The 144,179-nt window shown below is 33.9% G+C and overlaps 1 protein-coding gene across 1 annotated transcript; it reads left to right on the top strand.

Annotated features, from left to right (window-relative positions):
- Positions 1-60,926: 60,926 nt before the first annotated feature.
- On the top strand, positions 60,927-142,744 carry LOC123550872 (protein kinase C-binding protein NELL1-like). Its single transcript, XM_053540236.1, has 21 exons — positions 60,927-61,343; positions 61,815-62,073; positions 102,754-102,876; positions 104,695-104,845; positions 105,078-105,357; positions 109,994-110,066; positions 113,855-113,937; positions 114,776-114,907; positions 117,558-117,651; positions 119,159-119,238; positions 120,088-120,199; positions 122,383-122,502; positions 122,865-123,002; positions 134,129-134,251; positions 134,617-134,712; positions 135,114-135,254; positions 135,604-135,720; positions 140,976-141,058; positions 141,190-141,360; positions 141,737-141,973; positions 142,321-142,744. The coding sequence occupies exons 2-21, from the start codon at positions 62,007-62,009 to the stop codon at positions 142,399-142,401; spliced, it is 2,502 nt and encodes an 833-aa protein (XP_053396211.1). The 5' UTR covers positions 60,927-61,343; positions 61,815-62,006; the 3' UTR covers positions 142,402-142,744.
- Positions 142,745-144,179: the final 1,435 nt, after the last annotated feature.

The following is a 144,179-nucleotide window of genomic DNA, read 5'->3' as shown; positions in this document are numbered from 1 at the left end:
AATGATGCACAGAGTGCAATTCCATGAAAAGCGGCGTATGGTCCCCATATAAGAAAATGGCTTTGCCCTAAACGAGAAAACAATGGACAGAACTAAACAAACTGGAATTTAGAGAGGGGATCTGTAGTTATCACAGAAACTGCTTAAAGTCAAAATTGATAAGCAAGCACCATATCCATAGAGTGATTAAACAATACCCAAAGCTTTAAAAGCTGGGGTATTGGAACCATCCTAGCCTAAATGGTCAAGCTGAAAAATTGAACAGTACACTAACAACATAAATGTCGTGCTGAACGATCTGAAGAGATCGAAATATAACAGCTGCTTTCTATATTAGCAAATATTTATCACGTGATTGTTATTCTGCATCAGTTTAATGGTTCACAAACCAACTGTTGTATCAACATAATATGCATCGTTATAGTTTTGATAAGAGAAAACAAAAATTGTATGTTTATGTTGTTTGATGGTATGGAGAATCAAATTAAAGTGGCTGCACATTTTAGTTTTAGTTGATTTTTATATCAAAACTCGACAAAATTTCGATGCTGTTAACGTGTCCAGTGGTAAAAACTTATTTACATATAAATTTTGCAAGATATGCTAATAAGTTACCAAATGTATTGTGCAGAAGGGAGTAAACCGTTCTAACAATTTTAAAATAATGAAGACAATCAACATTATTCTCAACTAAAACTTATTTGCACTTAATTCATTATTCTGAAGTGTCACTTATATATCCTATGTCAAACTTGGTTGAAACAATTCACCCAAAACGTGGGCGAGCAGATTTTTTCCATACAAATATGCATGTATCTACATGTATGTACTACATTGAGTATATTGATTCATATACTCTACGCATGCATGTCAGCTTGTAAGGCAAATAGGGGATGTTCCCGTACCCTTTTTCTATCTTTGACGGAGGTAATAAATGGAGTTATTCCATCATGGGGTGTAATTTAGAACTCTTCAACAACTGAAACAATAGATAAAGCAAAAGAAAACAACTTTAAAGAGCTTATTTTATAACACATGTTAGCATTCTTTCTAGGTACACAGAGCTCTGAACAAAATGACAACTCCTGTAACGTAAATAGCAACATAAACAGAATAGTGTCGATTAGTATTTTTAATGGAAGGATGATTTATTGCCGGAGTAAAGGTTGCTGAACGCATTCACATATTTCACATATAAACGATAAGACAAAAATAACATTGCAGATTTTCATTGAGGGTAAAATGTAGAGATACTATGCTAGTAATGAGAGAACAAAGCCAACTATAAGATTATAATTATTGTGTCTGCTTTTGGGTGATGGCAGGCAGACAAAACAATAATCGGGAGAATAGTATTGCTCAACGTAAAAATGTATACTTTGATGATTTACCGACAGATCACAGGACTCTGGACGTTTTCTTTTAGTTACATATGTGCGCTTGATGTAAAAAAATATATTGACAGGGACTATCTTACTTTGCTTTGTTATATTTATGTGCTAAACATTACATATTGACTGATAGGAATGTTTGAAAAAATACCAATCATAGTTTGATAAAATGAAATAGTATACTAGTCAGCGCAATCTGTCTTTTCGTTCGGGTTTTTAAGAAGGAAAACTTCCACGCGTACATTTAAAATATTGATGTACATGACTAGTGAAGGCCTTTGTCATTCTTTCTACCCTAAGAGGCAGACAGTTTTCCATAAAAGGAAAATTCCGCTCGTCTTAATTCAACTAGTAAACAAGATTTTTTGAATGTCATAAAAGTAATAACTGAAATACTTCGATCAGTTTGTAGAGTGATTAGAGTTATAGGTTATATCTGAACAATACCTTTTCGACTGATGACAAAGAAGTGTGAAATGATGTCAGATGCCATGTTTTCCACTTCGTCATAACCATTCATTTCGTGAATATTTTCCCAACAGTTTCTCAAAGAAAGATTAACAAAGAAATCATCAAATAGGCATTACCAACTTTAAAACATTAAGCTTCTTTAAACAAAACACCTACAGATGTGTACATGATTGAAAAGTATACACAAATACAAAGACAAATGTCTTAAAAGAAAAGAAAGAGTTAAAGGTCATATTTGTCCATACATCAATCCGCAAAAACACACGGACCGTGACCATATATACTAAAATAAATGACTCGATCAATAAACGACACAGACGTAACAAAGTGGAGAAGCAATAGTCAGTGATGAAATGTTTGAATTAAGAAACAGTTACATGTATATCCGTTGCTAGCAGCAATATCGATTTTTGATCTAATTTTCTACTACATTTCTCCACATATCTAGTCTGTTTTTCATTCATTCCAATTGTAATACATGTCGAACTACATAGTTATACGGCATACCCGCTGTAGCAAACAACTTTTGTTTAGAAAAATTCTCTTTAGGTTACGAGCAAACTACTTGCTCTAGCTTATAGCACAGAAGTAAATGTAAAAAAGCCCAACTGCGTTTGAAGACTCATGCCTTTCTCTTTTATTAAAACATAAATCCTACCGTAATACAGTCCCGCCTAGACGGGCCAGAATCAGCTATTCTATGATTATAAGAAAAACATTGTATATTACAATGTTACGCATGAAGACATTTCCATTGGTATGGATTGCTGTTAAATTCATAACATACTGTTTAAAACGGGTTTAAGCTTATAAAATACACTACTGTGCGTCTTTGTTATGACAAGTGATTGAAAGAAAAGTTGATAGAAACGCTTTATCGTGTGTTCAGTTGATGCAAAGGAATGCATTTATATTCCAATTTTTGCGTTTTTCTAAATCATTTCTTTTTTGCCGGTGGTATATGCCTAAATATTTTATCATTTTCGTTTTCTAACGAGCACCGGTACAGCAATAAACAGCAATAGAGTTTATCGTACAATACAAATACAAATTTAAGTGGGATGATTTGAATCTTGATTCAAAGACAATTTCATTTCCCCCCTTTCAATTAATTACAATACATATCGTTTAATGCATTTGTAAGTACAACAAAGTCAATAATTCTGTCTCGAGTTCTTGTTTGAATCAGTGTCAGAAGGGTTATGTATACAGTGATCTTACTAAATTAAGGTCCCAGAGATATACATTTAATGTACAGTTCTACAAACAAAAGTGATCAGACAATCGAGGGCATACTTAAAATATATACAGTGATTATGTGTAAAATGCTAGGGGATATATTAAAAAGTGCATATCCAAAAAACTCTATTGCAATACATACACATAAAGCATTAGAACGATATACCTTTGGTGACTATGTGATGCGATTATTCAAGAAAAGAGCTGTTTGAATGACTTCATATCTGTATCAAATAACATTTTGTATTATGATCTTTCCAGAAAATCCTTGAGAAACATAAAATGCAAGCTAGCAAAATAACAGCAGACAAGATTTGATTGAGTTTGCTGAATAAATACAGACAATTAGAATGGTGTGGTTATATCATTACAAATATAACAAACATTTATCTGAAGTTGTCATTATTGCTCTGTCTGTATACACTAAAGGAAATCGATGCACTGTTTTAGTCATTCTTTTATGAGTCAAACATTGAATCAAATATGTATCATTGTATAATATTATATTTAATCTGTAAAGGTGTCGTTTTACGAGATTCAATTTCTAAAATATTAGAATTTGCGGACAAATACAATATATACATGTTCTAAATCAATTTGTATCTGTTTTATATTCAAACTGACATTTTTTTTCGATTTTATGAAAAAGTGGTAGATCTTTGTGTCAAAGCTTTCATAAGTTCATAATTGTATCAAACAATACCTTGTTATATAATAATTTTAGGCTATACTAAAATCGTTTGGAAGCACAGAACCCAAGGAGACAAAGTAGCAGCAGACTCGGTTTGACTGAGTATCTTGTTGTAAGTTCATGATTTTTCAACACTCAACACACACTAACACACGAGCCTTAGCGAAATAAATAACAGAGACAAAGATATAGAAGGAATTGATACGTTCCAAGAACGCAGCCCCTTTAATTTACGGAAGAATTAAGTGTAAAAAATGAGTATGTGCACAAATACAATAGAAAAAGTAAACCAATCATACAACAAGAGAAAACAAAACAGTTGGGAATCGCTTTGGAGGGTCAGTGGCAAAAACAAAACTGGAGGGTTTACACCAGTTAAATGTGCAGATAGTTTCACTTTTACCTAAGTTGTTGGACAGTTTCAATATTTGCTATTCCCGCCAGATGAATCCCTGGCACATGTAATGAAAATAAAATGCTATATCTATGAACGACATAGCTGTTCATGTAAATATATATTGAAAGATAATCAACAGTCCTTTGCACTGTCCCTTTACATTGATTAACCACTTTCAACTTGAACTTGTTGTAACTGTTGTTGAATAATGTATGTTATAATCCTTTGACATAAGTTCCTTTAAATATTGCTGGAAAGTGAAAATTTATTTATTTATTTGGGTTTTACGGCGCACCAACACAGTATAGGTTATATGGCGCCAAACAGGACTACACATTTTGGTTTCACATCTCATTTACATCGAAATAAAAACATGGTATGGAATCAAAATTCGCATACCTGCTGGAATCACAGAGTTACAGCAAAACCAAGTGTTAAGACCCTATTAGTCGCCTCTTACGATCATGCAAGGGTAAGGCAGTGGTTCCAATTCTTTTCATACACAGATCGTCCCAGAACCACATGGGGCGGAAAGTGATAAAGACGTACTGTTAGTCGTAATATATTTCCGTGTAATACAATGCAGATTGTTAAACAAATGCTATTTTATGCTATTTAAAAAATGTATTTGTATATCACATTGAATAATGCAAAACAAAGAAACAAAGTAATCAGTTTTTTATGTTTCTTTTACAGCCAATATATACACAAGGTGAGGGAAACTTTGACTCGGGTGCGCAGTGGAAGCGAGGAAACCTATTTTAAATTGATTCTGAAAAAGCAGAAACTAGGTAACAAATTCAACGTTAGTTTGTTTGCCAACGAGATATTTTATACATTAGATGCAAATTTGGGACAAATAAATGCATTAGAGAAATGATTGTAGTAGTAAGTAATTAGTAACTTAAGTCTGAATGCACTTAAGTTGCCCACACATGAAACGAAGGTAAAAGACATATTAATTCCAATAGGTCAATTTCGTTGAAGCATACGCCCATTTTGGTCTGTTCTGCGACCAAATGACTCGCCATTTGACTCATTTATAACAGTTAAGTGGCATTTCATGTAGGCTGCAGTAATTGAATTTACGAGTTTTATGCTAGGTGATGATATTAGATTAGCAGAAAACGCTATGATGGTCTGTGCTGTTACCTCTACTTTTCTTATCCGGAACCTTTCTATATCCTTTGCAAATTAGTTAAGTCATTTAAAATTTATCTCTACATTTGCCTGTTCATATTATACGAACAATTTTAATAAACACTTTCATCGCAAATCAACTGGATATCAACAAAACAAGTCTGCTAGAAAACTAAATGAATGGATCTAAAAAGAATATAAAATTCTCAGTAACTTTTTATATCAGAAAATGCCCAAGTCATTAATATTTTAAATGACATTCACGATAAAAAGACATATTACATAAGTCAATTCTATTTTATTAAAGTTAGTTACCAAATTAACATTAGATTAATTTTGAACAATTTAAAGGAGAAAACCGAAGATCTACGACTTGCATCCCGTCGGTGTCCAGCTAAATGGTTCATGCTCAGTCACTTGACAGTTTCCAAGTAAATTAAGATTATAATAATTTTCTTTGGAGTCCTTTTTAGTTACACAAGCACTTCACGATGCGAAATCATCTTCATGAAAGGAAACAGTTTTAAACGTGCTTAAAATTACTTAAAATGTGATTTTCTGTTTTTCAGAAATTGACAGAAGTGATCAACGTTTTATAAAATATCGTGTTTGAAACCAATAAAATATGCGTTAAAATTGTTTTTTTAAAGGTCTGACATACTTTGTGAGAAATTATATGAAACACGAGGTAATTTAAAACATCCCGGTTAACTATTATGAGGAATATATGTCACATTTGATATTGAACAAATATGATGAATTCCTTATTAGAATATCGTTACTCAATTAGAATATCGTGACTCACTTGTCAGTGTAAGAATTGCTCTTATAATATTTCCTTTGGCAGAAAGTATATATATTATCATTCTGACACCTAATAAATATAGTAACATAGAATCACGCTTTTCCTGACAAAGACAAGTCAATATTCTTTGGAAGAGCCAAAATATAAACATGTCATTTAGAAAATAACCATAGCAGATTGGGATGGTTTTATTGTTATTATTGTATTGCAAAACAGTTTGTACATTATTTCAATAGTCTCGCACTTTCTAATTCGCCGTATTTAGCACAATATTATGTTTTCGTTTCCTACGTCGTTTTAAAAAATTTGTTACCAAACTCAAATAAGTAATTTTGGTAATGTTGAAAGAAGTAATCGCAACATTGGTATGGGGATGTGAATCGTATTTACCACAGATATAGTTTGTAAAGTTAAAGAATTTGTTGAATTTCGTATCAGTTGTTCAAAAATTAAGTTTTTATTGTTAGTAAAATAAAACTATTTATGCTTTAGTGATGAACATCTACCTCGCAACTATCTTTAGTGTAATAACGCATTGACTTTTATACGAACAAAACATTTAGTTTCAAAGGACGTGTAGTTTTAACATAAATGTTACGGTTTGGACAACACATGTACATTGGTTTGGATGATTAAATCTCTTCTGATGCTTGCGGTTTAGATGCATACTTTATGGATAATATGTAGTGTTTTCATTTAGTTGCACATGTTAAAATATGTACAAACCAATATGGTTAGCGAGCTCTGATTGTTAGATTAATATAAATGTTTATGTGTGTAATAAGAGATTTATACTTACAAAAATATTCGTCTAATGACAAATAAAACATGTTAATTTTAGTATCCGACGTGAAAATCACTAAAAGGTTTTACAAATGAGTTATGGTGAATATGACTATTTCAGTATATTTAACTAGTTACTGAATTCAAAATGTCAGCTTAAATGCCATGAGGTGTACGATTTTATTCGCACTTTATAGATTTTTTTATATATATTTTGACTGATTTTATTCTAGAATACTTCTGAACTTTGAATCATATGATCTGTAAACGTTCCCTTCTAAATCAATTTATGTTGATAATTTAAGATATATGAAAACTGAATTTTGCAAAATTTTTAATATATCTAAAATTATAGAAACGCATCTGTACATATAAACCTTAAGGAAATATTGCAAGCCTTAGGCATATAACTGAATCTTATGTTGAAATGGTATAAATTATTATACATATTTCCACAAGAAAACAGAGATAGAAAATTAAAAACCATAAGAGCTATTAGATTTTACAGTATAAATCAAATATAGCTTATACTTTTTTGCTTTATGCAGAACTACCTGTCCTAAAGTTATAAGAAAGCCATCCTAAAGCCTTCCATAACGCTGAAAGAATTTTTAAAACCGGAGCACTATTGAAAAAGATATGGCAGTTTTAAATCAAAGAAAGTGGCTGATCATGAAGGTAGTCATTTTTAGAGTGTTTATGACGTCATTTACACCATGCTGATTTTTTTATTTAGCAAAAAACCTTTTAAGGTATGACCCATATGAGAGTATTCAATTCCTGCAATAAACCTACTTTGAATTAATTTTTTCATGGGGCATAGGTTCAAACCCCACTGGGACCAAATTGTTTTTCCTCATATTCCTTTTTTTTCTAGTAAGTTTTTACTTTTTCAAGACTTATTATTGATTTATTGTACGAAAGTAAATATTTTGCATTTGATAAGTTATTCTAGCTGTTCAAAGGGAATTTACCTCTGAAACAGAAGGGGGCAGAGTAAGACATCTTTAAAAATACTGAGTTACTTGATACAGTATATTGCTGTAACATTGTTTTGAACATTTGACATATTCACCATTAGGTAGGTCATACCTTAGATAGATTAATTTCATATGTTTCTTGAGAGTAAAATGTAAAACATGGTAATTTCTTTCATTATAGCTGGAAAAAGTAGATAAATTATTTTAGAGAAATAAGTAAATACAGTTCAAATATGTATTTAGAAATTGTAAGTTGTCAAAAATATTTGATGACCAGATGATTTCAGGTTATTAAAGATTTAATTTTTGCAGTTTGTAACTAGTACAAAGTAATAATGACATATTGACAATAATCGGAATGGTTCAAAACTGACTGATTGCATGCCCTTATGTTTGTTTTCTTTTTAGAGTAAGAATCTGCAAAGAAGTGTGCGAAACAGTCAAAAATATTTTCAAATCGGTTCCCCTTGACTGAATCGTTTCCTCCGTACCTCTAAATGGGGAACAGGACTTTCCTTGCCTCTAAATCTAAATATTCATATCGTAATATCTATTTGGTTTTAATCATTTGTGTCAGTTAAATACGGAAAAAAATGATTCCAAGTATTGTATTTTGAATGCTGCCTGCCAATGAGATAAGACATCACCACTAAGTTGTAATTTAACGAAATGAATAAAAAATGATTTTTAAAAACTATAATGATATCATGATAAAATTATGTAAAAAATAAACGATAATACAATGTAGAAATAAAATTTGATCATAAAAGAATCGTTACATCTAATGTTATGCATCGTATAAAGTGTGTCTATGAGATAAATTGAAGTTAGATGAAGCATTATTATCGCTAGCCGACTTCAAAGGAACCTTATCATAAAGGTGTCTACAGTAGATACGAGTAAAGTATTACTTTCTGTATATTCTTTGTTTCACGGAGACGTATACATGGGAATTTTATAAATCCATATTCGTTTTTAATGATTCACATAAAATATGTTTTTACGGGTTTTTAAAGAGCACCAAAATGGTTTTATTGAATTTAGATTTAAAGACTCTTGTTATGGTTTATGCTTTGCTTTTATAAAATTTGAAACAAAATGGTAGCCGGAACTTATTGATGGATATTTTTTATAATCTATTAAAAAATTCATCTACTTTGCACCACCTTATGAACACATCTGTGGATGTCTCTAAATTGTTTTTGTTACTTGTAACATGCCTAAATGTTGATTTCTGCTCAACCCGGGGCTAGAAGGCGTGAACGGTAGCATGCATTTCCACTACCGTCTATGAACAGGCTCAATCCAACTGATTCTGCAACATTGTTATTTCTGTCGTGTTGAGCGACCTGTAATTTTTCCACCTTTTCTATTTTAGATCTTTTAGGTAGCAACTGAATGATCATGGCAGAAAAAAAACTTAAAAAGTCATGGTAAATGTAGTGATTTAAACACCGAGCCTTTAGGGCTGTTACAATTTACAATTACCTTCACAGACAATGTCACATGAAAGGCATGTTGTCACGCGAAGTATCATGCCTAAAGTGGACTGTTCAGTGAGTCACTACAGCTTTTAGTAGGACGACTTTCAAGGTAAAATGGACGTGGGGTGGTCACAAAATAATAACAAAGGATGTTATGGTCAAATCTGCCTAAAACGACGACCATCTTGGACACCATTTTGGATTTCTCTGTCCGTCTAAACATTTTGCCATATGAAATGCCTTTATATATCAGGAAGAATCATTTTCCTGGGCGAAACCTTTCTGTGAATATTGGTTGAGTGCTACGTTTTCCGTATTGTCACTGTGTTTCAGTTATAGCTTATTCTGCTACCACTGTCACACACTAAACTAGCATCTTCGCACTTTAAGTATTCATAAATGAAACGTCTCAGCTATATTTTTCGGGTAACTTTATGAGAAATGAAATATCAAATTAGATGCTAAAAAAGGCAGAATGAATAAAAAGTATAATGTTTGAAGAGATTACATTACGACGGTTTAATTGTATTAAAACTCTGTTTTCAATTTCCAGCAGACAACACACATGTATGGTTTGTTTAAATACGGAAACATTAAGAAAAAGATTATATTTTCATCTGTATCAACAATAAACTATTAGTACAACAACAAATATCAATTTACCACACAGAAGCTGGCACACATTGAAATAAAGTGGAGATATTCACCTATAAATGTGCACATTATGAATCTATATAGCCTTTAATCTATATAGCCTTTTCAACGTAATAAATTCCCGAAGAAAGTTTAAGGAGGTGTTTGGATAAATTATTAACAGTGCTGTATTTTACAAAAAACTGCCAATGTGATGATGTTTAAATGACTAATTAGTATTTTGGGGAAGCAAATGTAACGCCATTAATAACACATATTTAGAGGATTTTTAGGGTTGTTTAGTAAGCATTATGACAAATCATATTTCCAGGCGTTGATGGTCTGTAAAGACCCCCACATACCCCTCCAGCTAGGTAGAACAACTGAACTTCATTTAACCAGCTTGATGGCTTCCTCACATGAAATAATTCTATACCCAAGCGAGGTTTCAAACCAAAAGATGTGAGCGACAAGAGATTCAAATGGAAGGACATTAAACACTCGGGCAAGGATTCTGTTAGAGATTCATCATAACATGTAAAATAAACTAATATTAAATTCGGTTTCTAGATTTTACGGTTTTAGTCAAAATATGTTCATAACATTTAACAATTGTATTATGAATGTTGGATGAACAACCTAGTGAGAAAATGCTACACGAATTCGAATATTTCTTTTATATTACCCGTATCTTCAGTGAATTCAAATATTTCTGTTTAAAAATTACTCATTTGCTCAGTGAATTCAATATTTTTATCGATATCACTCAAAAGCTCATTGTATTTGAATAATTTTGTTTATATTACTTAAATGTTCAGGAAATTCAAATAATTTTGTGTCTACTAGCAACGTTTAAAATCAATCGATGCGACCACCTTATCACGACAGCTGCCCGTTACATAATCAGATAACAATTTCATCTCAACTTATGTTAGAATCAAGCAACCCTCTAGTAATAACCAAATAAATGAAATAATGTATGTAATTATGAAAGGCAGCATATTGTGTTTACTGAAACACGAAAATATGAAGCACCAAGTTTTTTTATACATAATAATTTTTGACTAAATGGGCGAACTGAGAGGGATTAAGATGAGTGTTTGGCTTAAAGTCCCAGTTGTGTTCTCGTCAACGACTGTTCCTATGCACATAAACTCCCTGGAGCGATGTTACGTGCCCTGCCGCTAAAATAATCAGTGTCATCACAAATACCACATACATCGTTTTTGCGAAAAAAATGTTTTGTATTTTCGAGGAAGTGTTTCGTTTTAATCAAATTGAAAAGGTTAATTAACACCTAAAATAAAACACTCGAATGCAGCTTTAAGGGGTTCCGTACTTTAGTTGTTTGTTTGATACAGAATCGAGGAAAACTCGTTAGGTTACATGGGAAACGGACAAAAATAAACGTAAAGGACCATATATATACATGTATTCAACGTTTTTGCAAAAGACAGAACAATAAGAGAAACACAATCAAGGGCCGACAAAACAGAGAAGACAGATATCAAAACAGTTCAATCTAAGTGTTATGGAGTCCAATACATGTCCCATGAGGCACAATCAATGAGAAACTTAAAATCGGCTGAACGTACTGAATTACCAACGCAAGAAATAACCGAAGGAAAAAATACATTGCAAGAGGGCGGAATCCCGAGTTGTGGTAAATCCTCATATGGTTCTCTCCTTAGTGTTGTTTGTGTGGTCTCTAAAATAGCATTAATCTCATACTGCAAAACCACAAATGCCAATTAAAAATACAGTAGCTGGCACGCATGGGAACCTGTTAAATAAATTGGCATTTCCCAATTTGCTTGCCTATAAATGTGAAAAATATTATTATCTATATATATGACTGAGCTACATAACTTGTGTTATTCTTTAAAAAGAAATAAAAAACTAACAAAGTGGTTCAGTGTTTCCACATTATAATTGCAATGAACATAATATTTGACGGTATATTACAACTGAAAATCATTATTTAGTACAAATACCCTTATTTCAATGAGGAGTGCTGTTTAGGCAGCACGTTTATTGATAGTGGTTTTTCCTGTGAGACTTTTGTCCTTTCTTTTTATGATAATGTTTCAGTAACGCACTTATAAGAATATTCAAGCAAATTTGTAAAAGACGAATCGCTTTAAGGGGAAATGGTAAATGGGTGATTACTCATCTTTGTTAACATCTTTGGTTTAAAAAGTGCCTTGTGCATGTCAAAATATATATAGAAAAGCCAGAGAAAAAGATGCAGCGAAACCGAGAATATTAAGTTGTATCTTATTATCAAACGGGTACAATAATAATAAAAATAGTTATTTAGAGGATTTGATGGGGTATAACAGTTGCCTTATTGATTAATAGACGTGTATGATATATGCGTAAACAAGAAATGTAGACATATATTTTCAGGGTGATAGTCTCAAAAATTTATACAAAAAATTGCTGTTTTTAAACAAATATACATCCATGATGATCTGTCAAAGGCAGTTGAATATGTAAATTTGTATGCAATAACCAAATACAACAAAGGTTATCTACTGTATACATGCAAGTTTATATGAAGTTTAAGCGTTCTCTTGTAATTACCGAGACCCGTTTCAGTCCATCATAAGGTCACTGTGAGCCTTACAGTTGTGGCACTGACCACAAGGCATTAATTATATGACGTTGAAAAGCAGTAGGTACGAGTATTCTTTAAATATCAATCGGAAATTGTTTTCAGACTCGAGGCCAATGTGACCTTTACCTTTGACCCCCTCATAGACTATCATAAAATAATAACGGTTCATCTACTGGCTACAGACAAGCATGGTATCGAGCGGGGAAACGAGCCTCTGAAACAAGCCCCCAAACAATGGTAATCATGTACTCATTATCATCAAATGGTCTTGTACGTTTGACCTTTGGTCTTGACCTACTAACCCAAAAACAATAGAAGTCAACCATTGACTAAGTAGTTACAGATCGGTAACCAAATTGTCTACCGGCTGACCGACATGAGTCAAACAATATACCCACTCTTCTTCAAAGGTGCCATACGAACATTAATATCTAAGATTCAGACTGTTCGCATGTGCTCTGTCCTCAGCTTTCCTTGTATAGAAATTTAAGACAGGGTTTAATTTGAAGAGATCCAAATTAGTTGCGAGGTAGTTAAATGACAGGATAAACAGAGTTTGTTAACAAATGTTTTGAACGTAATGCAAACTTGTCTTTATCCCCATTTCAGCGACACTTATTCGCAGTCATATCATACTGGCTTTAGTAAGCATAACGGATAGAAAGTCTAACACTATCTTTTGCTGTCTGACATAGTGGATAAGTCGATTCTAAATATACTTAGATAGACGAAGGAACTTTGATAATATACCATAAACTGGGATACCTATCAAGTTCTCATGTTTTGCACATGAGCGTCCCAACCACATTCGAACGATTTACATAATCATTTTCATGTATTCTTAATGTTAAACTTATTCTCAAATATAATTTCGTTGCAAGTATCAGACGACATATATCGCATACACTCTAAATGTCAGACCGTAATATTGAAAGTAAATGTCAATGCTGTTCCCTTGGAAAGAAATTTATTGTCAGTCTGTCAGATTAAATCACTTATTAAGTGAAACGAAAACGCTATAAATTTTATACACATGGTCTGACTTCTCAGCTGTTAGCATGTTAAGTCATGTTCTCCTGCCTTAATCACTCATTTAAGAATTGTTACGGGTGGATTTTAATTAAAGACAACTGCGTAAGAGATTTTGACAAACATAAGGTTTCAAGTCGTTTCCCTTGATTCCAGAACAGCATACGAATAACTTCTCCTTTGTACACGATCCGGCATCCTGAAATAATTCAAATATGAATAAAAAGTAACGATAAAAATCAGCTGAATTAGTTCATTGCCATTTATGACTTGTCTACAAAAATTTAGTATCTAAGATACCAGACTAGTGTGCATAAATTTATTAGGAATTAGTGAAAAAAAACGGTTGAAAAAAATCGCAGGTTACTCACAACACAACTTACTCCAAGCCTTTTTTTAATTCAGTACTTATCTTATTGTTTGTTTCACTCGAAAACATACAAAAGATTGCGTTTGTATGGTCTTTTTTTAAAGAACAAGGAAATTTTGTAGATTTAATCAAAGTAAAATGTTTTCATACTAATAAAATAAACATACGTAAAAATACACACTAAAGTCTTGTATTTTATTAAAAGTTAAAATTTGCGCATTAATATTTTATACAACTCATTGATAGAAGAAGGGGTATGTATCATTTACGTCTTGCAAGGAATTCATTATAAGCTCTTTATAATTTCAAAGCAATTCAAAAAGTACCATCACAGTTTCACCATGTGCAAAAAATGAAAATATGAGATGAACAAAAGTCATTCTGCTTAAACTCCGGTTCTATAGAAGATAAATTAAACAATCAAACACTTAAGCTTATGAACATTTAAAAAAAAATAATAATAACAATCTGTGTATAATATCTTCATCAGAATTTATATACTTTTTTCCGTTTTTTTTTTTTTTTAGATATTGGCTTATAGAAAATATCAAACTATTAAAAGGTTTCGAAATGAATTCATAAAAAAACATTATTGAAACTAATTATAAATCATACAGGGCTGCATCGGAAATATATCACACTTACCTGTCAAATCAAGAAATGTAACAGAAAGATTGTATAAAACAGGTCCAAATTTTTAGGAAAGAAATGAAATCATTTTAAATTTCCACTTCGTCAGTGTACTCTTATTTCACTGAGCTCTTCAAAATCTTTTTTTTTTTCAATGTTCAGTTGTGACAAATACCGACTCCACATCTAATGGTGTTTTGCTGATGGCCATGTGGGATCTATTTTAAGTACTGAGATCGTGAGTATTAGTAAATGTGTTACCATTACATGCTAAATTAAAGCAAAGTACTTCATCAGGATTGTGACAAGGAAGTTTTGGTGAAAAAATCGTCTTACGATTTCATTACACTAAATGTTGACATAAAAATGACCCTAAAGGTCAACCAATCGACACTTTGATATTGAATGCAAAGTTGCATATTGATAACAATATGTTACTCATAACTGTATTTTTTTGCAAACTTTCGACACATTATGTCAATATCCAAGCCGATAGTTTAATCCGTCTGTGACATTCAATAAATGTAGACACGACTTGCTGATTCAAGGAAATCTTTTTAACACGATAATCAAAATAAATCTATTTGATATGATTCCTAAAGAAAAATATATGCTTAAAATCGATCAGACAAAAAACGGTATATTTGCTTTCTCTTAGCTTAGACCTAAACATGTTACAAAGCAAACACTAGATGATATCGGCGAGGAAACGTTCACTAAGGCTTCAGAATGTTACGAGTAAACCACGATCTGATATCGGCGAGGAAGCACTCAACTGGCACACAGCATGTTGCAAAGCGCTCATGAGAGGATATAGGTTGCGAAGCATCCATAAAATGATATCTGCGGGGCAATGCTTACGAAGGCAGGGAGATGTACACTAAGAATTCAGTATGTGTCGAAATATCCACGAAATGATATATTTTGTGAAACATCCAAGAGATGATGCCGACGAGGCAACGGTCACTTAGACTTCAACAAGTTGCGACGCATGAACGAGATGATATAGGTTGCAAAATATCCACGAGGCAACAATCATTTAGGCCTCTTTTATTTTGGAAGCTTTCAAAGCAAAGACAGGCAACGCCCCCTTCCTCATAACATCTTCCTTGTATGAAAACAACTTCTTTTCTTTTTACTTCGATGTCGAGCAAATGTGATTCCACCATTACGAACATGATCCAAAAATACAACGACTGATTGATGGAGAAGTTGGAAAAACTGAAATAGCTGCGCAGTGGATGCAAAAATAAACATTTTTTTATGTTTTTTTTTTTTATTTTGCAATTTATTTTCGATGCTGATCGCGGCTGCTTTTATGTTTTGCTATTTTTGTTTCCTAATAAGATGCATTTGATTTATTGGAAGCACGTGTCGTGTGGATCAATACTTTGAAACACTTAATGTCTAAATGCTTGCAATTTCTACAGTCCATATTCTTCTTGCATTACGATATTAAAGTTTAATTTGATAACATTTTTAGAAATATTGGCATGAGTAATATTTCTTTAAAATGTATTGATAGCCATCAAGAAGACTCCATGAACTCCTAAGGGACGGACTGGTTTGACGATTGGTCCCTGTTCTGCTTCGTACATTTAGTGCCCTTAATAGTAATTTTTTAGTTTAATCATATTTAATTGTATATATGTGTGTTTTACATTAAGTCCCTGCGGTTACTGTAATTCACCCAGACGGGTAGTAGTCATTTTTACAGTTTTTACGTTTTAGTAACATAGGAAGAAATTGGTGGTTGAAGAGGGAGGTTTGGTATAACACTAGTTATTATTCCACAGTGTTGGGTTTTCATCATGTGTATATATATATATCACTTTAAATTTATTACTCCTGTCTTCTTAACACTGCATCTAATGTATATATATATATATATATATATATATATATATATATATATATATATATATATATATATATATATATATATATATATATATATATGTGCTTGAGCCAATGTGTTTACACGCACCCTTATTTTCACATGGAGTGCTATATTGGTGGTAGCGTTCTTTGGAGTTGGCTTTTCCTGTAAAACTTTTGTTATTGTTTTTTACTTTTTAAGAAGGTCTCCAGTTCAATTGCTGAGTTTTAAACAACGATATTGTATTTTTGGCTTTTAATGAATGTCTCCATATAATGTATTGATTAACGAATTACCACAGAAATAATTGCTTCCGACAAAATTACTACATGCTGTATACCAGGTTTAGGTTTTTGTCAGTATATTAAACACGGGACGGGTAACGTAAGTGTTAGTTAATATTTTATGATCTATATATCAACAGTTTTATCGTAAAAAATTTCAAATAACTTGACATGCTTGCCTAGTTTTTTTTTATTTTTCGTAGATTTTAATGAAAAATGTCATATGTAGTTTCACCGTACCATTATAAGAAGAAGAATATTTTTATTTATCTATTTTGTGATGTTGGATGGAGAGGAGCCGTAGGTGGTTAGGGTAACTTTATGATGTTTAAATATAATAAAATAGTCGTTTGATCATGTAATTTAAGGTGTTTCATGTGGCACACGTGATCTTATTATAACTGCACGCTTATAAGCTAAAAACCCATCTGTTAACTGATTAGTATGATCGGTATGATTTGGCAATTTAATTGATGCTTATATCTGTATCTTTAATATGACGTAACTTAATGTTTCTTTAAGGTATGACCCTTGTAATAGTGTACCTCCTTTTGAAGAGTATTCAATTCCTACAATAAACCATAGGTTCAATCCCCACTGGCCCAAATTTGAAGTTTTTTTTTTCAAGACTTATTATTGATTTATTGTACAAAAGTGAAAAATTTTCATTTGATAAGTGATTTCCTGCTGTTCAAAGTGAATTTACATCTGAAACAGAAGGGGGCAGAGTTAAACATCTTTAAAAATACTGAGTTACATGCGGTAAAAGTCCTCTATTTTGCCTTTACTCTTTAGATTACATATTGTTGAAGAAATGTAGGTAGGTTTTACTTCTGCCCAAACGTTATTTTGGAATGAAGTGAGCAAAATTTAAAACAATCCACCGGACTCGACCTTGATTTTTCAATGTTGGAGAATTCTGTCTCATTAAATCCTTTTGCTTGAGGCACTCTAGAAAAAAATGATATTCACAGTTCTTTTTTGTGTTTTATAATGGTTTACCAATGGTTTTATGTTTCTTTTATTAAAATTAATGGTATAATGAATTCTCTGCAAACGTTTAGGACAGTAGCCATCACTTTGAAATTTGTCTCTTCTTGAGCTTGAGGAAATATCATGAATTATACAAAATTTATAAAAAAAAACGGCATGGTAAAAGTTGTTTAAATTTTGCATACAAGTCTCTCACTGGATACAGTATATTGCTGTAATATTGTTTTGAACATTTGTCAATGCAGATGTAATAATTCATGGATATTGTATATCTCACTCATATAATTCGCAGCTCATGTATAAGACCACATATATTTGGAGTGACGTTGAACATAAATAATGTTATTATAATAAGTAATTCTATAGCTTCCGAAATAAGGTTGTGTATTAGGTACGTCATCTGAAAGTAAATGCTATGTAACCTGTAGAGAACGATTATTCGCTATAATGGTTTACAAACACAAAGAACAATCAATCGACTGGTCTACATAGGTGTATGTGTATGAGAGATGAGGTGACAATTTCAAAGGTTTCGAAGCGTTACATTTAAGGGCATGCGCATAGTAAACGTTTGTATGTAAATATGCTTTTATTTGTTCGTTTTGTCTTTAATGTCTTTATGTTTTACTTAGTCTGTGAGTTTTGTGTATAATGATCCATAATTCATATATTCACTGCTACGGGGCTGCGCATTGAAGAAAAGTTGGCTTTGTGTTTTCTTAATAGTCATTTGAATCAAACTGAACACGTTAACAAAGAATCACGTTCACACAGAATATGAAACCAGGATGGAACCCTAGCTTTTCCCCCAACATCTCGCCGCCTACTATATTTCCCAATGCAGTTTCTAATTGTGGCGGGACGCTTTGTAATGTGTTTTCTTTCCTGTGTGCTTTCGGGAAATTTATCTTTACCTTTTAATTTTGATATAGACAAGACAATGTGTAGACTGTACCTGCTGTTTGATTAATAGACCAACTTAAATATATGCCATGAAAACACTAGACAGTCAGATATGTGTCTTGCAATATATTTTTAATGACTTTATGGTGTATAAAAATGACGTCACAGCATTCCTCTAAACATTTCATTTGCCGCCTGGCCCAAACCCATGACCACATCTACATGTATTGTCCACACAATGGAAATCGCGGTTACAATGACTGCCAACATTTTGACAGTCAGCAGGCAGAATACACGTGTGTTGTGTGGCTAAAACAGATAAGAATACATCCGTGATATTATTAATCTATCTCTTATATCGTGCAACGCCATTATTACAAGAATACAAAAATTATAAAGATATCTAGTCTAAATTTAGTTAATTAATGCCAGTTTCGAACACATACATTCGCCTTATCATTTTTCTGTTACTGTAAAAAAGAATTGGTGACTTAACCTTTGTCTCGTTATATACCTAGTCTTTAATCTTAACCATAACCTTAACCCCTGAAAACAGATAACTAAAGGACTTTAAATGTAAAGTATCATAATGATATACAATATATCTGAAACAAGATCGAGAAAGATAATTATATTTAAAGGTACTTACTTTGCTTGCAGCTGCATATCGTATGATCACATATAAGTACATAGTCACGTTCTGGACAGGAAACGTGAGTGCAGTCGGTAACCGTTTGACAATCCTCGGCGACTGAAATAATAAAACAAAACTATTTCAGGACGGGTTGCGCTCTTTATCTATATACATACATGTACCAAATGTGCTTTAGATATGACCGGATGACGAAAGTGCATATAACACATATACTGATAATGCTTTACTAATACACGTATATTTTATGTAAAACCAAATTGGATTGCATGAAAACACCAAAAAACTGGCCTATTTTCCTGACTGCTTAAACGATACCGTACCATCGAATGATAAAGTTATCTCACAACGGTCCCTATTTTACCTGTGATTGTCTTCCATGAAATCGGTTTTCAACCAATTTCTTTTATTTTGGAGTAAACGTTAAACAGACATGCTCTTTCGTCTAAAGACATCGGGAAGATGGCAAAGTCTTTTGCAATAAATACATATGTACATAATTAATGCAAAGCACCTCCATGTTTGTGTATATGTATATATACAACGGAATTTTGACAAATAACGACATGAAAGTCACGAGGTTTATTAAAAAAAGTAACTGAGTTTACATATGTGTTTAAATAAGATCTTGATGATCAAGCAAAACAATTTTACCCAACAAACTTTGTAATGAGCTAGAGTAAGCTTTAAAGTGATAAAACCAACGAAAATAACTTACGTGCTACACCGACAAGAAAAGCAAGGACGAAAACGATCTTCATGACTGTGGTGCTGTTAGTTGATGACTGTTAAGTTCTGATGTGACTAGCAATGGGAAAGTGCCTTTTATCTAAGATATTGTTATAAAAACGTGACATGAATTTGACCTTTTTTTCACGATTGTCACAAGAACAGCTGTTAACAGTTCCATCGCGCTCAAAATGGGAATTTGGCGGGATGCACGACATAACGTGACGGTACCAACTACAGGCTTCCATAATAGTCATGCTATGTGAGATAGCGATAAGAAGTCCTTAATATTGCTTGACTGTACTCTATGCATCTAAACTGCTCTTGCTCACTTTTTGTTCACTTTCATACTTCTTTGACTGTGCAACTATAAAATTCGGATACAATATATAACAACTTAACTTTAGCTTATTAATCATTTTCCGACAAATATATATAAAACTGAATTTAAACAAAATAAGAGTTGTCCAGCATGTGTTTAAGTAGATTGAAATTATTGAAATAATATGGAAATATTAAGAAATTAAACTATCTATGGTATGGTTAAATGATCAATTTTCTTAAATAATTTAAAAACGTTAAGAAATTAAAGTTAATAGGCATATAACAAGGACAGTTAAAAATATAATAAATAAATACCAGATTTTAGAGCACAAATGAATGAATGAATGAATGACTGAATGAATGAATAGATAAATGTTAAATATATAAATATTAAATAAATAAATAAATAAAGTGAACCAATGAATAAAAAGCCCAATGTATGCGTATGTGTAAAAAGAAAGTCACCACGTAACATATAATTATGCAGGTATGTAATACAGCATATACCTGTGGAAAAGGTACTAAGCACGGAAGAATCTTAAAACTAGATGAAGAATTCGGATTTCAGTGATGGAAAAAAAGACCGTCCCAACTGGATTACGGTAATGTCGTATACTTTTGCGATACTTAAAACGCGCTATTAATAAATCTTAAATTGGTATGTGTTTAGCATATTTGCGGTATATGGCACACCTATGAAATATACAGACCTTTGATACCATTATCAGTACCTTTGCGAGTGTTTTATTATTATTATTATTATTATTATTATTATATTCTCGAGAGTACAGAGCGTTCTCGGATAAAGCTAATATAAATCACTCGCGAAATTTTCTAAATTTACAGCAGACGTGGTATAGTTTTCAATTTTCAACTCCTTATCTTAAAACGACTCCAAAGTAAGAACACCAGGCCCTTACTGACATTTTGATATCTTACCTATTGAACCTGTTTGCTTGTTTAATTGACAAAATATATGCCTTTCTTTGACAAATGAAATACACAGTGGCGCCTGTGTCGGATTTTATAAAGCATGCACACAAGCATTTTTGATGACTGAATTAGAAAAACTCTCTCAATAAAACCCGCTGGAGGCAATGCATCAATTTATTTCTTGTACTTTCGTTTAACTAGTTCATTATTTATGAAGTAAGCTCTCTTGTTTTAGAAAACATTAGCACATGCCTATAAATTAGCTTAGAAAATGACGCATGACAAACGTTTTGGCCTTTCCAACTACCAAATAACATTTTTAGTTAAACAAACCATATAATACAAAGAATCTTGAACATGTTGAAAAGAGTTTAACAAATTTAATGATCCGCAACAAGAACCCTGCAATTAAAATTTAGCAAAGTCTTGTTAGAGTTGTATACTTTATTAACATTTACTAGTAGGTATAGCATGTGATTCTTACTAGACGGTCTAATTCAAAGGCTTAGAAAGAAATAAGAATATAAGATGGCCAAACATTCGTATAAAGTGCTGTTCTTATTTACTTTTTAAAAGAAATGAACAACAGTGAAAATAAATATGTCTAGATCATGCGTTATTTGAATGAAATTGTGTGTTAGTATAAAACAAAATACCTGATTATCTGATATTTTGACGTCTTGAAAATCCAAATAAGTAGCATCGAGAATCCATGAACACGCTTTGCTAGAGAGTCTTCGAAATTTTTAATCATTGTGTCTCACACCATTGATGTCAAGACATACTTATTTTGTGTCGTCCGTCTGTCTGTCAACCTGTTTGTATATCACAAAGTTTGTCCGCGCAACTTGTCTAATACCACAGGGTGGATTTACACCAAACTTTACAAAAATAACCATTGTCAAGCCTAGTTGTGCATATCTTCGGCATGTTTCTGTTCATTGACTTCCAGTGGAGTAATAACCTCGATACTTTGAATTCTATGATATTTTGGATATTTCTCCTTTATCATTGGGCAGATTTCCACTAAACATTACAGGAGTAGTCAGTGCCAAGCGTTATTATTGTTGCACATATATTATTGTTCATATAGTTGATATGTTTCAGTTCAGTGATTTTCAGTTTAGTTATGGCACTTGATTCTTTGTATCTTAACTTGTACGAGCAACTTCTCCACATTACCAGAGTTCAGTGATTTTCAGCAGAGTTATGGCACTTTATTTGTATGATGTACTGCTAACATCTCTTACTACATTGGGCAGCTTTCCACCAAACCTTACTGACTCGCGTAACTAGTAGATACATTTCATATTCCGGGCACATATCTGTTATATGACATCGTCCCGACACATCATAGTGTGAAACTGTGTTGAAGGCGCAGAAACATATATAAACCAAATAAAATTACGCAACTGCTTCTAACGAATAAAACACTGACATTTCCTGTAAAACTAGGAAGAGAAAGCGGTTGTTAAATCGACCATTGTTATGTAATAACTAACCTTGATGGCCCTAGGTCGCTCACCTTTGAAACACACCAAAACAGTGTAAACATGTTTGACCTAGTGATTTCATGGAAACACATATTCTGGCAAATTTTCATTAGGATCGGAACAAAAATGTGGTCTCTTGAGTTTAAACAAGTATTTTCTTTGATATGACCTAGTGACCTAGTTTTTGACCCAAGGCCATATTCAAACGTGGCCTAGAATACATCAAGGCAATCATTCTGACCAAATTTCATGAAGATCAATTGACAAATACAGCCTCTATCGCATACACAAAGTTTCTCTTTGATTTTACCTCGTGACCTACTTTTTAGCCCCAGATGACCCATATTCAAACTCGACCTAGATTTTATCAAGGTTATCATTCTGACTAAATTTCATGAAGACCAATTGAAAAATACAGCTTCTATTGCATACACAAGGTTTTTCTTTGATTTGACCTAATGACCTATTTTTTGATTCAAGATAACCCATATTCAAACTCAACCTAGATTTCATCAAGGCAATCATTCTGACCAAATTTCATGAAGATCAATTGAAAAATACAACCTCTATTGCATGCACAAGGTTTTTCTTTGATTTGACCTCGTGACCTAGTTTTCAACTCCAGATAGCCCATATTCAAATTCAACCTAGATTTTTTCAAGGCAATCATTCTAACTAAACTTTATGAAGATCAATTGAAAAATACAGCTTCTATCGCATACACAAGGTTTTTTTACTTGACCTAATGACCTAGTTTTTGACCCCAGATTACCCATATTCAAACTCGAGCTAGATTTCATCAAGGTAATCATTCTGACTAAATTTCATGAAGATCAATTAAAAATACAGCCTCTATCGCATAAACAAGGATTTTCTTTGATTTGACCTAGTGACCTAGTTTTTGATTCCAGATGACCCACATTCGAACTCGGCCTAGATTTCATCAAGGCAATCATTCTGGCTAAACTTCATGAAGATCAATTGAAAAATACAGCCTCTATCGCATACACAAGGATTTTTTTTTGACCTAGTGACCTAGTTTTTAACCCAGATGGCCCAAATTCAAACTCGACCTAGATTTCATCTAGGCAATCATTCTGAACAAATTTAAAGAAGAGGAATGGAAAAATGCAGCTTCTATCGCATACACAAGGTTTTTCTTTGATTTGACCTAGTGTCCTACGTTTTGACCCAAGATGACCCATATTCAAACTCAACCTAGATTTCATCAAGGCAATCATTCTGACTCTCATAAAGATCAATTGAAAAATATAGCCTCTATTGCATACACAAGGTTTTTCTTTGATTTGACCTCGTGACCTAGTTTTTGACCCCAGATGACCCATATTCGAACTCGACCTAGAATTCATCAAGGCAACCACTCTGATCAAATTTCAAATTTCATGAAGATCAATTGAAAAATACAGCATCTATCGCATACACAATCTATATGTTGACAGACGACAGACAGACAGACAGACGACGGACGCCGGACATTGAGCGATCACAATAACTCACCTGAGCATTGCTCAGGTGAGCTAAAAAGACGATGTGGCACCGCACCGCCTTGGAACGGTCAATGGCAAAACTATTACTGTGGAGCTTAAATCAGTTAACTTTGTTTTACAACGTTAAAGGAGTGTAAATATCAGTGATCCCTATCAGATCAATCTCATACATACGTATATGTAACAAAGGGTCATTAATTACAAGGTATGTAAAACACAAAACATGCTTGTGTAATAGATACATTAATCGACTGATCATTTACACGTATATATGTTCACCGAGGTTTTAATACACGTCAGATTTTCGCTTGAAGTATTTTTAAAAATGGTTTCCAAACCAAGATAGCGTTATCTCAGCACAAGTATAAATTAAATTAACATATTTTGTCTCAGGAATAATATGAATATAAGCACTTGTTTTAAAGTTGTCAAAGATTTGCATTAGCAAGTACATATTTTGCCAAATTCAGAAGAAATGCAAGTTTATTAAATTATTATTACCTCCCTTTGTCTATCTCGGTTGCTCAAACAAGATAGTTTGAAAATAGAAGAATTCCGAAGCTAAACGCTATTTTAAAGCTTGTCTTTTGTTTCAGGTTGTTGAAATATCCCAATATTTATCAAATGCAAAAGTAAAACTAGAAATTATTTCAAATTAAAAGAAATAATCCACTTTTTAAATACTAATTTAATACTATATTAAAGGGAGGTAAATACAAAATTTCATAAAAAGTACTATAATACACATTTCCAATAGGGATCTTAATTTCTGTAATGGGTCTTTTTGTTCCTTTAATAACTCTCTAACAGAACGTATGAAAACTGAAAAATGTCATAAAAAGGTGCTCAAATGTGATTGACCACCTTTAAAAACTGCCAATATTCGACTGTTCTGTCTGACATAAAAATCTTAAAAACGAAGTATATAAACGAAACTGATGCAATGCAAAATGTATTTATCATATTATTGTCATAATAAAGTCACGAATGTCAATTTGCTATTTAGGCCCGTGAAAAATGAATGTTTTCAAACACTGACAATTAAATTGTCATTAGAGTTTGTATATATGTATATGTGTCCTTGTTGTTATATTTATTTCACTTTGTCTATGTTTTATGTTTATACGTCAATCGTTTGCACATAAATGGGCACAGTGCTGAAAGGGTTTGGTTTAGAAGAGGATACGTTCCTGGAACGTCGCTATCCATACAGGATCTTTGTCCCTGTTTGTCCCTTTCAAAGACAACGTTAGCAGCAGAAACACCAATGGATCTATGGGTTTAACATACCACGTGCGCCCAACATAATATTAATTGCAAATAATGCATTGTCATTTAACATTTGTAAAATACCAGAACAATTATGTAAAACATGAATGGAATTGAATAAACAATTAATTCTTCTTCTGTTTACTGTACAGAGATATACAGAAATATATATATCATGAAGATTACATGGGCGTGGACAAAATATATTTAATAGTTATACAATTTATAGAGGCACTGTAATGCACCACTGACTATTGACGAAAGCAATAGTGGCATAACGACATTCTAAAGCAGTTAAAGAAATGCAATAGACATACAGGTATGTCTGCGTTTAGGAAATCTAAAAATATGTACAGCATTTGTATATCTCTTCTTCAAGTTGATGTGCCGCAGTCAGGTGCAGCAGTATGATTGATTGTCGACTTCAAAGAAAAAAATCCCAGATGTGTATGCAAAGTAGAACGGAAGAAAGTTTTTCATTCTGTCTATTCTTAGGAAGGATTTTTTGTCTGAAAAAGAGGTTATTCTCTAAAATAAATACTTCCTGGTGCAAGGTGTATCTATAATTTTTATAAGAACAGATCTTGAAGCATAGGAATTTTCCGTTCATATATCAAAATTAGACCTATATTGGGTGGTATTTTGTCTGAGAATAGAAAACACGATTTGAGTAACAGTGACACAGATGGCTGGGTGATTCTTAAAAAATGCATGCAAAGAAACATAGTTAATAAAAAGAAAAAAGTTATAATTAATTTTGCGTGAAGAAAAAATATTTGTAATTCCCTATAGTTTAATTATTGATATTTTGTCTGACAATCACAGTTACTGAGACTTTCAAGTATTTATTTATTCACCCAAAACGCTAATATGTTTTGATCATTTAAAAAAAAATCTTGTGACGAAAATGAAATATATCATCATTGAGTAATTGAACTGATTCAATTAAATGAATTAAATTTCAGCTAAAACAGATATTTCTTAAGATAAAGAGCAAATTTGAATAGACAAGATTATGTGATTTATCAACAGAGTTAAGGATATTTTCAGAAGGCGTATTACAGTTGAACGTGAGTGGGTCGTTTTGACTGTCCTCATGCGTTTGCTTTGTCTGAACATGTTTGTCTATGTGTACGTACGCGTGATGTGGGTTGCACTTTTTGAAACTAAGTTTACCTGTTTGCTATTCTTTCTTGTCTTTTTATACCTCATTCATGGTTTGTTATATAGTATATAAGCAAACGAATGATCTATATAAAGTGCCGCTGGCTGAAACTTTGTTTTTATTTAATTTCCATTGTTTGTGTCAAGGCTGGTATTCCATAAATTTATCCAGAAATAACCTACATATTAAAATTTACTAACTCTTCTTGATATATTTTGCGCGTGACTTTTCTGTTGTATCACCCTTTAAGGCACAAGAGATTGGAACAAAAAACAAATTTTATAAGTGTCTTTAAAAACCTAATATCTCGATATATATTATATATACATTCAGGTATTTATCATTTTATGCTTTGTAAAATTATTCTTTTATAAACGAGCATTCGCTCAAAATACTTGCCAAAAATATAATGGCCAACTCTAAGAAAATTTGACGATATAATGTCCACCGATAGAAAGACAAAAATATTTGTATATTTATGAAGGAAGTTTAATTTTGTCATAATGTATGTGTGTTCGGGGTTAACGTCTTTTTCAAAATTTTCAGTCATGTAAACGACGGTGTCTGCTTGTAGCAGTGAGCACAATGCCCAACTTTATATTATTTGCTTAGACATGTACACTTATACACTTTCAAACAATTCTGGTTTATATAGGTAAATTTATTTCTTTTTTGAATAGACATGTACACTTTCAAAAAATCTTGTTTATGTAGGTAGAATTATTTTTCCAGCTACGCTTGATATTCTATGTAAATATCTTTTTTGGCACATAAAATCAATGTTTGTGATGAATGCATGATACTTTGGATGTGGAAATGGAAATAAATTATAAATGAAAAACAAAAAAACTTTATAGTGCTGCCTCACTGGAATATCACGCCGTAGACACGTGGCATGTTACCCCACCCAGTCACATTATACGGACACCGGGCTGACCAGTCCTAGCACTATCCCTTTAATGCTGAGCGCCAAGCGAGGAAGCTGCTAGTACCATTTTTAATGTCTTTGGTATGACGCGGCCGGGGATCGAACTCACGACCTCTCGCACTCGAAGCGGACGCTCTACCACTAGGCTATTTGTGACATAGTAAGTTGCTTTTATTTACGCATGTTGTTCGAACCTTATTTAACATGCTTTTACTGTTCGTGAGCCAAAGACATGTTATTGTAGGTATTGCTTATAAAAGCTGTTTTTTTTGTTGTTATTGTTTATGTTACTCACAAATAACACGTGGCAAATTGTCAGAATAATTTGTATATCTGATATATTGCTAACGTAACAAATAAGCACAGATAGTGCTTGACTCCTTTTTCATTGTATGTCTGCTATTATTATAGTTGAATTGCTGTAAATAATAGGATTTGGGTCATTTGTGGCTGATTTGGGTTCATTATGATGATAGCTGGATCCCAGCATAACATTACATTATATTATATACAATAGTTAAAGGGAACCAGATATTTGTTAGAGCAAGTATGCTTTGTAAAATACTATGTACGAATTTGAACCAGTCAGAAACAAGTTCTATAAATAGCACCAATCAAAGGTAAAAATAGGTAGATGGATGCCAGAGAGATCATTCTGTGTCCAGCGGTCGGTGTAGATCGAAGATTCAACTAATAATTTATCCCAGTATCTTGATGAGGAAGTTATTGCAACTTCACTGTCGGGCGGATAAATTATTAAAAAGAAGACGTTTGAAGTTCCTAGACTAAAGAAGAGTTGCAGAATTTCAACAAGGTTTTGAGCTAACGGGTCAGCGCATAGGAGTTTTACGTTAACGGTAGTTGAATGCTATAGATGATAGCAAATATAGGCTGAGCATCGGAAAGCTGAGGCAAAGAAAAAATGTTAGATAGTAGGAGAATTCCAACTTATAAATTAAGTTCAGCGTTATTGGCGAAGTACAGCTAAGGCATCGGGGTTATACGTATATGGTAGTTGAATGCTATATGTGATAGCATATAGGCGCTGAGCATCCAGGAGTCAGGGCAAACATATTGAGTTGCAGCTTCAATTAAAAAGACATAGGCTGAGCATCTATACGATAGGACTCGTATGTTGTAGATTCAAAGACATTGTCTGACGGGAACTTCAACAAAAAGACCAGTCAAGTAAAGCATCTCCAGTCTATAGGAGTTTGAGCCGATTTACATTAGTTGAAGGTTGTTAGTTTAAAACATTTATTGATTTGCCTGATCTCTGAAATTACCAAGCTCATAATTAAAATCATTTACGAATCATTGGTTCACGAATCATTTAGGCGAGGTAGCCAGAGAAAAGTTTATATGCGAGATATATGGTCTCACCAGCTATACGTTTTAACAAAGGACATTTTACATCGTTTGTCAGCTAGTCTAAGACATAGTCACCTTAGCGATTTGACCAATTTCATTGTTCAAGATACTAAAGACGTAAGCACTTTCCTAGGTAACACGTATCCTGATACAAATATTGAAATGTTCTTGTTACATTTTTTATACTGATATTGTATATTTTTGAGTTATATGTCATACATGTACCTATTTTCAGATCAAATAAATAGTTTCATGAATTAAAGTTCTATAAGTCTCTTAATTTTATGTTAAAAAAAAACAGATAATGCTGCTGTGCAAGTAGAGACTCCACATAATTGAATCGTTAGAAAAATGCTACTTTCAATATAACACATGAAATTATTAGTATTTTCACTGACTATAAGACTGCAACTGAAAGACTCGGTTTACTTTTAACATTCTGATATGATTTACCGGTCGAAATGTAAAACAAAGAATATTTGCAGACAGTAAAGTGCGATAATACAGTGTTATAAAACAAGTTTAAACAGATGAATGGTGCATTATTTTTATCTGTGATGATATATTTAAATACAGGAACATTTGGAAGAGAAAATTCTCTTTACAAGAGACATTCACATCGGAAAACGAACCTGCAAAGAATTGCCTACCACACACAAGCTGGCAAAGACGGCAAGCCGCACTAGCCATCACGGACGGCAAGCCGCATAAGCTCGCACAAAAGGCTAACCGCTCAAACTGGTAATACGACAAAATGGCTCAGACGGGAAGCTGTACAAGCTGGCGCAGACGGCAAGCTACACAGGCTTGCACAGAGAGCAATCAACACACAAGCTGGCAAAGACGGCAAGCCACACAAGCTTGCATAGAGGGCAATCAACACACAAGCTGGCAAAGACGGCAAGTCACACAAGCTTGCACAGAGGGCAATCAACACAAGCTGGCAAAGACGGTAAGCCACACAGAGTGCAAATCGTACAAGCTGGCACAGAGGGCATGCCACACAAGCTAGAACAGACGACAAGCCACAGAAGCTAACACAGGGGACAAGCCACACAAGCTGTCAAAAAAGACAAGCCACACAAAGTAGCATGAAGGACAAGCCACACAGGCTAGCACAGAGAACAAGCCGCACAAGCTGGTACAAACGGCAAGCCACACAAGCTAGCACAGAGGACAAGCCGCACAAGCTGGTACAAACGGCAAGCCACACAAGCTAGCACAGAGGACAAGCCGCACAAGCTGGTACAGACGGCAAGCCACACAAGCTAGCACAGAGGACAAGCCGCACAAGATGTCAAAAAGACAAGCCACACAAACTAGCATAAAGGACAAGCCACACAGGCTAGCACAGAGAAGAAACCGCACAAGCTGGTACAGATGGCAAGCCACAAAAGCTAGAACAGAGGACAAGCCGCACAAGCTGGTACAGACGGCAAGCCACACAAGCTAGCACAGAGGACAAGCCGCACAAGATGTCAAAAAGACAAGCCACACAAACTAGCATAAAGGACAAGCCACACAGGCTAGCACAGAGAAGAAGCCGCACAAGCTGGTACAGACGGCAAGCCACACAAGCTAGCACAGAGGACAAGCCGCACAAGATGTCAAAAAGACAAGCCACACAAACTAGCATAAAGGACAAGCCACAAAGGCTAGCGCAGAGAAGAAGCCGCACAAGCTGGTACAGACGGCAAGCCACACAAGCTAGCACAGAGGACAAGCCGCACAAGATGTCAAAAAGACAAGCCACACAAACTAGCATAGAGGGTAAGCCACACAGGCTAGCACAGAGGGCATGCCGCACAAGCTTACAAAGTCGGCAAGCAGAATTGCAGATGTGTGTAAAAAGTATGTGTAGCCTTACAAATTGAAATATGTGCATAGAATTTAAATAACTATACGTATGTTTAGTTTACCGTATACCTCCTTGTATTATTTATGATATCCTAGGTCTATCTTTAGACCGAGTTTTGCTTTATAGATATTATGTAGCTATATATTACTGTCTTCCGCGTTTGATATAATATTAGTCCATTGCCAAGCACTTAAATGGCTGAACCAAAAAAAAAAAAAAAAAAAGAAAAACAACAACAACGAAAAAAAAAAAAACAAAAAAAAAAAGCAAAACAAAAAACAAAAAAAAAACTGAAGGACACAGGGTGTGCCCCAGCTGGTACATATGTCACAAATAAGGGGCAATAATTCAAATGTTTGCAGTCTTAACGGGGTATAGCCTCAACAAACATTTTATGTAAAGGATTCATTATTCAAGGCCATATACCTTTTTACCTATGAGCATCACAAACCAAAAATCCACTATTTTGGCTATTTCAAAGGCCGTAACTCTGTAATTAGCGCTAAGATCTCAAGAAGAATGCCAAATATGCAAGGCAGCATCATGATAAAGATTCGTGCATGGTTTCATGAATTTACATCAAATACTTTCGAGCTAGGCACGTCATTAGGTGAAAATGTGCATTTTTGGCTATTTCAGGGGCCATAACTTTAGAAATAGGGGGTGGAGCCAGACGGAAAAAGGTGGTGCGCAAATAGGCTCGTGCAAGTTTTCATCAATTTACATGTATATAAAATACGTTTTGAGCTAGGCGCGTCAAAGGTGAAAATGTGCAATGTTAACTATTTCAGAGGCCATAACGCTAGAAATAGGGGGCGGAGCCAGACGAATAATAGGATGTGCGCAAGTTCATATCATGATAAAGACTCGTGCAAGGTTTCATCAATTCACATCAAATACTTTTTGAGCTAGGCACGTCACAAATGTTTTTCGGACGGATGGACGCACGGACAAGACCAAATCTATATGCCCCACCCACTGATTGGTGGGGGCACAAAAGGCACGTGTGCCTACAATAAACATTCTCGCATACCAGAGGTCTACCGTGGTTCCCCGGATCTCGGGATTTTGACGAACATCTGATGGATGAGAATGACAATAAACAAATGATATGTGATGAAGGACATAATACTGAATCGCCTTAAATCGTATGTATTTATTTAATACAATAGGGTATCTAACTGCACTATTGTAATGATGAAATCCTTTTCATACAAAGTTAGCTGCCGTTTGTCAATATAAATATGTCGATGCTAGCTTTATTTGACTAGCAATGTTCATACCCTACATTTGGGATATATGGACTGATGAAAAATATTGGATAAACTTTTTTTCTTCAAAAGAAACTGTTATTTGTGTATATTACCATTAACAAATATACATGCAAAATGTGATTTACAAAGGCATTGCAATACGCGCAATAGCCTGTCGACAAACTGCTCAATGGTACTCTAATGTAGTCAAATAACTATGGTAATAAAACTATGCTAATCGTAATGTATGTGTTTCGGAAATGTCAAGATATGTATTAAATTAATATGTCCTCTGTAAACAGATATGCAACAATATGATAAATGACCGACTTCAAATAAAGAAACCCTAGATGTGTTTGCAAAATACAGCGTTAAAATACTTTCCGTCTATTCTTTTGGACTTATTATTTAGCCAGAAAAAGGATGTTATTCTTGAAATAAATATTTCATAATACAAATGGTACCTGTAAAGAGATATCGCGTTTTAAAAGAGCTGAGGGTATTTAGGTCATATAACCGAACTTTTAACAAACTGCTTATGTTGTGTTTTGTTGTCGCATTACAACCGCGACGGCCCAATGAAATAATTCCCTTTATGTTTTATTTAACTTGAGTGATCGTTAAAAAATGTGTCCATTTTTCATTTAAGTATTCCAATATTTTACAGAGTTAATGAATGAAAACAAGGTGTGCAGTTAAAAAATGTTGATTATATGAACTTCATGGCGCTCTCCTTTTGGGTAGAATACGAAGCTGAATAGTGGCGGACGGTATCGGACAATTCAAGTTACTCGAATGAAAATGTTTCTGATAGACAGACAAAGGCAATTCAAACGATTTCAATCAAAGAGTTTTAAAGGCCACTGTTATGCGTCGGGTATCAATGCTTCTGTGTATTATCTCTGGATCACCGATAACTTGTCGTAACCCTGAAATTTCCTAGAAGTAAGAGCATCAGGAAATTTTGGAACCAAGAGGGACGTAAGATGGAAGATATCCTACAATGTAATTTAGAAAAACGAATATACATGTACTATAAATCTTAGTATGATCCTTGGATATGGCAGTTTTTATTCAAATTTTAGTTTTATTCAGTAAAATTTACAGAGGCGTTTCGACATTTAAGAATTGGACGAACCCTTTTTTTCGGCATCTGAAAGGTGGATGATTCATTGACCAGCTACTAGTCTAATAATAAGTTTATTGTATAATGTTTTCATTATGTGAAGTCAATGAACTTTCACTCTGTAGTATGCTATCTGTTAAATATCAGGCAGTGTAATCATAACTTTTCATTTTCATGTTAGAATAACGTAAATCTGAGCATATCAAACATGTTATTTACACTATATTAGACACGATATGTGTTGCTTAATGCTAATTTTATACATGTATCTTCTGTTTTGCGTAATGTCGTAAACATTTATTGAAATGAATTATGTTGTATAATATTGTACACATTGTCAACTAAATGTTAAATAATTGCTACGCCATTTTTTTTTTTGAAAAAAAAAATAAGAAGATCGTTTGAAAGGACAGAGAGCAAACAAAAACAATACTTGCAAACTCGACTTAGTCTGTGAAATATGTAACATTCCTCACGCCCTTTAGCACCTGCTTTAGCATGACGTCATTCAATGAACTGCATATAGGCAAAGACATTTTACGGCCGCCACATGTCACATAAAGACCTATGTTGCGATAGTTGATAAAATCATTAAAGACATGATCGCCATCAAGCACGATAACAGTAGACTTGGTTTAACTGAGTCTGCTGATGAGAGGTAGTGGAATGTGTAAGCACCTCTCTCGTTAAAACGTTATATATTTTTTTGTAAATATTGGTCGGAAAAGGCTCTGCCCGAGAATTATACGGATTTTGTAATTAATTCCGAAATACAATGGCAGATTTAGCCAACGAGTTATGAAATTTATGACTACGGCATCCCTGCTGTAGGAAGTTTCTGGTAACAGAAATATTACGTAGATTGAAGTCTTCATCATGACCCCAGACTGGCATTTGGCTGTTAAATATAAACCCAATAAGATGTGGCACGGATGGGAAATTGACAATATCATGTCATAGGTATTGTTATATATTTTGTATTACAGAAATATTGAACGGACTCTGTGATCCAAAAGGATTATAACATTGATTTAATTTCATTTTGAAGTGTCTAAGTAGGTTTGAAATTTAAATGTGCTTATAGCTAGTTGCAAATATAACATATATACACAGAGTGACAGTTGGCAAGACAGTCAGTGCTGCATGTGATAGACACACTTCCATTTTAGCTACGGGTCTAGCTCCTTTCATTACACAGATATATATACTCATGCCAATGTTTGGTCAATCACAGCCTTTATTGGTTTCCTTCGTTTGGGAGCTGGCATATCAATCCAGTTATTATTAACCAAATGAGTTTTCGATATCTTTTTAAAAATAATAAATTTAAAGGCAGCGACCAAGGAAATGCTGATTATAAGCACAATAGGAGATAAATCTTTTTCACTATATTCGCAAAAAGTATAGTCCTTAATTTCTTGGAAAGTCTATCAGAAGTGTTTTTGTTTAAGTGGTTGTTAATTTGAAAGAAGAGAAAATTGTTGGTTTTTTCTTTCCACATTAAAGTATAGGGAGCTATATTATAACACAAATAGTATTATTTGACAAGGATGCTTATATATTTTATTTTAGTCAATTTTATTAATAAACTGGTAAAAGTACACGCAAGTGGTTTTGTTTAGATTTGGGAATTTATTAACCCTTAATTAATTAGTAAATCTAATGCTCAATTAATGTAAATATCAGACAAAATTCCTGGGAATGAGATGAAAAAATACCTTCCATTCAGACAAAATCAATTATACTACGTATTAATGACTCAAATTAATCTTTCTCGTCCCAGACACGCGAGAATATATGTCTACAACAAAGTCTCGGCGATCAATCAATCAAAGAAAAGACTAATGCTATGCAACTCGACACTTGACATGTACAAATACAATAATTATTCTGTAGCAAATGCTCCCGTATGAACAAATTTCCAAATAAAAAAAAACAAACGTCAGGAAATCATCTTAAATATAAGAAATAAACTTGTATATAGATAAATGATTTCAGGTTTTAGACATTGCACGAATCCAGCAGATGATGTTACCTCCCGTATTTTAGTTTGTATTCAAAAAGATTTTACCAGTCTTTCATGCTGGTGGCTTTAAACTTTCATTAAGCCCTTTTATTCTTTCTGGTATAGGATTTTGCTCTTTTGGAACAAACTGTTTCATACTTACTAAATTAGTATTAGAGGGTATCGCGTCGTATTTAGACCTGAATATTTATGACATTTGCAGGGATTTCGAAAATCCAGCGACATTCATGTGATTTGAGATAAAAGGAACTAATTATATCGCAGTTTACCTACCTAACATGTATTCTACATTGTTTTATTAATTAAACATACCGGGAATACATTTTAGTATTTAGTAGTTAGTTTATACATGTACAAAAGCGAGCATATATATATATATATATATATATATATATATATATATATATATATATATATGAGACTCCGTTTTCATTTTCAATACTGGTATGAGTTTCATTCTATGGTTTTGCTAAAAAAAAGACATGCTCAGAAATATATATATATATGTAAAATAGCAGCACGGCACCAAATTTCTTCAGACAGTATCCTGTCAATATTATCAAGGGAAGTCAAACGCGCTCGATATAATGAGAGGCTAAACAGAGGAGATATGGATGGCCAATGATCGTAATTATTGCAAAATAAACAAGTATTTATTCTGAAGCTGCTAGATTGACTTTGTCTATAGACTCTTATTTGTCTATATTAAAGAAAATCGATGCAGTTTCTGAGTCATTGTATTATGTAAATAACGCGTGAAGATATTTTGTATCTGATATTAGATGATATTGTTTGCAACACATTTAAAGTTTAGTTGGGAATTTCTATGTCGAGACAAATCACCTTTTGCTTAATCATATAGGGTTCATATGAGATCCAAATGTTTTACAACATTCAACATGCTTTTCAAATGTTAAGAATGTCTTCTGTTAACTTTTTACTATAAATACAAGGTCCACTGAAACTGCATTTTGGAAAACTAAAATTCACTTTGTCATTTTTCCGCCAGGAAAGTGTGTTGCGAATATGTCTGATAAACAAATGCACTAATAGCTTTACTTGAATAAAACTGACACACTTTAAATGGCTGTAGCACACACAAGGAACATTCTTTAACTGTATGTGACTTGCTTTCCCTCTTGGATATTTATCGTTATTGTTTTGTTTTTTTTGTTGTTTTGTTTTGTTTTGTTTTTTTTGCATTTCCTTGAAAAACATTGTCAGTGCTGAAGAAAAATCAAACGAAAAGTGAAAATTGGGGGTCATAACATATCTTCAGTCGAACAAAATCTTTGCAAAGTCAGCTGAAAAAAAATGAGACCCAAAATTATAGTAGTGGTGTATGACCTAAGTTTCAACGACTAATTTTGTATTGTTATTATTTCATGATTAATATGCATAGACCAAAATGTTTAAGCCGTAGACGTGTCATGTGATTTCAGCAAAAATAAAATTTAATTTAAAGGAAAATTACCTACCTTTGAAAGACTGAGAACTATTTAAACTCGCCATTATGCAATTACCATTTTTTGCACCATTTCGCTAGTTCGTGACTGTAAACTGATATAGAACTTTAAATTGCATACTTGCTCTTTCTTGTTATATTTAAAATATATGCGTCTACCTCAGCTGGTTTTCTGAATTTTATTTGTTTCTAACAGACTAAATAGGAAGAAAACTGTTCATTGCTTATAATTGTGTCTATTTTAGACATTAGATGCTTTAAACTTTTAAGACATTTGCCATATCTAAATGACTGTATATCATTTAACTGCATGCAAGGTTAAATTAAGATACATTTCCATATAGTGTCTACCACATGCTCATCTTCCCATTTACATTCTATTATGTCTGCACATAAGACCATTATCGACGATCATCTTCATAAAACAGTATGAAAAGTTTTAGACATGAAAATACGATTGTACTGTGGCATAGAAAATGAGGTAAAAAAGATGAAAAGGCTCTTTATCTATAATAAACCTTTCATAAAAGAATTTTTATCTATAATAAAATTTTAATAAACGAATATTTTGGTTTGTTTGAATGCCAGAATTAAATCTCTAAGAGGGTGCATTCACCACAGACGACAAAACCACAATTGCTAATTTACCACACAGTAGTTGGCATATACGGCAACCCATTGAATATGTTACTAAGTAGTTCCTTTGCAGTGCGCTCACCTATAAATATATAGATTATTATTTTATTATATCTAACTTAATTTATCCAATATCTTTAAAATGTGCTTAAATCTAGAGAAAGTGTTTGATTTCATTTTACATTATATCACAACTTATGTGCAGGTGAAACTTGTGTGAAGCAGTAGTTGTGGAACATGTAGATTACACCATGCCCGATACATCATGGTAACTAAGACTGCTGAAGTATGTAATGCCAAAATGCAAAATAATAAACACGGTTTGACTGGGTCTGTCCATGAGAGGAAATTAAATGCACTTTCAATAAAGTCAAGCCAAGTGACATGAAGCTACAAAAAGGCAATATTGTTTGCTTGTAGATTTCCAGTTTTCTTATTTTCTAACAACTTCCTTGTACCCAAAAACTGAAATTACCCTTTCGTCGTTTCATATTGATATTCAGCAGGACTATGCAGATCAGAATAAAACTAACGTTTTTATCGGATATTCTTCGTTTCCGTTACTACGAGCGTAATTTAGACCCATACAAATTATTTACTGTCTTTTATGCATTTATATCTGTATGGCTTTAGATCTGTATGAATTATTTTGTACTTTCCGTAACTTAGCAATGAAAGAATGCATGTCAATCGCGTTTGGTCAAGTGCCTTTCAAAGGTTCTTCATGAACAAAGACAAATATATCATATCATTTCCGCACTTGTAACCTAATAAAACGTATTAGTGTTAATGGCCCTTTCACGCTTCCGTAGCATCAACATTTATTACACGATGTTTATTTTGAAACCATTTCTGAAACGTCTAGGTCTGCAGCTCTCAAATACGGAAATATCTTACATCCAAGGCATATAATGACACTTTCAGGCAACATCAAAAAGTACCTTTCGAACGATTTAACGAGGTTCCAAAAGTCTCCATATACACTTGTTTCGTTACAGACCCCTGTGGGATTTGTGTTTATTTCGAGTTCAAATATTTTTTCGAAGATGAAAAGCTAACATGTAGTGCTAAAGTCCAGATATTTTCAAATCGTTAGAAAGTGCTGAATATTGACTCCCCATTATTCAAAAAAAAAAAAAAAAGTCAACGCGCATACATTTAGACGGGATGACCCCAGCGCGTGACCCCTAACTATAAACCAATGCAAATGCGACTTTCGTTTTCAGATTTAACCTGTTTACTTTCATTTTCTTAACTTCCGGAAAAAAAAGCTGAAGGTCGTCTGGCGTCATTTTCTGTGTTGTCAAAAACATACGTATGCCTGGCGAGATTGCATAAGAATGTGCCGATGTCCTACGGATATAGGAATTTCCATGTTCCAAGGACACCGTCTTCCGAAGACAAAACCATACAATTCTGTACGTATGTATGTGTAAATGATTGATATTTACTGTAACACAAAAGTACATAGACAAAGCAAAACAATTATGCATTACAGACGAAACAAATGAATAAAGGTACAGTAGGCTATTAAATTCGTTTATTTGGTGCGCAACAAACCCAAACATGATCCAAATTTACAGGAAAATATAAATTAAAGTTAATCCTTAAAATAATATAAAAAGGATGATGATTTTGATGGGTTTAACGTCACACTGGTGCAACTGTATGTCATATGGTGACTATCAGCTTTTCATTGTGGTGTTCAGTTTGTACCATTTCATGTACGGGCGTTTGATTCAGTAGAAACACAGAATTTCTAGCTGGATGGCTTCCTTACATTAAAGAATTAATTCTACACCCCATGCGAGGTATTAAACCCAGAGTGATGAGAGGCAAATGGGTCGAAGTCAGTGACATTTACTACTAATGCATGGAAGTCCCATGTAGGAATTCAGGCATGTGTGAAACACAACGGTATGCATAAATAACTGTTTACGGGACGATCGTAAAATATTAAGGTCTACATAAGGGAGACTATATTAAGCATTTCTTAAAAACTACTGCGAGAAGTGGCCGAAGATTCTAGAAAATCCTTGCTAGAACGTATAATAACGATACTTTCTTTTATACTGAATTTGCGTTATATTCATTGAGAGGGAAACAAACGCGTTTATAGAAAATTGAAGGATATCCTTTAATTGGGGCCACATTATGATATTCTAGTTTACACTTGGTGAACACCTTGGTAAGGAGTAAGAAGGGTATGTTAAATACCAGAACAGATTTTGAGAGCGGAGTAACTAAACTGTGCATTCTGGTAATTCTATGATTGATATCACTCCTTGAAATAGGGTTGGATTATTATCTAATATAAAACTTAGACCATACTTTCGGATTGTAAGAAATTTAATAGAGTAAGCCAGTATATACATATTTTGTTTATTTACTTGTCTACCAGCCTGCACATGATTTTGTAATGGTCATAGCACCAGGAGATATATATCAGTAGTCGTCGTGACTGCAAATTAGTGTAATATTTTCAGGGCCACAAACAAAAGTGTGGAAAAAAGCGAAGACAAATATAACATATCATTGTGGAATATTTTAAAGGCGACTGATTAAAATGCCTTAGTTTTGTGACAACCAAGATCAGTTCTGCCAGGGAAAACACATGTATTTGGTATTAAAATTAGTGGAAATGTTTTGCAATATTCATTGATGTCATGAGGAAACTTTTGCTTTTGATCAAAGTACATGATAATATCTACATGAACATCTTTTGGAAGCATTGACCGCAACCAAGTAAAACAATAACAGACTCGGTTTGACTGAGTCTGTTAGTGACTAGTAAATATATGTACAATACTCGTCACCATATCCCCTCTCCACAATCCACCGGCACCAGCTTAAGTGGAATTCTGTTATTGTAAAATTGAATGGATTCCATGACCCGAAAGGTCCAGAAAATATAACAAAACTGTGCCAGAGTACGAGGAGACTTTTCAAGCTGCCACACGGCACTTGAATACTAGTTTTGATAGTAAACAAAACCTTTAGGAAAATCCTTTGGAAGCATTGATATCTCAGTTTGAGGGAATCTGTTCCTTTGATGTACTGAAATGTGCAACACCTCTCACAGCCCTGGTATTGGATGGCTTATAATAAGCGGAATTTTTATATAGTAAAACCGAATGGACTCCATTATCCCAAAGGGTCAGAAAATATAACAACACTGCGTCCATACTATACTTGTACGCATTTGTGTACATATTCACCTACACCGTAAATGTCTATTTATAGCATGTTTGATAAAAAGTGAGTGTGAAGTAAATCAGTGATAACAGAAATTACCTGCAATGTAACAATGCTAAAATGTGAATATTGCCTAGCGGTACACGTGTTATTACCATTTTACAGATGGACGTTGTCACCCGGTTCTGATGTACTTCTGGGACGTTGTCTCTTAAAAAGAAGTACTTTAAAATTGCAAAGTCCCAAATTCGAAGTAATCTCTATTCTGACGGGGTAAATTTCAAATGTTTTTATTGATTCTGTAAATTTTGTGTCATTTCTGATGTCTATGCCTATAACAGTTTTTTTGTCTGAAGGACTACACTTCTGTAGACGGTTAGCAATGACAGATATGTATGAAAATGTTGAGAGTGATTGAAAACATTGATGTACAGCAAAACTGATATTTTTTTTTGTTATGTACTAGTACAGTGGTTTTCCAGTCTTGATTCACTTCGATAATGTACAGAGTACCAGTTCATGTTCAAACAGGTTTATTCTTCTTTATATCAAAGAAGGAGAAAAATACCGGGCCGACACCAGAAGAAATAATCGCATTTGATATGGCATATAAGGTTCTTCCCCTCAAAAGTGCATGATGTGTCATAAGGCACTCAATGGATACAAAAAAATGTACGAGTTTTGGCAACTTTGCCGAACAAGTACATTTTCAATGCTGATAGTGGTTGCTTTAATGTTTTGACATTTTTGTTTGCTAACGAGAGGCTTTAAACCTATTATAAGCACCTGTTCTGTTCATTACAGATTGTTTGCTTGTATCTATCTCTGCCACATTTTCTGCTTGTATCATGATATCATGCGGTCTATATAACAAACTAAGTATCAAAACTCCTTAAGAATATTGCTATTTTAATTAATTTGAATATTCGATGTATTGTTTGATGAAAATAACAGCTGTAGCACACAATTTACATAAAATGGATATAGAGTGAAATGCAATGAATATCTTTAGACGAAACAACACTCTAAAGTAGTAATCAAATGAAGATGAAAATAATGCAGACTAATCAGTTTGTCTGTGGTTTGGAAATGTACATACATATATTAAATTCATACACTGTAAGTTGATGTACCGCAGTCAGGTGTAGCAAGGTGATTGATGGCTGATTTCACAGAAAAATATCAGATGGGAATCTAAAATAGAACCGAAGAAAGTACTTTTTGTCTTTTCTAAGGAATGTGTTTTTGGATGTTTTTCTTAAAAAATGATTTTAAATGATGCAACTTGTTTAGAGAAATTATAACCATTTATAAGAAAAGATAAGGTCTTTCGCGCATGTCAGATAATTTGTTGGTTATGGAACATATGTATAGTTGTTGTCCAAATGTAACTTGGTCGTTAATTATATCTAATGTTAAATGAGCACACTGCATAAGAAGACTTTGTTGACTGCTATTTTTTACGAAAGGTGGAAAGTTTTGTACTTTTTGACAGAAATTATGACGCAGTCTATATTGCTTGTTGCCAATCTCCGTATCGTATATCATATTCGGGAATAATCAGTCATAGACGGAAAATCGCAAATATAACATGAGACACATGGTGTTATAATTTGTACATGGAGGTAAATGGTGAAATTAAACTCATCTATAATGATTAAAATTATATTGACGTATTTTATAATGTTTCATGTTTAAGAATTTTTACTCGTTATACAATATATTTAATTTTGAAAACAGAAATATATACATTGGTTAGACTACGACCACATCGTAGATAATATTTGATGAATGGCGGTAAACTGGAACTAACTGCAGTAAAGTTCTGCTTAACGACCGGTCCGAAAATGAGACCGTTCCGTTATTAAGGGCAGTTTTTTAAAGAACCGAATATTTTTCTCTATATTTCAACGGTCGCAAACAAGCAACAATTGACAAGTTTTTTAAGTGAGTTAGTACCTTGTAATTACACCTTATGCTTAGTCCGACGTGTCCACTGTTATTACAACATGATAACCATCAGAGATATACTGATAGCTGCATAGCTTTATTGTGTAAAATGGGGGGGTTTTGTTGAGGTTTTAAATGCTAATATGGTTCCGATAAACATTTTAAAATGGAACAATGAATAGTTGAAGCATTTTCTGTAATTCAAACCAATATATGAATTACATGTACATGTATTAAACTACATCATGTACCTTAATTAGTTATCTATTTTACACATTGTCATTTGCTAACTGATTGACGTTCATTAACAGTCTGAAATAAAAAGAAAAAAAAGCTGCTCAATATTCTCCAAAGCATTTCCCATTGACCTTTAATGCATTAACGCCTTGTCTGAGTATTATTGTGTAGGATCTCAATAATAAGACCGACTCGATAATAAAACCGATTTTTACCAGTCCCCAGAATGGTCTTAATAGCGGAACTTTACTAACAAACAGAATCTCTATGACCTTTAAATACAAACAACTTTTGTAAAACACTGACACTGTAAGCGACATATATTCCCGAAGAAAGTTTTGACACAAAAGCGTGATCAATTGAGAGCCGTATAAATCCAAACATGCATAGTTTTAATGGTGTCATATAACAAAAGGGTCATGATGACCCTGGATCGCTCACCAGAGTAATATAAGCTACATGTTTCAAATGTCAAACTGATGATTTTTAGATTTTTTTTTGAAAATATTCCGATGTACAATCAAGTAACCCCTGGGACGGGGCCAATTTTACCTCGGGGGTCATGATGTGAACAAACTTTGTAGAAGTATACTAGGCAATGCTACATATCAAATATCTAAGCCTTCTGGTTTATTTTTAGCAAATTTATGAAGATTTCCCTATGTACAATCAAGTAACCCCTTGGGCTGGGTCAATTTGACCCTGGTGGTCAAGATTTGAACAACTTTGTAGAGGTCCACTAGGCAATGCTACATGTCAAATATCTAAGCTCTAGGCCTGGTTTATTTTTAGAAAATTTTGAAGATTTTTCTATGTACAATCAAGTAACCCCATGGGGCGGGGTCAATTTGACCCTGGGGGTCATGATTTGAACAAATTTTGTAGAAGTCTAATAGGCAATGCTACATGTCAAATATTAGAAAAATTTTGAAGATTTTCCTACGTAAAATCAAGTGACCCCTGGGGCGGGGTCAATCTTTACCCCGGGGATCATGATTTGAACAAATTTTGTAGAGGTCCATTAGGCAATGCTACATGTGAAATATCTAAGCTCTAGGCCTTCTGGTTTGTTTTTAGAAAAATTTTGAAGATTTTCCTATGTAAAATCAAGTGACCCCTGGGGCGGGGTCAATTTTGACCCTGGGGGTCATGGTTTGAACAAATTTTGTAGAGGTCCACTAGGCAATGCTACATGTCAAATATCTAAGCTCTAGGCCTTCTTGTTTATATTTAGTAAATTTTGAAGTTTTCCTATGTAAAATCAAGTGACCCCTGGGGCGGGGTCAATTTTGACCCCAGGGTCATGATTTGAACAACTTTATTAGGGGTCCACTAGGCAATGCTACATGTCAAATATCTAAGCTCTAGGGCTTCTGGTTTTTGAGAAGATTTTTTAAGATTTTCTTATGTAAAATCAAGTGACCCCTGGGACGGGGTCAGTTTTGACCCCGGGGTCATGATTTGAACAAATTTGATAGAGGTCTACTAGGCAATGCTTCACACCAAATATCTAAGCTCTAGGTCTTATGGTTTTTGAGAAGAAGATTTTTAAAGTTTTTCCTTTCGGTTGCCATGGCAACCAGAGTTCTGCATGGAATTCAATTCTTTGAATAATTTTTAAAAGAAGACCATCCAAGGAACATCTCTGCGAAGTTTCATCAAAATTGGCCTGTTGGTTTAGGAGGAGATGTTGTTTACAGGAAAGTGTGGACGGACGACGGACGGACGGACGCCGGACGGTGAGCGATCACAATACCTCACTTTGTGCTCAGGTGAGCTAAAAAGAAACATAATCGTATTAGAACAATGTGAAACTGGAACTTTGTAATTATGATTAGTGTTTATATGCATTGAGTCATTTATGGAGGTACACATCCTTGATTTTAAGCCCTAAGGCCTCCAGTAGTCTGTGTTCAGACCCTATGTTTTGTTCACAGGAGATAACTCCCGAGGCTGTACAAATTTTGTATCATTATGTGTCTTTTATTCTCAAAACATACAGTCTGTGCAAATCTGGTTTGAGCATCTCCTGAATCCTGGAGATCGACCTTTTTCTTGCATACCAGACGGGGATTTCCGGTATTTTTACCGGTGCTGGAAAACTCCATCTTACACCCCGGGGTGTAAGATGACTCTCGTGCTGTAAATGACGTATTACGAACTACATATATGTAGAAGATTTATGTAGTAATTGATATTTTATTTAAAAAACGGAATAAAAATTCAATACCTTGACTGTTCCTATTAGTTCCTGATAGTATATTTCTCGATTCAAATCACGTTATTTTATCAAACATTCATAACGTTACGCTGCAACTGATAAAACAAAACCGGAACTAAACATTGTTATTTGTTTTGAAACGTCATGACGTCTTTCCTGTTTACGGACGTTGGTTTCCCGCGCTTTGTTTAAATACACTGCTATAAGAAATAGTTCTAAAAGGAAAGCCGTTCGATTGATTTTATTTTTATTATTATTTCTTGAAATCGGTATGCAAGAAAAAGAATCAATCACTGGTCGCGGGTAAAGATGGGAATATCCGGCACTCGGGTAACTGTTTAGGCGGTAACTCGGCTGGAAGCCTCGTTACCGCCTAAACAGTTACCCTCGTGCCGGATATTCCCATCTTTACCCGCGACCAGTGAAAGATTCTTATAATCTAAGGTCAAGCTATTACAGATAATCAGAGCCAAGACTAACGAAGTCAGAATATATAAAAGAATTATTTTTTCTAAACAAAAGATTATCTAGTCGGTAGCCAGACTAGGCCTCCAGGTAAGCTATGACATCAATCTTGACCAGATCATTTGGCGAAGTTACAACGACATGTTTCTTTTTAAAGGTGAAATGAACGTTACCATGTTATGATACAACAACTATAATGATGGCATAGATATGTGACTTGAATATTTATTATAAAAACATTAAATGTCTAAGGAAATGGTGTGATGACATTCAGTTTTAAAGAACGTATACCTGCATGTTAGGAAATGAAGTGTTCAAATATAAATGCATGGTAACTGATGGTAGGACAGTCGGTGCTACAGTTTGATAGTAACAAAATATTGCTTAAGGTATCATATAAATTGAGTCGGATATTAATTAGTCAAAAGAACTTCAGATGTCTTTTTGAAATTAATCTAAAAATCTAGGTCAAGGCAGGGCCAAGAACATTCCGACTTCATTGGAAAAGAAGTAGGTTGATCACTTGCATCTTCCAACATGTCCCGAACTTACTGGAACAATAAATAGGGGGCTTAATATATTGGAATGTCAAACAGTCATGTAACTAAGTTATAACTTTGACAGAAGAGAAAATAGTGCATTAAATGTTTTCAAACTTTAAATTAACATTGATATATAATATATTCATCTTAATTATGTGTTAATGACTTTTACTCATATGAGAAACTTTATCGACTGAAACACGCGAAAAGAATACGTATCGACAACTTACTTTTTAAGTAAATTTAGTATCACACGAAGTATTAATAAATCATCGAAAAGGCTAATGCTCTTCCAGTTGCTATTTACGACTAAACTAATCATAAAAATACTCAAGTCTGAACAAGTGTTACGATTTTGTTCTATAGCTACATTAAAAAGCAATTTTTCAGTAGGTAAATGCTTTCAGAGTTTAGAAACTACATAACACAAACAGGAATGGTTCTTATAGATGGTTATTTCCCGATGTCAAAGTAACGCACATGATCAATCGTTCATGCTGAAGGTGGCATATGTTCATTCAACACGTATATGTATATACTTCTGTTGTAAGTTTTTCTCCATTTTGGAAGAAACTGGTCAATACCACTCGAAATAAGTAAAATAAGAGTTCTTAGAAAATGACAATAATATAATCCTTACACAATGATTAATGTGCTTCACTTTGACCGGTGTTGTTCTTACATTAATAATCTCTGTATTTCTCTGATACATAACTTTCAGTTAATGATTGTTTTTTTTTTCTTTTTAATCAATGTGCGTGGAACCTCTTTCCGTCTCCACCGTGCATTACAGTACCAGTAGCTAATATGGACACAAAGGTAAGCTAAGATTAACCAAATCCATTTAAGTTAGTACTTTAGTGTTATTCTGCACATCTGAGTAATCATGGCGGCGTAACGTTCTCTGTCCGGAAAACCAACAACTATGTCTGGTAGCCGTTATACGGGTGACATAAACGTTGCCGGAAATATGTTAACTCATGTTTATGAAGTGTGAATCAGTAACAGCTGTCTTTCTTAAGGTTAAGTTGGACAATACATAGGGTTTGATTTAAAATAATTCAAAATGATAACATAAATTATGTAAAATAAATAGCAATTTTATAAGGATTCTAATTGTTATTTGGTGAAAACAAACACACGGACCTAAACATTTCATCTGGCCATATCATTAAAAAAGGGTAAATCTATAATTATATAGTTTCATCAAAATCTACATTGTAGAAACATTTCTATTCGCGGAACTGATGAAAAGCGTGATGTTCCCGTAGTAGTCCATTATGGTAATTGACTAGAGGACAAATCTTTGCAAAATGGTGTAACAAAAGATCAAGCATATGACCCTATCTTTTCACTCGGATACAATAATGCTTTAGAAAAAATACTTTGTAAAACAGTGGTTGTCTAAAACGTGCAGAACTGCACTGCCTTATTATCGAAAAGTATAAGTATTACATGAGGTTACATCTTCAAAGATTAATTCTAAATATGTGAAGCTACCGGAGATGAGATTGATATCTTCCTTTTACTTTTTACTTCGGTAAAACGATGTGAGACATTAGTGGGAGTATGTGTATACATATGATACACATAACTATGCTATCATTGAGCTTATCATGCAATGTGATTAATTGTCACAGGGAGAGAACAATCTTAAGCATATATAGTGTCCTATCTAAACCTTATAGAACTAGTATAGGTTTACTATATGTCTTTGAATACTTCCGTATCGGTGGCAGCGCTGGTATATAATTCAAGTTCTTTTGCATTACATTATGTATGACGTTACAGATTGCGTCCACTGATCTTTCCAAAAATATTAATTTGTTTTGAGAAATTTTCATTAGCATTGACATGAATTGCAAAAGTTGTTAAACTAGTTTAGTAAAACATAGACTTGAAGAATACCATGCAACAATCCCTGTTGATTTAAGTGATTTTCAAAGGTCAGTACGCACTATTTAGATCAATCAGACTAACTATAATAATAATTGTAATGTACACATTTATGGGAGAGCGAGGGAGATATTTATATATCTTGCTGGTTGCTACGCGCGGTAAATGAGTTTTTGCGGTCGTGTGTAGGGAATACATTTAAGAAATTGTATTTTGACTTCCATACACAAACCGAATTAATCCTTTTTTTAAAGATATTTTGATAAAGAAGAATGCATGTTTTATCATATTGTTTTCATATTATGTTTTATGGTAATTGTACTCCCTAACAAAAGCATTTTATTATACATGTAGTATACTATATTACTGTATACAAGTACTGAAAGATAAACACTTCAATCTTTGTCTGTCATTTTTCATCCTATTTAGTCCCATTTAGTTAAAAAGGTATTATTAAAAAACCAACAGTTGCAGACAAACATACATAAGAGCAAATATGGTTAAAAGCTATGTATCAGGGAACTACGTAGCATAAGTTTGTAGTAGAACAATATCAGGAGCAAACTACACTAGTCTAAAACCTTTATATTGATGAAACTTTACGTACTCCAACTTATATTAAAAGAGAATCTAAAGGTGAACAGAATATTTGCATTATTTCAAAAGGATATTGTAAAAAAAAAAATAAAACAATGACTTTTATATATCTAAAAAATGAATATCATAGCTGATTTAAACAATTCTATCAATATTTAGATTTATTGAACAATTTTGTTTCCAATGTCAAATATAACATCATTTAAAATTGGAATCTCTGCGCTCACATCAGTAATTTACAAGTTAGGTGGTCGCAGATATTTAAATATTTAACGTAAATTATGTACATATAACGCCGTTGAATCTGAGTACCATTTCCTACATTGTTATCTAAAGTATATTGAGATAAGAACCAAATATTTAGGGTATAGCCCATGGCCTACTTTGCAAATTGTGGACAAGTATCAAAAAGTTCATTCTTAAGTGTGCTCGCTATGTTATGGAGGCCTTTTAAATTAGGCGACATTCTCTTGACCAAGTAACTGCATCTTGATTTCATTATTCTTGTGTTTGTGATATTATTCTTAGAGCATTGTGTCAATGTGTTAAAACTTATGTAATAATTATGTTTATGCCGATTGTCTTCACCATATTTATCAAGTAATATTGTAAATGGCTAAATATATGTATTTTGCCGATTTGCCAATAAAATGAAATGAATTAGAATAATTTAAATGCCCTTCGGTTGTACTTATAAGATAAATTATTTGCTTTTATTGAAACGCATAGTCAACCTTAAATTACCCATACGTCGCTTCATAATATAATTACTAACGTATATGTTAGATAGGTATTTAACAGCTCGTTTTCATAACTTTGAGCCATTCAGTGTAATAAAATATTATAATGCAAGAATTGCTATAAATTCTATACAGTCTGTAAAGTGTGTAAATATCCTCAGATTGTTCCAGTGACATGATTGCCGTTTCTTTTCTATCTAAGCATCAGTTTTCTGTTGTCTATGCCCTGAGAACGAAAATACGAACGCCATTTCGTTGAAATACGTGATATTCAAAGATTTATTTTAAGCAAACATCGGTTTAAATACAGCAGAATTATTCTGGTGATAAATATATCCAAGAAAAGTGTGATTTCCAGAAGCTTAGCTATATGCAGTATAATCCGAAAGATTTTTATCTTTGAATGGCCCTAAAATTCATATGTGGAGTAAAACAGTGACAAAATTAAAAAAATGAATATTAATATTAACCTAGTAGTGCTAAATAGTTACTGAAACAGCAGAGCAAGTACACTTTGTTTGAGAAAAGTCTAGACTTTCGTTTGACAATGTATTTTCGATTATATGAGTAAATAAATTGTACCGAAGACCAAAACAAAACAACAACTACATGTACATTCATTATGTGGTATTTGTATATCAAAGGTACATCGATTACACTTGATGTACAGGCAAAAAAATACCCTAAGCTTAATTTTTTAGAAGGGATTATTATTATCGAGATTACGAGTGTAGAATAATCGAAACATACAAACATCGTAATACAGTGATATTCAACATCTATACCGTTTTCCTCGGTCGTTTTTGACTTGACTCTGCTGCCACCATCCGAGTCTAACTTGTTTAACTTATTGGGAAAATAAACAAGAACTATTTCTTCTACTACAATTTTAAATTCACAGTCACTCTTTAAATAGCAAATAATATTTCGAACAAAAAAATAAATATCACAACTTCAAATGAGATATATCCAAGCAACTATTCAGCACACAGCCTTTTTTCTCCTCCCATCTCCCCAGAAAGTTAACCCTTATGTAAGTGTGTGACGGATCATTTGGCAGACGTCTGCCGAACTAGCCGGCAGTTCTTGAAATACTACATAACGTTACATATTGCGTAACTGCCGATTCTCTCCCCGTTAGTCCAGCAGTATTGTATAATTACTGGACCCCTCCGGCATCCCTGGCAGTCACTCAATATTCTACTGAACAAAAAAGCTCCTGAATGATATCAGAAAATAAAACACTTATTTAAAAAGCCCAATCAAATTATGTTAAGAAAAATGTTAGGCTGTTGCAATTAAACAAAATATAAACCACAAAATACCATCCTTGTGAAAATTGCAACATTATTCTGAAATCACATGTATAGTATCACTAAATTGGTTAATCTCTCATTGCAACAAGGTGTTTTTCCTGTGAAATACAATAGAAGTTAGACCTTTGCTAAAAATGCAGGTCTTGAACTAGAGCTTTCCAACTATCGTCCTGTGAGTAACTTATCATTTATGTCAAAACTTATTGAGAAAGCTGTTATTTACAGATTAAACAAACATGTAAATCAAAACAGTCTTCTGCCTGAGAACCAGTCTGCATACAGGAAATATCACTCCTGTGAATCTACGCTGTGATCTTCTTAGTGGTATGGAGAAACAGAAACTCACGGCCCTTACTGCAATTGACTTAAGTGCGGCATTTGACACTGTCGACCACGGCATTCTGCTAGATGTCCTAAAAGCACAGTATGGTGTCTGTGAAACAGCTCTTCGATAGGTAGACTCCAACTCAAGACCTCGTACTTGTAAGCTTAGTGTCAACAACCCATATTCATCAGACCGCTAGCTTGAATGCAGTGTGCCCCAAGGCAATTGCCTTGGTCCGTGCCTGTATCTCACCTATGTTGGAATTCTTTTTGATGTCATTCCCAAATCCATATCGGTCTACGGTTTTGCTGACGACCATATAGCAAATAAAAGCTTTCGTCCCACATCTACATCCGTATAATCACAAGCGGTCGGAGACCTCGAACGGTGCGAAGTTATAATTAATGACTGGATAAATAGAAACAAACTAAAAATGAACACTTCAAAAGCTGAATTTATTATGTTTGTTAGCAGACCTCAATTGAACAAATCTTTTATAAAATTCGATTAACTATGGCATGTCAAACGTTGCTAAATTATATATGTATATTATTATTATTGTATGTTTGTTATTGTTATTCCATGTCTTGTCATTCATATTCTAAAAGTCATTATTGTTATTCTATATTTCGTTATTCTTATTGTATCTTTGATATTGTTATTCAATGTCGTGTCATTCATATTCTAAAATTTGCTATTGTTATTGTATATGTGGTTATTCTTATTGTATGTCCGATATTCTTATGGTAAACGTCATTATTGTTATTCTATATTTCGTTATTGTTATTGTATCTTTGGCTTCGAGTGCGGGAGGTCGTGGGTTCGATCCCCGGCCGCGTCATACCAAAGACGTAAAAAGTGGTTCTAGTAGCTTCATCGCTTGGCGCTCAGCATTTAGAGGATAGTGCTAGGACTGGTCAGCCCGGTGTCAGTATAATGTGACTGGGTGGGGTATCATGCCACGTGTCTACGGCGTGACATTCCAGTGAGGCAGCACTATAAAGTTGGGCATTGTGCTCACTGCTACAAGTAGACACCGTCGTTTATATGACTGAAAAATTGTCGGAAAAGAACACACACACACACACACACACACACACACACACACACTGTTATTCAATGACTGTCATTCATATTCTAAGTATTACCATTGTTATTGTATATGTCGTTATTCTTATTGTATATGTCGATATTCTTATGGTAAAAGTCATCATTGTTGTTCAATATCTGACGATTCTATTTACAAAACGTGTCATTCTTATTCTATGTTTTGTGATTGTATTTGTATAGCGTCGCAGTGCTATTTATATCGCGGGAACTCGCACATACAATAAGAATATCAAGCTTACAAAAACAATAATGAATATACAACAACAATAACGTTTTTTACAATAAGAATATCGAACATACAATAAGAATAACGACAAATAGAATAACAATGGTAACACTTAGAATATGAATGCCACGGCACTGGATACCAATATCAAAGATACAATAAGAATAACGAAATATAGAATAACAATAATGATTTTTACAATAAGAATATCGAACATACAATAAGAATAACGACATATACAATAACAATGGTAAGACTTAGAATATGAGTGACACGACATTGAATAACAATATCAAAGATACAATAACAATAACGAAACATAGAATAACAATAATGACTTTTACCATAAGAATATCGAACATAACATAAGAAAAACGACATATACAATAGCAATAGCAAATTTTAGAATATGAATGACACGACATTGAATAACAATAACAAACATACAATAATAATAACATACATATATAATTTAGCAACGTTTTGGCATGCCATAATTAACATTGTTCGTGATAATATCAAAAGTGAAAGCACAATTAGATATCTTGGTGCATTTCTTGATGAAACTTTGAACTTTAAAGATCAAGTAAATCGCAAATGTCGTACAGTCATGTTGAATTATTTACGAATTAAGAACATCCGAAAATATTTAACCGAAGCAGCCACTGAAATTTTAGTTTTGTTTCAAGTTATTTCACATCTGGATTACTGCAATGTCATAATGTATGATAGCTAACGGCGAAGTGCGTAAGGAAACATTTGTGCAAAACTTGTCCTTAACAGAAGGAAATGACAGTTCTAAACAAGCATTATATTACATACATCGGTTGCCGATGAAAGCAAGGATTGAGTTTAAGATACTTTCTTTCCTGTATAGCTGTAACAATGTATTTTTTACAGAACTGCTTACAGAGTATATTCCTAGTGACAAGGTTTGAGACCGTCAGAAAATTCTGAATGTTGATGTGTTGTTCCATACAATAAGTGCAAAACATTTAATGACAATAGTTTCTGTACTATTGGTCCAAAACTGTGGAATGAACTACCGTTAGCATTATGCAGAAGTTCATCTCTTGATACATTCAAAACATAATCTTAAGACACTGTATTTTAGAGACTTCATGGCATTGTTTTCAATTTTTTGATAATTGTTTTATACAAGCATCGATAAGTATGCACTCATCTTTTCCTGAAGAAATATTACGCTCCTAAAGTCGCGCAATATTTCCGCTTCAGAACTCGTTAATATTGCACTTTGTATTTGAAGATCACATCAGACCATGTGTTCCAATTACGCGTCTACATGCAGTCTGTGAAAAGTAAGATTGTGTGAAACAATATTTCGAACACGTTTACTGTGAAATTGATTATAGATTATACATCTATACTGACACACAGGACCTTCGACGAGAAGTATACAATATAACGCTGTTGAATCGGAGTACCATTTCCTACATTGATACTGAAGTATATTGAGATAAGAACCAAATATTTAGGATATAGCCCATGGCCCACTTTGCAAATTCTTGCAAATATATTGTGGACATTTATCAAAAAGTGCATTCTTAAGTGTGCTCACTATGCTGTGGAGGCTTTTAAAATTAGGCGACATTCTCTTGACCAAGTAACTGCTTCTTGATTTGATTATTATTGTGTTCATGATGTTATTCTTAGAGCATAAGTGTCAATGTGTTGAAACTTATGTAATAATTATGTTTATGCCGATTGTCTTGACCATATTTATCAAGTAATATCGTAAATGGCTAAAAGATATGTATTTTGCCAATTTGCCAATAAGATTAAATGAAACAGAATAAAATAAATGCCCTTCTGATGTACTTATAAGATAAATTATTTGCTTTTATTGAAAAGCATTGTCAACTTTAAATTACCCATACGTCGCTTCATAATACAAACACTAACGTATATGTTAGATAGGTATTCAACAGCTCGTTTTCATAACTTTGAGCCATTCAGTGTAATGAAATATATTATAATGCAAGAATTGCTATAAATTCCATACAGTCTGTAAAGTGCGTTATTATCCTCAGATTGTTCCAGTGACATGACTGCCGTTTTTTTTCTATTTAATCATAAGTTTTCTGTTGCCTATGCCCTGACAACGAAAAAAATGAATGCCATTTCATTGAAATACGTGATATTCAAAGATTCAAAAAGTTCTTTTCTTTTTCTTTTAAGCAAACACCGTTTTAAGTATAGAAGAATAATTCTGGTGATATATAAATGCAGGAAAAATGTGATTTCCAGAAGCTTAGCTTTATGCAGTGTATTCCAAAAGCTTTTTATGTGGTCACATTATTGATTGAATGACTCTCAAATTCATATGACTGTGACAAATAAAAAAAAAGAATATTAGTATTAACCTAATAGTGCTAAATAGTTACTGAAACAGCAGGGCAAGTACATTTTGTATGAGAAAAGTCTAGACTTTTGTTTGAAAATGTCTTTTCGAAGATATGAATTAGAAGTTTTACCGAACAACAGATATCTCAGACCAAAACAAAACAACAACTACATGTACATTCATTATGTGGTATTTGTATATCAAACGTACATCGATTACACTTGATGTACAGGCAAAAAATTATATATTAAATACCCTGGACACAATTTTTTAGAAGGAACTGTATTATTATCGAGATTACCATTTGCACAGTGTAGAATAATCGAAACATAAAAAACATCGTAATAAAGAGATATTCAACCGTTTTCCTCGGCCGTTGTTGACTTGCCTCTGCTGCACCATCCAAGTTAAACTTGGAAACATATTGGGAAAATAAACAAGAATTATTTCTTCTACTACAGTTTTAAATTCACAGTCACCCTTTCAATAGCAAATAAAAGCACAATTAGATATCTTGGTGCATTTCTTCATGAAACCTTGAACTTTAAAGATCATGTAAATCGCAAATGTCGTACAGCCATGTTGAATACCCTACGAATTAAGAACATCCGAAAATATTTAACCGAAGCAGCCACTGAAATTTTAGTTTTGTCTCTAGTTATTTCACATCTGGATTACTGCAATGTCATACCGTATGGTAGCTAACGGCGAAGTGCGTAAGAAAACATGTGTGCAAATCTTGTCCTTAACAGAAGGAAATTTGACAGTTCTAAACAAGCATTGTATTACATACATCGGTTGCCGATGAAAGCAAGGATTCAGTTTAAGATACTTTCTTTCCTGTATAGCTGTATAAATGTATTTAACAGAACTGCTTACATAGTATGTTCCTAGTAGACAAAGTTTGAGACCGTCAGAAAATTCTGAATGTTGATGTGTTGTTCCATACAATAAGTGCAAAGCATTTAATGACAATAGTTTCTGTACTATTGGTCCAAAACTGTGGAATGAACTACCGTTAGCATTATGCAAAAGTTCATCTCTTGATACATTCAAAACATAATCTTAAGACACTGTATTTTAGATACTTTATGGCATTGTTTTCAATTTTTTGATAATTGTTTTATACAAGCATCGATAAGTGTGCACTCATCTTTTCCTGAAGAAATATTACGCTCCTAAAGTCGCGCAATATTTCCGCTTCAGAACTCGTTAATATTGCACTTTGTATTTGAAGATCACATCAGACCATGTGTTCCAATGACACGTCTACATGCAGTCTGTGAAAAGTAAGATTGTGTGAAACAATATTTCGAACACGTTTACTGTGAAATTGATTAAAGATTATACATTTATACTGACACACAGGACCTTCAACGAGAAGTATACAATATAACGCTGTTGAATCGGAGTACCATTTCCTACATTGATACTAAAGTATATTGAGATAAGAACCAAATATTTAGGATATAGCCCATGGCCCACTTTGCAAAATCTTGCAAATATATTGTGGACATTTATCAAAAAGTGCATTCTTAAGTGTGCTCACTATGCTGTGGAGGCTTTTAAAATTAGGCGACATTCTCTTGACCAAGTAACTGCTTCTTGATTTGATTATTCTTGTGTTTGTGATGTTATTCTTAGAGCAAAAGTGTCAATGTGTTGAAACTTATGTAATAATTATGTTTATGCCGATTGTCTTGACCATATTTATCAAGTAATATCGTAAAAGGCTAAAAGATATGTATTTTGCCAATTTGCCAATAAGATTAAATGAAACAGAATAAAATAAATGTCCTTCTGGTGTACTTATAAGATAAATTATTTGCTTTTATTGAAAAGCATTGTCAACTTTAAATTACCCATACGTCGCTTCATAATACAAACACTAACGTATATGTTAGATAGGTATTCAACAGCTCGTTTTCATAACTTTGAGCCATTCAGTGTAATGAAATATATTATAATGCAAGAATTGCTATAAATTCTATACAGTCTGTAAAGTGCGTTATTATCCTCAGATTGTTCCAGTGACATGACTGCCGTTTTTTTCTATTTAATCATAAGTTTTCTGTTGCCTATGCCCTGACAACAAAAAAAATGAATGCCATTTCATTGAAATACGTGATATTCAAAGATTCAAAAAGTTCTTTTCTTTTTCTTTTAAGCAAACACCGTTTTAAGTATAGAACAATAATTCTGGTGATATATAAATGCAGAAAAAATGTGATTTCCAGAAGCTTAGCTTTATGCAGTGTATTCCAAAAGCTTTTTATGTGGTCACATTATTGATTGAATGACTCTCAAATTCATATGACTGTGACAAATAAAAAAAAGAATATTAATATTAACATTAACCTAATAGTGCTAAATAGTTACTGAAAGAGCAGGGCAAGTACATTTTGTATGAGAAAAGTCTAGACTTTTGTTTGAAAATGTCTTTTCGAAGATATGAATTATAAGTTTTACCGAACAACAGATATCTCAGACCAAAACAAAACAACAACTACATGTACATTCATTATGTGGTATTTGTATATCAAACGTACATCGATTACAATTGATGTACAGGCAAAAAATTATATATTAAATACCCTGGACACAATTTTTTAGAAGGAACTGTATTATTATCGAGATTACCATTTGCACAGTGTAGAATAATCGAAACATAAAAAACATCGTAATAAAGAGATATTCAACCGTTTTCCTCGGCCGTTGTAGACTTGCCTCTGCTGCACCATCCAAGTTTAACTTGGAAACATATTGGGAAAATAAACAAGAATTATTTCTTCTACTACAGTTTTAAATTCACAGTCACCCTTTCAATAGCAAATAAAAGCACAATTAGATATCTTGGTGCATTTCTTCATGAAACCTTGAACTTTAAAGATCATGTAAATCGCAAATGTCGTACAGCCATGTTGAATACCCTACGAATTAAGAACATTCGAAAATATTTAACCGAAGCAGCCACTGAAATTTTAGTTTTGTCGCTAGTTATTTCACATCTGGATTAATGCAATGTCATACCGTATGGTAGCTAACAGCGAAGTGCGTAAGAAAACATTTGTGCAAATCTTGTCCTTAACAGAAGGAAATTTGACAGTTCTAAACAAGCATTGTATTACATACATCGGTTGCCGATGAAAGCAAGGATTGAGTTTAAGATACTTTCTTTCCTGTATAGCTGTAACAATGTATTTAACAGAACTGCTTACATAGTATGTTCCTAGTAGACAAGGTTTGAGACCGTCAGAAAATTCTGAATGTTGATGTGTTGTTCCGTACAATAAGTGCAAAGCATTTAATGACAATAGTTTCTGTACTATTGGTCCAAAACTGTGGAATGAACTACCGTTAGCATTATGCAAAAGTTCATCTCTTGATACATTCAAAAAATAATCTTAAGACACTGTATTTTAGAGACTTCATGGCATTGTTTTCAATTTTTTGATAATTGTTTTATACAAGCATCGATAAGTATGCACTTATCTTGTCCTGAAGAAATATTACGCTCCTAAAGTCGCGCAATATTTCCGCTTCAGAACTCGTTAATATTGCACTTTGTATTTGAAGATCACATCAGACCATGTGTTCCAATCACGCGTCTACATGCAGTCTGTGAAAAGTAAAATTGTGTGAAACAATATTTCGAACACGTTTACTGTGAAATTGATTATAGATTATACATTTATACTGACACACAGGACCTTCGACGAGAAGTATACAATATAACGCTGTTGAATCGGAGTACCATTTCCTACATTGATACTAAAGTATATTGAGATAAGAACCAAATATTTAGGATATAGCCCATGGCCTACTTTGCTAATTCTTGCAAATATATTGTGGACATATATCAAAAAGTGCATTCTTAAGTGTGCTCACTATGCTGTGGAGGCTTTTAAAATTAGGCGACATTCTCTTGACCAAGTAACTGCTTCTTGATTTGATTATTCTTGTGTTTGTGATGTTATTCTTAGAGCATAAGTGTCAATGTGTTGAAACCTATGTAATAATTATGTTTATGCCGATTGTCTTGACCATATTTATCAAGTAATATCAAGTAATATCGTAAATGGCTAAAAGATATGTATTTTGCCAATTTGCCAATAAAATGAAATGAAACAGAATAAAATAATTGCCCTTCTGGTGTACTTTTAAGATAAATTATTTGCTTTTATTAAAGTGCATAGTCTACGTTTATACTGACACACAGGACCTTCAACGAGAAGTATACAAAGGTCAAATGCTTTTACCGATAACAATATTTGGTAAAGATGTGGACGATTACTAATTTTATAGTTTATTGTCACACGAACAAGTGCGTTTTTATTTCGACTTTCCAGTATAATGAGGGGTCCCAACATTATAGTCTCAAAGGCACTAACGGATTATCTGGATAGATCAAACAACTTGTTCTGTGTTTTTATTGTGTGTGTTTTATTTTCAGAAGAAATAGTTCTATTCTGGCATATCGTGGAAAGGCAACCAATCGAAACAGTGTTTGGCAAGTGATTTGAGGCTAGCGACTCAGTCGTAGAGACTCCTTTGATTTGTTATAACCTAATCACAAGAACGCAATCTTACAGATTCTACGTCCAGTGGTTACTTTTATATCATAGCGTCTTGAAGTTTTAATAAAGTTTTGATAATCATTTTATTTTTTTATTAATTTAAATCTCATCATTTACAATTCATCTACATATATGAAACATTTTAAGATTCCCTAATTGTTAAAATGGCCATTTTTTAAAAGAATTATATTAGATTATAAACAATGTACAAAAGTATACAAAGTTAGAATATACGTAAAGCAAACAATTTAAAGACACTGAACTAAGTGAATCCCATAATTATTCGCACAACTGATATATATTTATTCTTTATTATAGTCTCAATTACATACAATACAATAATACACAAAACAGAAATATGTACATGTCAAACATACGTATGTAACCATTCTGATTTAGAAATATTAGAGACTTTTATATTCTTATCTATGTTCTTTCCTTGTAAGACTAAGTAATAAGCTAATGTTTATAACACCGTTTGATAATATATACTCATAAATAAAAAAGAACATTACTTTATGATTATTTTATCAACACCAATCTAAATAAGTAAAATCCTATATATCTCTACTAGCATTTACAATATAAGTTAGTATGCAGAAACATAGTCTGGCTACAGACTAGATAATCATTTTTTAAAAAATAATTTTCTTGTTTATTCTGACTTCATCAGTTTTGGCTCTGATTATCCAGTGTTTTGAGAGCAAAAAAGGACATAATTAAACAAAATTTGAATAGCCTCAGGAGTTATCTCCTGTGAACAAAACAAAGGCTTATTACGAAAGGGTCATTGACTAGCTATACAAATCAATTGATGATAGTCCTACAAAAATAACTTTACTACAAATGATTTTTGACATAAACCACAAATAAGAGAATCTCTGTGCCTTTTTTTCCTTTAACAAAATTTAATGTTACTTCACAAGTTTCATAAAAGATTCTATCATGGCAACGTATTCGAACCTAATATTCAATTATAGTAATAAAAAACCTTCAACATTTGGTATATGAAAATTGGAGTTTGGTCTGCTACTGTAGCTGTTTTACAAAATCGTTATTCGTTTAACTTGGACTTTATCGTAAAAGTCTTATGGACATGGCGTTTGCATAATTTAAAACAAATATGTTTTATAAAAACAACTTAAACCATGATAACGAACCACAGTTTAGTCGTAAAATGAACATCACTAAAGAGAACAGTTAACCTAAAATGTACGTAGCTTTTTGCAGAACTAGCAAGAAATATATGTGTTATTGATCAAAATAAATAAAAGGCAGTTATTATAATTGCAAATCCTTAATTGGTAAAAAATGAAATTAAACTTTACTCCACAGAAAAACGAAAATCATATTTGTTATGCAGTAACTTTATTGATTTTATTATCTAATTACGAATGCAATTATAGCTTATAGGTAAGCTGCACCGTTTTTACACTGACACTTTGATGTTAAAACGAAACATATCTGATGAATATTATGATAAATAATTAATTGATATATAAATCCCCCACCACTGGTGAAATAAATAAGTAAACAGTCGTCTGGTTAAAACTAGCCTGTTGAAAAACAAATGTAATTTGATATGTCTGTGGAAACGAATAAAACAATTGTTTTGCCTCGTGCTACTATTCATCAGTGTAATACAGATGCACATTTTTGAAAATCAGCGTCTGGCACGGCATTGCAATTATTGTTCACACTTGTTTGATGCTTGATGCAGAATGCATTCATAATCAAAAATTCGTCTGCGTATCTTGGCTGCTATGAATTCATGTGGAATTGTCTACAGAGTATAGGAAGACGTTTCGCAAGGTGTATATTGGCTGCAGATGATAGTTAGTTCGCTCGTGGCGCGTGCGAAGAGGGTGTCTGAGCGCGTGCTCTTGTTCTACGTCTGTCAGTTGGGTGGCATTGGTTTTCTACGAAGGAAAATGGATAGTGTAAAAATTCGAAAAAAATAAATTTGGAATATTTATGAAATGAATATTAGAAAATAAGTTTTTTTCTTAAAATTGTACAAATGTATTCGAAATTGAAATCATCACTTTGGATTTTAGTGAGGTGTAAATTTATAAAGGAAATAGTAATAAAGCACAGATAAAGCAGACTTATTACAAACCGAGGTGAGTAATGCTGGGAATTTACATTGCGCAAGGTGGTATTATATTTATTGGTAGGTTTACTTTGATTTTGTGTTATCAGAGAAGCATGATTTCGTAGGATCAATATTAGTATACCGTAATGCTATTTGGTAAGTGGCTGTCATATTTCTTTGATAAGCAGTAAAAATTGTTCGTAATTTCTTGTCTTAAGTCGCAGTTATACAATTAATTGGCCAAATGTTGATATTGACACGCACACACAGTTATCATATTTATTTACTTTATCAATCACATTGTTCTTATCGGTTCAGCCCATATGGACGCTTTTATTAATTTTCGAATAGGGGGGTCGGTCATTACTAGCATAGTTAGCACTTTCGATTTCTATGGTACTATTTCAAAGACACCGACATCGTGCCAAAATGGCTACAACTATTACATCAGGTCTATATCAAAACCATGAGTAATGTCTGAATTTCACAATTGTTTCAGAAAACGTATATGGTACAGACAAACCCAGCCACCGCTAGAGGAATAATTGACTTAACCATCGGAATTCTTTCTATATTTGTCAACAAACGGATGTGTTATAAAATTTAGGGATTTTAAAAACGAGCTAACAGGAGAGAATGACAGTATGGTTATTTTAAAAAGACGTCTTGGTGTCATCAGTACAGGACAGGCATGGGAATTTGGCGTCTTCAATGTATTGTGCACTGTTTTGCATTCTTGTTCGGATTGATATCTACTGGTAAGTTACATTGACTTAGTTAGTACCTGTAATCATCCAGTAAGTGTTGATATCTTGTGATAAGTTAAACTGATTTAAGTAGTACTTGTGATATTATCCAATAAATTAAATTGTTCGGATTGATATCTTGTGGTAAGTTACTCTGATCTGATTAGTATCTGTGATATCATCCAGTAGATTGAACTGTTTGGATTGATATCTGATTTTAAGTAACATTGATTTAATTGATATCTATGGCATGTAACGGTAAAAAACTGTTTGGGTAAAATACAAATCGTCTGTAAGTGAAGTGGTTTAGATAGACGTCTATGATTTTTCTGTGTTCAGGTTTTTATTATAACTGTACATATGTATATTTATATGATATCATGTTAATTGATATCCTTTTGTTTTGGTAAGTTAGTGTTAAGAATGATAAACACTGGCAAGTTTCTTATATTAAGATATTTTCGGAGCCTGTGGGTATGAAAGGTGGTTGATTTCCTTTAGAATAATAAATTGTAACAACGTTGTTTCTATAAATTAAGACAGAGGTGATATTTCATAGCTATAATGTTAAAATGTACTGCAGAAGTAAACTGTATATTACCAGTATATTCTCAAGTATACCGCGAATATGTGATCTATAAATGTCTTTTGTATGTACGTCATGTAAAGTCGGGAACAATTTCATCGTATAATATATGTTTGATATATACAGTGACTGCAGACAAAATGTTAATAGCTTTGTGTAAAATGGCATTGACTCGTAGTTTAGATTTTCTTTACATATAATCATTGTTGGCAAGATTTGCGTCAGGCTATAATATAATATAATGTTTGTTTCGTATATCTAAAAACAAATTTTCATGAATTTCTCCAAACCTTTAAACATATGATAAAACCAAAGGCAGAAATATTCAGCTATTTAAGGCGTGCAAATTTATGACCAAATATAAATGTGTATAAAAAATTATTTTTATTTCTGATCTATCAAACTTACACTTTTTTTTTTGGTTTCGTTTTTAATGCTTACAAAGTGTACCTGAAAGTGTATATTTTATGATAAAACAATTGGAGTCAGTATTGCAACTTTTCATTATTTTAAATGGCTGAAAAATTACAACATGTAATGTTCGATCAATATAGTTCATGTTTTTGTCATAACATTAAATTGCCTGAGATACCTTAATTATTTACGCGTTGTTATTTTCGATCAATAAACGTTTCAGAATATACTGTTAAAATGTTTAAAAAATAATGTGAAAACTCATGTTACGGAATATGCGTATCAGGCATTTAAGAGCCAAATCCGTTTAAAATGCAAATGAAAACGGCAAGATGGTGAAGATAATTGGAATAAATTGTTACTTTGAAAATCAATATACCAAGGTCTGCTTTGCAGAAAATGAACTAATGTCGTCACTTCCACTGCATCATTTATGTTCATAAATATTGTATGTATTTATATTCATGACTATGATTCGCAAAACTATTTGGTATCTGGCTTTCAATTAGATCTTACTTGGAGTCGTTAGAAGATAGAAAATGAATGAAATATCATTTTTATTGATTGAATACTTTTAAATACATTTACATTGCAATCCGTGCACCGTTCATATGCACCATGCAGTTTGTACCCCTCAGTCTCGCTGTCTGGGATATACATGTAGCGGTAATCATAAATATGAAATGAAGATGAAATTAATAGATACAGGAGGTCAGTGAAAGTTTAAACTGACCTACAGAATTACCCCATTAAGCCTATTTAAATGCAGTTATAACCTCATTTTAAACTATGTTTCTCATATGCCCTGGGGGCATCTCAGCCAGACGGAACCTATTAAATACCTAATGTGTGTAATTGCAGTTTTCATAGATAATCTTCAGTGGAACAGGCTAGAAATAATTCTGACGAAATTTCCTTCTAGAAAATTGAGTAAAATTCAGTAAGTGACATATGAAACTGCTCAGATAATCATCTCACTCAATTTGAAACAAATTTGCGAAAAGATTTACGCCAATAAATGTCGGATCAAATTATAAACCTATAGGGAGAAGCGTTGATTGTCTTTGAATCCACTGGCTATGTAAAGCTGAAATGGTCGGTTTTTTTCTCCCTGTGTCTGTCTCCAGGGGGCAGACATGAAAATCTGTTTCAGTATCAGTTCGGGACTATCGTATGTCAAATCTAAGTAGTAATTGCGCACCCTATCACGACAGAGTTGTAACACTGGACTCGCTAAAATACTGACATGATCAGACTGTTCAGCTGATTCATGTTCCTCATCAATATGCCAACATACTTAAAAACATGTTCTGGTAGATATCTTTTTAATCCGTTTTTTTTTCAACTAAAAAATGGCTGAATATACAGAGACAGAAGGAGTTAATTTTATTACCACTTTGTCGTACCATCTAAGGCTTGAAAACCGGGCAAGTGTTGGTCGATATAATCTCACTTTGCAAGATCTTGTCTGGAGTCCCTTTCCATGAATTTTTACAGGGAGTCAAGACATATGTAGACTTATTTGTGTTGCATAATGATTCTGAATGCTTTGCCAGAGATCTATATTATTTTAGTTACATTTTCTACTTCAGCCCCGTCAAATTCTTACTTGCATTATTCAAATGGGCAAGCATAAATCACCCTTGATCTGTCTTTATCCAGGGGCTAATTGAGGAATAATACCTCAAAATAAGCACTTCCAAAGGCTAGAACATTTCCCCGTAATTTGGTCAGATGCATCTAGCTTTTCACTTAATTGAATTCCTATAATTTGATAAGCCTCATGCTTTCCTCTTGCTATAAAGCGTTTATCGATCTTCTTTGATAAATGACTAAAGACGTTATTGTAGTATTTCTGATGAAGCAGTATCACAAAACGCACCCAAAATTCAGGCATTTCACTGTATTTTATGCTACCTAATTTGGGTGAAAGCCAAAATACTTTATATACCAGACATTGTATAAGATTACTATAGTGTCTGCGAGCTGCTCGGATGAAAGGAAACTACATTCGTCTACATGTGCGCTCCAACTTATTTAGCGGATTCACGGTACATTAAAACAAACAATGTGCACTTGCTCCAGAGTCTGAGTGGTTCCGCATAATTAAAGATGGCGCTGCCAGCGTCTCTGTACAGCGCGAGCATGCTGATGTCGCACTGGTCGTCTGCTTTTAATCTTCAGGGTCACGTCAGGTCAGAAAACAAACACGCGCGTATTATTTGACCCCAAGTGACCTAAGAACGCGCACTACTGCATCGGCATGTGCATACATGTTTTAATTATACTTCAGGTAGAAAATGCAAAACATTAATAGCAAAAACTTCCCAGGAATATAGGCTAGCCGCTATAATGATTAAAATCATATAAACAAACCATCTGTTGGAATTGCAGTTTATTTTAATTCATACTTGTGCCGCCATAACCACTCAACTAAGTTTGAGCAATTGAATATATATTGCGGCTAGGTCAACGTCATTAACTCTCATAATAGCCGAACAAGTTTTTTTTTTACTTTTATCAGATTAGTGTTTAGTGTTTAGGATTTTTTTTATATTTTGAATAATGTTTGAATAATTAGATGTAATTAAAAGCAAGTTAAGTTTAGATTTATGACGTAGACAGGTACATGGGATGCATTGCACTGCTGTTAAAGCTTTAGTGGCATTAGTACTTCAAAACGGTAGCTGCAACAACCAAATTTCGGCCGAGTTTTGGTATCGACAAAATGCGTTGCTGTGGTGCATATGATCGATGAATGGAACGCACTTTGGTAGTTTTGTAGATAGCAGAGTTATCGTAACAAAGGTCGCCACAGTCGTCATTCATTATCATCATCGTCATCATAACCGCCATCATTATCATCAGCATGAATTTCATCATCATGAGTTGTGTCATCAATTTTATTCTTGCGCCAGACGGACTGACTAAGTGGGCATCCCCTTACAATTTACAATAAATCATTGTTATTTAAATGCAGTTTTGTTTGTTAGGTAAAATGTTGTTATTTAAAAGATGGTGACGTTTTTGTTGTTACTGTTGATGATGATGATGGTGATGGTGGTACAGTGCAACCTCAGTAGAGCAATACCCTTTGGGAGATACAAATATTTACTGTTATATAGAGGTTGTTGTTCTGGAGAGTTAAATTTGATAGTATATTTCAGCTTAGGGAAATTTTGATGATGTTGTTATAGAGAGTTTTTGCTTAGGAGAGGGCCGCTCTGGAGAGGTTGTACTGTAGTAATTATTTAATTCAGATGAATTAATGATGATGAGGATGGTGATGATGATTTTGACGTAACTTATTGCTATAAACGGTCATTGATGTGAAAAACTATGCGTTATGTAAAAATGCAGAGGACAAATTCCCCTTGTGCATATTACCATATTTTTTATTGTTCTTGCTAGCGCTAGCATTGATGGATATTCTATTTTCAGAATTATACTCTAATTGCTTGTAACTTCTGCTCAAATAGTCCCACTTGGCGCACTTTAGGACAGCTGTACAGTCAAGGTCAGATGATTGACTCAGTACTCTAACTAAAATAGGACAAAAATAACATGCATCGCATTTTCATTTATAATACCAGTTTGCGATTTGGTGTGTACGCAACCAATGATCTTTTTGGTTCTGCCCTGCCGAACAGTTCTGTGTCTAACGCAGTTCGGTAGTAGGCCGAAATTGCTACCATTTAGAGGCTAATCTATTACTACAGTACATTGAATTTCGCTTTAACCTCTGCATTTGCTTACTGTATTGTCTCTGATATGGGTGGTCGAAATGCTTCATGTCGTAAGACAAGAAATCGGAATAAGATATAAACTTACCGAAGCTGAAGGTAGACGTTCAAACAGTTGCTTTAATCTTTAATGTTTAAGTAAAAATAGAAAATGCCGATAATACACAATATTATCAAAGATACTTCATAAAAAAGTCACAGGCTAACCAACATTCGGAGGAGATTATCTTCAAAATAGCACAAGATTGTTGGCAAATATGCAATTTTGAAGCATCTTCTACTCCTAGATTAAACACTTTAGAAACCCCCGTCTCTCCGAGTACTTTAGATACCATAATTGAATTCAAATAGAACACAAATATTTCAAACTTCATAAAATTCAAGTGTTGTCTCATATTATATCAGACTTGATAATTTCTATTTATAATTATCTCTTTGACGTCATATGCGGTTAACCGAGCACTGCACGGGTCTGTCTACCAGAGTAATGATCAGTTAGGCGACATGTAGACAGGTATTGTCTTTGCACTGGGGTGGGTAGGGGTTTTAATTTTATATCATTCATGGTATCTGGTTATACCACATAATAAATAAGCGAAATTGTAAATGTATAAGACACTACTAAGCTTCCTTTCTTATGCACTTTTAAAGCAAAAATATCCACCATCTTCAATATATAAACATATGACAAATACGTACTTTAATTTCTTACAAGATCCTATATCTAGTCTATCAAACATATATTGTACCTTAATTTTATGCACTTTCTCTGCAGCATATATATAAATACCTATTACATTATGAACCGGATACCACAAATGAAAGATAATGCCACCTGTTTTCTTTTACCAAGAATTATCAAGATGAAAAGCTGTTTCTACAATTTGATCAAGAGACTATACATGAATGGACACTTGTATGTCTTATAACAGTTTATACAACATAAAATACTTTACTTCTTCTACACTTTGCAATTAAACAAAATCATTTAGATAAAGATTCCACTAGATGCAACAATCTCAGACTCGTCTTTGAATGGCTATAAAACCGACATATCATAATATGTTAATCTTCAGAAACGGTAGTCTTCATCTGCATTTACTGTGGTTTTATGGCCCTGACCGATAGCTTCTCTTCAGATTATATGTAGATACACTAAGAACTCATCTGGAACATTTTCTTTTCATTTTGCATCTTACATTATGAATTTAGTCTACTGATGCCATCAGATTTATTGCCATCATCGGGGTCCTAAAAAGAATGCTGAAGTAATTATTGGTACCAGTAAGATAAGAAAGGCCACCCTCATAAGTGAAATTTACTGACGGAAAAAAATTATCTTTACAGACATTAGTTTTACTTTATTCATCCAGAAAAGGTATTTTCTGACACTTATGCCTTTATACTACAGTGACCAGCAAATAAAAGTGTAACAATACATGTCCGTATTGGTTGTTTATATCCAGTTTAGTTTAGTTTAGTTTATACTAATTTATTTTAGCTCGATTATGATGAAAGCTTTAAGCTTATTTGAACCACTCTCGAGTCCGCTTCCTGGAAAAAACAGTACTGGTGTCATATGAGAAGTCATGGTCGTGACCCCAATGGGGCTCGAACCCACGACCCGTGGTTTGAGCGGCCGACACCTTATCCAGTTTGCGGAGAACCTTAACACCAAAAGTCATGTTTTTAGTATGCTGCCCTAACCTTCAAAAGAGGAAGGGAAGGTCATTTGAGTTTTGATTTTAATACAGTCTATGAAAAGTACAGTTTATTTTTATTTTGTGGACATACCAGGACGACATCTTTGTGGTACATACCAACCCTAATATTTACAAACCGTCATGTATATTACAGAGAATGGACATGGGTTGTGAACAATATAGCTTTATGAAGATAATACAGGTCATAAAACGCTAAAGTAATGACACATTAGACGTGTTAAGTATATACATGTATCTTGGTATAAAACACAGGGATAAAGGCACGATGCATTCATAACCAGTGATAAAATACCAAAGCGAAGACATAGAGGTGAAATACGAGATAATGATATCAATATTGTACTTCCTTCGTACAAGAATACGTATATTATCTCAGTGTCATGTATAGAATAAAACTGGACACCAAAACAAGCACTTTCTTTTGTAAAAGCCGTAATTTGTTTCTCTTATCAAAAGACAAAGTATTCTGCATTGAAGAGAAGAACATAATTCCATTTTAGGAAAAATGTGTTATGAATATGAACGTCTTGTTTTTTAAGCCTCACCATTGTTGGAGACACAACTTTTGCTGACATGGCAAATTATTATTATTGATTGATTAAAGTTACACACAGAAATACTTGACTCGTAGTGATCTCCTTCTTTTGAAAGTTTGTAGATTTTACTGTCTTTACAAACATCAATGACAAAAAAAAAGAGATTGATGCTTGAAAGTTCCATTCACAATTTCAGTGTCTGAGCATATATCTGCTATGTTCTGCTAGAGAATGTACAGTACCACGAAGTACGTGCAGATAGACCAATAGCGTGCAGAGAGAAAACAACAAAGTTAAAACAAAGCAATAAAACTGAAGTTAATTTTAGATATTGATGTAAAGTCGCTGTTTAATGCATAGTTTGATTGCAAATTTCGAAATGGAATAGCCCCCAGGGTGTCTGTAATGGAATTGTGTTCTATGTTTTACTGTCTTGATGAAAATTCATTGTTACAAGCACCTGCTTGAACCGAGTAATCCTAGTAATCAGAGAAATCCATTCAATTTGTCTCGGCTTTTATTGACTTCACGAAAGCCTTCGACAAGGTTAATCATGTACGCCTTTAATTACAGTAAGAATTTCTTCTTATATTTTATACAAAATGGTGGAGTGTAGGAAATTAAGATCAAATAAAGCGTAAACTTCTATCCGTAAAGAGACAGACAAAATGAGTTCGCACATTGATAGGAATATATTAATACCGTCGAATTAGGAGCTTTGTTTGATATGTCTTGTGGCACACTTTTTCTTCACACTTTGGTCTCACATGATCGGTGCTGCCGTCGGCAGCATTTAATCTAATATAAAATGCTGGTTAACAGTCAAATTGTAATAAGTTAAAGCAGCCTGCGTGTGCAAATTATTTTTCTATTAAGCCCGCCCTCTTAGCTCAGTAGGTAGAGCGCAGATCTACGGATCGCGGGGTCGTGAGTTCGATCCCTGTTCTCCGTGACAGTTTCATAGAAGTCATTATGTCTGAAATCATTCGTCTTCAACCTCTGATTCATGTGGGGAAGTTGGCATTTACTTGCGGAGGACAGGTTTGTACTGGTACAGAATCCAGGAACACTGGTTACGTTAAATGTCCGCTTTTATATAACTGAAATACTGTTGAGAAACGGCGTTAAACCCAAAACAAGCAAACAAACAAAATTATTCCGTTTGTACTTTCAGTTATAAACATGACACAGTAAAAGCCTATAACAAAAGTGTAAAAGCTTTAAAATGCATATGCATAAAGAATAATTACACTTTTAAAATACAGATGATTCTCATCATAAGCACTGCAGGTTTAAAAATAATTGTTTTGACTGAAAAAGCAGAAAATGCCTTTACTAGGAAGGTTAAACAGCTACAATTGTAAAAGTGCAGTTTTGAACAAACATTTCCACAATACAACTTATACACAGTAGAATGGCATACTTTTTTCTGGGTTCTAAAATAACAACCGTACAACTTGTTAAATGTATATTAATAAAGATGACGGATATAAAACAGTAAATGCAGCTTATTTGTGCAATATGAAAAACAAAGCTAACATAATTATTCTCAGGTTTTCTGCAGCTAATATTCATGTTCTAGCTATGGTTTCATATGCATGGACTTGCCACAACATTGCTTTGTCTGTCTAACGTCTCACACAGCTAAATTGCAGAAGGTTTGGTACAACTAATGCATGGACTTGCCACGAAGGTCTGGTACAACTAATATGCATGGACTTGCGACGAAGGTCTGGTACAGCTAATATGCATGGACTTGCCACGAAGGTCTGGTACAACTAATATGCATGGACTTGCCACGAAGGTCTGGTACAACTAATATGCATGGACGTGCCACGAAGGTCTGGTACAACTAATATGCATGGACTTGCCACGAACGTCTGGTACAACTAATATGTATGGACTTTCTCATACAGCTAAATTGCACAAGGCCTGGTACAGTTAATATGCATGGACTTGCCATGAAGGTCTGGTACAACTAATATGCATGGACGTGCCATAGCATAGCTTTGTCTGTTTATCGTCTCATATGCACGGACTTGCAATAACATAGGTTTTTCTGTCTATGGTCTCATACAGCTAAATTGCACAAGGCCTGTCTAATATGCATAGACTTGCCATAGCATAGCTTTGTCTGTCTATTGTCTCGTATGCATGGACTTTCAATAACATAGGTTTGTCTGTCTATGGTCTCATACAGTTAAATTGCAGACGATATCGTGCGACTAATATACATGGACATGACATAAGATAGCTATGTCTATCTATGGTCTCATACAGTTAAATTGCAGATGATCTCCTGCGACTAAGATGCATGGACTTGACATAATAAAGCTTTGTCTATCTATGGTCCCATACAGTTAAATTGCAGATGATCTCGTTCGACTTAGATGCATGGACTTGACATAATATAGCTTTGTCTGTCTATGGTCTCATACAGTTAAATTGCAGATGATCTCGTGCGGCTAATATTGCAGATGATCTCGTGCGGCTAATATGCATGGACTTGACATAATATAGCTTTGTCTGTCTATGGTCTCATACAGTTAAATTGCAGATGATCTCGTGCGGCTAATATGCATGGACTTGACATAATATAGCTTTGTCTGTCTATGGTCTCATACAGTTAAATTGCAGATGATCTCGTGCGGCTAATATGCATGGACTTGACATAATATAGCTTTGTCTATCTATGGTCTCATACAGTTAAATTGCAGATGATCTCGTGCGACTAATATGCATGGGCTTGTCATAATATAGCTTTGTCTATCTATGGTCTCGTACAGTTAAATTGCAGATGGTCTCGTGCGACTAATATGCATTGACTTGTAATAACATAGCTTTGTCTGTCTAACGTCTAATGCAGCTGAATTACGGACGACCTCATTCAGCTAATATGCATGGCATTGTCTTAATATATAGCTTTCTCTAGTTGCAAGACAAGTGCATCAGCAAGTGGAGAACAATTGCAAAAACCTTCATTTACATAATGCACTGCAATGTAGATACCAAAATGTGATAATTGTTCACAGACAATCTTTTATGTCTGCACTTCAAAGTTGTGTTATAAATATCCATTACAATCTTATTGCAAAACACACCTATATCCCTCCGCCAACGCTGAAATGTTTCCAAGAATTTCAAGGTAATAACCACTGGCTTTCTTTGTTGCTTGTATAATCGTGCCCGTATCTTCCAAACCTTAAAATTTACAGCATTACCCATTAATACAAGTATTTATTTACATTTTCTTTGATCAATCATTCACTTCCATAATCAAATTATTTTGGTTCTTTTATCTGACCAGAATCACGCTAGATATAATAATATTCCATTTCTACCTTTCTGTCTGATTCAGGGCGTTTATTCAAACCACTTCCGCTATTAATACCTAAAAGAAGCAACATTCGCAAACAATACATCACCAACATCATCAGTTATTTTTAAATAGAGTGACAGAACAAAGAAATATTGACCTGTTTTTCTCTTTGACTTCAGTGGGGTCTCACCTTGCCTGAGATCAACAAAACCGCAAATATGCCGCATTATCATCTACCTGTTGTGCAATTAATTCTGTATACAAAGAGAAAAATCATCAGTAATTTTTTGTAATTTTCTTTTCGACACATTGTGTCACACCCATCATTAATTTAATTTCTTGCAATTATTTAAAAGCGCAAAAAAACCCATCCTACAGAGACCATACCTGAATCTTATCTCTTTTAATTTGTCCATGATTGTTTCTCCGCTAATCTGGCATACTACTAATTCAAAACCGAAAACAAGTAGCTTATAAAGTTTTGATTTGTTGTTTTTAAAACAAATGACCTTGTTCAACAAAAGGATAAAGTTTAAGATCTGGTTTAATCATTATCATGTTTGTTTTCATATCGGCTTTTGTAGGCACATTATCTTGTCATGTATTTGCACTGGAATATAATCTGTTTTGCTTTGGACAGTTACGTGCGCGCATGCGCGCGTGCGCGTGTGTATGGTACGTACGTTGCTTTCTAGTCTGGCTATCGACTAGATACACTTTTTTTTTTGTTTTGTTTTTTAAATTCTGTTATATATTCTGACTATCAGTATCTAGTGTTTTGAGAAGAAAAGGGACATAATTATACAAGAGTTGAATAGCCCCAGGAGTTATCTCCTGTGAACAAAACACAGGGTCTGAACACGGACTATTTACTTACAACCATCAGTCACTTTAGGCGTTCAGGATTTTTTTACCATTGTATGACTGACCCGTGAGTAATTTTACTGTCATTTTTTTTATAAGATACTATCTACCATATTGAGCAGCTTCATATATTTTGCAGATATAGGGATGATCTATATAAATGCTTTCTGTTTTCTGTGGTCTGCTGTCAAAGTAATTTGATAAAAGATATTATCATGAGATCGTTTCGTGCAAACCTAAGGCGAGCCGATGTATAATTACGCACAATCGAACTGGCGTACCCAGAAATCAAAGGATACCAGTGCAATCTCATTTATCAGCGAACGGACAGCCAAACGCGGAATAAGGGTTAACAAGAATAACATGCTGAGGTATTCAAAGCTAAAGAGTTCATATAACATGTATCTTTTAAAAAGTCATATATTCTGCAACTTGTAATTACAGGAAATGTATAGTGTCGTTACTTTGATCAGTATCGTTCATTTTTATCTTACTTTGTTTCAATAATTTAAAACTATGTCTTGACAACAATGTACATTTCTTAGTAGTCTGTGTTCAGACCCTGTGTTTTGTTCACAGGAGATAACTCCTGAGGCTGTTCAAATTTTGTATAATTATGTCCCGTTTCTATCTAAACACTGGCCAAGTTTGATGATGTAAGAATATATAACAGAATTTTTTTTTTTTTCTAAAGAAAAAAATGATTATCGAGTCGGTAGCCAGACTAATTTCTTAGTTGAACATTAACAGGAGAAATCTGTACACCTTTATCAACTAGAAATTAGTGCCCTTTAAACGGTTTTATTAGCGTTTCTAATGATTATATTGTTACAATCTGTCAGCTATTTAGTCTATGCCCAATTGGTAATTGTTCTGTCAGAAACTAGTTTTAATCTACATAATCTAGCGCTGTACTAATTGGATTATCGTGGCGTATCACAGTGTTTGTCAATAGTGCCGGCGAGTTTTTGTTCATCATTGAAAGTAATTGGTTTGAGAATACTCTCGGAATTTCTGGTAATAGCTACAGACATAAAACACGTGTTGTGAGTCTGACTTTTTGGAATTTCATCCACCCATTTAAAAGATGTACGATATGTCGAGATCAGTTAACCAACAGGAAACTAGACATAAAACAAGCATTAAAGTAATCACTGTTTTAAATGCATTACATAATTGGTACAGGAACAACATGACTTTTTGAAATCGTTGAATGATTGGTATAAATTTATATTAACACAAATTGAATTTTCGGATTTTTATAGAAAGAAGTGGTCTGTCTTTTTAAACAGTCATTTTATTCAAACTTTGATACGCTACCTGTTGTTTAAGTTCACCTGTACAAGTATTAAGATATTCTGAAATCGAGACGAACTTCACTAGCATTTAATTAAAAAAATATCTTCTCAAAGCAAAAGAATAAAATAAAAGAAGTGAAATAGAATTTTGTTCCCATGAAGTATTTTGAAATTTGCATGATGTAGGTGATTACAAAGGAAATGGTCCGTGATATCATTAATTAAGGCTAGAATTGCGTTTCATTTATCAAAATAAGCACCCTTTTATTTAGATTGCTGATTAATCTATTTATCTACAGTGTGATGTAAGGTTCGCCAAAAATTTCAAGGAAAAGTTACGAACCATGACTTAAGTATAGATATGAATCTTTTATCTTTTCGACATTGGATACCCTCCAATAAAACATTTTGATTGTAGTTTACTTAAACGTGATATATTTACCAGTGTTAAAAAGCGTCTTTTGTTCCTCATGATGAATTAACATCACACTCAGGAATGTACTTCACAACGTTACCACCATAATCAGGGAACACTTCACAGTGCTACAAACGTAGTTAGGGAGTTATAACCATATTCAGGGAGCACTTCACCACGTTACCGCCGTTATGAGAAAACCTTTCACGACGATACCACATAAATCAGGGAACACTTCACAACGTTACCACTGTAATCAGGGAACACTTCACAACGTTACAACCATAGTCAGGAAACACTTCACAACGTTACCACCTTAATCAGGGAGCACTTCACAACGTTACCACATTAATCAAGAAGCACTTCACAACGTTACCACCTTAATCAGGAAACACTTCAGAACCTTACTACCTTAATCGGGAAGCACATCACAACGTTACGACCTTAAGCAGGGAGCACTTCACAACTTTACCACCTTAATCAAGGAGCACTTCACAACGTTACCAACTTAATCAGGGAGCACTTTCGGCGTTATCACATTAATCAGGGAGTACATCACAGCTTCACCACATTAATCAGGGAGCACTTCACAACGTTACCAACTTAATCAGGGAGGACTTTACAACATACAACTATAGTCAGGGAACACTTCACCACCGTAATCAGGAAACACTTTACAACGTTACTACCTTAATCAGAAGGCACTTCACAACGTTACCACCGTAATCAGAAAGGAAAGCACATCACAACGTTATCACCTTAATCAGGAAACACTTCAAAACGTTACCACCTTAATCAGGAGGCACTTTCGACGTTCACCTTAAGCAGGGAGCACTTCACAACATTACCACATTAATCAGGGAGAACTTCACAACGTTATCACCTTAATCAAGAACCACTTCACAACGTTACCACATTAATCAGGGAGCACTTTCGACGTTATCACTTTCATCAGAAAGCACTTAACAACGTTACCACATTAATCAAGAAGCATTTCACAACGTTACCACATTAATCAGGGAGCACTTCACAACGTTACCACATTGATCAAGAAGCACTTCACAACGTTACCACATTAATCAGGGAGCACTTCACAACGTTACTGCATTAATCAAGAAGCACTTCACAACGTTACCACCTTAATCAGGAAGCACTTCAAAACCTTACTACCTTAATCGGGAAGCACATCACAACGTTATCACATTAATCAGGGAGCACTTCACAACGTTACCAACTTAATCAGGGAGGACTTTACAACATACAATAATAGTCAGGGAACACTTCACCACCGTAATCAGGAAACACTTTACAACGTTACTACCTTAATCAGGAGGCACTTCACAACGTACCAACTTAATCAGGGAGGACTTTACAACATACAATTATAGTCAGGGAACACTTCACCACCGTAATCAGGAAACACTTTACAACGTTACTACCTTAATCAGGGAGCACTTCACAACGTTACCAACTTAATCAGGGAGGATTTACAACATACAATTATAGTCAGGGAACACTTCACCACCGTAATCGGGAAACACTTTACAACGTTATTACCTTAATCAGAAAGGAAAGCACATTACAACGTTATCACCTTAATCAGGAAACACTTCAAAACGTTACCACCGTAATAAGGGAGCACTTTCGACGTTATCACATTAAGCAGGGAGCACTTCACAACGTTACCACATTAATCAAGAAGAATTTCACAACGTTACCACGTTAATCAGGGAGTACTTCACAACGTTACCATATTAATCAAGAAGCACTTCACAACGTTACCACATTAATCAGGGAGCACTTTCGACGTTATCACTTTAATCAGGAAGCACTTAACAACGTTACCACATTAATCAAGAAGCATTTCACAACGTTACCACGTTAATCAGGGAGCACTTCACAACGTTACCATATTAATCAAGAAGCACTTCACAACGTTACCACATTAATCTGGGAGCACTCAACAACGTAACCACATTAATCAAAAAGCACTTCACAACGTTACCACATTAATCAAGAAGCACTTCACAACGTTACCACATTAATCAGGGAGCAGTTCACAACGTTACCACATTAATCAGGGAGCATTTCACAACGTTACCACATTAATCAGGGAGCACTTCACAACGTTACCACATTAATCAAGAAGCACTTCGCAACGTTACCACATTAATCAGGAAACACTTCACAACGTTACCACGTTAATCTGGGAGCACTTCAAATTATTACGACCGTAATCAGGAAACACTTCACAACGTTACCACTTTAACCACAGAGGACGTCACAACGTTACCGCCTTGATCAGGGAGCCCTTCACAACGTTACCGCCGTAATCAAGAAACACTTCACAGTGTTACAACGGTAATAAGGGTGCACATCACAACGTTACCACCGTAATCAGGAAACAATTCAAAATGTTACAACGGTAATCAGGAAGCACTTCACACAACGTTACTACCGTAGTCAGGGAACACTTCACAATGTTACAACCGCAGTCAGAGAACACTTCCCAACGGTACAGCCATAGTCAGGGAGCACTTCACAAAGTTGCAATCGTAATCAGGAAACATTTTACAGCGTAACAACTATAGTCAAGGAACACTTCTCAAAGTTGCAACAGTCGTAATCAGGAAACATTTTACAGCGTAAAAATTACAGTCAGGAAACACTTTACAACGTTACAACAACAGTCGAGGAACACTTTACCACAGTGTGCGCAGGGTCTGTATGTCATATGGGACTTGTGGTCGCAGCTGTACTTTTTCAATTGATTGTTTCTAAGTCTCATTGTGTCCCTGTATGATTTTTTTTTTCATTTCATCTCCGCTGTCGATACGCTTTTCTTTGTCAGTTAATCATGTACATGTTACTCACCCGTACGTACACTTCAAAGGGGTTACTGGTTTTCCTATTGAAGAGATAGTATCAAATGCTTTGAAACACAGGCAAATGTCGATATATTTCTCAAAAATAAATATATTTCCAATATTTTCACCAGATGTGTATAGTTATGATATCTATATATAATAGGTTATTGGATTTCTATCTCTGTTTTTGTGCAAGGTTTCTGATGCCACATACACTTAACATTTCAGTGTGTCCTTTTCGCTATGATATTGAATACAATTGATCTATAAAATTGATATGAAAAGATGGCTTAATGAGAAAAATTGAATTCATTTTCCTTTGTATTCTTGACGGGTTTAATGACAGAAAAAAAAAACAACTGGAGAATTTATAAAAACGTATATATTGGATCGTTACCAGTACTAAATAAACCGGATCTGTCTGGCAGGAATAACTTTTCTTACTAAAATAGAATTCTGCAATAAATTTAATGGCTGTCCCGTAACAGAGTCACTCTCATTAAATGGGTATTAACATTACACTTTAGTTTATTTATATAGTAGTTACTTTCTATCCTAAACGGTATGCATACGTATGCAAGATTTGTTTTAATGACATTATACTATATTGCTGTATCCATTATATTGAGCGGCATGTCTGCCTGTCTATTATGAAGAGTGTTTGCTCAAATCATACTGAACAACAAGAACAACTACACACTACTGCCTAAATCTGGGTTCAAGGTTTTTGGCAAGTAGGTTTTGCTAGTCAGCCCCATTGTCTCCACCCACCCCAACCCCCGACACACACACTCACAGCACACACACTTTGTTGAATGCGTTACTACTATTTCTTTGTATAAAGTACGATGACAAATAAAATTTCAATTTTAACCGCCAAAACGTTATATTTTCATATGCAAAATTACAAAGTTCCGTAAGTGCAGAAAATGCCAACCAAAATATGTAAAATATAACCATGGTCTTGTTTAGAGTATAAGGAACTTTTCCTTCACTGTTAACGATTCAGAAGACATTATAATCATGCAATATGAATTGTGTATTATCTAAAAGACATCGCAGTATGTCTAAACGGATGTGCTTTAAAGCGTCTCAGTATGATCAAACGGATGCCTTTTTTAAAAATTATCTTAACTTATCCGTTGTAAAAAAAAAATGAGGTTTAAACAGGGTTTTATTAAGCATCACTGTAAGTTAAAATGGAGGTCTTTAAACGGATATTACTTCAAAGCAGTCTTGTATTTCAAAAACGGATGTCATGCTAGAGATGATTTCATAAGATATAAATGTCATACAAGACTATTCTTGTAATATAAATTTAATATAGTGTTATATCTATACAGACAGTAGACTGATAATTACTGTACATATACACTCAAAGACTTGGAACAATTCTTATCTCGCGTGTGTTCTTGCAAGGTGGGATAATTTCTTAACGAAAGACGAGATAAACCACATACCTGCAGTCAAAAGAAACTATAGCAGACGATTATAAAACAGATTGTTGTTGTCACATTGCCCTGTATAGTACCACTATATCAAAGAGCAGAGAATAGCTTGGCAGAGCAGGTGCGGTTCCACTGCACATTATCTGTCGTTACTGGTTACCAAATATTCCTGGTATAGGTACAGCAAAGAGTGATATAATCTTTATCTTACCCTTTCATTGACAACACGGTCCAATGTAATTTCACCCTTCCTGCTGAAAACGACATCTCTACAGAAAGAAAGTATTGATAACAGAATTGAAAAGAAAGCACCTGGCAGCTGACCGTCTTCTTATAAAAGTAATCAAGAAAAGATTGCATATTCGGGTATCTCAATTTAACTGTTTTTATGGCGTTTTGTCCATTTTAAACACGTAACTCATCTACATTGACATTGTTAGTTTCACAAACAAATGTTATCTGCGACCAAGGGGTTATGTAAGCAGGCTTCTAATCTCTTGCTTTGCTCTTCTGTGGGCTTGAGGAAGTCATCCAGCTGGTGATTTCCCTTCCTAAGATCGGTTGTTATACCCAGAGTCAAGTGTGAATGGAACTGGAAACTAAAAGCAAGTATATATAAAACAAAACACACACCTAGATCATTATAAAAATACTGTAACATTATCATCATGCTCCAACAGGTATGGACAAGGCATACAAATTAGTAGACACTTACATACTTAACCAATTTGTTATTAGTAATTAGTCGTAAATTATACCAATGTTTGTTTGATTGGCCACCTGCTCTCCGATAGTTAGTATTGTGTCTTGTCTAAGGAGCAAGCCATTCTACTGTGACGACGATACTATTTAAAGCCCATGCTGGTCGAATATGAGAAATATATCATTATAATGATTTATCTTCCTAGATAATTCAGAATAAAAACATGAAGAGATATACAAATGAAAGTTTATACAAATTACAAAAACAAACGAAATGATAAGCCGTAGAGCTTTCATACCTACAAACATGGTAACTGCAATGCAAAGATCCATAAAAGCTTTTCCAATATTGAGCATCCTCTGGGAATTAAGAACATTTATCTTTGAACAGGTTTGAGTCATTTTTATTTCATTAATGAAAAAGCTTTTGCCACCACCAGTCGCCCGGTATTGTATAAAAATGGAGAAATCGCGTTGCACATCACACCGTGATGTTTTATTTAAATAATTTATTTGTACTTCGCGACACACTTGAAACAAACTCGTGTGATTTTTGCACAAATGGAATTGAATGGATTTTGTAGCCATCTTAAATCCTAATCAGATGTTGTGAAAGCCGACAGAGCACCTATTCATTTTAATATCACTGTACAACAAGTCCGTATTACAATTCCCTATTTGAAGTTGATCTAGACGCAGTATAGGGTAACAATTAAAAGTCACCAATGCATGTTGGAGAACTTCATCGATAACTTCGATTAATCTTAGAATGCGACTTAGGCCGACCTACCTATCGCTTAGTTGTTTCTTGATGCATTTTTGCTACCTCTATAGAAGCGGCATATGAAATATTCATCAAAGCTATCTATATTCCTGCATTTTCATCTCTGCGAGAACAGCTGATGATATTACCGCTGACTCACGTCATAAACATGTAACATCCATTCATAGTCTAGATACTGTTGAATCAACGCATCAATTGTGAAACTGGAGTTTTTAATCAGCATGTAGTTTGTAGACGGTGGAGAAACAGCAGGCGCGCTTCCGAGGTTAAACGGAGATGTATTGTTTAGATTACATAATATCTTGGAGCAAAATAATAACATGTGCACCTGATGCCTTTAACAGGTTGTCATTACAGTATATAATGAGGAAGCGTGTGTTTTGAGCCGTTTAATTACCTGGAGATTCTGGGAGTTCTGGAAGGGCTGTTAGGGTGATGAAATATGTGAATACTTTGCCTAGTAAATGCTTTCTTTGCTTAACAGTTTATATTGCTAAACCAAGGGCTAGAGGGAGTGGACGGTAGAATGCATTCCCTCTGCCGTCCATTCACAATCTCAGTTAAACTGAGCGTACAGCCTTTTCATTTTGGTCATGTTGGGCCGCCAGTGTGTTTCCATTTATTTTAAGTTTTTGTTACAGCAGTGTTTTGTGAAGTGCGGTGGCCGTAAAGGCCTCCTCGTATATTCAGCCTAAGCTTTTATATTTTGATCAGCACGACATTTACGTTATGTGAGCCGTGCCATGAGAAAACCAACATAGTGGGTGTGCGACCAGCATGGATCCAGACCAGCCTGCGTATCCGCGCAGTCTGGTCAGGCTCCATGCTGTTCGCTTTTAAAGCCTATTGGAATTGGAGAAACTGTTTGCGAACAGCATGGATCCTGAACAGACTGCGCGGATGCGCAGGCTGGTCTGGATCCATGCTGGTCGCAAAGCCACTATGTTGGTTTTCTCATGGCACGGCTCATGTGTGTGTTAGTGCATGTTTAGGCTTGGATAGTTCCGGTACTCCGGCTTTGATAGTTTTGGATATTGTTTAATCACCCTTTGAATATGTTTTTTTTTGTATTTTGACAGCTTTCGTGATATGCAGGCTCCACATCCTCGGATCTCCTCTTTTAATTCTAGTTTGTTTAGTTCAGCCCATTGTTTTCTCTTTACGGGATCATCCGTTAGGTCAGCTTTGGAACAAACGCTGCTTTACATGGAATTGCACTGCATTTAATCATTGATGTTTCATATATACCGCCATATGAACACATTTGCAAATGTCTTTAAATATATTTTGGTACTTAAAACATGTGAAAATGTCGAGTTCTGCTCAACCCGGGGCTCAATCAAACTGAGCCTGCAACATTTTGATTTTCGTCGTGTTTTCACTTTCTGTGTTTTAATCATCAGTAGAAAATTTTAGAACATTAAGTAAGTAAATATCAGGTTAAACATGCTTATAACCGTATTGTAAATATCCTACGATTGTTCGCCTGGTGCGACGAAATATTTGGTCTGTCTGGGCCTTTAAATGTAGAAATGACAGAAGAATTTCAGTTTCATCTATACTTAAGTTCAATAAGCAAAACATTGACTTACTAGTCGTAGACGGTTACAAGCGTTGAAACATTTTTTTGCTTGACATATTTAGTCTTGAGACTGAGATAGATATATGATTAGTTTCCTGTGTCAAACTCTCAGGACAACAGCAAATATACATGTCAAGTACAAATTTGCCTTTGTCTTTTCCTTATTGACAGGCAACTATTTGTATAGAGAACTCAAGACGACCATCCTGTTAGTTTGCATATATCTCATGCTTAGATCACTGTGGCTATGCTTTGCAGATTCTGGATCGGGCAATTGCGACTGGAAGTTAAAAAAAAATAATAATCAAAATTTTGAGAATGGACATTCTGCAGGTTCGCACATTCTAAACGAGAGGCATATATATGTACAGTAGAGGGAAATCTTTCTTTCCAATTGCTTTTCAAAGCAGATGGTTTGCAAAGAGTTGTAACAAGTGCATAAATCATTGTTTTGTAAATATTAGCAACACGATGCAACATTTCCACGTGCTATGCTCTTCGCAATTAATCTTCCTGACACAAGTAATGCTTCTCAGATGACTCATTGGATATATTTCTTTTCTTAAGCATAATTCTTGGAAAAACATTATACATTGCACAATAGTTTACGCTTGAAATTCCTCTCTCAAGTTGTATTTACTAATATGAATCACGTATGAATACCAACAAGGTAATGTTTTAGAATACAGTTAAACTGGTTTTCAACATTATACATTTTCGCAGTTACAGCAAACTGTATACTGTGTAAAATATCAAAGAATGAATTTTATTATCCCTCGCCAAAGGTGGAGGGATATAAATTTGGCGTTGTTCGTCTGGCTGTTCGTCCATGCGTGCGTGCGTCCTAAATTTAACTAGAACAATAAACCTCACATAATTATTAATTAACACATGACCATTGCGCACATATAGTATTACCCTCATTCCCCTCCCCCACCCTGAACCAGTAAAAGCAGACTTTTATGTCCCACATTTCTGTGGGGACATATAGCTTCGCTGCCGTCCGTACGGCCGTCCCGAAATCTTGTGTGTCCAATTTCTCCCACACTATTAGCCCGATTTGCTTCAAACTTTCACTGATGAACAAGCTTGATGTGCAGATGACCATTAAAGAAGGAACTTTTGCTTTGGCTATTTTACCGCAGTTATGGTCCTTTGATAATTTTGCTGTATAGAATACAGAGAAAAATATTGTGTGTCCAACTCAGAAAACACTATTGAAAGGATATGCTTGAAAGTTCACAGATGAAGGACCTTGATGTGAAGATGATCGTTAATAATGGACTTTTTTCTGTTGCATATTTTTTTCTAGAATTATGGCCCTTTCTTAATATTACAAAATATACCGTAGTGAAGAAGTTTGACATGTTCAACTCCTCATACACTTTTTATACGCCCGTTTGAAAAACGGGACGTATTATGGGAACGCCCCTGGCGGGCGGGCGGGCGGCGTCCACAGACCTTGTCCGGAGCATATCTTCTACATGCATGAAGGGATTTTGATGAAACTTGGCACAGTTGTTCACCATCATGAGACGGAGTGTCATGCGCAAGAACCAGGTCCCTAGGTCTAAGGTCAAGGTCACACTTGGAGGTCAAAGGTCAAATTCAAGAATGACTTTGTCCGGAGCATATCTTCTTCATGCATAGAGGGATTTTGATGAAACTTGGCACAGTTGTTCACCATCATGAGAAGGAGTGTCATGCGCAAGAACCAGGTCCCTAGGTCTAAGGTCAAGGTCACACTTAGAGGTCAAAGGATACAAGAATGAAAACTTTGTCCGGAGCATTTCTTCTTCATGCATAGAGGGATTTTGATATAACTTGGCACAAATGTTCACCACCATGAGGCGGAGTGTCATGCGCAAGAACCAGGTCTCTAGGTCTAAGGTCAAGGTCACACTTAGAGGTCAAAGGATACAAGAATGAAAACCTTGTCCGGAGCATTTCTTCTTCATGCATAGAGGGATTTTGATATAACTTGGCACAAATGTTCACCACCACAAGACGTAGTGTCATGCGCAAGAACCAGGTCCCTAGGTCTAAGGTCAAGGTCACACTTAGAGGCCAAAGGTCAGATACAAGAATGACTTTGTCCGAAGCATTTCTTCTTCATGCATGGAGGGATTTTGATGTAACTTGACACAATTATACACCATCATGAGACGAAGTGTCATGCGCAGTTCCCTTCTTTAGAATTACTTCCCTTTGTTGTTACTATAAATAGCTTATATTGTAACTTTTTCATTACTAGTCGTAGGGAAAAATCGAGACCACTTTTCTGTAGTACAACATGCATGCTACATCCAATTTTGAGGTGTATTTTGACCAGTCTCTACCTGGTAAAGATTTTTGTGTGGACTTACAATTTTTTTTTTTGATTTTTTTTTTTTTTTTTTTTAAGATTAACTTCCCTTAGTTGTTACTATAAATAACTTATATTGTAACTTTTTTATAATTGACCGTAGGGAAAAACCAAGACCACTTTTCTGTGGTACAACATAGATGTTACTTTCCAATTTTAGGTGTATTTTAAGGTATCTCTACCTGGTAAGGAGTTTTTTTGTGGACTTAGAAAAACAAAACACTTAGTTATTACTAAACAACCACAAAATTAAAATTCCATTTGCAAATACAGCTGCTAGAGTAAAGAAATTTGCTGTGACGGGCGTATATTGTGACATTCTTGCACTCTTGTTGAAGGAATGGTTTTCGAATCTGCCCAGATGCACACCCTTATCTGAATATGACCACAAAGGATGGGCTGTGACCATTTTAGGACACTGTAGAGCAGTTGTGCACATATACTTGTGTTAGGATATCTTAACTAACTTTAGAGGTATTGCCTTATTTTCTTGTACATTAAAGAAATTTATATATTAAAAAAATAAATCACATAATACTCAAATCAGTCAGTGATTGCACAGTCCTATAGTTTACAACTTGTGTATATCCCGAAATTAAATATCTTTCAAAATATATTCCCCATCTTCACAGCATAACCTACACGACGGGGGATTTAAATGCTCTAATACATATTTTTGCATTTGTATTCGGAGTGTAAGAGATCAGGCACTGGTTATAGAACTGACAGATAACTGATGCCAATAACACAGTAAAACCAACTGCTTTACTTATAGATATGATCTAAACCAATAGAATATGATTGTACTTTTCCTTTAGTTTATGAAATTGGACTTGTTCAGTTACAAAGTAGGCAAACCTTAGTTTTTTTTTACATCAAGTAGACTTATCTCAAATATATTTATATGTAAAAATACAAAATGAACTTGTACATTATCACATAGCATGGCAATATGTCTAAAAACCCAAAAATAAAACAAAGAAATTGAAAAAAGATTTACTGAAAACGCAACGATTAGAAAAAATATTTGAGGATTAGAATGATTTATCTATCATCTTTCATCAGTTCAAACGTATATTTAGGTAGCACAGAGCTTATTTTTGACCTCAAAGACACCAGAAGTCATTTATTAATGTTTTATCTTCCCCGCCAAATTCACTTATCCCCTACATCTCCTATCTGATAAAAAATCAACCTAACAGATAAACGGACACCGAAAGCTATGTGTACCTATTTGTTTCATACATTTCAGTAATTTGTAAAACATAATTTACATCTTTTAGATATTTTCTGCCACTTCGTATAACTATGTATTATATCTCATTGTTTTTTCTCCAAGATGTGCGGAATAGAAGGTAAAAGTATTATCAAATTGTACAAATTGTTTTGCCTCTTTTGTTGGTAGCCATGTGTAATAATTTAGATTAATACAAAAGTTCAAATGTAATAGAGGAAACAGTCATGCAGAGCAGTGCATATATAACGATTCAACATAACAAAATATACCTTTTTGTTTTAGGACGGTTTTGCAAATCAATACCATTTGTGAAAAACTTATTATTCAAATGACAAAGAATAGAGGTACGACTGCTGTTTTAGTCTAGAAAAGATCCAAAAAGTCTTATATAATAATTATGATTTCCTACAGCAAATAGATAGCTAACATTCCTACAAATTAGGTGTGCATTTTCGTGAGTTATCAGTAATGGAAGGTGCAGAAACATTAATTAAGTACAATTCTTATATCATTTGTATTTTTGGAAACACTTGTTATCTTGATTCTGTCTGGATTCCGATGCACATCACGTTTTTTGCTTCTTACAGACAATGATTTATACATAAAATACATCAACCAGGGCTTCATTTTCCTTTACCACTATAATTTCTTTTCCTTGTATTGTAATTCACATGTAGGGATGTCGGACAAATAGGTGATTTTTGTAACGCATGTGTGAGAAAAGTGTCCGGGGTTTTCAGGACGACATGTAACGGAATTTGAAGTGTTATTGTGATTATTGCAAGAAAACTCTTGCAATTAAATTAAAATTGCAATCGTTGTTTAAGCTTTTGATATTAATGTGTTTCTAATGCATTACTTGGCATGCAAGGTCGTAGGTTCCCATAAACACCATCAGCTAAATTCATGCTTCTGCATTATTCCTCGGACTGTAACATGTTTTAAAAATATGAATAGTAGGATAAAAACTGCCATATTCAGACTTTATATAACAGTGTACATACATGTAATTAGTCTAAAAGAACATAATCATTTGTACTATTGATATTCCAGCATTGTGCAACAGTGTTTTGTCTTGTCAATTTTGGGCCCAAAAAGGATGATACATTTTTTTCAAATAAAGCTGAAATTCCCTGTTGTCATAAAAATACAGGTCTGGAAAATGCATTATATTGATAAATCTTTTTTAAAAAAAAAACTAGCTTAAACTCTGCTTATACTCTGTCCATAGTAAAATGTTTTATTATACATTTTCCCAATTATATAGACCAATTATTTTTAAAAGATGGTGTTGGTAAAGGTCAACCAGTTAAAGTTTACTTCATGCAAGAAATTAGAAAGCTACAGGTTCACATAGTGAAAATGAAACAGATTGACACAACGTCCAAGTGTTCATTAACACGCCATGTACCCGGATAATCTTAACTCTGTTCAGCGACCCTAACTCAGTGCCAACATGGCTGACAGAAAGACGATGTATGTAGTTAATTTCCTTGTCTTTTTTCATGTTTTTATGTGAGTATGCAATGTTAGCGTAAAACTTTTGATAGTCATAATATCCTGTATTGATAACATGTTTTGTGTACTAAATATTTCAATCGAAATGTCACATTATGTGGCTGGAATTCATTAAAATGTACTCAAGAAGTCTTCAAAATGAACATGTTTTATGTTTCTAACTGTTTTAAAGTACCAGAAATTGCAGTAAGACCTTACTTATTAAATGTATTAGTTCCATAAATATCTCTTTGACAATGTTTAACAGTATCAAAGTTTGAAATTGATTTTTATAGCTTAAAAATTGTATTGATTATGAGGTGGGTTTAAATTTGCAGATAATTCCTAACTGGATTAGGAAACAGTGCTGGATAAATACGAACTTAGAATGGATAAACACCTAACCAAACGAAAACGGCTGTTCGTCTGTGTTTTTTATGAACTTTTGATGCTCGAAGTTCTTTGATCTACCCACCCCTGCAGGGATGTGGGATTCCTATGTCCAACTTATCCGACTCGTGATTTTTTTGCCGGCGGACAAGTGCATTTTTCATTCTGTGTGTCCGCGGACAAGCATACTTTTTTATGTATAAAATGAGAAAACATAAAATATCATTTAGATTGTGTGTTGCTTCAAGTGTATGGAGGTGATACAGATAATGGGTTCTTTGACTAGGTCTCGCGCACACTGTAACTCGGTGACTATGATAAAATATCAGAGAAGATTTAGATACAAGGAGATTAATCTAACGTCGGATAAGTATAAATATATAACACTGCCTTAAAGCTATTTTCCGACAAACACATGTAAATAAGCTCAACATAAGTAAATCAGCTGTAATAAAATGCAAATATGTTAAAGCACATTAAAGCAAATAAAGCACCTGGCGCTAAGTAGATAAGAAACAATCACAAATTATCACATACATGTTACAGCGCATTAAAACAAAATAGCACTTAGGTACTAGCAAATAAAAGGGAAAAGTAATTTATCACATACAGATTTAGCACATTTAAAGAAACATAAAAAAAGATTAGCTGACACTACACAAAAATAAGAAGAGTCACACTTTACAACATGCATTTAAAAAAAACATAAAAGAAGAAATCATATACATGCTAAAGGGAACATAAGAACTACTTAAAGTAGCTGAAGAGAAATATTTGCATCATCAGCATATAGCATTCTGTAACTAAAATTAAAAAAGGAAAACAAGGGTTACACACAGAGAACTAAAAGGACATTTAAAGACATCAGAAACGTAAACAAATTTAAAAAAGTATTATGACAAGTTTGTAAGTAGAATTCCAACTGCTGAGACAATAAGTCACTGTCAAAGGAAATATTTGAGCCAGTAGTTAGCCAAATTAATATCAAAAGCACACATAGATCGCAAGTATGACTAAAACAAGTCGGAACGTTTTAAGAGTCTTTCTCTGAATTCATCCGGCTTTGCACCATTGCGTGGGCAGGCAGTGTTTCGGGCATGACCTCAAAAGATCCCGAACACTACTTACGCGATTTCAGACTTTTATAAACGTTAAAAGGCAAATATTTCAACAGCTTATTTTTTACCACAGTTACTGTGATATGCTTTTCTTTTCATTGTCCTAAATAAAGAACTCGATCTCCAGTCTATTAGCGCTTTCATGAAGGTTTAATATTACAAATCAGAGCAAGTGAAATTTGACTATGAACAAGTGGATTTTTAAGTTCCGTGGACAAGTGAAAAATGTTAGGATACCCACACCCCTGTCCCGTCAGTCCATGCATCACTCCCCCACCCCACCACACCACACCACACACACACACTTTTCTTCCCTATTTACCGTCTGAAAAAATATCATATTTAATAATTAATCATAAATGTAATCCCATTTAAACAATTTCAAAAATATTCCATTAGCACCTCTATAAAAATCTCTTACACTATACAAGATTTGAAACAAACACAATTCTTCTGTTTTGTGTGTGTGTGTGTGTGTGTGGTGTGGTGTGTGTGTGTGTGTGTGTGTGTGTGTGAGGGAGAGGAAGAGAGGGTTGGGGACTAACAGAACTTCGAACATCGGTGGTATTTGCATAATATTAAAATTATGAAAAAATATTTGACTGTAGTGGGCATACATATAACATCTTGTAAAATTAATGACAAAGTTTGAAGACAATACCGCTTATAAAGTAATGTTTACAATAATCACACCATGTACATGTCAACTCATTCATTTCTATAGAATACTAGTCAGTTAGGTGTTTATCCGTCACGCAATTTCGTGTAAGTTAGGTTTTTATCCATTCCTCGTGTAAACTGAGTTCGGTTTTTATCAACTCAAAGTTAGGTTTTTATCCCTTTTCTCGCTGTCAGTACATTTGAACATGTATTGTGCCAACATGTAGTGGGTTAACAACATAGTGTAAACGGGCCTATAAAGCAGCATATCTTTGCTTTCAAACAACAAAATAGTCGAGGCATTAAAAGCATAGAAGTATTTTTAAAGATTTTTTGTAAAAGTTTTCATTGAAAAAGTTGCCTTGTTCGTCGTTTTTCCACCTGAAAACACAAGGGATGATATATCTAACATGATGCATTTTGAAATAAACATACACTTGATCAATGGAGATAGATATAACAACAGAAACATTCCTTTATACATCGTAATTACACAGAAAACAAAGTTATATCGGCTTTACATCCGCCATGTTGGCACTGAGTTAGGGTCGCTGAACAGAGTTAAGATTATCCGGGTACATGGCGTGATTAACCAGATATTTGCCATGAAACAGATTGACACAACGTCCAAGTGTTCATTAACCAGATATTTGCCATGAAACAGATTGACACAACGTCCCAAGTGTTCATTAACCAGATATTTGCCATGAAACAGATTGACACAACGTCCAAGTGTTCATTAACCAGATATTTGCCATGAAACAGATTGACACAACGTCCTAGTGTTCATTAACCAGATATTTGCCATGAAACAGATTGACACAACGTCCAAGTGTTCATTAACCAGATATTTGCCGCGTCACTGCCACACCTTGATAGTACATTAAGCACTGAAACAAGTGTTGGTTTGTACGCTCTCAGGTATGCAAAGGTTAGAGAAGTCATTATAGTTCGCTTATTACTAAATGTCTGGACTTGGACTAGCAAAAACATTACATTTGAACTGAACTGTGCCCCTAGTGGATTAACTGAAAACATTGTTCCGGAAGTTTTGATATCAAAATGTACACAAGAATGGAATTCATTTTTAAAAGTTGTTTATTTTGAAGTAGATCAAACATTTTTTTAACGATTTGTCATATTAATAAAGTTTTACTCTAGAAGTCTGTGGGGCTGTCCATATTTCTTACACAGTTCTTCTCATTCATAGGCGGTCTGAAAACTGCGGGTAAGGTAACAACGCACAACCTGTATGAAAGGCGCAATAAAATATATTGTGATAAGCGCCATGTATTTTTCTGTCAAATAATCAAGCGATGGTAAATACATCAGTACCTTTTCCATAATTATAGATATTGTGTATAGATCCTGGATAAAAAACATTTGGTAAAATTGTCGGTGTGATAATTGTTCGGGTATAACTATATGACGTAGACTGAAAAACGTGAACATTTAAGAAAAATATATCTAGGTTTATATTGTTATTAATGGTAATAACATTTTTTGAGCAAAATAACGCTAGATTATCAAAAATAAGTTGAATATTGAACAGACATATCAATTTTGTAAAATGCCAACCTACTTTCGTTTCAGATGAATCCATGTCATTGTACTCTCAACGCCGTTACCGTATCGCCTCTTTATGCTGATGTGTAATTCGTCCAGAAGTATAATTATATAGATTATATTGAAATATAAGGTGTTTTTACGAGTTGGCATGTTTATATCTAAAATGAGGCTATGTAGTCACGACAATGTAATTTTCTCGAATTCAGTAACAACATGATTACAGACTTGACTGCATATTATTTTATATTATATATCTACTTTATAAATTCTGCTGGTATCAAAGCGTTTATTTTGTGCCGGTACGTACAGACTCTAAGCCAAATCTTCTCGTTTGATGCCAATAATTTAGGTGATTTGGCGCGGAGTGATACACTAGAACAATAGGGTTAGAACCATTATGAATTGCTCTGTCTAGGTATGCCTGCTAAAGTAGTTCGTTTTTTGTACGATCGCTATATTTCGACAGGCGAATGTCTTCTTGAACTTTCGAGAAACAATACATCACTGAAATCATCGGTATTTTTTTCAAGTTCACGTATCTAGTTCTGAAATTCAACTGTTTATAACAAATGTTTGTAAATTTTTGCGTGCAGGAGGTAGTAAAAAGAAGAAATGAAAGTGTTATGAACTTATTCAAAAAAATGGCTTGTCAACATGAGTGATATTTGTGTAGCAGAGCCAACATAACACACGTTTTTTTAGTATGGTACATGAGTGCTGCACTTGGAAACCTTGGTTTATTTCTGTCACATATTTGTCTTGTACTTTAGTGGTATTGTTAAGAATGTTCTCAGATGCAAGAAAAATCAAATATTGACAAAGAAATAACATCAAGTATACAAATAATATGGAAATGCTATTTTGTCTTGCAACAAACACCCCACCCCAACACACATACCACCCAACGAGACAGAAACTGCTAAGAATTCTATAGCCATACATTATTAAAAGATAATTTTTGGGGGAAAAATACAAGTAGACCAAATGTTGGAAGATTAAAAATTACCTTTACTGTCGTTAAAAATCTAAAATTAAAAAATATATTACGAAATATACAAACCTCAGACTTATTTGTTAATTGGTTCATAAAGTATATTGATTGAAAAATGTTTATGATTTATGATATGGTAGACACTTTGTATTGTTACTGCAAGGACAACGATGCAGTAGTTTCTATTAGAGCTATATGTTATTGTTGGTATTAGTAGTTTACAAGCTGAGAGACCTACCGTCGACCTTAAATATGACAGTAATGCCAAGGAAAATACGGCAGAACAAGCTGACCTCAATGGAGTAATCTCTGATAGCAATCATATACAATTGATAACAAACGGACTTCCTGGCCACCGTGGGAAAAGTCTGGAAAATGCAAATTTGCGAGGAATGGAGAGGCAACTAACAAGTTCATGCTATTTATTAATTTTGAAGATACTGAGAACTACTTAATGTTTGAGCCAAATTAATCAAATTAATCCTATATTGGAAAATGATGTTGCGCATTGTCCATTACTTTGTGTTCTTTTGACTAAATAGTTGCCTAGCTGATTATAAATCACGCTGACACAGTTAATGTCATATAACTATTTTCAAGCTTTAAATGGTAGAACAGAAGGTTTCACTTGATCCAGCATAGGTGAGAGACAAGTAGGCCACGTAGGCCCCTTGTGTTAATAGGAATGGGTACTTCATAATTTATTTTACAGTGTTATAATATATAATGTGCGTAGTAGAAAATATACTGAGGGATGAAAGGTATCGGTATAGGAACTGCTATTTTGAAAACCTGCATGTATCGTTACTCCGTGACAATGCTAAGCACCCCGTCCATAACAATGGTATGACCTGCAATGTTACCAGAGATATTTTTTACAAATATATCAGCATTTCAAACATTCATATTATTATGTCACTACTTCTACTCGACATTTGATTTCAATATAGTTCCGGAAACGACAATCAGCTAGTTTTTGTGTTCGTAATACTCAAAAAAATTGAAATTTGTAACTATCGTTTACATGTTAAAATCTATTTAGATAAATAAACTACACAGAGTGCAAAATTTAGACAGAACATTATCGTTTGTTCGTTTGAGATAAGAGATTTTCAAAGAACTGAAATCGTTTGAAATTCTATAAAAAGAAAACTAACAAGAACAAAAATCTTTATAACATATTTTTATCACTTGAGATACTTGTTTCCTGAATTAATTCTAACTATCTCTCCCATTCAACGTCATTTGCTCTTCCGCTGCAGTTCATTCATACAAGTGGTACTTTCTAAGAAGGCAGGGTAGATATAGTGATTACAGGAAAAGGTAAGAACATTGATGATTCAGCAGTCAGCTGAAATCGAGGGCATACTGCAACGTGGTATTAACCGACTGTAAAATAACATACCGATAGCTCATTTTGTTATAAATGATCGAAATAAAAAGCTTCAATTGTGTAAGACTATTCTCAGACAAGCGCCACAGGGGAAACACTTAGAAAATGATCTTGTTAATCTTGATGTAGGAGAGCACTAATGAAAGTTTCATTCACGAAAAATGTATCAGAGGAATTTCTTGACCTTTTAAAGATCTGGTGTAGTACTGATTCAAAGATAACGTAGAGGAAGTAAATAAATTGGTTCTATTAATTTTGATTCGTGCCAAAATATTTCAGAAGTAATATAAACAACAGATGTGGGAGGAGTCAGCTTCAGACGTGTTAATTGATCCACATTTATTTCAGAATATATATTTTATGTTGTTAAGTAATTAGGACATATTTAATCCAAAAACGATTTAGAAGAAAGCAAAAGGTGTTTACCAGTTCCACAAGAATCTTGCCTTTTCATTGTTTAAAAGTTGGAAATATGTGGGGTCAGTATGATCAATATGGTGACTCGGCTAATGCTTCCTCCCCACAGCCCCAAGCTATCATACATAATTATTTTCGTGGATGGTCACTAACAAACCCAATAATAAATCATCTGATTCATTCATTTATCGTTTTGTATATCATTCGGGCTTTATATAACTTTCAGTCATTTGTTCATTTAAATCTTTTGAATATTGTACTCAACGTATTTTGAGTTTTCGTATTACACATTTCCACTGTTCGCTAACGACCATCTGCTTTTTATTATAATTATATTTAACTGTTCTTAAATGTTTCTTCTCCAACCGGATGTTTTACCTTTTTCTCGTGGAGGTAATTATTTTTTGCGTATTCATAAGCGGCGCAGGCTAATTTAGCATAAGCATATAATCAACCTTTCATTCGCAGTAAGATCCCCTGTCAAAACATTTATTTTTTCTACACCACAGTGGTCATTTTCTCGTGGATAATTACACACACTTTCTTTGATAATTGTTAAAAGTGTTCTGTTTGTTTTTACCAGGAAGAGTCGACAGTCTGTTTAGATAAATGAGCCGTGCCATGAGAAAACCAACATAGTGGGTTTGCGACCAGCATGGATCCAGACCAGCCTGCGCATCCGCGCAGTCTGGTCAGGATCCATGCTGTTCGCTAACAGTTTCTCCAAGTCCAATAGGCTTTAAAAGCGAACAGCATGGAGCCTGACCAGACTGCGCGGATGCGCAGGCTGGTCTGGATCCATGCTGGTCGCAAACCCACTATGTTGGTTTTCTCATGGCACGGCTCAAATACATAAATATTTGTATAAGCTTTGGTTAGTGTTCGACTGGTCACATGTCGGTAAAAGAACCTTTTCATAGCTTTAATTCACAATAATCAAAATATTAAAACGTATAAATTTTGCTGTCTTATCAAGATTCAATATGCTGTTAAAGTTTACTAGAATTTACAAGCTAATTCCTTTGCAGGTAATAGGAACTGCAAGTAACCAATTGTTACGTTGAGTATTATGCAGTAAAAGATGGGTCTACAGAAACATTCATGGGTCAAACATTAGTTAGTGAAAACACAAAAGAATATAGTCGTAATAATTCTAATCCAGAATTACACGAATACCCTTCAAACATCCATACCCGTTCAACTCTTCCAAGGATTATAATTATTACTATGGCCTTTAGTTACTTGCCAAACCTTTCAAAAATGATTAATTATGTACAAATGTAACAGTGGATAAGAAGATATATATGTTTTATCTGTAAAAGTGTTCAAATAGAAGTTCACGTAACGTATTCTAGGTTTTGATTTATTTTAGTGATGAAAAATGTACGTGTTTCACTCCATTACGTCGGGGATTGAAAGATAAGTTATTTGATAATAAGTCAAAACGTAAAAAAAGAAAACAGAATTTGTGGAAATTATGATATTTTAAACAATTCTAAAGCCCATGAACATTGAATATTTCTTACATTTAAAGACAGTCATGACGAATATATTATTATGCATATTTTGTGCAAATAATTTTAAAGAAATGTTCTGCTGAATTTGCATTAATAGTAAAGAACGTAACTCTTGGAAATGCTATATTTATTACCTGATTTCATTACATTTACCATGTTCTAGAATATTCCAGTTTATTGTGTGTGTGTGTTTTTTTTTAAATTCCATGTTTTAACTCAATAGTTTATTATAGAGATCTTAATAAAACTGGATGTGGTGGGCGTGTATGTTAAATACCTAAAGTAGATTTCCTGAGCGATTTTTAACAGGCTTTGTCTCAAAATTCTGGGATTGTGACGTAAGGAAAGTAACAATACGGTGTAACCGTAAATTAAACCAGGAAAAAATGATCAGCTGGAGACTCATTAACGTCGTCTGCCGATAAACGATAACTATAATTATAGAGAAAAAATCATTGGCAGAGAAGCAGACGGATGTGATAGGTAGAAAAGTTCAAGGTGTTGAGCTTGAGAGAAAGTTATAACAATAATAAGTATATTTGTATGGTATATTAATATATACATCATTGACTTAACTTGAAAAATTTTGACTACAAGGCTGTAACAAAATGTTCTGACGAAGGCTTCAGAATAATACTAAATGGTGCGAAACAACGTTAATTTTATGCTTACACAAAAATTTCAAATTAAATATTACAAGTATTATGAAAACTAATGATACACAAATTGAATATCGAAGAAGAAACCACATTTATGCACTTTACTTGATTTGGTTTGGGCTTTACGATGCACCAACACAAATGGCATATATGGTTCCAAACTAAGCTAAAAAATAACAGTTCTGTACCCGATAGAATCACAGAGATACAGCAAAACCCCATTTACCGCCTTTTACGACCATGAAAGGATAGATCAGTGGTGACTTCTTTCCATACAGACGTTGACATTCCAGAACCAAAGTGGACATGTTCACTTTTAAAACAAACATATTTCATTTCAAAGATATAGCTTTATATACCCAAAACCATGCGACTTCCGAATATAATTTTAACACTTATATCAAGATAAAAAGATTCGAAACTTCTACTACAGAAATGGGAAGTATCAGTCGTTTATATGACTGAAAAATTGTTGAAAAAGACGTTAAACCCGAACACACACACACAGTCAAGGATAAATGGTCAAAAGCACAATATCTTGTCTACGTTGCAATAACATACGCAACAGCAGCTTGCATCTCAGACAAGACAACCACACACAAATTCAATTCAGCTTAATAAAACCAATCTAATCTTTACATTATATAGATGTAAAACGCTAATCTGGAGGGCAATAAACCGGCGAGACGTCTTGGTCTGAACCATCAATTTAGCTCGATTATTTTGAACAAATATCTGCTTTCGTTGCGAATCTACAACATTGCTCGGCAGGGATTTGGTTTCTGTTTAGGTTTCTGTAAGTGTTTGATATTTGTCCTCGATACCAAGCATCTAAATTGCTGAATGTTCTTCATTCATTGTACATTTATTGTCTGTTTTAACTGGTCAGAACGAATTAAGTTCATGTTTTTGTGAAGGGCCAAAACTCTTCCTGATATGTAAATCAAAGTTATTTCCGTAGTGTTTTTACAAAAAACCAATGGACCATTTAAAGGGCGTTCTTTTCGAAAGTTAGCTTATTTTATTACATTACTATTTTAAAAACAGTTTCTGGCTAATTTGTGTAGATAAACTCAATGAATTAAGCAAATGAAAGAAATACAAATTGTTGAATATTTCAATGTAAATTGTTTAATCAAATTTAAAGAAAGCTGTATCATTTAAATATACAGACATAAGGAGAAATTCATGAAATTGCGCCTTTTCTATGTGTGTATTTTTTTTTAATAAAATGTATCTAATTCCCCCAAAATACATTATGTTTTGTCGAGATGAACATATGAAATGTTTAACAAAGTAATCCGTATAAACATTGTACCTATACAAACATAATACAACACTACTTGGAACTACAATCATAACTGCAGGAATTATAAATTGGAAACTGTGCATAAATTCATGTTGCGAAAAATCAAAATATTGTATTTTGTACATGTGATGTATAGAGCTATTATATGTGCTTGCCTTGTTCTGCATACTTGAATTACTAATTTTATAGGAGTATGTTTGCAGATATATAAAGCAAACTATTTTTTTATTATTATTATTATTGCATATTCAACAAAATGACTAGAGCATATTTTACAGATACGATCTTATCTATCAATACCAGTATACCGGCCTACTTCGATTTCTAAGCTATGTGATGCAGTTCTAAAACTTGTATATTGTTTTCTCAGTAAATTGTTTGGTAAAATATCTAAATATTTCTCATAACAAAATTCAAGTTTATATTTTCTATAATATTCAAGTTTCGATACATTTTGAATAGACGCTTTCCAACTGTGTATGTACTGATCACGTAGCCGTTGCTTAAACATAGCATAATAGTTGCAGTTCGAATCGAAATTCAACCAGACATCACTAAAACCTAAACTATCTAATAAAGATTTAATTTTATGTGACCATGATTCACCACTCAGGCTGTTGCATTGCTCATTAAAAATTCTATACATAGGCATATCCTGATTTTTCATAATTTTTATCCAATTTTTTATATTACTGTCAGTATTATGAGAAATTGTCACATTCATAATAATTTATGCTTCTTATGCATTGCGACATGGTTGAAACTTCAAACCGTGCTGCGATAAAATTTTGCACAATGCTTCTTCGTTATCGAAGCATGAGAGAAGGAGAGAAAAGGCGAGAAATACACAGCGTGGGAGGGGAGACAGGTAGATTTTGTTGGAAACACAATATATCAGCATCAATTTTTGCTGTCTGGCTGTAGCATTACAGAAGATGTTAGAAGTTATCGCATTGCTTGCTTCTCTGTAATGCTTTGTGCTAGATAATGAGAAGCGTGCTCGTCACCTGGCTGCATTTTTTGCATACCTTACCTCATACTTTATAATTGTCTGTATTATCCGATATAAAAGAATTATGCAATACGCGTTTAATTGTCAGAAGAATAGATTATGTTAAGTAACTTTAAGTGTTATGCTGTAAGGCGGCCAAAACTGGTTAGGCTAGCAGTATGTAAGTATTCATTTCTATAGTTTAACAACAAGTGTCAGGCTACTAATATAGAAATAAGAAACATGAAAAAAAATTTCAGACAAAACAAAATATGTTCTTTTTCTATTTATACAACTGAATTTTGACATAACTCAGTATACATATATAAGTTTTGTTTTATTTTCTTTTGACGGCTATATTAGTTATGTTATCACTTATAAAAGCATGAATTATAACTTATATTTCGCGAATACAAACAATTAAAATCATCGAATGCATTAAACAGACTTCTTTTAAAATTAATCTTAAGAATATTCTTTCAAAGCATAGAATGTAGCCAGACAAAATAATAAATTGCTCAGTTTATTTGAGTCTGTTGATGAAAGGTAATGAAATGCGCAATCTCTAACAACTGGTTTAGCGGAATTAACATACGACCCTGTGCGCTCCCATTGGACCTGGAGTAATAGCAATACCAAATACAATAAAAGGTCAGTCAAGTACACTGATTTTACACTGAAAGTAAACTAAAGAACAACAGTTTTATATAGATCTTTATTCTTTACACAAGTGCGGCGTGAACAGGCAAAATAATGAACTGCAATCAGCTTGTTTTATCTTCAGAAACATTTACGAAGCACTACAACATGGAACACTTAAAATGCTACTTAAAGAAATAGCATTTAATATAGACAAAACCTTCACAAAAGCTATTACAATGAAAAAAAACTTGAATGGCTAAGATGTTGATACAGTCGATTGTAACTGATACAGAAGGTAAATTCACGTTCACCTCCTCTCTACCCCCGAAAGCAAAATCCTAAAAGACAAACACATACAGACACATAGTGGGTCACTTCTAAATAGTCAGTGACAAAAGCACGTATGGGAAAATCAAACCGAGTTCCACGTTTCATTTCCACCATATTCCAAATTTGAATTACAGCGTAAAATGTAATCGGTGGCATGTGAAACTTTAACATATGTAAAGATAACATACGGCACGGTATGTTAAATAAAACACACATCAGTAACAAACCATACGTAAAAGATTATCCAGTCGGTAGCCAGATTAGCATGTACCCAACGCATTTGCAAAAGCAGCGCAACATAAGAAACATCAAACAAGTATCAAAGCCACTCAGTCCGTCATAGTCGGCGTTTAGATGTGTCTATTATGACGTTTACCTAGAGATCCGTCCGTTCAATGAACCGGGCATGATCAAATACAAGATATTTTTATTATAAAACCAAACGTTATAAATTATATCAGATATACTTCTTTTCTGCTACCGAACACTTTAGGGAAAAACAGAGGTATCTGTATAAATATTTACTTTTGAACGAAAACGAAATCAAACTTTCAACCGAGTGTACTCACTTGCTACTTACAAAATAGAAGTGTCTGCACTTTAAAATATCGAGATACAGAAGCGACATCGAAAGGTTGATTTACACCTAAGTACATCATGCATTTTTATCTCTCTTCTGAATATAAGTGATGATAACAGTTGAAACAATAAAGAAGTATTGAGTACACCTTGGTTTTTCAATTTCTTATTCAGATACATGCAAATGATAAGACAGTAAATTATATGCGCATATAACACTTGACTAAATCATATAACTTTTGGGAGAAACAACTTTCCCAGATATTATTTGAAAAACGAGAGAACTTGAATAGTAAAAATGTTGGTACAGTTGATTATAACCGATACAAAAGCGACAGTGGTATCAGAATGTATAGATGATTACTATCTTGGTTGATAAATACAAAAATATTGCTTTAACAGATTCAACAAACATACCCTCTCACTGGAACTCGGTGCTAATGCGTTAGCACTCGAGGAAGCTGATAAAGAGAAAGAAAAAATGACAACCACCAAAACCACGATAACAATCACAAACACAATCTTCCAGGTGGAGACCAGCGGCCAACAAGTACCACTCATTGTCTGGAGCATTGAATCTTGTTTTTTTTTTTTTTTTTTTTTTTTTTTTTTTGTTAAGATAACTTGTATAAACACATCTTAGATATTTAAGAACTCTTATAATGGTATGGGATTTCAAGAAAACTGACACTTTATTAAACTGCAACTAAGACATTGTGTCTGAAATCATTCGTCCTCCACCTCTTTCATGTGGGGAAGTTGGCAGTTACTTACGGAGAACAGGTTTATACTGGTACAGAATCCAAGAACACTGGTTAGGTTAACTGCCTGCCGTTACATGACTGAAATACTGTTGAAAAACGGCGCTAAACCCAAAACAAACAAACAAACGAAAACAAATTCGTTCAATGCATTATGTTATTATTCCATATACTGACGCTTTTTACAAACTTTGAGGCTCAATGGTTAGAGCGAGGACCATCTGCACGTATTGACTGCATGACGTGAAGTGGAAATGTTAAACATAATATGGATCAGTTGGCTTAAGAAACATTTTAAATCAAATACCAAGTGCAGTCTGTCATTTTTCAAAATATACCTAAATCTTACTTCGTGGTTGTGTGAAAATATTAAGGTTGACGGATCAAATAATTTATTATTGCAGCGGGGAGGCAAACCAGAAATCTTAAAATTTCAAAAATGCTGAAATGCACATCATGTACTCAAAGACACTATGTTTTGAATTACAGGCAAAAGCTGACCTCAGATTATACTTGAAAAATGTGTAAATATATATTCACTGTGTGATAGAAGATTTCCAAACCATTGGATACGTCATGTTTGTTTAGATTGTTTTATGTCGTAATAAATCACAATTCAATTGTTTTTGGACCGTGAAGACCACTGAATGTTCATTTTGTTTGTACTCTTTGTAATTTTCTGCCCGCTTCGAGTGCGGGAGGTCGTGGGTTCGATCCCTGGACACGTCGTACCTAAGACGTGAAAATGATACTAGTAGCTTCTTCCTCGCTTGGCGCTCAACATTAAGAGAATAACACAGGGACTGGTCGGCCCGGTGGTAGGGTATCATGTCACGTGTCTACGGCATGATATTCCAGGGAGCAATACCATAAAAACAGGCATACAGCTCCCTGCTACAAATAGACACCGTCCTTTATATGACTGAAAACATGTTGAAAAAGACGTTAAATCCGAACACACACACACGCTCGCTTTTAAAAACCGGTGTTAGGTACGTGAGAAACAGACTCGGTTAAAGCGGGTCTGCTGTTTTTCTTTTTGATTTGGCTGTATTTTAGTGACGCTCATGAACAGGCTTAATTAATCAAAGCGAGTCTGCAGCATATTCATCTTCGTGGTGTTGGCACGGCCAGTGGAATTTGCACTTTTTCAGTTATATAAAGGATATTTCCATAGATTTTATAACATAGTAATGTCAGTGTTACTCCATCATACCGATGCATTATAGACTTATTAATAATTCTCTTTACTCCTGGTGCTTGACACGTAATCACATCCAGTCTATTTAGAAATTATTTGTTTTATTTCCACAGGGCATTTCGACAAATTGATTAGAATGATAGTATCTTCGTTCAAAGTTTAGAAGATTGTTGGCCTACATCATTTCAAAAATACATCAATCAATTTTACAGTTTTGCTTGAAGGCTAGAATTTCTCCCAAGTCATTACAGCCAGACAAATTCCAATTCATTGTAATTTACGGAAGATGTTTTTCAACAGTAGAATTTAATGAAAATGTAATCATATTACTTTCAGGGGACTGAGTTATTTGCGTAAGAAAGTTATATTATATTCAGGTTGGTTTAGCCTTTGGCTGATAAAAAACATACAATGATATAGGCGTTGGCATACATAAATTTTCGCAAATAACTAACTGGTAGTACCGAACTAAGATCAATGGCCGTTTTCTTTTTTTATTTGATAAAATAATGTTTTGTCTCTGTTATCATTATATCATGTAGATAGAATTGCTACGTACTTGAAGTTACCATATGGTAGAATTGGTCAATCGTACATTTCACACCTTGATGTACCTACAAGAGTCAAACGTGTATGACCTGATTTAGGCCTTTGTTGTAAGATGATTTTGAAACAGCAACTGGCGTATTAGTTTGCATATTTATATTGTTCTTCGATACACTAATACATGCAGTCAAAGATATTATATCGTTATCTTATAAAAATAACATTTGTTTCATTTCAGGTTTCAGTTTTGATCTCGGTGCAAGGGATGTCCTTGACCTTTTGCAGTTTGTAAACAAGACAAGTTCCTCATTTTCTTATGTTAATGGTACTGAGCCTTTTATGAAAGCTATTTATTTAGAAGGTATGTATGAAGAAATGTTAATTGGTCATTTAAAACTAAACTCAATAGAATGACATGGATAATGACTTTAGTCAGTAACTTTGCCTTATTATGCAAAATTAATAACGAATAGTTCTAAGACTGACATGATACTACATGCAGAAGTCTGTGACCTTTTCGGTCAACACATCGAGATTTTGTGTAAAGTCACCATATGACCTCTCTTGTTGGTGCAATTATAACCCAGTACGCACGCCTGTGGTCGAGTTATTTCTGATACAAGTGACAGTTATGATTAGCCGCTTGTAAAGATGTGAAGAAACAACATGATAAATCACTTGTTTTTGCAAAATGAGACATTTCCGACAGAATTCAGTACAAAGTACCCGTGATTCGTGTAAAGAATACATTAAATGGTTTAACGGCATCAAGACATAGGAAAAAGGCTCAGGCCGATTCTACAAATACTGCATGCACAGACAATCCATATATCAGAAATGTTTCAAATTTTGAACATTAAATAACAAGATATGTTTTAAATGATTGCACATGTAATATTGACAAATTTCAATAAGCTTATGGTACAAAATATTCTTCATTTGTTCTTTGAACTATAATTCAGTTCCCCAAAACAGATCACCGCTCTGTTTACTATAAGAATCAGACATTTTAACGGCGATTTTTCACAGTATAAAAGGCATTTTGAGGCGCAGTCTTATATACCTGGCAAAGAGAAAAATAAACAACTGCCCCGGGCGCTCCTGTAATTATATCGGCTGTTCAAATTTTGGAACTGAGCGCTGTTAGTTTTATTAAATACGCTGGTTTTACGAATATTGACTGAATTTTATCTTTTTCATAAAAAATCAAAGAGCTTCTTCATGCTGGTTCAAAATCAAAGGAATTCGATTCTGAAACAAAACAGAACAAACTTTTCCAAAATATTCCGATATAGCAGACTCATGGTGGTCTACTTTATATATTTTTTATGATTAACAATTTGTTACCACACATAAAAAAATCCTAGATAAAATGTGTTAATGGAGTGAGGATTGGACAAACAGATTTGCACAGTTATAGAACAGTTGCCTCACTTTTTAAAGCGATGAGCCAGTAAGAATAAAGTTTAAAGTTCATAGATGTAAACACAAATGTCAACCTTGTGGACAACATTTTATTCATAAGAATTATTTACATAAGTTTCTGATACAGCGCTATAATTGTTTTGACTTCTTATTTTGGTATCATACCAACAAAAAAGATGCTATAATGACTGCATTTTGCTGATATTTAACACTGACGGGAACATTTTAATAGACCTCGTACATGTATGTAAATCAGTCATCTTACCCACTTCTAACAAGAACTGCGACACGATAGAAAGTTTTATTATTTTTGTCATTTGAGGCCCCTTGCGGGTAAACATTTCCCCCCGTTTATTCAGCTATAAAGTTTTAAGAAAACCCGTCACTCAACACTGTACCTAATCCAAATCTGGCGCTAGATATGTTTTATAATATCACCAACAGTGTTCTAGCTAAATAGTTGTTATAAAAAGATTTCTTACTTTCCGTATCATAGAAGATAACTTATTTCTAGTTTTCTTGAAATTTTCAAAGTCTTTATGCTTATAATAATCCGTTTCCTGGATTTATTTTTTCATTTAGAAGTAGACAGACATTAGATTAAAATAAACAAGGATATATTTCATAAAAGATTTCCAGTCACCTGAAACTAACTGCGTTAACCTTATTCATATAAATGGCGACTTCAGTTATTGTAATACAATCATTTGATTTCTTTGAAAAGTATAACAGGCAAGACTGTATTGTATTTTAGACCAAAACAGAAGCCTGGCGCTACCAGAGAGTGTAGTTAGTGAAGCCTTGATGTTGCTACGTAACAACGATGACGTCACGTTCCTGGCTACTGTCAGACAGGAGTCGGGCAATTCCGGAAGTATATTCTCATTTTCTGCCGGGCAAACCCGGTAAGTATGATGTCAGCCTCTGTTATTAGCTTACATTGCCAGATAAGGAAAGATATTTAAACTAAAATAAATTTTAAATGACTGTAAAGTAATTGTAAAACTATTTTACAGAAGGCGAGGATGGGTAAGCAATATCTAGATCTACGGACACTAAGAAGAAGTAATGTTTACAGTTAACAATGCTTGAATTTGAACTGTTGTAAAAAGGGTAATTGTTTCATTTATTTTCCAGATTCCTAGAGCTAGAAAGTAGCGGAAGGCGTGATGAAATACGGTTGCGATATAAACCCCACGACCAACAAATTCAAAGTGAAACATTCCCATTTAGACTTGCTGATGAGCATTGGCACCAAATAGCATTAACTTTTAGTGGAACTCATGTGACATTGTATATAAATTGCAGCAAAATATACGAACGGGTTATATATTCACTGGACAAAAACTTTTTGGCAGGGAACTATCTATTATCTCTATACATAGGACAAAGAAATCAACAGAGTGCATACTTTAGGGTAAGTTCAATTAGGTCTAGATGACGCTGCATGTATAGAAAATAATGTTTTTTCAGTAAACTCGGTTCGGCGACAGGTTGTTTGAATAGATGCAAGAATTATTTGCAAATTAAGACTTTTTCTCACTGAAGCCGATGGGGAAGCGCTGTTTTAAGACCTCCTGTACAGAAAATATGATGTTAAAGTTAATGAACTTCCCTACATTTCTAAATTGTCTCTTTACATGGTAGTATGTTTGTGTTAAAAAACATGCCGATGTTAATGTAATACCATTTTGCTTTCAGACTTGATCTACAGGTCATTTGGTAGAATCCCTTTAAATGTCAACATTTATATTAATGCAATTAAAATAAGCTTCTGGGAGAATCTCTTATCTTTGAAAATAATTTGAACAGAATGTTGAACTTAACATAATTATCATACTAATCGATCAGACAGTTTATGAAATTCGGAGTTCGCGATTCTTCAATTAGAATTATCTGATTTTCAAACTGAACTATTTCTCTGATAGTGTTCTAGAGACTTTCAAGAATTGGATACCAGTATTAGCTATAACACTTGGCACTATTAGTACTTTGCTGCATTATAAATTATTTTTAAAAACACTAGGAGGTGATTCAATCGATTTATATACGATTACATGTCGGTTTTATGATCTTACACAAACTTCATACATGTGGCTTGTATTTCATTCGGAACAGTTATTAGAATAACTCTGAAACGGAATTTACAGATTTCTAGAATACGTTTACTTTGGGGTGGCCCGTAAATTTATGGAAGAGTTGCAAGCCTTGTCTCTGCTAGATGTGTGAGGTGTTCTACCTGTAGGATATTGAATAGCATGACAGCGTCTGAACTGCTTTTGACTACGCGTCTATTATACCCGGATCTTGATAGCGCTCCAACAGTTGTGTTGTGATAAATGATTGTAGACTAGATTGTTATGTATATTATGATGGCTTCAGCAGATGCCTGCTTATGAATGGAATTAGCATTCCTACCCGCTGTTTATCATCATTTTCTAAGATAATTGATAAATATTGCTCTAAACACAATGAACCTAATTGACCATTATAGAAAGTATCTGGTGAATTTTTATGCACATACATTTATGGCAAAAACAATTATTAAACAGTCTGTCTGCAACCATTTTATGCATATACACATAGGCAAATTTATTCCATTTGTTTGTTTTTCCCCATACGACTTGCCCTTACCGAAGTTATTTTATTGCAAATAGGGAAGCAATATTAAATGGATGGTTTAATTTTAAAAGAATCGATTTCACTTTAGTGGTAAAGATTACTTTGCTGTTTATGGCTGACAAAGTTAATTTTCGAAAATGTCACATACAGGTTGTGGAATGTATCACATAAAATGTAACATTAGTGTCTTTTTTTTTTACAAAAGCCTTATAAGCCTGCCTGTTTGCCCGTGTCCTGCCATCTTCTTCTTCGGGCACCTACTCTAGTTGTATTAAAACTTGGAACAAGTACTTATTACGTCAATAATGGGTTCCTTATCCTATCTTTAAGGGAAATGCCGGAATTCTTTGACTGAGTTATAGATATGTTACCCTTACTCCGATTTAATTCAGACGTTCAGGGTGTAGAACAAGCACAAAATCCGTTGTCCTGTTTGTAAGGTCAATGTCAGGAGAGGTCAAACGTTCAAAAAATATTGTATTTTTTTAATATTACCGTCTTGTCCGGGTCATAAATTATAATCCTTGTTCTGATTTTATTTTTACTTCGCACATGTTTACATCACACTATCATGGTGTGCAATGCACATAATCCGTCGTCTTTTCTTCAAGGTCAACATCAGGGGTATAACTCTCCTGTTTTGTTAATAGTTTTGGTACATTTAGTGTGACTTCATTAAAGTATTCATTACAACATTCTGGTGTGCAGTCATCTATCTATCTTTGATATCAGGTCACGTGTGGTCGGAATCATCAAAGATACTGTGCTTTCATGTTTCCTCTAATTGTCTGATTCTATTTTATTTTGATTTTGGAGAAATATGTATCGCAGACCTAGGTGTGTGAACGTTTTTTTACAGGCCGTATTTTTACGCAGTGTGTCCAAACGTAGGCGCATAGACAACAATTATGTATTGAAAAGTGCTTTGTTTCGGCGGAGTCATCCGTACACTGATGGTGTTAATGAATATTTATAAAATGTTTTTATAAATTAAATCATAGATTCAAAAAACAGTAGGTTTGAAAACGTTTCGCTGGGAAGATGAAATAAGACTGTAAGATGCAACTTTGTAAAACAAATGCTTAATATATGCTGGATCACGTTATTGCAAAGCTTGATATTACATTATCCCATTGAATTAGTTTTTGTGAGGCGGTGCCGTCTTGAAAAAATGATAATCTATTTCATAAACAATGCCATTTGCCATATGCTAAACCACTTTGCCTCTTTTAGTTTGACAAATGATAAATCTGCTTGATGATATTATAGAAGTTTTTAAAATCAATTATATGGCTTACATTACCGTACAACAAATATGTAGCAACATTCAGTCGGGGAAGCCAACATATAAGTCAAAATACGCACATTTTAAGCCGAAGGAATTTTTAATACCAATATAGCTTATTAAAACAAAATTGTTCCAGAAACGTGAAATGCATTTGTTTTAGCTGGTCAAGAGAGGCTTATCAAGAGAGATCACTTGAACATTTTTCTAATGTTATTAAATGGAATGCACCCCTCTGTAACCTTTTAGGCAATGTTTTAGGCAGAAAGCCTTTTGAAAATGTTTAGACGTAGACTATTTCGTTTCTTCCAACGGACATCTTTTCAGTCGAACATACCGCTCTTACTTGATTTCAAAATCTTAACACATTTTAACTCGCGGGGAAATGTGAATTGAGTCGGCGGACAGCCTCTGTAGCATCGCTTACTCCAAATTACTTGCCCTTGAGGTTCGAACCATGCTCACCTAGTCATATAATGCGGAAGGGTTGTGGTTCATCTAAGGTGCCTGCATGTGCCTGTAATAATTCCTGGTGGGACCCCTAGGTCTTCTTCCACTATTAAAGCGATCTGAAATTTTAACTAAAAATTATCTATCCTCATGTTCATAAATATGTAAGCAAATCGCTGTTTCCATTTTATTGTTAATAGACTGTAATCAGAGCGTTTATTTTTATGTTCAACCTGTAATAACTTCCATGAACCAATTAGGATAATTGAAACTCTGCTTGCAAAATGTAGGCCAGGTCGATTTTAGAGTACTTTTTCTAAAAGTGAGATAAATTAAATAAATGAAATTTCCATGTTCCAAAATTACCCGACACTTTAAAACAAGAGTGTATGGAGGAAAAACCAGATGTTGGTATAGACATTCTGAAGATAACTCGTAAAATACGTGCTGCATTCCGCAATGTTGCCAACACTTCTATTACCGAGTGCCCCCGACTTCCGGTTGTTACCTGTGTATTTTCAACATAATCACATTGATCTCCTGAAGATTAGCTTGATTTGTTTATATATTATTACATATGCTTTTCTAAAACATTTGATTACGTCATTTTCAATAAATAGTACCTATAGAAATTAGACGATATTTGATAAAGACAACGCACTAGATACCTGGAAAATTAGAAACTTTGATTGATACCGCCCCGAGATAGGTCAATTATTTATAAGTATTTATTTTAGATTATTTAAAGAGATTTTAAGTTTTGAAAACATTTAATTTTTTAAGTACTTGCATTGAACCGAAAGACTTATAAAACATATTTTTGCAGGTCGCAATATGGTTGTTTTCTTTATTCCTATTTTACCGATTTTTTTAAAAATGCTGTTTTGTCGTCTACTTTAGTCAAATAATTGTAGGTCTTAGACAAGTGACAGAATATGAATAGTTTGTTCAATCAGCGACTCGTTATTGTTTTACGTGAAAAAGTTATAAATGATCGTTTTGTGGTATTGTTTAATGTTCAACATTATTCTTGTAACTTAAAATGACACTCGTCGAAAAACAAATGTCTGGGAATTCAGACGGATTTTTGTCTCGAGACTATCAAATTTGAAATATTTACATTGAGATCAGACTAATAGTAATCAGTCACGTGCTTCTCGTGTTCGCGGTCTATTATCACGAGATTATTTCTCTGCGCAGAGATACAAAAAGTGATAAGCGAAGAACACCATGTCTTTATAAGAGAAAGAATAATGTCTTTATAAATGAAATATTCATCACTGAAGCTTGCAGCAGTAGTCAGACTGCAATAATTCTTAAAAAAAACCTGAAAGGTTGAGTCATTGACACTGACAAAGCATTCGATATTCAATATAAAGTCCTTGAGATAGCTGGCGTCATATCACTGAATGACTGTAGTTATATTTTGCGGCTAGATAACATAAAGCTGGTGCGCTGTCATGCATATTTATTTACAAACTACCAAAATTTTAATGTTTTAACAAATATTTAATAGGTAATCCATTATCACCATAGTTTAAATTTGAAGGGGCAAAATGAAACACTTGAGGTTTTTCACAAGTTTGGTACATACATGATATGCTGTAATTTTAAGTGCTGATAGTAAGGCCTTTTTGTAATATAGATAAATACGATATGTTTGAAAAGCCGTTTTCAAAATGTTTTGTCGTTTCAGGGTGCTATACAAGAATTGAAAATAGTTACAAAATCCCATGGGTATTTAGTTCAATGTCCAGAACAAAATACAAGTAAGTATCATATGGTTATAATAACTAATTTGTCTGACCAAATGACATATTAACTGACGTTTGTGTAATATTTTAAGGAAATATATTTTACCTCACCAAACTTGCATACTGAGTTTATACCTGTGTTGTCAAATAAAACTGCGATGACTTTATCGGCTTGAATGCCTTTGGTGGACATAATTATAACTAAAAGAAAAAGAAAAGGATATATAAACAATTTAGCTTTGTGTCTGGACTGTCAGCTAAATAATGTTGGCAATGTCACTTCGTACATAAATCCACCTGTTGTTCGTTCTACTCTTTTTTTTTCTTTTTGTTTTTTTTTTTTTTTTGCTTTGCAAATTCGTTAGAAAACGTTACAAAAAGTCCATCAAAATTATCTCGTCTGAAATTTCGTACCTGCCTACACTTCATTGTGATCTTTATTTAAGCACCACTTGCAACCAGGCTTAACAGCTCTTATTTCTGAACATTGCAACTCTACCACACACATTTAGGCATCATAAACATTGGAAATCAGTCATATTGATGGCATTTTACCTATCTTTATTACCTTCCAGCGATTGAGGCTTTACAGAAGTGAAATTAGATTATTAAAGAGTTTCAATATTCGACTTATTTTTCACATCTCTACACAGGAAGCTCATGAAAATGCTATCTTTATTGCAGATTATAATAAGTAGATTTTATATTATTAGAAATTTATTATTTTGAACTACCTGTATGATTAAAACGTAGACGAAAAAATTCAGAAATATGATTCATGGCTGTGCACTTTTTTTAATTCAAGAAGATAGCTTGCTAATTCTGAACTGATCTGAACCCACAGTCTGGGTTTTCATCTTCAGTTTTAAAACCGGCGTTATGGAACCTTAATGAAATAGAAAAAATGGAAACTCCACAGGTCAAAAACGAAAATGTTGCAGGCTCGGTTCATGGACGGTAGTGGAAATTGATGATACCGTCCACGCGCTCTGGCCCCGGGTTGAGCAGAACTCAACGTTAACACATGTTACAAGTACTAAAAACAATTTAAGAGACATCCGCAGATGTGTTCATACGGTGGTGCACATGGAACCTTCAATGATACACTAGCGTGTAATTCCATGAAAAGCGGCATATGGTCCCCAGTTAAAATAAACGAAAATACAAGTTTTTCACTAGATGGGATTAGATTAAATTTGTTTAAAAGTAATAAGACCATGTAGATAAATTCTGATATTTTTAGCTCATCTGATTTTTAGCCCACCATCATCAGATGGTGGGCTATTCAAATCACTCTGCGTCCGTGGTCCGTCGTCCTTCCGTCAGTCCTTCCGTCCTTCCGTCCGTTAACAATTTCTCGTTATCGCATCTCCTCAAAAACTACCTGGGGGATTTTGACCAAACTTTGTCAGAATGATGTATTGGTACCCTAGTTGTGTCCCCCTGAACATCAGGCTGGTTCAACAATTTTTTAGTGAGTTATGGCCCTTTGTTTATTTCTATAATTTACATAGATTTATATAGGGAAAAACTTTGAAAAACCTCTTGTTCAAAACCACAGGGCCTAGGGCTTTGATATTTTGTATGTGACATCATCTAGTGGTCTTCTACTAAAATTATTCAAATTATCCCCCTAGGGTCAAATATTTCCCCGCCCCGGGGGACACATGGTTTACATAGACTTATATAGGGAAAAACTTTGAAAATCTTCTTACCCAAACCACAAAGCCTAGAGCTATCCATGGCATTTGTATTGTAGCATCATCTAGTGGTTCTCTACCAAGTTTGTTCTAATTATCACCCTAGGGTCAAATATGGCCCTGCCCTGGGTGTCACATGGTTCATATAGACTTATATAGGAAAAAGCTTTTAAAATCTTCTTGTCAATAACCTACAACATTCAAATTTGGACCACATGTATGGTTTTGAGTGGCAAGATGAACCTTGACATGAGTTTACCTTGTTTTTGACCTAGTGACCTACTTTCACATTTCTGTAACTACAGCCCTCAAATTTGGACCACATGCATAGTTTTGTGCACCGAAAAAAAACTTTGACCTTGACATTGACCTAGTGACCTACTTTCACATTTTTAAAGGTACAGGCTTCAAATTTGGACTACATGCATAGTTCTGTGTTCCGAAATAAAATTTGACCTTGATTTTGACCTAGTGACCTACTTTCACATTTCTTGAGCTACAGCCTTCAAATTTGGACCACATGCATAGTTTTGTGCACCGAAATGAATTTTGACCTTAAGATTGACTTAGTGACCTACTTTCACATTTCTGTAGCTACAGGCTTCAAATTTAGACCACATGCATAGGATTGTGTACCGAAACAAACTTTGACCGAGACATTGACTTAGTGACCTACTTCCACATTTTTAAGCTACAGCCTTCAAATTTGGACCCCTTGCATAGTTTTGTTTACCGAAATAAACTTTGACCTTAAGATTGACCTAGTGACCTACTTTCAAATTTCTTAAATTACAGCCTTCAATCTTGATGCACATGCATTATAAGTTTTGTGTACAAGGTACTTTGTCCTTGAAATCGATCTAGTGACCTACTTTCCATTTCTTAAGCTACAGCATTTGAATTTGGACCACATGCACAGTATTGTGTACAGAAATGAAATTTGAGCTTGAGCTTGTTAGCAAGTCTTGAAATTTGGAACACTCAAAAATGGTACATTGGTGGGCGCCAAGATCACTCTGTGATCTCTTGTTTTAAAAAAAAATGATGAGTTATTGTCATCACTTGATCGGTGTCGGCGTCGACGTCGGCGTCGGCGTCGGCGTTGCCTGGTTAAGTTTTATGTTTAGATCAGCTTTTCTCCTAAACTATCAAAGATATTGCTTTGAAACTTGGAACACTTGGTCACCATCAATAGTTGATCCTGTACAGGAAGATACATAACTCCATCCTGCTTTTTGCAAGAATTATGGCCCCTTTTGGACTTAGAAAATATCTGATTTCTAGGTTAAGTTTTATGTTTAGGTCAACTTATTCTTTTAAACTATCAAAGCTATTGCTTTGAAACTTGCAACACTTGTTCACCATCATAAGTTGACCCTGTACATCAAGAATTGTAACTCTATCCTGCTTTTTTCAAGAATTATTGCCCCTTTTGGACTTAGAAAATCAGATTTCTTGGTTAAGTGTTATGTTTAGGTCAGTGTTTCTCCTAAACTATCAAAGCTATTGCTTTGAAACTTGCAACACTTGTTCACCATCATAAGCTGACCCTGTACATCAAGAAACATAACTCCATCCTGCTTTTTGCAATAATTATTGCCCCTTTTGGACTTAGAAAATCAGTTTTCTTGATTGAGTATTATATTTAAGTCAGCTTTTCTCGTAAACTATCAAAGCTATTGCTTTAAAACTTGCAACAGTTTTTCACCATCATAAGCGGACGCTGTACTTCAAGAAATATAACTCTATCCCGCTTTTTACAGAATGATGGCCCTTTTTAGACTTAGAAAATCATTGGTAGGACAATATTTCTATTATACAAAAAAATCAGATGAGCCTCAGCACCCACAAGGCGGTGCTCTTGTTTAGAAATATATAATAATGATTACGTACGAAACAAGATATGATTAACTTTCATTTTTGTCAAGTATAATATTATATAATGTAATTATGAATATTGGATTTTGTTAGTTTTTAATTCTGTTGTAATCCCCAAAATGTGCAGAAAGTAATATATTCCTGCTGTGCATTCAGTTAAGGAAGACACCATATTGCTGTTTAGTCATAATCACAGCATTAAAGATTTAATTCTTTTCTTTTCAGGGTGTCCAACTTGTGCTCAATTCCAAGCTTTACAAAGCCGAATGAAAGAAATGTATTCCTTATACCAGAATCTTTCAATAAAGGTAATCTATATCAGTCATAGACATTCAAAGTCTTCTTAGAAAACGCTTTTCTCCTTAGGCTCATCTTAACAGAGTCCGAGAGAAGAATTCGAAATATTGTAAAAATGTTCAGAAAAAGCTATAAAGAAATATTTAAAGGCAGCTATATTTTTATTGAATTCGATATAAACCATCATATGCGGTTTGCTATTTGGCTATAAGCGTATGTGTTATGTTTTATGCTGAATAAACTTTTGTATTTTATTGTATTGCATTGTATTGCTTTGTATTGTATTGTATTACAACAGGATTTAAGTTGTGTAAACGGAATCAAGTTTTCCGTGTACCATACCAGTAATTTCTTGTTCCATGCAAAAGTGAATAAAGAAATATATTTCTTTTACTAGATTATTTCAGTAAAGATTCTTTATGTTCTTTTATTCAACAAAGAAAGCTAAAAGACTATCAAAAAGCAAACACAACTTCTATGCGATTCTAAATTCATTTAACATACCTATATATATTTCCGAAGGAAGTGGTTTGTGAAATCAGCATTCAGATTTCTGCTCTTGTGAAATCCATATAAGAAGGATGAGCGAAGCTTTAGTCATTGTCTTAGAATGCACTGTTTTACGTTATTATAAAATGCGGTTTCCTTTGCTTTGATAATGGTGTTTTTTCTGTTGGTTAACTTCTGTACTTTTGTTCGTAAGTTTAGTCAATTTGAATGCCTTTTTTGAAATGTTTAGTCTGTTGATAAACCACTAATTACACGTATTGTCTGGTTACAATGAGTCAAAGCTAAATGGAACTTCAATTTTTTCTGTTCTATGTTATGACTCTTTGTGTTTCGTTTTAGCTTCTCCAAGCTGAGGAGCGAATCTCGGGTCTCGAGCAGTGTCAGTGCTTGAAGAGCTGTCATCAAAATGGAACAGAGAGAAAAGAGGGAGAGCTATGGCAAATGGACCAGTGTACAATATGTATGTGTAGGGTGAGTGTTCTTTTTTTGTCCTAATCCATGTATTAATGTAAGTGGGTAGACTGAACACGGCAACGTTTATAAAAGTTACTATCTTTAATGCATGTTAAGGAGAAGATGGTAGTTTTTCTACACAATGCCGTGATGACAGTTAGTTACTCAAATAGTAGTAGATTTGCTTAGTGTTTTCTGTCACTATTCGCAGCAGTGACAGTTTGAAGTCTGTCACCTGTGAGTCTTGAAATTATAAAGTTGCACTCGTACAATATAATATCATATTAATAATATGTTGTAAACACCAAGGATAAATAGTTCACGTGTTCAACTAGTTGGTATGCATTTCTAACTAGATTTTCTAAATATGACTCCTGTTCATACCACAGAAGTTTTGATATTTTAAGATAACTTCAGTGAATCATCCTTATCAATAAATCGTCTAGGTTATGTTCAGAAGTGTGGCTAGTTTTTGCTTGATTGATGGACAGATTATATCCTTGTTTAAAAGAAGATAACGTATTTTGTTTTCCCTATCATGGGATATTTTCCACATTTCTTTGCGATGCGATTTGTTAGATCAGTGGTCGCTGAGTAAATATAGATTCATATATACAAGTATGTTCATTCATCCTCACAAGAATAGTGAACTACCAATACAACTCCTGTCGATATAGTATCCTGAAATTAGAGCAACAAAAGAACAGTGAATTACCAGTACAGCTCCTGTCGATAAAGTATCCTGAAATAAGGACATTTTGGTTTTGATAAAAATCATTTACGAATATTTGTGCTTTTGGTGATATCAAAGTATGTCTTACTGCAAAAAGAAAGGAATTCCAATATATTTCCTATGATTGGTTGTTGCACCAGCAGCATTTGTCTATCAGCTCATTTTGGCAATCTGTCTAGCTCAGGGTGCATCATTTATATTTGTTTTTCCTCCGATATGAAAAGAAAACTATCATATTGTACAAACAGTTACTGAAGATAAGTCAGTTTTTTAAAAATATTACACATACCTTTTGTAAGCACATGGAACTCCTATTTCTAGTTCAAACGTGTATTTGTACTGCGTTTTGGTACATTTGTATTGCGTTTTGGTACATTTGTAATGCGTTTTGGTACATGCTGTCCTCAAGATAATGCAAACATAATCTGTTTAAAATTTAATCTAATATTAATTATTAATGCTATCTGTCTGATAACCATGTCTGATGTATATCCTTATTGCAACTAAATTATATCTATTGCTGTAAATCATTGTATTGTTGTGATAACTCGGTTATGTTAAGTTTATGTAAGACACAAGAACCGATTTGTGTCCGCGAAGGCACTAAGTCATGCAGTACTGGCTGTCCGCGAAGGTACTTGATCAGTGCTAGCTTTTGTCCAATATTTCTAACATTCAGCTTTGGTTTTGCTGTCTTTAAGCAAAGTATTTAAAGACAGACTAGAGTTTTTATGCTTTACGATAAATCCATAAATGCATTTACAAAAATGCGAAGTATATCAATAGTACGAGAACGATGAGATAATTCAAATACAAAGTTTATTTCTTAAACAAGTGCGGCAGTTAATCATTCTATGAACGCTTCAACAATTGTAAGAAAGATTTTCTGACAGAAATAGTTCTTTATCAATGCACTCTTGCAATAAATATTTTGAATTTAGGTCAAATACTCCATTCATATAATTACCTATTGCAACTAAGAGACCTCCCAGTGAATCCAGACACGAATACAGGTCGTGTTTGGTCTGCAAGAAAGATTAGTGCGTTCCATTCCAAAAATACTGACACTGCTATATAACAGTTTACATAATATCTCTTTGAACTTGCACGCGCTGCTTCTCCAGAGAAACGTTAGGTTTCAAAGTGTATTTGTGGCATTTATTGAGAATAGATTTTCTGTAACGTAAGCAAAAGAAATGAGTAGTTAAATAGACATATGATCAAGTCTCTTAAAATAAACAAATTGTATCTGAAATTTAAATTGTCATTTATATCCACATTCCTGAATTTAAAAAGGCGGTCAGTAGGCGTAGGAAACAGTTGAGAATAAGTACAATAAGGGCAAAACAAATTCGCAAAAGAAGTTTCCGTAAAAAGTGCACAGTACTAAAGCAATTAATGATAAGATACAAGAAACAGTCACCGGGGAACATCAGTCGTTAGAACACGCTTTTACTCCTTTTATCTTTTTCTAGATAAAAGAAAGAATGTTATTTAATCAGTTGTTACAAAGTATACATCAATTTTGTTCAAATTATATTTTTGATGAAAAAAAATAGACCTACTATTATACTTGGATTTAAATATTACTTCGCTCCTGGCCATATGGAGCGATTCAAATGTATCTTAGAACATCCTTCTCAAAATTTCTCTTGTTATCATTCATATTATCAAAGAATATTCCTGCAGTTTAAAACGTTTCTAATCTCGAAAGAAAAACAAAACCAAAACACTGAGATATGAAAACATGCCACCACAGTTGCCGTGGTTAAATGCGTGCGTTCATGCCCGTCCAAGGCTTTATGCGCCGCCATAAAAAACATTAATTCCAGTCCAATGTTTTATGTTTACATACAGACTTTGGTTAAAATCAAAACAAATTTGAATTAACAACATGGACATATGTATTAAACACTGCTTAACGATTATTTTCAGAATGGAACGATAGAGTGCCGCAATGTTGATTGTCCCCCAGTAGATTGCCCACACCCAGTGCACAGAGATGGTGAATGTTGTCCCGTTTGTTTAAGTAAGTAACAGTTAGCCACAACTGCATTTTCTAGTCACATTAAAATAAATGGTTGATATTGGTATTCTGTTTTTAAGTAAGTATGAGAGCTGTATTTGAATCATTTAAGATAATACCCAATTTAATACCTGTACCCTGTGAATTAGTTGAGAAATAATGTATAGTTAAACTGTGTTTTAACGTTATTAATACACGAAAAGAGGTTATACGTCTGCGGAATAATTTCACGAGTGAATTATTCTGCCGACGTATAACCGATTTTGAGTGTATTAATTTAGGTAAAACATGAATTTTCTATACATTATTTCAATTCTAATATGCTCTTTATCTAAAACAGTAGGGAAAAAATAGCACTCTTTGTTGGTCGCAACAAAAACATTGTCATCATCGCACGTTAACATTGACGTCATTTAAGCGTAAGTGTGTTTTAACAGAAACAAGCATATTAGAATATAACATATACTACCTGATTTTGTCAAATTAAAAATGACGGCCACTTTCAATTTTGTCCATGACGGAAGCTTACAGATAAGTAATATTGAGATATGTATATACAAACTATTATACTATCATTAAGTGACTTTAGGTTCAGATGTAAGTCATTGACATTTCATATTCCAGCCAGAAAAGAATGTATCTTTGTGTGTAATCTTGAAGCTATATTGTAAATACAAAATCCGTGCTAATGTTCTTCTTTGATTAATAAACTCGATACATGGGAACATATCTTCTCCTACAGAACATCAAAGTCATCTCTCTTCACACAAAGATAAGGAAAACACTTTTGAAGATCTATACAGAACATAATACGATCGTCTAGACTATGGAACTAGATTGTGTCTCCTTTTGATACGTTCTGTATTGATTGTGTGTTATTTATGACTCGATCGTTCAAATGGTAGATAGTTTGGAACATTAGGTCGGAAACAATTTACGAAATTACTCTGGAGCTCTATGATGGGTTTAATACCATCGTCTTATTCTGCAATAGAAAGCAATAGGAATAGTGCCATAAAAGAAATTTGTCTGAATTTAGAAAGTGATTGATCAAAGCTTGTCTGAGACTTGTGTAACGTGATGTAGTTCACGTAATCCTAATAATGCAAGCAATAATGCATTTCAACTGAAGTGTGTATATGATATCCAAATTTCTAAGCTATGATTGTTAAAACGTATCTCTTCTGTACAATTAGCATATACAATAGCTATTATCTAATGATATTACTTTCCTTAAATGTCTTAAACGAAGCCAAGACACATGTAAATAGTTTATATAGTACTGGATTGAACCAGATAAACAGTTATCCTGTTAGGTGGAGTTCTTGTTAAATATAGATTTGGTTATAGTATTTTCTAAACACACTGTTGTTTCTGGTATCTACATGTTACTAGTATACAAAGAGACCAGAACAGTATTTAGGGACAAAGTAATCAGTATCACATAGACGTACACAAATAAAGTCATCATTTGACAAACTAATTTTAATTAATATATATCCATTTTCAGCAAACTGTTATTACAGTGGAAAATATTACGAGCATGGTGACGCTATGAGTCCTAAAATGTGTGTGACGTGTACATGTGATGTAAGTACCCGAATCAATTCAATTATAGTATGAATTACGTAACTCTTTCATGGCTCAAACAGTTATATTTAAGGTAGCTCTGCACGTTCAGATAATTTTTTTTACATATATTATTTGATCAAACCATGATGATTTTTAAATCTTAAAATTATACTTCAAAAAATCAACAAATAAAACAGATGGTTTTTGCTAGACTGATTTGAAAAATAAGACACGTTTTCATAATGGGACCACAATTTGGTAATATTTTCGGAAATTAGAATTTTTTCTGTAAATTAATTGTAGATTTTAATGAAACTCGAAATAGTTCTAAATTAAGGTATTGTCTTTTATATGATCAAATAAAATGTATAGGTTCGCGTGCTTATTTATGAGAAGTTTGTCAATTATTTAAGAGTTCAGCAAATTTCAAGTGGAGTTGAAGGCATTATCGGAATTGTTTCACGTCTCAATATGTTTTATCATTTTTATTGTCTTTAGAAATAGTCATGTTGCCGTTGTTGTAAAGGCATACACGAGATGACATTTATGCGTAGAACTAATTTCCTTTCCACATGCTTGTCCAGGCTTTATTCTGTGTTATCCGGATAAATGACGTTACGACGTGACATCCGTTTTTTCTTTTCAAACGTGTAAAACTACCTTAATAAAAGGCCGTGTAGTATTATTATCTCAGTATGTAAAATAGCAGCAATCTTATGCCACTTTTATCAATCATTATTGAATGTTGAAATGTAAAAGTGATGCTTTAAGAACATACTTTTAAGCTATTTATTTTATGTGTGTGGGTCACACTTCATTAAATAAAAACATACTTATACGAAATGACTTGATATATACATTTTACAGAATGGTGTAATGTTATGTGAGAGACAGGATCCTGAGACCACGTGCCCAAAACTTGAATGTGAACCGAGCGAAATTATTCGTGTTCAGAATGAATGTTGCCCAATATGCCGAGGTGAGAAAATTCACTTAACAATTCAAAGGAATTGACCAATTGCTACCCATATATGCTTTCTAAGCGATATCACAAAAAGTCCTTATGCATTGATAACTGTGTATTATGTCTGTTGCAACCTTTTCAAACACTAATTACAGTCTTGTTTGAAACCGTATGTGTTAACATTTTTAAGAACTTTTTTTTTATAAGTACAGGTTAGTTATATTTCTCTGACTTTTGATAGCTGGAACTAATGGTTTGACAGTAACACATCAAATCTGCTCATTTATGTATAGGTTATAGATCATTTATTGACTTTCTAATGCAATTAAGTTTGCCGAAACAGAGCGTAGCGTAGTGAAGGCAAAACTTAATGCATTAGATTGTCAATAAGTGTATCTATAACCGACTTAAAGTTAAAACGCCCCTTTTGGTCAGTCAGCAACATCACCGTCTCAAGTAAACTAAATATAGGAAATCCTTCTTTGAAATAACCTTAAATCAGTATTAAGATTTTTTTTTAATTTGCACATTTGTACATAGTGACTTTTTACAATATCTTATTAAAAAATATGTTTCTGTTTTATTTTGCAAAGGTTACGTTTAAGATTTGAATTTGAATTTCCCTGGGAGGTGTGGCTGACATTGTCTGTACACAAAATCATGCGGTTGTAATTATAAATACATAGTAGACGACTCACTTATCGGGTAGTTTGTAGAATTTATTCAATGCAGATTTAACTTTATGCACTCTGGTATATTTTTTTACCAGAAGAGGCTAATTGACCTCCGGTTAACATTTGAATTTAATGAACAATAGGAAAGTTTGGATTTATATAAATAGCAACAATCAGTGCACTTCCTGGTCAATGCTGTATTAAAATCGTGGAGTTAATACAAAGAGTGAAAGGAGCAGAACGCTAAAACTTGAAATATGAAAGTACAGCTTGCATTATAAAGAAGAAAGAAAAACACAGCACAATTTGATATTTATATTTATATAGACACATTATTTCTTGTATGCAGCACTGGCGCCAGATCAGAAAGAAAATGCCTCTGTACATATTATACCCTACCCCTAGGTATTCTATTAGAACCATGGTCGTGAACGGGAAATATACTAACCCGTTTCAATCGCGCATTTCATACCTAAAACACGCAGTGGGGTAAATGTGTACTATGGATATCAAACAAGTGGTAATTTATCTTCCATTGTGTACCGGTCACATTTTTCAATACATCTTATCTTAGAAAAACAACGCGTAGTTTATAGTAATTTCAACATTACACAAAAAACTTGCTTGAACTTCCCTGGTGAAGTTCCGTTCTAGGTTACAAAACCATTCTGATTGGCTGTTGTAAAAATGTATGTCAATCGTCATTTTACTACACGTGTTCGCTAAAATGTGAAAATGCAGCAAAATGTGCAAAATGAATAAAATATACAGAACAGACGCAGACCAATGTACGATTTCAAATTAAAGATCATAAACAAGATGAATTTAATTCATCATTTCGAGTTTTAGTGTAAAATTTTGATTTTTTTAAAATCTGTTTTTGTTTGTTTACGTTTCGCCAAACATGTGCGCACTGCCGTGACCTCTAGACCGGATGTTCATTAGGGAAGTTCAAGCAAGTTTTTTCTGTAACGTTGACGAAAGCATAAAATATGTTGATAATCTCAGCAATATGGAATATTGAGACAATGTGACTGGTGCACGATGGAAGATAAATTATCGCTTGTTCAATATACTAGGTACCCATTCACCGAACTGCGCGTTTAAGTTGAGAAATGTACGATTGAAACGGGTTAGTGCACTTTCCCGTTCATGACCATGGTTCTTATAGAATACCTAGGGGTAGGGTATAACATGTACAGAGGCATTTTCTTTCTGATCTGGCGCCAGTGGTATGCAGTCCCTGTTTTGGCATTTGCTCCGCCTCCCTGAATGAGGGAAATCCATAGTAGGCGGAACAATGAATACTCATTAAGGTTAAGTGGACCAATTGTTTTCAGTTATGAAACAATATGAAAATAAGTTGGTTACTTTTTTGAAAATCCCTCGCTTTTCATTGGATAAAAAAGATGTTTGAACACATAAATTTGTTTTGTGAGTCAAATTATGTGCCTATAGTTTATTTTTTATTTTTATCTTTCTGTGTTCTACCCTTAACAATGATTTTCTTTTTTCATTTTTAAGGTACCGATTTCTGTGCGCTAGGAAATGATTGCCATGGCAACTCTACTTGTGTTAACTTGGCAACAAAATATGCTTGCCAATGTAAACTTGGTTTCCAAGGGAACGGAAAACAGTGTGAAGGTAACTTGAGTTTCTTTTATCAAATTTGAATTTTTTACCTAAAGATGAACCGTGTGTTTTTGCACTTTCGAGAAGACCATTTCCTTTAGCAAGGTTAGAGGTTGTATGGATAAAACTAAGCTATTCTCGTAAATGAATTTAAAACATTGGCAATTTACCATTTAACATCTTGACTAAGCTGTGCCGCATTGATCATGGTGGTTACGCATGTAACTTTCCATGGAGCTTCATTCTTTGTGCTAGAAATATTTTGAAATTGTAAGACATTAAGGTTTTTTTTTTATTGAATTAAATTTGGTTGAGGTTTTTACAAAATTCTGACGATTGAACTGGCTAGTAATATCAGCGTCTGTTTGTTTCAGACATTGATGAATGCTTAGAAATTGGCGGGAAACGTGGTCATCATTGTCACAGAGATCAAAAATGTGTGAATACGATTGGTTCTTATAAATGCACGTGTATGTCAGGACATGAACAGAAAGATGACCAATCGTGTTCAGGTATTTCTAGTGGACAGATTGCACATAAATATTACACGTGGTATCGGACTTGGAAACATATTGTGATTTTGGTGTGGCTGTGCCTTTTAGTGCATCATATAAGATGATCAAAAGTGAAATATATAACTTTCTTAAAAGGTATAAAATGTGCAGTGATATGAATGAAAAAAATGTTTGATAGCTCATTCATTGAAACTAAGTTTTCTCTCTATCATGGCGATGTACATATTTTGTATAGTGTTTCACGGGAGTAAGTGACTACACCTGACTGAATGCATATAAAGTTTGTTAGTGTAAATTATTATGAAAATTTCTATTTATAGACTTATATATCATAGTAAATACATGATATTATGTATCGTTAACAATTATTTGATTTATGAAAAAGCGATGTTAAAAATACAATGTGAGAACATTTGTCGTTTCTACCTCGGGATATGATCTGTAAATATAGGGAAAATAAATCCCTCAAAACTTTATCATTGGTCTTTTTTTCCCAAAAACATCTTGAACCAGTTATTCTCCATATTACAGATTTCCAAGTTTGGATAAATATGAAGCCGGCCTGCAGCTCTTAACCCTATTCTCTATCGAGTTACAGCAATTGTACATTTCAAATGTTCACCTACCTGATTGTGCCCAGATTGATTGAATAATTCTTCAATAAACATATAGTCGACTTTCTCCAGCCCAGATGGTTTCAATCAGCAAATAATCTGAACACACTTGGAAACCTATAAATATTTAAAAACAATAGACAAAACTATGCAAACAAATAGAACCAGGATTAAAGGTGCATATTTTGCTCGCGAAGCAATAAGGCACACCGCTCTACGCTATAAATAAACCTTGCTGGCCAATTATGAAATTTAACACTCAATTTTGTTTTGAACCAAAACTAGTTTAAACGAAATAAAAAAAAGATTAAAAAATGTTTCATATAAATTTAAATACCTGTCAATGACAGCTGTGTGTGCTTGAATGGCGGTTATGCACTAATAGTTTGTAATTGAAAGTTTGCATGTTTCTATGGTTAAAGTGGGGCTTTTCCAGTTACAAGTGGCATCATTGAATTATACTTCAGTTTATGCGTTCTAGTCAATCTCAAATATGTCTTGCACTTCTCACGATAAGAGGTTTTTTACAAGAGCCGACTGGGTGATCAACCTTGTGCGGTTAGCATGGTATATCAAGAATGCCAAACGAGCATTTTTACATGTAATGTGCCATCATACTGGAGAGTTTGTATGACTTGCAATCATAAAAAGTGCCTGAATGCTTATTTTTACATTTTGATTAATTATTGTTCTTATAAAAACACTCTAAATTCCTGACCAGCCTTTGAAATCATTGAATTCTCGTTATAAGCATGAAGTATATTTCACTTTTGAAACATCTGATTAACAATATATCTGCTCTATACTAACATAAATGCTGCTTTTTTCTATGCAATCTTTAATTATGTTCATGATAACCTGCTTTCTGACTAATTATAACAGCTTTAACATTACTATCTAATGTTTTGAATTTTTTAAGCTAATGCTTATATGTTTACTTTTTCGCGGCTTTGGAAGTACATTTTCTTATCCGAAGGGCTCAGTGCAAATTTGTTCTAAGTGTATATATATTTAGAAGAATAACTTTGCATTTAGCCCTTGGTAAAGGTGTACTTGCATATTAATTATGATTTAGCAAATGCTTGTTCTTTTATAACTTGCTACAGTGTGAACTTCTGCATGGTGAAACTTAATTTCTAAGGCAACTTGCACTGCTTACACTTACCCGCTATCATTTTCCATGTCTAGTTTGTTATGTCTACTAACAGTTTATATCTGAAGAGCTTGTCCCAAAGCATAATGGATTTGATGATAATGTCTTGTTTAATGGTTTGGTTCAGGATGAAGTACTAATAACTTGTTAGGTCATATCAAAATAATTCCACTATTAGTTCAAGTAATTCGATTGTATTAGCCGAGACCGCTCCCCTTTTATGATTCTTATATTTGGGCCTTGCATCAGTGCTGAAATCGGTAGCAGTAATTTTTGTAAAATGGCTATAATTTTCTTATTTCTGAGCGAAACATACAAGTGTGAAAACCCATTATCTTAGTTAGGTCATTTCCTGTCCGATGATAACGGTTTCGGTTCAAAATTTGATAAAAAATATTTTCGGATTTTTTTAAGCGGAGAGAAAATTCTTGAAAAATGAAAAATCGATGCGGAAACATTTTTACTTATAATTATAAGGATTTAGTTATTTTTCTTTTGTTCGTGCATGTATAAACCCTGCCTTTAACGCACACATTTTAAATAAAACCCCTTCGGCGCTTTATTCAATCTCTGCGTTATTCGGCAGGGTTTGGACTTTCTGTTATACGCATGAACACCAAGACAAAAAGTTAAATCCTACTTGTTGTCTGCTATATATGTGAACTTTGTTCTAAAATACATGACAGTTTCAATCCTTTCAGAAAGAAGGGCGTGTTTAAAACACAGAGATCAAAGATATATCCATGATTTTTGCAATTATTTTGGTGATACGTAACCTGTTTTAATTTCAAACAAATTTAAACGCAACATCCTGGAATGTATTCAACATCAAATATATTTTTACACCAATAGACTATGCGATACTTCTATAAATTAGATATTGAAAACTTGCATAAGAATACAAGCAGATAAAGAATTAAAAAGAAAAAAAAACTTTTAAGGTAACACTTGAAGCAATGAAATGTTACTTCTTCTGTATAACTAGTTTGGACACTTATTCGAGCCTACAATAAATATTACACAGAGCAAATTGTGGACACAAATTGACGTTATTGCTTAGTACAATAGCATACTTTAGAATGTAATTTCTAGAAGGATAAAAGAACTCAGTGTTTAAGACAAGTCATAAATTTGCATATAAAACAATTCAGACACATTTTTCGGATTACTGAACGAAAGCCATATACTTGACCGGTCAGAGCCAAGCATGTTAAATTACCGCCGATTTTTATTACAAACAGGATATAAATTAATTGATGAAATGAACAGTAAGTTCATACACCGCGTAGGCTTCCGTCAGAAAAATGATATGCTAATAATATTTCCTTCAAATGTACGCTAAGAATAAGCAAAGGATACTTGAAGTATTGATTTTTTTTGTAAATTTCTGTATCTGTGATTGTTGTTGTTAAGATACAATGAGCACAACTAGTGTCATATAATTAAGATAATAAACAGTTTATAAGACAGTGTAACCCCAGGAAATACCCAATTCACCACAACAAAAGAAAATGTAGGAAACATGAATGTAGAAAATGATAAAGTTCCCAGTGATGTGATAACCATGGTACCGAAAGGGAAAATAAACTAGTCCATTTCAATCGCGAATTCTTCACCTTCCAAAACGCACAGTTCTGCAAATGAATACTATGCGTATTGAACAATTAATAATTCATCTTCCATCTATTAGATCTTGTATTATTATTCAGCAAGCTCAGAAATTCAGTCTGCAATGATATAATTCTGCTCATCTGATTGTCTGTCCATCATTGAAACGTTACGGACCTATCGGTTACTGAACCTTACAGTTTTGTATGTTCTGAAAATTGATAAACAAAACTATACATTGTATGTATTTAACCTTTACCATGCTGGACACGATTTATTCTGCCTTTGCGACCAGTGTAGATCATGATCAGCCTGCACATCCGTCCAATCTGATCATGTTCTGCACTGTTCGCCATTCAGTCAGTATTGTTTTGGTAAACACCCCTTTTAACAGTTAATGGTACTGTCTAAACTGGAAGATGGACAAGTTCATTATAGAAATCTAGCAGGGTAAGGGTTAATGACGTGCATCTCCTCGAGCACCCGGAGTAACGCACGATCTAGCCACAAGGACATTTTGTTACTTCTCTACTTCCTAATATTGTCTATAAATTCCAAGCCTCAAGTCAGCCACCTGCTTACCATCTACGTGAGAGAATGCGGAGGGATTGGTACAGTATGTGCTGAAGAGACTACAATGCAATTTACATGCAACAGATAGAAGTAATCTCTCGCGACAAACTTTATGTCTTGAAAATTGAAAATAGTTTCCAAAGATATATGTTGTCGTCATTTATATGATTAGTTCAGTGGTGTGAATTGAATTGCGATTTGAATGAATATGTTCTGCATACAAATGTATTAATTGGTTATATATAGTTATACTTCACCCCCAGGGGTTATTGTTTTGCAGATGTCGGTCGGTATGTAGACCAGTCCGTTTCCGGATGATAACTCGACGCTTGGACCTAGGATCATGAAAGTTGATGGAGAGGTTGGTCATGACCAGCAAATGACCCCTATTGACTTTGAGATTAGTAGGTCAAAGGTCAAGGTCACAGTGATCAAGAACAGTTAAACGGTTTCTGGATGATAACCTAAGAACGCTTGGGCCTAGGAACATGATGGTTGCTAGGGAGGTGGTCATGACCAACAGATAACCCCAAATGATTTCGAGATCAGTAGGTCAAAGATGACCGATATTGATTTTGAGGTCAATAGGTCAAAGGTCAAGGTCACTTGGACCAAGAACAGTAGACCTTTTGTGCACAATGACCAAATAAATTTCGTGTTCTATGAGCTCTTGTTTAAAGTTTGTTTGGAAGCACAAAACGCAACCAAGCAAATTAAAAGGAGACTTAGAATGATTGTGTGTGTGTTTTCGGGTTTAACGTCTTTTTCAACAATTTTTCAGTCATATAAACGACGGTGTCTACTTGTGGCAGTGAGCACAATGCCCAACTTTATAGTGCTGCCTCACTGGAATATCACGCCGTAGACACGTGACCTGATACCCCATCCAGTCACATTATACTGACATCGGGCTGACCAGCCCTAGCACGACCCTCTTAATGCTGAGCGCCACAGAATGATCGAGTCTGTACATGAAATGTTATGCAGCATCTATCACGCTCCCTGCACAGGCTTAAGCAGAACTCTGTTATTAATTAGCACTAAATGGACACGATGATATCAAATACCGAGTCCAAGTTCGGGCACCAAACAACGTTTAAAACTGCTGTTGAAATATTTAGTAACTCATTTTGAGAGAATAGGAAGGTCGGTCAGATTGAAAAACATTTCATTGACAAGGACGCGCAATAAGAAAAAATAATAAACGGGAGAAATTAAAACATTGTCTAACGGTCCTAGTCTGATAAGTCAAACAATCGCTTTGCCGATTCCCGTCTTACTACAGTCATTACACATTTTATTACAGAAGTGTGTAAGTGGTATCGAATTCGTCCCTGTAACAATTTTGTAACATTTGAGTGAAAACGCATTTTCATTTTTTGCCATCACGATGTGTTAACATATATAAATATAGAGGTGAAATCTACTCTTCTTTTTGCCAAAAACTTGAAAAGTGTAAGTTTCATTTTGGCTGCTTCGTTCAACTGTTCTACTTTGCTATTAGTGTTTTTTATGAAAGGTCAAAATAGCAATGTATAAGTCTACGCCTTTTGATCTCGGTAAATGAACTAATTGAATGTGATTGCAATTTTAGTATGAAGACACTATTTATGCTATTATTAATTAACCTATCCGAGAAGATAAGAGAGGCATAAATTGAAGGCCTGTCCGCCTGAACTAAAAGCATCGACGGAATGCAATAATATGTAGGTAATATTTCTTCGTTCTGTTAATTGCGTCTGAAATCAATTAGCATGAATTTGTGCTAATTTCATATTAGAAATTAAAGAATTATTTTCCTTTGCACTACAACCTTGTGTTTATATGCTATGAGTTTCATAATTTGTCTTATTGCTGTAGATGATTAAGAGAAAGCTAGTATTTTTGAAGGTAAGTACACAAAGGTTAACATTTATTGCGCCAGGAGCAACGAGTTTCTAATTGAAACACGTGACAATGTTTTATGATATCAACGAATCAAAAATCCGAATATTCTTATTTTGCAAGACAAGTATGTTTATCACCCTATGTTTTGAATCAATCTTCTTTTCATATACATGAAAAACAATGTTTGAGCACACAAAATCGAAAGACATATAATTATATTTCTGAACATGGCGAAGCGCGATTGTACGATGGTGACGTTACGATTTTGAAGTGAGACAATTCGATGGTGAAGCATGACAGTACGATGGACTACTAAAACTGCTTCGCCATCGTACTGTCGTGTTACCGCCATCGTACTGTCGCGTTCCGCCATCGTACCTTCATGCTTCCGTTCTTATGGAGCAGGCGCCGGCCCTAACGGAACACCGTAATAAATCCAATGCTGGGACTTCGATAAGACAGTCCCAGTGGAATAAACAGCTACTATTAAAGTTTTACATTCCAAGGATTTGCAAAATCAGTATATCACATATCTGAGTATGTAAATGCCCCTCATTGACCTACCAAAAACACCTGGAGGTTTTGTTATCGCACGATCTAAAGTCTGGGACATTGTGTTAGATCTCTACTTCATAGCATACCTACATAAATGTCACTGGTTGATTCCAAGGTTTAAGTCAGCCACCTGTTTACCACCTACGAGAGGGAATGTGGAATGATGGGGTATATTATGCGTGGAACAGACCTTTGATGGCGTGATGCTTCCAATTTATGTTGCATTTAGAATACCATGCACCAGGTAAAAGAAAAATCCTCAGTAAAAGTCACTCAAAAAGCAGTAAATGACAAACCTAACCCATCTCAGTTAAAAAAAAAGAACATGTAGTTTCCAGACAAAATAAATGAAAATGTCCAGAAAGTCCTACCGATTCGTTAATTATTTACGTCAGAGGGTCCTTTTATACCGTATTTCTTATTTTTTGTTTTGTGTTTAAAGTTTAAATTACTCAGTACACAATATGTGCGTATAAAATTTAGATAATGAAAAATATATATATTTGACCGGCCTATATGGTAAACTGATATCGTTTGTATTGCAGCACTTTTGATTCCTTTTTAGATGTATTATTATTACGTCTTCGAATAAGGCCAAATTGTGCAATTAATTTTGAAATGTTACAGGAGGTAAAATGTTAAGTTAACACAACTATAAATGCAAGAATACATGTGACTGCTTGTTATAATCCCAAAAATAGTTGTTTTAAGTTAACCCAACTATAAATACAAGAATACATGTGACTGCTTGTGTAAATACGAGACATGATCATATGATCCCAATATTAGTTGTGATATAGCCGATAAAGACACACAATAATTATAATCATAAGAAGGAAAGATAAAAATTAAATTCAGACCTGCCAGATTGAGCGGCCGACACCTTATCCACTAGACCACCGCTCCCCTTGCCGTTAATGGCAACTATCGATTCATGCGTTGATTATGTGTTGTTTATGATGTAAGAATCAAATAAAAAACAAGTATTTTAGTACTTGTTCTTTCTTCCCAATAGTATATTTCTCGACCAAAAAATTATTTTACGGAGAAAAAAATACTTTACGCTACGAGTGATCAAACTAAACCGGTATTTTGTTGTTGAGCGTCTTTGAAACGTCATGACGTCATTTCTGTTTACTGACATTAATTTAGTCAAAACATGAAATAAAAAGAATTTGTTTGCTTTTCATGTAAGATCAAATTACTCTCTCTCGCGTGCATACGCCACTCATGCATACACGACTGGTGAAAATATATTTCATCAAATGAAAAACATTTCCAACCTACACTGAAACAAAGAAACATCTTCTATACACGAGCATAACAGTCGATACAATATGTTGATACCTTAAGATGCTATTTTTACTGTTCAAAAAAGGAAATATGATGTCACAAAAATACAATTTAGATAATGTGGCGTGATAGCGACTTTTCAGCTTAGTACCGATGGAAGACCTTGTATGTACATTTGGATATTTTGAAGGCATTGTTGGGCAACTGGATAGAACCACCGACCTTCTACATGCCCCCGGATAGAACCACCGACCTTCCACATGCCCGCTGGATAAAACCACCGACCTTCCACATGCCCGCTGAAAAAAACACCGGCCTTCCGCATGCTCGCTGGATAGAACCACCGACCTTTCGCACGCTCGCTGGAACGCTTCAGCACATATACATGAAAAAATTTTAATTGCCAAGAGAGATTGCGAAGCATTCAGCATTGAAGGATATAAAGTCGGCGGCGTTAAATAAGCTCAGAAACACAGCAGTTTATAACTATTCGTTCACTGTTGTCTTTGGTGTGAAACTGCAATTTTCCTTTTCCCATAACACAAACACTTACAGTATAACATTTCCAGAAATTTGAAAGAGATATAAGATGTTCAAAACTTTAATTAACACTTCACATTGAGCTAAGCTATTGCGTGCACATTTTGCAATAAATGCTTTAAAAACTTGAAAGAAAATAAAAATATATTATCTTTCAAGAGGTGTATTTGTTATATCAGGTTAAATTGAAATACAAAACATAGGTTTATAGCATTAACACTCTTCCGAGTGCGAATTATATGCATTTTATCAAGTACCCATTTCAATGTGCAAGAAAGTTGAATGCAAAATGCTTACATTCAAAATTTCACAAGAGATGTGTTTAACGACACAGACAAAATATCAATAATGTTATTGGTTGCCTTGCACTGATATCTGCTGGGTATTTTTGGCAATTATTAACTTAAAGTCATACAGTCTAATACGGCCCGATTTGTTTGTCTGTTAAACAAAAAAGAAAGTCAAACATTGTAGTCTATATTCTGCGTCGTTTTAAAAGACGGTCTTAATAAAGTAGGATATTAGCAGAATTTTAAAAAGGTCATTCTAATATGCCTGTCTCTGTTAAAACACACTTGCGCTAGAATGACGTCATGTTAACGTGCGGTGACGTCAAAGTTTTTGTTGCGCCCAAGAAAGAGCGTTACAATATTTTATCTACTGTTTTAGATTAAGGGAATATTAGAATTTAATTAATTCATAGCAAAAGCGTGTTTTAACACTGTTTATACACTCGGACGGTAATACGTCGTACAAATAATTTCACTCGGGCTGCGCCCTCGTGAAATGATTACGCTCGACGCATAACCGCCCATCGTGCATAGATAGTGTTAAAGCACTCTTTTGCTATAAATTATTTCTTAAATAAGATATATTTGTAATAGGGATCTAACACTATGTTATGGGTATTTTTATTCCTTAAATAAATCTCTAATAGCATATATATGGAAAGTGAAAAATGTCGTTAAATGTTGATCACCTTAAGTTTTCTAAAGTAAATGCTATTTAACGCCAGATATATTGCTAAATAATAATTTATCAATTTTTCGTTGATGGATCGGTGAACCTTATGTAAATATTTTCTTGTGAACATAATTAACATAGGTATTATCTAGTTAACTTTTCAAAAGTGTGCCATTTAATTATGTTTGCAGAACTTATGGCCCGACCCTATTCAATTTCTATATTGTATAAATACATGTATCATACAGAATCTTGCTGAACAGTTAGAATAGCCTTGTAATTGTGAAATATTTTGAACATTTAAAAACTGGTACTTTGAATTATATGTTTGTATGTGCAAACGATTACTGAATAAAAGGGAGATATAGTATGATAATGTAAACTGTAACCTAAGCGGTTGTCGTTAATTAAGAACCAAATGTTATTTTTTGTGCGTTTATACGGGTATAAACCACCTTGGGACTTCTTGCAAATCAAGCAATAACATTTAATTCTTATATATACATTCTTACGGTAGCTTGCTGTCAAAGTTTAGTGGTTTGCTTTCCATGAGTATTAGACAAAATAACTGTCAGGTATCGATCTTTTCAACAGCTAAACAGAAAAGCCGGAAAGACCCGCCCAATTTCAATTGTTATCCGCCTTCCGATAAAAATACTGTTCCTGGTTCTTATTTGAAATATCGTTAGGCCAGTGAAAAATTCAGTTTTGATCTTTCCGCAAGAAAAAATAAGGTTGAGCTATAATTTAATGCTGTTTTTGAAATTTTGAAAGAATTATCCCAACGACGCCATTATGTTCATGTTTTTCTTGTGAATGACGTCAGATTGCGCGTGCAATCTCGCGGAAAGGGCCGTCCATGATTATTACACCAGTTAATAAACGCCTTTTTTTTTTACATAAAATTGTACAGCGCGGAATATAAATATTTACGTGTAAATTGCAAATATCTATAATTTTAGTGCATATACAAGTTTTTAAGCTTTTTTTAAAAAAAAAATCATGACTGTATGGAACCTGATTCAATCTGCACATTCTATGAAGGGAACAAACAGGTTTGGTCTCCTTGCATTTGTAACTGAGTGGCAAACGTGCAGTTAAAGAGACATAACTACGCCCTATTATAGTACTTGCATTAACTGCTTTGTATCACGGTTTTCTGTAAAAAAATAGACAAAATATAGGTATACTAAAGTTGCCAGTAGATTTTAGCAAGACATTTACATAACTATGCAAAGGTTTGTATCAAATGATTCGCATTCATGGGCCTTACAAGAAAAAATAAATAAAATGTGAAATTTGTCGAGTATTTACAATATTATATAAGACTGGTCTTTCAAAAAGATAGCCTTCGTTATTTTCTGGCGTTGAACGAGTTATGTTTTTAAGGAAAATATCTTACGAAGAAACAGTGTTCGTGATATTTTACAGGAGTTGTACATAAAAGGTAATCATCATGAAACAGTTTGGGGACTGAGGTGAGAATTTACATTAAAGGTAGGAAGTCTGTCTTGTGAATTAAATATGAATGAATGAGTCAAGCTGGCTATGCCATAAAGATAAGAAGTTGAAGAATTTAACTGTACAGAGGACTCGCACATTTTCCCATAAACTGCATAATTAGACGTTGTTCACATGACATGAGTTACCAATTTACATATTTTTGATTTCAGAATATAACAAATCAGATTTATAAATCATCCCCAATACATAACAAGAGACGAACATTATAAATATCGGAAATAATCTGTAATAAGCTTTATCAAGTACAGACATATAAGGAAATTCCTGTTTTTATATATGAAACCACAGTACAATTGCAGCCAAGGACAACAGTAACCATGGCAGCGCTATATGAGATAGATTCCATTACTCTATTGTATATCATAATGCATTTCAATACAAAACTGAGTAATAAACTACCTGCTTCTTTGCAGAAATCGACGAGTGTGCTGTTGGTCTTCACACATGTGACAACAATGCGATATGTATAAATACACGTGGTAGCTATGAATGCACGTGTCATGCCGGTTACCAAGGAGACGGTTTTACATGTATACGTAAGCAACACCATGTTTTCACGTAGATCTATCGTTTAAAATTTTGTTGTGGGACTGAAATATAAACAAGATTAGATTAATACAAAAGTAAAAATAGCGGAAATTATTGTCATATTTTCCATGCCTTATCTTCCTATTTTGTTTAGAAACAACAGCATTCATGAAATCGTGTACTTGCTGTTTTACTCCAAACATTCTAAATTTAACGGAGTCTTAACTACCTTAAGAAAGAAAATATGTTTTAAAATTTTCAATCTTCCCTTTCTCTATTTGTAACTTTCTTCGTTTTAAAAGAAACAGACTAGATAAAAAAAACGGGAACATTATAGAACATATTTTAATAAAAACGAATAATCTACTTACAGCAATATGTGAAGGTGGATGTCGCAACGGTGGTCGGTGTGTGGGACCTAACATATGTGAATGCCGCCATGGTTTTATAGGACCAAGCTGTCAGCATGGTAACTGAATTCCTTGGACAAAATGAGTTCTATGTTTGCTATGCATATTCTAGTCCTAATCTTGGACTTTTCCTGTAAAATTATATCGTAAAAATGAAATTCATGTTAGAATTTATACCTACATTCAACTAACATATACACACTCAACCCAAACTACTGTTCTACAAGACTGTTGGTCAAAAGTGATAGTATACCAGCAAAGTTTCAATCGAAAGCTATAAACAAAGGTAACCCTATTTGATATCGAGAGTTACAGGTGATTGGAGTCAATAATAAGATAAATCAATCCACAGTCCTAGTTCTATATAATACCTAACTTCTATAATCAGCATTTATATGTTGTCTGTCATAGCATTTATGTTTATGAAACTGATATTTATGTGTATATGTCCTTCCACCAGATATTGACGAATGTTTATTGGGTATTTCTGCCTGCCACGCCCACTCCGTTTGCATAAACACGCCCGGATGGTACAAGTGTGATTGTATTGAAGGTTACCACAGTCACTGGCCTGAAAACCATTATGGTAGTCTTTGTGTCGGTAAGTTTGCTTGATCTACACTAAGTAACCATGTGCTGAGTGTCCTTGAGTTAGGTACGAATATTGATTACATAGCTGTTCAAACAATTGTCTGGCTAGTGAAATGAATTTTAGAATTTATTATTACTAGTACTGTTCTACCATAACACTTCAAATAGTAGCGGGGGATTTTTAAAATGCTAACTTGTTTGGATGAAGCTTATTAGAATCAATGTAGATATCAGTACAATGATACACAGGATTTTAGTGATGTTCTTGAACAAATGCCACATTTTAAAACATTGAAAAAAAACAGACCCCGAAAATAATTTATTAGCATACAGTTACCATCTGTTTAATTTTTTTTAAGATGTAAATGAATGTGTTGGAGAAGGAGAAGGACACACGTGTCATTCGTCAACAGAATGTGTAAACACTGATGGAGGCTATGGATGCGAGTGTAAGGCAAATATGAAATGCCACAAAAGTAAGAAATATTATTCTTTATCTGAAAATGGGATGGGTATAAACATCTTGCATTTATTTATGTCTTATTCTTGCAATACATGATGCAATGAATATTACATTTTTACAATAATAAACAAAGTTATACCAATGCAAAATCTTTCTTCAGTAAAATGAACAATCAAAATATTCCTACATTATTATTTTGTATTATTCATTTAAAAGCTTAATGATATGTCATTTCATTGTAATGTCAATTTTCGTGGTAATACTAGACTTTTGTTTTCCTTTTTTGTATATAATGTGTGATTTGGTACAAATAACATAATGTTATTATATCTTAATGTCAGCTTAAAAAGTGGATCTGAATTTATTTTATCAGGCTTAAAACATTTTCTGATGTCATACAATATGCATTATCTGCATTGAGATAAGTTCTTCCCGCAGTAATCCAGTAATAATTGGGGATAAAAATATTTATCAATGGCTAGACAAGTAGGAATATCTGAAAGAGCGGCTACATGGAAATTAAATAAGAAGTTTCTGAATATCTTAAAAAAAATGCTTCAAAATGTTATACAAAAGCAGTCAACTTTATTTTTTATGCCCCCGAAGGGAGGCATATAGTTTTTGAACCGTCTGTCCGTCTGTCAGTCTGTCGGTCTGTCAGTCTGTCAGTCTGTCCGCAATTTTCGTGTCCGGTCCATATCTTTGTCATCGATGGATGGATTTTCAAATAACTTGGCATGAATGTGTACCACAGTAAGACGACGTGTCGCGCGCAAGACCCAGGTCCGTAGCTCAAAGGTCAAGGTCACACTTAGACATTAAAGGATAGTGCATTGATGGGCGTGTCCGGTCCATATCTTTGTCATCGATAGATGGATTTTCAAATAACTTGGCATGAATGTGTACCACAGTAAGACGACGTGTCGCGCGCAAGACCCAGGTCCGTAGCTCAAAGGTCAAGGTCACACTTAGACATTAAAGGATAGTGCATTGATGGGCGTGTCCGGTCCATATCTTTGTCATCGATGGATGGATTTTCAAATAACTTGGCATGAATGTGTACCAAAGTAAGACGATGTGTCGCGCGCAAGACCCAGGTCCGTAGCTCAAAGGTCAAGGTCACACTTAGACATTAAAGGATAGTGCATTGATGGGCGTGTCCGGTTCATATCTTTGTCAACCATGGATGGATTTTCAAATAACTTGGCATGAATGTGTACCACAGTAAGACGACGTGTCGCGCGCAAGACCCAGGTCCGTAGCTCAAAGGTCAAGGTCACACTTAGACGTTAAAGGTCATTTTTCATGATAGTGCATTGATGGGTGTGTCCGGTCCATATCTTTTTCATTCATGCATGGATTTTAAAATAACTACGCATGAATGTGTGGCACAGTAAGACGACGTGTCGCGCGCAAGACCCTGCTCCGTAGGTCAAAGGTCCTAAACTCTAACATCGGCCATAACTACTCATTCAAAGTGCCATCGGGGGCATATGTCATCCTATGGAGACAGCTCTTGTTCTAAACTAGAACGATAATTGTCTGTAAGAGTGGTTGACTTTTATCACTGTATGAAAATGGGTCTATAATGGTGAGAAAATCCAATTTGTTAATGAATATATGGCTATCATCACCTTTCAATTTCCTCTCATGAACAGACTCAATCAAACCGAGTCTGCTATTATTTTACTTGGTTACGTTCTCTGCTTCCTAAGAATCTCTTTACAGATTTTATTGTAATACAAAATGAGACTTTTTGTATCATTATCTCTTAATGACTTAATACCTATAACAAAAACTAAATGTGTTTTTATTTGATACTAAAATAAACCTATCATTGTTATATGTGTCTGCAATATAGAGTTTAGATCATAATGTATGAAATAGAAAAGATGCAAGTGGATGCTTGTAAACGGATTATGTCAGCTTCCCCTTAGATTTTGCAATGCAGCTGTTTCTGGTGATTATAAATGATACCCTATGTATATTATAGCAGAATAATAAATATGCCAGATTATAGATATCTTAAGAAATGATATTCTATGTTATTTTGTTAGGTCACAATATACTAATTCAGTTCCTTCTTTATTTCATAAAAAATATATTTATATGTTCATACCTCACTTCAGTACTTTAGAACATTTCAGTCATATGAAAACCATACATAGCCAATTAATATAACATGTCTTCTTATAAAAACATAAACAATTATCGAAATGTTATGCTACATATACGAACAATAAAATGTTTTGAAAAACAACACCCTCTGAAAATGCTCCTATGAAAATGACGCGTATGTAGACATTTTCGCAATGAATAAATTAAACCCTTTAAAGTCACAATGAAAGTGGTCTTAATCTTTTCTCAATACAATAAGCAATAAATCTTAAGCCAGAAGGAAAACTGCTACATCATCATATGGCATATTGTAATGTTAAAGTTTGTGTACCACCCCAAATATTTTCAAAGTCCATTGAGATATTGCTTTGATTTTTTGCATACTAGTTTACCATCATGACCCCAGTCTGTAAAAAGGATGAGGCAACTCTTTCAAGAATTTTGACTAAATTATGACCCCTTTTCGACTTAGAATATGTTTATTGTAATGTTAAAGTTTGTGTACTACCCCAAATATTCTTAAAGTCCATTGAGATATTGCTTTGATATTTTGCATACTTGTTAACCATCATGACCCCAGTCGGAAAAAAGGAGGAGGCAACTCTATCAAGCATTTTGACTGAATTATGGCCCCTTTTTGACTTAGAATATGCTTATTGTCATGTTAAAGTTTTACTCATAGCTTATATTATACTATCAGGCACTGAGAATAGTCGAGCACGTTGTCCATTGACAGCTCTTGTTTTTTATTCTGTATTTTATGTGTATTTTAATTCTAGGTGTTTTATTAACATTGTGTTAATAGTTTTAAATTGACTGATAGGTTTTATGTATGCATTGTCTCTTGTAGCTCTGTATAGAGCGGCTGTATACTTTTTATATGTTAAATAATTGACTATGTTCTATGTATATGATGTATACAGATGAGACGTAAATAAAAGAAATAAACTAATAAACTATGTCTTATAAACCACATTTCATCAACATGATGGAACTATTTTTGACTACTTCACTGAGTAGCCACTTTCTATTTGGTGTAAACACTTTTTATACACTAGTGTTAAATGTGACATTTTTAGTTTATGTATAATTTTGACGCAACATTACACTGTTGTTTTTTTTATCAGAATCTGACCAAACTAGACTATTTATATCCTCATCTAGACTGGATTCAATATTACCACTGCTCACTTCTAGGTCACAATATACTAGTTCAGTTCCTTCTTTATTCCATACAAACAATTAATCCTTGAGATCTCATTTTCAGTAAAACCACACATAGCCAGTAAGTACAACTATTTATATCCTCATCTAGACTGGATTCAATATTACCACTGCTCACTTCTAGGTCACAATATACTAATTCAGTTCCGTCTTTATTCCATACAAACAATTAATCCTTGAGATCTCATTTTCAGTAAAACCACACATAGCCAGTAAGTACAACTATTTATATCCTCATTTAGACTGGTTTCAATATTACCACTGCTCACTTATAGGTCACAATATACTAATTCAGTTCCGTCTTTATTCCTTACAAACAATTAATCCTTGAGATCTCATTTTCAGTAAAACCACACATAGCCAGTAAGTACAACTATTTATATCCTCATTTAGACTGGTTTCAATATTACCACTGCTCACTTATAGGTCACAATATACTAATTCAGTTCCCTCTTTATTCCATACAAACAATTAATCCTTGAGATCTCATTTTCAGTAAAACCACACATAGCCAGTAAGTACAACTATTTATATCCTCATTTAGACTGGTTTCAATATTACCACTGTTCACTTATAGGTCACAATATACTAATTCAGTTCCTTCTTTATTCCATACAAACAATTAATCCTTGAGATCTCATTTTCAGTAAGACAATACATAGCCAGTAAGTACAACTATTTATACCCTCATCTAGACTGGATTCAATATTACCACTGCTCACTTCTAGGTCACAATATACTAATTCAGTTCCTTCTTTATTCCATACAAACAATTAATCCTTGAGATCTCATTTTCAGTAAGACCATACATAGCCAGTAAGTACAACTATTTATATCCTCATCAAGACTGGATTCAATATTACCACTGCTCACTTCTAGGTCACAATATACTAATTCAGTTCCTTCTTTATTCCATACAAACAATTAATCCTTGAGATCTCATTTTCAGTAAGACCATACATAGCCAGTAAGTATAACATGTCTTCTTACCAAAAATAAAAATAATATAATAATGAGATGTTGTGTTCAATATAAGAAAATTACTCTGTTTTGAAAAACAACACACTATGAAAATGCTCCCATGAAATTTGACATTATCTCCTTGAATAAAACTAAAACCTGGAAATTCACAATGAAATCCTGAGTTTTTTTCAATGTGGTATGTGCAGCGATTAAACTATCAATATTTAACGAACGTTGATTTCTTAAAAGCATTTTACAACAAGTTTATGTATGGCAGTTATTTTGATGAATCAGCTTTAATAAAATACAGATATGCTTTGTCTACTAAGAATTAATTGATCGTTACTTTGTATACTAGACAGAGATAGAAAATGAAGTTTTCATTGCAAAAATGTTGTTGAAAATAAGAACCATTTTATAATTTTATGTCTTTTGTACAATACAATTAGAAAAAAGTATAAAACTTAAAGATTGCAAATATCACAATGTTCATAAAAATTCAATATTATGTTGTCTTGAAAATATTATAAGAAGTGCTGCTGTTTATGTCAGCAGTGCTTTAAAGTTGCTACTGTCTGAGATCAGTACAGATTAAATTCTATGTTATTATATATCTAACGTATCTTATTACTGTTTTATTTATTTGGTAGAAAGCATTATTTTCATAACTGAATAAGATATTAGTCTTGCATTTTCGGGTTAATAGTGAGTCATAGTCACAAAATTACAGCTATTATTAATTCCAGGTATACCTTTTTATTCCGTTTCGGCAAGATGCTTATCTAACAAACAAAAGCTTTTACCGGTACATATATAGATAACATTTACTTTTAATATTTATTTATTTATTTATTTATTTATTTATTTATTCTGTGAATGATTTATATACATTTAACTGGTGGTGTGTGGGCCAAAGGCCTGAATCACAATAAGATGGGACTTTTACTTTGACCTACATTACAGATTGCTTGTATGGAACCTTTGAACATACAAATGGCGACAAATGGATGTCTGAACTAAACAAATGCTTAGCTTGTGAATGCAAGGTAAGAGTAATAAGTTGACTGGTTAAATTTAGTTTCATGTTTGCTAATTTCCATAATGTATCAACAAGTGTCTTTTACCTGTATACTTCAGTATTTCCCGTTATTTATACACTGATTTCATTCTTTTATAGGATGGAGTGTCGGAGTGCTTTAAAAATGAGTGTAATTGTTCTGCTGATGATGTTGATTTGGAATGTTGTCAGCATTGTGACGCAAGCGCTACGTGTTACCATGCCGATACAAACGCTGTATACAACAATGGAGAAAGATGGCAGTTTGAATGCGACACGTGCGAATGCCTGGTATAACGTTAAGTAATCATAAAGATATGCGTACAGCTGCTGTCTACAGCATTGTGAAAAATGTGTCAAGTAACATAATATCGATTTATCAGGAAAGTTTACATTGTTACGTACACAATCTTTGAGTATATGCAGTAGTATCAGCAAACTTGTTCTGTATAAAACTTTTATTTATGTACAGTATAACAGTGTTAATGACTTTCGTGAAGAAGAAATACCACCTTACTGACGCATATACCTTCTATCCAACTCATCTAGTCTCTTAAGGAATTTACCTCTCCGCAGCAAAAAAACTCTGTACGACAAACAAAACAATCTCTACGTTTATAACAAAATTGTGTTTAATTTTGTTCCTTACTTTCATGTTATATTTTAGGATGGTGAAATCGATTGTTGGCCTGTACGTTGTCCAGCAAAGGTGTGCAATGAGAACATACAGGAACCAGGTGACTGTTGCCCGAGATGTGCCGATGATATGCCGTGTGACAATGCCATTCAAGAATTGGGCGGTGCCGACTTGTCCGCCTTTGTATGTGTTTACGAGGGAGAGACGAGGAAGCATGGTGACGTTTGGAACCTGAAGAATGATGAATGCACACGTTGTGAATGCAAGGTATGTGTTGTCTTTTTAAAGTACCATTTAGGTACGCAGATAATTGCATTTCTATTAGTTTATTTTGTGCAGAGAATGGCCTATATTGACTGTAGACTATTAGGAAGCTAGGATCGGAATGCAGATAAAAACAAACGACTTGATTTTATATTTAGATTTGGTTTAACATGTTATGTATGGAAATATATACCTGAAATAAAAAATGGCACTGAGTCCAAGAGGCTGGATGTTTGTACAAAACGTTACTTCAGCTGTTTTTGAGAAGATGCTTTGGAAGCATAGTACGCAACTGAGCTAAGTAATAGCAGACTCAGTTTGAAGCCAATGTTTGTTTACTATCTTTGTAGGCTGGCCATATTTGCTGCACTGTGAAAAGTATGTGTCCAAATCAGTTGATGCAGTCACAAGGGTTTGTCTTGTCGCCATAGCTGATCCGTTTTTGTTTGACCAAGCCACTAGCTGCTTTATTAGGAGTAGGAGCCACCAAAGCTAGTATAGTCTAGTAACTGAAATAGACGCACTGTACAGCAATGTGTGTCTAACAAGTGCGAAATGCTATGGTACTGTATACAGTTATAGAACTATGGTTTTACTTTTTTACCTTTAGTTAGACTTTGGAATAGGTTAGACAGACGTCATTTATAGCTAAATATAAGCATTTAATTGTATGATATACTTGTATGCCCAATTACAATTTCAATTAAATTCTAATACGTTATATCCTGGCTAAAGATAAACCCATGCCTGTAAAATAGGAGCATTCTCACTCCGTATTCGATAAAAGAAAGACATATAATACCTATACCTATAATAATATATAATGAATCCTCGTGGATCTCGCGTAATTGGGGAAGTCAGCTGTTCTAAATTTGATTATATCCCTTAATGCCCACTATCTCTATACATTCATTAAGGTCACGTGATCCTGTTAACTTTAAGGGACAGAAAATATAGCTTCTATTGTTCCACTCAGTTAAAATACTGTATATCACTGCTGATTTTTGAGATATGATAACAGAAATTTGAGTATATGCAAATGTTTAACCATTGCTAATGCGCAGTATAATTTGGGCGCGTATTGTGGAAAATGCACGTCCGTTTGTACTACTGGGCGCTTTGCCCTAATTGGTCTAGTGTATTGTGGTGGTGATTGGTTCGTATAAATGCTCCCTCTATATATAGTGTCTATATACTATATTGCTACGACCATGCCAGAAAACGGTGACAAATGTTGTATTTTAACGGCTTGTCACAGCGAATCATGATAGATGCTGTATTTCTTTAACTTTCCACAACTAAAGTAACATCTGAAGTTTGAAGGATGTTGGGAGCCACTGATTATATAGCCTGGCAGCCGCTAAAGATATTGCTTAAAAGAATCATTAAGGGTGAGAAATATTGTGTTTGTTGTTTTGTTTCAATTGATAAAAATATCGCTGTTGTTTACATATATATGTAGGGTAATTTTATTGATGTTGTTTTCTATGTTTGTTTTGTTTTTGTAATTTTCAATAGATAATGTTACACATATTTACGGGCGTCATTTCTGTTCACATGTTAACTATGTGTTATTTCTTTATCTTGTATTGCAAAAGTACAATGTTGTTATTTTGAATAATTCAGTGCAATTTATAGAAGTAAGTTGTACATTTATTTTACATTTTTACATTACGTGGTCAGTCTGATTTTGATCTGGTTTGGGAGATATAATAGATTGTTTTCAAACTTTTATGACATTAACCAGACATTTTATTTGCATTCACTTTTATTCACATTAAGCTTGTTCATCGATTTTTCTCACATGTTGTCCAACTAAGATTGACACCTTATTACATAAGAATATATTTGTAATTGTGCATTGTATAAGGGATAATGGGAACGTAACAACAAATTATCATTTATTTAAGACTAACGTTGAATATTACGTATATAGCAACGATTAATCAGAAATTCAAGTACAATGTACTCTTAATGTTGAAAATCCTTTGTTGTGCACCCAAATATATACTTTTTTAAATAAATATAAAGCTGCAAACAGTATGTTTTTTGTGTTGGGCCATCTGTGTGTTTCAAATTTTTTTTTACTATTTAATACTATTGAAATACCCAAGTAGCTATTTAAAATGAAATAACCGAAAGAAAACACCATTGAGATCTAAATAAATGTACATTTGCAGTTTTACGTAAAATATTGTGAAATATATAT

Source organism: Mercenaria mercenaria, chromosome 4, assembly GCF_021730395.1.
Source record: "Mercenaria mercenaria strain notata chromosome 4, MADL_Memer_1, whole genome shotgun sequence".
In the NCBI taxonomy this organism is placed as follows: domain Eukaryota; kingdom Metazoa; phylum Mollusca; class Bivalvia; order Venerida; family Veneridae; genus Mercenaria; species Mercenaria mercenaria.
Note: the sequence above shows the minus strand (reverse complement) of the source record. Positions and strands in the feature narration are given on the sequence as shown.

Excerpts from the sequence above, each read along its gene's own strand:
- LOC123550872 (XM_053540236.1), top strand. The coding sequence starts at position 62,007 with ATGGGAATTTGGCGTCTTCAATGTATTGTGCACTGTTTTGCATTCTTG. Across the intron at positions 102,877-104,694 it reads GAAAGCTATTTATTTAGAAG|ACCAAAACAGAAGCCTGGCG; the intron begins GTATGTATGAAG and ends ATTGTATTTTAG. Across the intron at positions 117,652-119,158 it reads ATGTTGTCCCGTTTGTTTAA|CAAACTGTTATTACAGTGGA; the intron begins GTAAGTAACAGT and ends ATCCATTTTCAG.